Source organism: Haliotis rufescens, unplaced genomic scaffold, assembly GCF_023055435.1.
Source record: "Haliotis rufescens isolate VD_foot unplaced genomic scaffold, xgHalRufe1.0.p SCAF_60, whole genome shotgun sequence".
NCBI lineage: Eukaryota > Metazoa > Mollusca > Gastropoda > Lepetellida > Haliotidae > Haliotis > Haliotis rufescens.
In genome coordinates this window covers 2,313,668-2,454,996 of record NW_025964335.1, presented here as the reverse complement: position 1 = coordinate 2,454,996, position 141,329 = coordinate 2,313,668, and the positions used below count along the sequence as shown (strand labels likewise).

The 141,329-nt window shown below is 43.5% G+C and overlaps 5 protein-coding genes across 5 annotated transcripts; 3 read left to right on the top strand and 2 right to left on the bottom strand.

Moving 5' to 3' along the window:
• Positions 1 to 71,800: 71,800 nt before the first annotated feature.
• On the bottom strand, positions 71,801 to 91,052 carry LOC125375864 (mucin-2-like; the record flags this gene model as incomplete). The annotated part of the gene is made up of 6 exons (XM_048386769.1): positions 71,801 to 71,895; positions 82,600 to 82,745; positions 82,967 to 83,168; positions 83,759 to 83,900; positions 88,309 to 89,772; positions 90,897 to 91,052. Coding segments are annotated over 6 exons (2,205 nt in total), but the record flags the coding sequence as incomplete, so codon positions are not given.
• A 3,117-nt stretch (positions 91,053 to 94,169) lies between these two features.
• LOC124140824 (mucin-22-like) lies at positions 94,170 to 108,201 on the top strand. The gene is made up of 11 exons (XM_046508600.2): positions 94,170 to 94,293; positions 95,265 to 95,331; positions 97,605 to 97,745; positions 99,510 to 99,821; positions 100,811 to 101,089; positions 102,445 to 102,582; positions 103,384 to 103,686; positions 104,062 to 104,115; positions 104,957 to 105,097; positions 105,782 to 106,084; positions 107,969 to 108,201. Exons 2-11 carry the CDS (start codon positions 95,265 to 95,267, stop codon positions 108,145 to 108,147), a joined length of 1,917 nt encoding a protein of 638 aa, XP_046364556.2. The 5' UTR covers positions 94,170 to 94,293; the 3' UTR covers positions 108,148 to 108,201.
• A 7,229-nt stretch (positions 108,202 to 115,430) lies between these two features.
• On the top strand, positions 115,431 to 119,583 carry LOC124140823. Its single transcript, XM_046508599.1, has 4 exons — positions 115,431 to 115,523; positions 118,201 to 118,385; positions 118,685 to 118,769; positions 119,343 to 119,583. The coding sequence occupies exons 1-4, from the start codon at positions 115,511 to 115,513 to the stop codon at positions 119,507 to 119,509; spliced, it is 450 nt and encodes a 149-aa protein (XP_046364555.1). The 5' UTR covers positions 115,431 to 115,510; the 3' UTR covers positions 119,510 to 119,583.
• Positions 119,584 to 124,519: 4,936 nt separating this feature from the next.
• Positions 124,520 to 130,545, top strand: LOC124140789 (development-specific protein LVN1.2-like). Its single transcript, XM_048386790.1, has 6 exons — positions 124,520 to 124,775; positions 127,220 to 127,330; positions 127,798 to 127,882; positions 128,562 to 128,735; positions 130,063 to 130,151; positions 130,436 to 130,545. Exons 1-6 carry the CDS (start codon positions 124,608 to 124,610, stop codon positions 130,496 to 130,498), a joined length of 690 nt encoding a protein of 229 aa, XP_048242747.1. The 5' UTR covers positions 124,520 to 124,607; the 3' UTR covers positions 130,499 to 130,545.
• Positions 130,546 to 137,061: 6,516 nt separating this feature from the next.
• Positions 137,062 to 137,925, bottom strand: LOC124140806 (galactoside alpha-(1,2)-fucosyltransferase 1-like). Its single transcript, XM_046508580.1, has one exon. The coding sequence runs from the start codon at positions 137,923 to 137,925 to the stop codon at positions 137,062 to 137,064; it is 864 nt and encodes a 287-aa protein (XP_046364536.1).
• Positions 137,926 to 141,329: the final 3,404 nt, after the last annotated feature.

Sequence of the window (141,329 nt, the reverse complement as noted above, 5' to 3'; positions counted from 1 at the left end):
ACTAACTCCATCAAATCATGAACTCACCTCATTAAACAAACAACCCACTTCAACAAATCACCAAGCCACTTCATCAAACCACCAACAAACTCCATCAAATCATCAACTCACCTCATTAAACAAACAACCCACTCCATCAAACCACCAAGCCACTTCATCAAACCACCAACAAACTCCATCAAACCACCAACACACTTATAAAACAAATTACCCACGTAATCAAATCACAAACCCACTCCATCAAACAACGAACCCACTCTATCAAACCACGAACCCACTCCATCAAACAACCAACACACTCCATTAAACCACCGATCAACTTCATCAAATCACAAACCCACTCCATCAAACCACGAACCCACTCCATCAAAACAACCAACACGCACCATCATACCACCAATCAACTTCATCAAACCACTAACCCGCTTAATCAAACAACCACACACTCAACCCAACTACCAACCCAATTCATCAAACCACCAACCAACACCATCAGACCACCAGCCCACTCTATAAAACCACTAATCAACTTCATCAAACCACCAATTTATCCATTCCGTCAAACCACAAACCCACTCCATCAAACCACCAACACACTCCATCAAACCACCACCTTACTTCATCAAACAACCACCCGCTCCATTAAACCATCAACATGTCCATATTATTACAAAGACATTACTCGCCAAATATTTGGAAGCAGGTTTTTGCAATTGCAGGGATAGAATTGTTTTCTTTTTTAAAATGTTCAGGTGTGTGCCCTTTTGAATTTAACAGTGCCAACACGGAGAATACACTTTCTTCATCTTTAAAATATAATACTTAATAAACAGCTGTAATTTTGAAAATTTCGCCTCTTTGTCATTATGACCAATAATACACGTTACAGTTTCCGAATCCACAGGTATATTTTGTGAATAATGCTTTACATTGTGAAAGTAGTTCTTAGCCCGCTGTAATATCTTGAAAAGGCACTGACATAACAAACTAAATTACCACCCACACAATGGACCTTCTAATATAATCTACTGATTCCTGAAACACATTGCAGATTGTCATGCAGACAACATGGCACCTTTGACATCACATGTATTCGTATGTAAATATAGAACGTCAGAAAATAGCCAATCAGTTCTCCGCCGAAACAGATTCCATTTGGCGTAAGGGTCAAAATAGAAGTGAAAACTTTGGAAATGGAAAACTTAAAATCAGTGATGACACCAGGTCTTCGCAAAAAGTTGGATTTTCTTCGCCAGACCAATCACATAGTGCAAGATATAAGTACACACAAACACTAGCGTCATAAACTAATAAAACGTAATAAACATCAGCGTTTTACTTTCGTTTATCATTTTAATTTCTATGCTAATGGAGACTGGAATTGTCTATTTCGCAAACCTGATATTCAATTCTTTGGAGGCCGAATTTATGTGTGTAATTCCAGAGCCGAGGACCACTGAGACGTGTGTGTCAGTCATGTCTCTGATAGACGGTGTTAACTGGTGCCAATTCCGCTAGAACCAGAATGATAAGACGTAGGGTATGTATGTACTGTACCTGTCGTGAACTTACAACAGATCCGGGATAGAATAGGTCTTCAGAAACCCATGCTTGCCGTAATAGGCGACTATGCTTGTCGTAAGAGGCGACCAACGGGATCGGGTGGTCAGGCTCGCTGACTTGGTTGAACATGTCATCGATCCCAATTGCGTGGATCGATGCTCATGGGGTCAATCACTGGATTGTCTGGTCCAGACTCGATTATTTAAAGACCACCGTCATATAGCTGGAATATTGCTGAGTGTGGCGTTAAACAACAAACCAACCAACCAATCATATCTTCATCAATAGGGTCTATTAGAAACATACTTATCCCCCCTTGATTCGCACGCGCTAAGCGGGAGATATTTAGGCGAAAATAACTTCCGGTGAGTGCATGCGCCAGTCGCTTGCAACAATTGCGTATATTGTCCATGTTGGAATATCACAGACAAGGGAGGTAATTCACGCATTGTTATAGTTTGCAGAAGTTTCTACATACCATCTTGTACTCTTGCATAATAAGCTTGTTTTATAAATAATGTCGTTGAACTAACGTACAGAAATATATATTTATAATGTCAAATGAAACATGTGTGTCAACGTTGCTAAAACTGTCTATCATGTCGTCTCACCATCATGCATAATTGCCATGTGTGTATTATTGATGGAAATGTATATCTAATGTCTTAAACATTTGGTAAATTTTATACGTCCATATATAAACATATATTGGTAACTTTCATGTGAAGAAAGGTATTGTTCCGTACTATTTTGTATATGTTTCAATGTCTTTATATAATAGATGTTAGGTTAGACTTAAATAAACTATCTGTCTGTTTGCTTGCCAAAACTACAGCTTGAAACAACAAAATGGTCCAGCACACAACTGATCCAATGCCACTTCTAATCACTGAATTTTACGTTTAACGTATTTTTGTGGTTTGATGGAGTTGATGGGTGGTTGCGTGGTCGGGGTAGATGGTTGGATCAAGTGGGCTGGTGGTTTAGTGGAGTGGTGGTGGTGGTGGTGGTTTGTTGTTTAACGCCGCACTCAGCAATATTCCAGCTATATGACGGCGGTCTGTAAATAATCGAGTCTGGACCAGACAATCCAGTGATTAATATCATGAGCATCGATCCGCGCAATTGGGATGCCATGCATCAACCAAGTCAGCGAGCCTGACCACCCGATCCCGTTAGTCGCCTTTTACGACAAGCATAGTCACCTTTTACGGCAAGCATGGGTTGCTGAAGACCTATTCTACCCCAGAATCTCCACGGGTCGTTACGTGGAGTGAGTGGATGGTGTATGAGTGGATGGTGGATTGGTCCGTGTTGATGGTTGGATCAAGTGGGCTGGTGGAGAGTGTGGAAGGTTGGTAGGTCTTTGTTGATGGTTGGATCAAGTGGGCTGGTGGTTTAGTGGATGGTGGGTAGGTCCATGTTGATGGTTGGATCAAGTGGGCTGGTGGTTTAGTGGAGTGAGTGGGTGGTTGGTGGGTCCATGTTGAAGGTTGGATCAAGTGGGCTGGTGGTTTAGTGGAGTGGGTGGGTGGATTGTTGGTAGGTCCGTGTTGATGGTTGGATCAAGTGGACTAGTGGTTTAGTGGAGTGGTTGGATGGTGGGTTGGTCCGTGTTGATGGTTGGATCAAGTGGACTAGTGGTTTAGTGGAGTGGGTGGATGGTGGGTAGGTCCGTGTTGATGGTTGGATCAAGTGGACTAGTGGTTAAGTGGAGTGGGTGGATGGTTGGTAGGTCCGTGTTGATGGTTGGATCAAGTGGGCTGGTGGTTTAGTGGAGTGGGTGGATGGTGGGTAGGTCCGTGTTGATGGTTGGATCAAGTGGACTAGTGGTTTAGTGGAGTAGGTGGATGGTGGGTAGGTCTTTGTTGATGGTTGGATCAAGTGGGCTGGTGGTTGAGTGGAGTGGGTGGATGGTGGGTAGGTCCGTGTTGATGGTTGGATTAAGTGGGCTGGTGGTTAAGTGGAGTGGGTGGATGGTAGGTTGGTCCGTGTTGATGGTTGGATCAAGTGGGCTGGTGGTTTAGTGGAATGGGTTGGTGGTTGGTAGGTCCTTGTTGATGGTTGGATCAAGTGGACTGGTGGTTTAGTGGAGTGTGCTGAAGGTTGGTAGGTCTTTGTTGATGGTTGGATCAAGTGGGCTGGTGGTTGAGTGGAGTGGGTGGATGGTGGGTAGGTCCGTGTTGATGGTTGGATTAAGTGGGCTGGTGGTTAAGTTGAGTGGGTGGATGGTTGGTAGGTCCGTGTTGATGGTTGGATCAAGTGGCCTGATGGTTTAGTGGAGTGGGTGGATGGTTGGTAGGTCCGTGTTGATGGTTGGATCAAGTGGACTAGTGGTTTAGTGGAGTGGGTGGATGTTGGGTATAGGTCCGTGTTGATGGTTGGATCAAGTGGCCTGATGGTTTAGTGGAGTGGGTGGATGGTTGGTAGGTCCATGTTGAAGGTAAGATCAAGTGGGCTGGTGGTTTAGTGGAGTGGGTGGATGGTGGGTAGGTCCGTGTTGATGGTTGGATAAAATGTGGACTGGTGGTTTAGTGGAGTAGGTGGATGGTGGCTAGGTCCGTGTTGATGGTTGTATAAAATGTGGACTAGTGGTTTAGTTGAGTGGGTGGATGGTTGGTTGGTTTGTTGTTTTACGCCGCAGCTCTATGACGGCGGTCTCTAAATAATCGAGTCTGGACCAGACAATCCAGTGATTCACATCATGAGCATCGATCCACGCCACTGGGATCGATGACATGCATCATCCAAGTCAGCGAGCCTGACCACCCGATCCCGTTAGTCGCCTTTTACGACAAGCATTGTCGCCTTTTACGGCAAGCATGGGTTGCTGAAGACTAATTCTACCCCGGATCTTCACGGGTCGGGTGGATGGTTGGTAGGTCCGTGTTGATGGTTGGATGATCGGGTGGTCAGGGTTGATGGTTGGATGAAGTGGGCTGGTGGTTTGGAGGAGCTGGTGTGTGGTTGGGTGGTCCAGGTCGGTCTGCGTGTGTGAAAGAAGCTTTCTGACAGCATAATATATCAGCAAACCCACCAAACACATTTCTTATTGTACGTCCAGAGGAAACAATATTTTTTTGGTTAAAACTTTAGCCCCCACACTCCACTCCTGAACAGGTTTGTATACATTTCCCCCACAAGCCCTGAATTCACACGTGTTGTATTGACCATGATCTCAGGTTACACAATTCAATAAAAGTCCGTGATTTATCACTGACATGCGATGTTTTCTTAAAGGGAACGCGTGTCTGTTATAAAGCCATTCAGATAAATTCAACAAAACAACTTAGATTTAATAGTCTTCTGTCCACATTGTCGTATAGCGTAATATAAATTAATTATTTCAATGTTTGCTGGAAATGCGAATCTTATATTATTTGCTCTTTATATATCTCCTGATGTACGATTCTGTCAGTGACAGAAGAGTTGTAAGGAGATAGTTACAGGATAAATCACAAAGAACAACGAACAACGAGACGTGGTTTATTTCACGATAAGACCTCGTTCTATTATGATTCCACTTCTGGAGATTCGAACACACGCTCGTAACTTGATGACGTCGTGAATTGTACGACGCTATATTTAAGAGGGTATTTTTTTTCCCTTGAATATAGCTCGGCAACGCAGATAAACGGATCAGTCGAACGATCGCATCCAAAAGTGGGCGAAATACAGCAATCTGTATTGGGAGAAACGGTATTATTTTGATGTTTGTTGTTTAATTGGATCGCCTGTCAGGTTTGGTGACTTGGTTGATTGCATGTCATAATTGTGATGTTTGTTCAGAATATCAAACACTGGATTGTCTGGTCCAATTTCGATGATTTATAGGCCGCTGTCATATAGCTGAAATAGTGCTAAGAGTTGCGTTAAACAACAAACAAACCAAAAATCATGTGACACCTTCAGGCCATGTGATTGCCTGTTTGGCAGCAGTTAAAATCAATATGTAAATCTCCGATGTATTGATGCACCGCATACCCAGACAAATCCATGGGCCACTTATCATAAATACCATTTTGCGGAGATGTTGTATACAAATGGGTTCCAGAATTAAAACGGGATGTGTTATTATTCCTTAAGTTTTGTTTTGTTTGTTTGTTGTTTAACGTCGCACTCAGCAATATTCCACCAATATGACGGCGGTCTTTAAATAATCGAGTCTGGACCAGACAATCAAGTGATAAACCTCATGAGCATCGATCCACGCAATCCAGATACGATGACATGCATCAACCAAGTCACCGAGCCTGACCACCCGATCCCGTTAGACGCCTCTTACGACAAGCATAGTCGCCTTTTACGGCAACCATGGGTTACTGGAGACAAATTCTATCCCGGATCTTTACGGGTCTGTTTGTGAGGATATTCAGGAAATACCAAACTTAACCTTGACACCGGTCAGCACGAGGTTATCCACACCAAACTAACAGTATGTAACAATCACATAAACTGCATATCGACTTACGGGATTGAAGTGTGTGAGTAAGTGAGTTGGGTTGGGTTTAACGCCGCTTTTAACAGTATTCCAGTTATATCACGGCGTTTCAGCTTAAAATTGGAGGAAAGCCGAAGAGATACAGGTCTCAGACGTTTACCACTTTGGTGAAACCCACGAACACGGGTATGGTGCTGACAAACCTAGACACATAATCTGGGGGAACCGGGATTCGAATCCACAATCATAGGTTTCTGGCGTGCCCAAGGGACGCAACTCTGCACAGCGAATCGCGGCGCCTTAGACTGGTTCACCCGTACCCCCTACAGATATAAGATGGTAATATAGCAGCGTGACTAACCCTTCACCGGTTTCAAGGAAATTGGGGATGTGGTTCTGATACGTGTCACATGGGCATATGTGGCCCTGGATAGGTGTTTAAGTATCTGTAGCTCCAGCTCATGAACACATCGAGTCAGAGGGCTTGGACCGACCAATCCACAAATAAAATTGTAGATTCTTAGACGGACGCTTGGTATCAACACTATTTGATCGATTCATAGACACATGATTTTGTTTGTTTCTTGTTTAACGCCGCACCCAGCAATATTCCAGCCATATCACGGCGGTCTGTATAAATAATCGAATCTGGACCAGACAATCCAGTAAATGATATCATGAGCATCGATCCACGTAAATGGGGTGAGTGAGTTACAATATAACGTCGCATCGACATTATTTCTGCCATATAGCGACCCACGTAATTTGGATACCATGACATGCATCCACCAAGTCAGCGAGTCTGACCACCCGATCCCGTTAGCCGCCTTTTACTGCAAGCATGGGTTGCTGAAGACCTATTCTACCCCAGATCTTCACGGGTCCATAGACACATGGCTGTGATACAGTCGGAATCATACAATAGACTCTGCTTCTGGGAGAGATTTCTGAAGATTATGGAAATTGCTTTGTCGCTTTTTATTTTACAATTTCTTTTTATGAATATGGTTATCCTGTAGGGGGTCAGCGTGTGCCTATGATCTTAGCGTGATGTCATTTCCTAAAGAAAACGCCGAAATCGTGTTTGAGAAATTCCTTTGATTAACGATATAACACAAACGGACCTGTAGAAACCTTCCCAATCTGTCACATAGCTGGAATATTGCTGAGTATAGCTTTAAACAACTACATCAAAGAAGACCAGGTATTATACCCCAAGTAATCATCCAGGGAGATGTTGTCTGTACTTAATGCAGAAAATTAAATTAAATTTATTATGCACGTTATGTTGAGTAATTCAGAAATAATGTAAAAGAACTACAAACAAAATCTCCTGCATCGATTATCTCCTTTCCAATGATAATACTTGATTTTTTGTTCTCTTTAACAAAACACCATGTCGTGTTTGCGAAAATGCTTTGATGATGGATATAACACTTTTGGACTCGTAAAAAACTTCCCTTTCTGTTGTGCGAAACATGCTGCAAGACAATCTGCCAATTTGAGAGACCCTTGCAAGTATCTGTGTGATATCGGGCGCTCTTGCCTGCTGGGTTCCGTAACACTGTTTCTGTGTTGTGGCGATAGTTTTACGTTTCTCATGACATTTGTCATTACTGACCAAGCAGGCACAGAACAAGAAGAGGATTTTTTGCATTAGATTACAACGAGGGATTATAGCCACCATAAGTGTACATAGCAATAGAAGGACCCGTGAAGATTTCGGGGTAGAATAGGTCTTCAGCAACCCATGCTTGTCGTAAAAGACGACTTCAGAGGCGACTAACGGGATCGGGTGGTCAGCCTCTCTGTCTTGAATTGCGTGGATCGATGATATCAACCACTGGATTGTCTTGTCCAGATTCGATTATTTACAACCGACCGCCGTCATATACATGTAGCTGGAATATTGCTGAGTGGAGCGTTAAACAACAAACAAACCTATAATTAATGTAATTATGTGTCATGTTATAATAACACAGAGCAAGTACGGTGATCAGGCCTGCTACATAAAGTCCACACGTGTCGTAAAAGGCGACTAAAGGAATCGGGTAGTCAGGCTCGCTGACTTGGTTGATGCATGTCATCCCAATTGCGTGGATCGATGCTCATGATATTAATCACTGGATTGTCTGGTCCAGACTCGATTATTTACAGACCGCCGTCATATACGTGGAATATTGTTGAGTGCGGCGTTAAACAACAAACCAACTAACCAACATAGCAAAAGACTGAGTAGCAAAGAAGAAGTGCCATTGTTTTCGAAACAATTGCAGCCCTCGCACATCCCGCCCCGCAGAATATCGCATGGTCGGCCTTTACCAGAAGATAACAAGTTGGTTCGTTGGTTGTTTAACGCCGCACTCAGCCCATATGACGGCGGTCTGTCAATTATCGAGTCTGGACAAGACAATCCAGTGATTGATTTTATGAGCATCGATCCACGCAATTGGGATTGATGACATGTATCAACCAAGTCAGCGACCCTGACCACCCGATCCCGATAGTCGCCTCTTACCGCAAACATAGTTGCCTTTTGCGGCAAGCATTTGTTGCTGAAGACCTATTCTACCCCGGATCTTCACGGGGAATAGGGTATTTTATCCATGGCATGGTGGATGGTCGATTCATCTTTACGATTTTTTGTGATATTTAGTGGAGGGTGTGGATTGTTGTTTGAAAAATCTAACAAACTATTCTATAATGATTGTAATTATTTAACGTCAGTTAATTCCATTAAACTGTATTATCAAATCTCTCCAGTGTTTCAATGTTAAAAAGCGTCCATAAAATAAATTAAATAAATCCTTCTCCTGAAAGAATGAACATAACCACATCCCATCAGATATAATTATCTATAATAATTTTATAGACCATTGTCAGCCATTGCTACAAGACGTTTTGCTGGGAATGGAACGGACCATGTTTGTCCAACACTAAGAAAGTAAGTATATTTGCTTCCAGTCTAATTGTTTTTGTTCAAAGAAACCGACAAAGCAAAGGAAACAGAAAAACACATTGCCATTACCTTGAAAGATAAATGATAATATTATTATAATATTTCAACGAGTTCCTTGCCGTTTCTGGCGATACAATTATTGATTACTAAAGTTTAGGCATGGAGCGACTTCATCGCCTTAACCATGATGACGGCAATTGTCAATTTGGCTAACCTAATATTCCGTTCTTCCGAGGCGTCAAGCTATTTATGGCTTCAATTCCAGTGTACTGAGACATATGTCTCATTGGTTTCTTTATTTGGACATTTTCGTAACGACCTGTGTTTCTTAATAACCTAAAAACAAGATTGCAGCAACAGATGTATGTGATTGGGATGCAGTTATGTTTATTCTTACAGGAGAAGGATTTATTTTATCGACGCTTTTAAACATTGAAACACTGGAGAGATTTGATGATACGGTAGAATGGAATTAAGTGTTATTGGGCGATTCTTTAAGCGTTAAAGCTCCGGGGATTCCGGCTTAAATTGGTCCCCAGCCAGGCTGTGTATGTTGCCTGTGAGAGGCGACTATATGGGTGGTAAGACTAGGCTACTTTTTGATAGCCTGTTATCGTATCTTAAGGGGATGGGTCGTATGAATCATTGGATTGTCTGGTCTAGACTTGAGTATCTATAGGCCGTCGTCAGATATATTGGATATTGCAGAGTGTGAGAGTTGAACAACGAACAGAGAGGATGATCTTTAGCAATATGCTTATAATGAGCTGGAGATTGCTTTATGCTTTACTGACCGCCTCCGTGGTCTAGTGGTAGAACGTCCGCCAGGAGAGCGGAAGGTCCGGGGTTCGATCCCCGGTCGCGTCACATCAAAAGACGTTAAAAGATGGTACTTGTTGTAACCCTGTCTGGCGCTCGGCATTAAGGGGCTAAAACAAGGACTGGTCGGCTCGGAGTCAGTATACTGTGTCTGAGTCGGGTATTCATGGTAAACTGCGGCATAGTATATGGTTGGGCTATAAATCGGCATCAGCCCGGACTAATACAAGCAGCCACACACACACACACACGTGCATGCACGTCGCTATATAACTGCAATAATCTTGGACGCGACGTTAAACCTCACCTCACCTCACCTCACCTCACCTCACCTCACCTCACTGGTTCCCCTGTTCAGGTCATACATTGATTGATTGATTGATTGTTGTTTCACGCCGAAATCAGCAATATTCCAGCTATATGACGGCGGTCTGTAAATAATCGAATCCAGTGTTTTACATCATGAGCATCGATCCACGCAATTGGGATCGATGACATGTATCAACCAAGTCAGCGAGCCTGACCACCCGCTCCCGTTAGTCGCCTCTTACGACAAGCACAGTCACCTTTTACGGCAAGTATGGGTTGCTGAAGACCTATTCTACCCCGGATATTCACGGGTCGTTCAGGTCCTACAACTAGGATATTACTGCTTGCGGTGTTAGGTTGAAATTTGACAGCAAATGCATTGCATTAATTGTGGATGTATCTGACTGATTGTTTAGAGAACCACAAAGAACTTTAATTTTAATTAGCAAAATGCACGTCCAAGTTTGGGTGATAAGGGTTTCATACTTAAAGATGAAAATGGATATCTTACGGATTAATTACTGAGTAACATGCTCATAACAACAAAACCGTAGTGACTTGCAGATGACACACACGAGTATTCACGATGTTTCATGACTTATTATTTAGTAAAGAGATCAACAAGTGATTCATTTCTTCGGCCTGTACCACATTGGTGAACCCCTACCAGCATTGGTGAACCCCTACCAGCATTGGTGACCCCTTGCAGCATGGGTGAAACCCACTAGCATTGTTGAAACCCACCAGCATTGGTGAACTCTACCAGCATTGGTGAACCCTACCAGCATCGGTGACCCCTACCAGCATGGGTGAAACCAACTAGCATTGGTGAAACCAACCAGCATTGGTGAAACCCACCGGCATTGGTGAAACCTTCCAGCATTGGTGAACCCTACCAGCATTGGTGAACCCCACCAGCATGAGGAAAGCCACCGGCATTGGTGAAACGAACCAGCATTGGTGAAACCTAACAGCATTGGTGAAACCCACTAGCATTGGTGAAACCCATCAGCATTGGTGAAACCCACCAGCATTGGTGAAACCCATCAGCATTGGTGAACCCCACCAGCATTGGTGAAACCCACCAGCATTGGTGAAACCCGCCAGCATTGGTGAAACCCACCAGCATTGGTGAACCCCACCAGCGTTGGTGAAACCCACCAGCAATGGTGAAACCCACCAACATTGGTGAAACCCACCAACATTGGTGAAACCCACCAGCATTGGCATGGTCTCTGTGTAAGACGGGCGTCACCACGTACCTATTCTATGCCATGTCAGTCTCCAAGTATGTCTTGAACCACCACGCCTCTATTATATTCCTTGATGTTAGACGGCTGGGCCAGTTATATGTACATGTATAAAACACAATCTCAAACACCAATTTTTTAATGGAATAGTCTTCACGCCTACGCATACCTGCAACATTCGGCAATCGATTTCAGTTCCTGTTTTAGGCCATGACGCCTTTGTGTGTTTAATTAAGTGGAGTTTAGACGACTTCGAGAACTCGTCTTAAGACGTCGGTTCAGCTTTGAAGTGTGGAGTTTGATGTTATATTGGACAGTGACATCCCCGACTTTGATATGAGAATCGTGAAAGGTCAATACTATTGACAAGGTACGCAAGGAGAAATAAGAAGAGAATAAAAATCTTTAAAAATAATCAATCGTTGTCGTGACAACAGTTTAAACAATGTGTTTCGGAATCAGTGCCATTTTTTTCCACGTGACTTCGCCAACCATTAGATGACGTATTCCAGGCATAATCTTCAGTTGATATCGATTTAAAATTGACGAGGATAGTTCTTTTTATAAAACTAGGTTATCATAAGAATACAATGTAGGGTTGTATTTGAGCATCCATTCCAACTATGGTAGATCTGATAAACCTTCGTAAAAATGTATTTTTTATATTTATTTTGTAAGTACATAGTAACGTACCAGTGTATCAGGGTATTCCCGATAGCAACAAGGTTTTAGTTTTCGGCATATATATATATGGGACAAGACATAAACATGATGACAGAATACTGGTCAAACATGAAGGCCTCCGTGGTATTTTTTAAAATGGTAGTTGGTGTATCTCTTCCTGACGCTCGGCATTAGGGGATAAAACAAAAACTGGTCGGTTGGTTGGTTGGTTGGTTTGTTGTTTAACGCCGCACTCAGCAATATTCCAGCTATATGACGGCGGTCTGTTAATAATCGAGTCTGGACCAGACAATCCAGTGATTAATATCATGAGTATCGATCCACGCAATTGGGATTGATGACATGCATCAACCAAGTCAGCGAGCCTGACCACCCGATCCCGTTAGTCGCCTTTTACGACAAGCATAGTCGTAGTCGGACGGAACAAGGGAGAACTGAACACGTCAATCAAAATGAAAATAGGTATCAAACAATGAGTTACCACCTTGACAAACCTTTCGTCCAGCGTTTGGGGAACAATGAGTAACGACCAATGCAATGGTAGAAATGAACAACTTGACCCAAAATGAACACAAATGCACGTAGCCAGCAGATGGCTGTGATTTGGTTTGAGTGTTGCACAGTGAAGACTTGTACATTATACATTTTGGGGACCCAAGACGGTTTTGTGTTCACATTCAGCAGTTCATCTCTAACGTCTTCATGGGAAACACGGCCGAACAGAGATGGACAAGTACCTTTAATACTTAGGATAGAGTTTAGAGCAAAGACGTTTTATCTTTTAAAAAAAAAACATTCCTATTTCCACAATGAAACGTAGCGATTGCATCAACAAATGTTACTTCTTCATATTCCATGTTATTGAATTAGTTTGCTGATCAACGCACTGGCTCCTAAAGCCTTTCGTTTATGTGGTATTCCCCTGCCTAAATTACATTTTGCAAACCAGTCAAACGAATATTGCAATAAAGGACATTCAGGTAATAAATTCGCCTTCCAAATGAAAATTATACAATGACATTTTCTAAAAAGAGATAATGACATTTTCAGTAGCCTGTGTAAGAAGCTAAAGTTTTCCGTTTCAATTTCGCGATTGCTTCGCGAAGACAGTTTTCTTTAGTAATGAAAACAAGAGAAACGGCAGAATGATACCAAATATGCTGTCATTCGTCCAGAGAACTTGGAGATAATTATTGAATTTAACAAAATTACATCCAATATTATGGTCGATAATGATGTTGGAATTGTGTTTATTACCTCGTACAAAGTAATGTCGTTTTTAGGGATGGTTAAAACCATGCACTATTTGAAATGTCGTAGGCATTTCCTCGTAAACACTTCACTTCACACTTCAAATCAAGCACATTGGAACAGCCTGAACGTAAATGTACATATGGCAGCGTGGTTTTGTGTTAGAACGCAATCTTAGCGCTACGGACCCGTGAAGATCCGGGGTAGAATAGGTCTTCAGCAACCCATGCTTGCCGTAAAAGGCGACTATGCTTGTCGTAAAAGGCGACTAACGGGATCGGGTGGTCAGGCTCGCTGACTTGGTTGATGCATGTCATCCATCCCAATTGCGTGGATCGATGTTCATGATGTCAATCACTGGATTGTCTGGTCCAGACTCGATTATTTACATGCTGAGTGCGGCGTTAAACAAAAAACCAACCAAATCTTGACGCTTGCAATATTAAAATGTATATTTATTTTGTATGTACCTTGTAATGTACCAGTGTATCAGGGTATTCCCAATAGCAACAAGGTTTAAGTTTTTAGCATGGGACAGGACATAAACATGATGACAGAATGCTGGTCAAACTGGAAGGCCTCCGTGGTATTTTTTAAACGGTAGTTGGTGTATCCCTTCCTGACGCTCGAGACCCTGAAGATTCCGGGGTAGAATAGGTCTTCAGCAACCCATGTTTGCCGTAAAAGGCGACTAACGGGATCGGGTGGTCAGGCTCGCTGACTTGGTTGATGCATGTCATCCATCCCAATTGCGTGGATCGATGCTCATGATGTAAATCACTGGATTGTCTGGTCCAGACTCGATTATTTACAGACCGCCGTCATATAGCTGGAATATTGCTGAGTGCGGCGTAAAACAACAAACCAAACCAAAAATCTTAGCGCTACGTTGTTTGTAAAATATAGAGTGGTCCAGACAATCCAGTGATAGATATTTTCGGCAGAGTCCACCATTCACCACCCAACCCACTAAGTCACCCCTTACGACATAGCACTGATACCTGTGGACCAATTCTAACCAATAATCCCTTTTATAACATTGTCTTACAAAAGTCGTAGTCCCTGATGTGTGTCATATAAACTACTGTTAATAGTTATACACTGTTGAGATACTGTCACAAAGGATGTAACACAAATGAGATTGGTACCTTCGCTGTTTCCTTTCGCTTTCCGGGCTTTCATCGAGAAAGTGAGCAGAACCAATTGAACAGAATTTACGAGTGAAGTTTTTGTTTGTATATTTTGTTGTTTAATGCCGCACTCAAAGATATTCCAGCTATATGACGGCGGTCTGTAAATAATCGAGTCTGGACCAGACAATCGGGTGATTGACATCATGAGACTCGATCTACGCAATCCAGATACGATGACATGCATCAACCAAGTCAGTGAGCCTGACCACCCGATCCCGTTTGTCACCTCTGGTAGAAAAGTGAGTGAGTGAGTTAGTTGGGTTTAACGCCGCTTTTAACATTATTCCAGTTATATCACGGCGTGGCAGCTTAATGTGGGAGGAAAGCCTGAAGTGATGCAGGTCTCAGACGTTTACCACTTCGGTGAAACCCACGAGCACGGGTACAGTGCTGACAAAACTAGAAACATAATCGGGGCGGACCGGGATTTGAACCCACAATCATAGGTTTCTGGCGTGCCCAAGGGACGCAACTCTGCACAGCGAATCTTGGCGCTTTAGACGACTGGGCCACCCGTGCCCCCTCTGGTAGAAAAGGTAGAAAAGCAGACGTGTGGGAATTTACTATGAAGGAGCTGGGACAAAAGAATTTACTCTATGACTTATAACGACGTTTCTTTTGTCCCATGTCAGTCTTAAATATTGAAATATTTGTAAAATTAAGTTAAAGGGGACTTACGAAATCAGATGAGGTTATGATCCCAAAGGAATATATGGTCTGTGACGTGTGAAATCCAGACATTTGTGAGTGGGCGAACCTTCTCAAGACAACTCTTGAATCCGTCACAGCTCTAAGGTCGACCTCTGAACACGCTAAAGGACAAGGTAGGATAAGCTCCATTTTGGGCCCATCGGAAATGCTAATTATAAAATTGCAGAAAACTTTGAAATATTCATGTGACAGGGAACTGATCCACTGGCGGACACCTTCCTTCTTTTTCTTTCCTACACTTATACATTTTGGAATGAGTGAGTGAGTATGTGTTTAGCAATATTCCAGCAATATCACAGCGGGGGACACCAGAAATGGGTGTTTCACATTGTACCCATACAAGCTTTTAAAGTCTGATATAATCAAATATTTAATTAGGGCTAAAATGAGTAACAAAGGCCCATGTTTCGATATTCGAATGACAATCTAAATATGAGTATGTCCGTGAGTTAAGATAATGTTTTATCATATATATATATATATATATGTTGGTACTGTTTGTATCTACATATGCTATGAAAATCAGTTTGGATCAAATACCTGCTCATGTTAAAATATTAGATAAAAGCGACAAAACCCTTTACATAGTCATAAGAAATGTCTGTTTAAAGCAGATTGACTACGAGTCCGACCATATCATAAGCATGTGTTTATGAATCCATTTCAAATAGTTATGATACAAGGTGTTCGCGAAAAGGAGGAATATTCTGCCCAACTGGTGGTACCCGACACAAACACACGCAAAGGCAAGTCAATTGTTCATCTGAAAAAACACGGGTTCATATGGTATAATGTGAGTGAGTGAGTGAGTGAGTTTGGTTTAACGCCGCTTTTAGCAATATTCCAGCAATATCACGGCGGGGGACAGAAATGGGCTTCACACATTGTACCTATGTCGGTATAATGTGAGCAGATTATGGCAGATCATAGGAGTACCCAAAGTTAACATTGACATTCATCATATGATAATGATTAAACCGGCGTAATTCATACACGATCACGGCTTTTGCTGACAGTTTGTCGCGCTAACATTGTCTCCGAGCTCCGTGTCATGACATTTCAAACTGACGTGAGCCTTACACATCAGCACACCAGTGTAGAATAGGTCTTCAGCAACCCATGCTTGCTGTAAAAGGCGACTATGCTTGTCGTAAAAGGCGACTAACGGGATCGGGTGGTCAGGCTCGCTGACTTTGTTGATGCATGTCATCGATCCCAATTGCGTGGATCGATGTTCATGATATTATTCGCTGGATTGTCTGGTCCAGACTCGATTATTTACAGACCGCCGTCATATAACTGGAATATTGCTGAGTGCGGCGTTAAACAACAAACAACCAAACAAACAGCACACCAGTAGCATCTTGAATTGCCATTTTGTGTGTAGTCACGACGGCTATGACAAGGCGTAATATATGCACATATGTGTACGTAAAAAGGCATTAAAGGCGATAGCGTTGTGACAAAGGTTCGCATTTAGCTTGGATTTTTCACTGTATATTCGCAGTGCTTTTCTATGCAAGCGGGAAGTAAGTGAGTGAGTGAGTGAGTTAGTGTGGTTTAACGCCGCTTTAAAAGTATTCAAGTTCTATCTCGGCGTATCAGCTTGATGTGGGAGGAAAGCCCAAAGTGGTGCAGGTCTCAGACGCTTAACACTTTGGGGAAACCCAGGAGCACGGGTATGGAAACATAATCGGGGCGAACTGGGATTCGAACCCATGACCACAGGTTCCATTTTTGCCCCAGGGACGTATAACTACACACTTTTTAGACGACTGGATCACCCGTACCCCCCAATCGGAAAGTGATACGGCTCTCTGTTACAAAGAAATGCAATTTACTCATTATCAGGACACACATATATATGGACAATCTTGTTGTTAACTGATTAAAAATCACCATTGTAATAAATATGATACCAAACTCGTGCCCATTTCGTATCAAGTTGATGTCCCTCACGAAATAAGTTCTCTGGTCATCGCTAAAGCTCGAGCAGGGAGAACATGTTTCACTCGGGATTAAAGTTGATATGCCATGGGAACCTCGTTTAATATCCATTAAATATCAAGCTAAAGGCTTAAATATGTCTCTATTTATTCATTTCAACAAATCTATCGAAACCACCCGTGTAGATTCCAGGTAAGAATACAGGTCCCCAGGAAACTATGCCGAGGCGACGAATGGATGTCGTGGTCAGACGCGCTGACGTGGTTGACTGCATGTCATCGTATACTTATTCCGTGGTTCGATTTTCATGATGTCAGTCATTTGGTTGTCTGGCCAAGACTCGATTATTTACAGGCAGCAGGCAGCTGGAATATTGCTGAGTACCGCGTTAAACAACAACCACACACACACACACACACACACACACACACACACACACAACACACAACAACACACACCTAGCAACCATACAACCACCCACACACACCTCGCAACCACCCCCCACACACATCACACAACCACCCACCACCCGCACACACCACACAAGCACCCACCACCCACACACACACCACACAACCACACACACACATCACACAGCCAACCACCACACACACACACCACACACACACACAACCACACACACACAACACACAACCACCCACCACCCACACAAACCCAACCCAACAGACTACTATCGTAACCACAGATAGTCGAGGGGTTCTCGATGTCAACTTTTGGTATGTTAATTGACATCCATGTATATGCGTTAGGAAAATAACACGTCCATTAAATCGTATGAGATGATTTGTTCCTTTTGTAATATAAACGGATTAGATGAGGAAAACAAAGTACCAACTCTTGCATCAAGCGTGTATGTTTATTGTTATGAATATTCGTCGTTTTGCCATTGTTAAAGGTCACAATAATTTCCCAGAGTAGCCCTGGGATTGACGAGGAACTTGGAATGTCATGATATGTAAAATCGCTCATGCGGGGCGGCATGAAGCGTCTATACAATTGCCCATGAGAATAAAGACGACAGGTTTTGGCATTAGATTAGATATACAATTCTATGCCCAATGACAATTATCGATGATAAACCGATTGTTATCAGACAGTGGCTTTATACATTCCACAGTGTGTGCACTTGAGGTGGAGTTCCATTAGGGTCGCTTGTTGCACATGTTAATATTTGCATGTGTTTTGTTGTGGACTCGTCTTTGAGAGCATCAGTAACAAGAAATTCTAACAACGACACGTCAGTAATATTTTTAGGTAATCGTATTATTATGTTACGCCAAGGCAGATATTCTGATATTCTAATTATTCCCCGGTTAGATGTTTGAGTTGACCCACGGGAGTAATGTACGTTACGTTTGGGTTACATTTTGGCCAGCGATGGAAGTTGATTAAGATATTTGCATTTTGGAAAAGTTTCCCTGGAATAAAGTTGTGTCAATTCTCTCTCAACGCTTGAAATACTGAAGAAGCATTAACGGTCGAGTTTCCACCCTTGCCGAACTAGGTTGGACTTTCTGGGCTCGATCGTAGTGCCATAAGTGATTAGGAGTTATGTCCCTTTAAGTCCCCCCTCTACTGACCAATCAGATTCCACCTCTCATGCCAAATGCATTTATTTTAAACAAAATGGCGGCACACATTGACGATCTCATCGATAACAAGGATCTTTATTGTAATAAAACGGGTTTTACCTCGCGAAGTAAATCATATCACTTGAACACCTTGATTTAAAACATGAACGGATCTGGAAAATATCTGTCGACGCCCAGTTGACGGCACACAAGCTCTGCAAATCCTGCAATCGACCGAATTCGGCACGGCAGTTGCCATGGATGTTGATGAACCGGATGTCGATATCGTAACGTGATTTTAATTCGACAATGCATGGACTCTTTTGGCCAGCCCAAACATAACTCCATAATTCCAGCCTAGTTCGGTAAGGGTGAAAACGGAACTTTTATAGTCATTTACCTCCCTTGCCTCGGGGAGATGCAAACACCCGGGGATTGAACGGGTACCTTGAACGGGTACAAGGCGCCTGTCTCCCCTCCCCCTACATATACCATTGATGTTGCCACGATTGGTTCACGACACCTCTCTGAAGCATCATTCGTGACCAACTCGTGTTTTTCCGGGACAAGCCGAATAGCCACTCGTGCCCCTCTCGTGGACATTTTTGCGACCGTGCTCCGTCTAGCGCAAACAGGCATACCTAAAACAATTGTTAAGTCGTTGCGCAATGGTTCACATATATTTCCCCATATATTATATATATTTCAGATGCAAGTTAAAGCACATCGGGGCATACGGAATTATACAGTATGATTGAACACATTTAACTGTGTCTTGGGTATATTTTTAGATGCAAGACATATGTAAAATCAAAAATTGTTTCTGAGGGATTCTTTGACGAAGAACTTGAAATCATACGCGCATTCTGATTGGTTTGTCGTATTTTCGCTCATAACATTCATCGATAGGGGGACGAGTCTTCTTGCGGGTTACGGAAAGAGGCGAGTGGTGATGATTGCCTGAAGCATATTTACACCCGTAGGGAAATCCATGGTCCACGCCATGGGCTCTTTTGCCAAAAAACCTACGATGATGGAATGTAAAATATTTCAAGGACGAGTGGTACCCAGTCGTCTAAGCCGCCGCAACTTGCTGTGCAGAGTTGCGTCCCTTGGGCACGCCAGAAAGCTGTGATCGTGCGATTCGTCCTGAAGATATTTATCGGTTTGTAAGCACGATACCCGTGCTCGTGGTTTTCACTAAAGTGGTAAACGTATGAGACCTGCATCACTTCTGGCTTTCCTCCCACACCAAGCTGACACGGCGTGATATAACTGAAATACCTTTCCAAGCGGAAAACACACACTCTCTACAAGGACGAATATTACAATTACATCACGTTATGATGACTACAATATCCATGCGATATGGAGAAGAAAGGTGAGGTGAAATGGGGTTTAACGTCGCGTCCAAGATTATTGCACTTATATAGCGACGTGCATGCACGTGTGTGTGTGTGTGTATGTGGCTGCTTGTACTAGTCCGGACTGATGCCGATTTATAGTGCTAGCTCACTGAGATACCATGCCGCAGTTTAACATGAATACCCCACTCAGACACAGTATACTGACTCCGAGCCGACCAGTCCTTGTTTTAGCCTTTGAATGCCGAGCGCCAGACAGGGTAACAACAAGTGCCATATTTTAACGTCTTTTGGTATGACGCGGTCGGGGATCGAACCCCGGACCGTCCGCTCTCCGGGCGGACGCTCTACCACTAGACCACGGAGGCGGTCTGGAGAAGAAAAACAATATTGACATAATGTATGGCCCCTTTCTTAAGTATAGAAACTTATAGAAATGTTACGTTTATTGATGACTAATAATAGGCTGCTCTGGAGCTATTTCGTTTAATGAAGGCGAAGGGAGTTTAATTTAAGGCTTGTGTAGTGTGCGCGAATGATATACTTTAAAATGACACTATTCCGCCCAAGGCTTAAAATCAACAAAGAGTGTTTTTCCCTTCGAACCGTCAAAGAAGGTGCGAGAATTTCCGATTACGCAATTCCAGTTCTAGAATTTGATCACAGACTTCACTCTATCCAAATGGGAAAAAAGTTTCACTTTTGTAGAATTCTCCAGCCTTAATTACCATCCGTCTCTCTCCGACAGTAGTTCCAACATTGATCTGACACACGCCGACCTGCTTGTTGATATCGTGTGTTTATAACCGTGATCTATGTTATTACAGTGGGCAGTAATTTCCTCACATGGAAAGGCTAGGTTTATATTTCAGCTGTCAGATGCTACTTAGCTTGTCAATATCTGTTGCTTACAGTCTCTCAACGTGGCACCACACACAATGCGGAATGTCTATATGCAGACATTGCTTGAGTTATCACGTTGTTACGCCTACAGCCGAATGCCACAAATCCATGAAATTCCACGCTCGTAGGAATTAACTGTAAAAGAAAAGTACCGAATAGTTGTTGCCCACGGATCCCCAGTTGTATGCTGGAGTGTTCGAGTGAGTGCTGGTGTAAGTGCCAGAGTATTTGAGCGTTATAGGGCTGGAGTTAGTTATAAAGTATCTATGTGCTAGAGTGCTCGAGTGAGTGCTAGCGTATCTGAGTGCTAGAGTATGTGCAGGAGTATGTGAGTGCTAGAGTGAGTGCTGGAGTATGTGATTGCTGGAGTAAGTGCTTGAGTATGTGAGTGCTTGAGTATGTGAGTTCTAGAATGAGTGCTTGAGTATGTGAGTGCTAGAGTGTGTGCTCGAGTATGTGAGTGCTTGAGTATGTGAGTGCTGGAGTTTGTGCTGGGGTATGTGAGTTCTGGAGCATGTGATGTGAGTGCAAGAGTGAGTGCTTGAGTATGTGAGTGCAATAGTGAGTGCTGGAGTATGTGAGTGCTGGAGTTAGTGCTAGAGTATGTGAGTGCTAGAGTGAGTGCTGGAGTATGTGAGTGCTAGAGTGAGTGCTGGAGTGAGTGCTGGAGCATGTGAGTAATAGCGTGAGTGCTGGAGTATGTGAGTGCTAGAGTGAGTGCTGGAGGATGTGAGTGCTTGAGTTAGTGCTGGAGTATGTGAGAGCTGGAGCATGTGAGTGCAAGAGTGAGTGCTGGAGTATGTGAGTGCTAGAGTGAGTGCTGGAGTATGTGAGTGTTGGAGTATGTGAATGCAAGAGTGAGAGCTGGAGCATGTGAGTGCAAGAGTGAGTGCTGGAGTATGTGAGTGCTAGATTGAGTGCTGGAGTATGTGAGTGCTAGAGTGAGTGCTGGAGTATGTGAGTGCTAGAGTGAGTGCTGGAGTATGTGAGTGCTGGAGTGAGTGCTGGAGTATGTGAGTGTTGGAGTATGTGAATGCAAGAGTGAGAGCTGGAGCATGTGAGTGCAAGAGTGAGTGCTGGAGTATGTGAGTGCTAGAATGAGTGCTGGAGTATGTGAGTGCTAGAGTGAGTGCAAGAGTATGTGAGTGCTGGAGTGATTGCTTGGGTATGTGAGTACTGGAGCATGTGAGTGCTAGAGTGAGTGCTGGAGTATGTGAGTGCTGGAGTATGGTAGTGTTAGAGTGAGTGCTGGAGTATGTGAGTGCTAGAGTGAGTGCTGGAGTATGTGAGTGCTAGAGTGAGTGCAAGAGTATGTGAGTGCTGGAGTGATTGCTTGGGTATGTGAGTACTGGAGCATGTGAGTGCTAGAGTGAGTGCTGGAGTATGTGAGTGCTAGAGTGAGTGCTGGAGTATGTGAGTGCTAGAGTATGTGAGTGCAAGAGTGAGTGCTGGAGCATGTGAGTGCTGGAGCATGTGAGTGCTGGATAATGTGAGTGCTGGAGTATGTGAGTGCTGGATAATGTGAGTGATGGATAATGTGAGTGATGGATAATGTGAGTGCTAGAGTGAGTGCTGGAGGGTGTGAGTGCTGGAGTTTGTGCTGGAATATGTGAGTGCAAGTGTGAGTGCTGGAGTATGTGAGTGCTAGAGTGATTGCTTGGGTATGTGAGTACTGGAGCATGTGAGTGCTAGAGTGAGTGCTGGGGTATGTGAGTACTGGAGCATGTGAGTGCTAGAGTGAGTGCTGGATAATGTGTGTGCTGGAGCCTGTGAGTGCTAGGGTGAGTGTTGGCGTATATGAGTGCTAGAATGAGTGTTGGAGTATTGAGAGTTTGATGCGGGAGTTAGTGCTAGAGTATGTAAGTGCTAGAGCGAGTGAGTGCTAGAGTGTGTCCTGGAGTGAGTGCTGGAGTATGTGAGTGCGAGCGTATGTGAGTGCCAGCGTGAGTGCTGGAGTATGTGAGTGCTAGAGTGAGTGCTTGAGTATGTGAGTGCTCGAATGAGTGCTAGAGTGAGTGCTAGAGTGAGTGCTGGAGTATGTGAGTGCTCGAATGAGTGCTAGAGTGAGTGCTGGAGTAAGTGCTGGAGTATGTGAGTGCTAGAGTATGTGAGTGCTGGAGTGAGTGCTAGATTTTGTGAGTGTTATAGTGCTAGAATGAGTGCTTGAGTATGTGAGTGCGGGAGTGAGTGCTAGATTTTGTGAGTGTTATAGTGCTAGAGTGGGTGATTGAGTATGTGAGTGCTAGAATGGTGTTAAGTGTTAAATGGTGCTGGAGTGATTGCTAGATTATGTGAGTGTTATAGTGCTAGAATGAGTGCTTGAGTATGTGAGTGCTAGAATGAGTGCTTGAGTATGTGAGTGTTTGAGTGAGTGCTAGAGTATGTGAGTGTTATAGTGCTACAATGAGTACTTGAGTGAGTGCTAGAGTATGTGAGTGCTAGAATGGTGTTGAGTGTTATCTTGTTAGTGGGAGTGCTAGAGTATGTGAGTGCTAGAGTTTGTGAGTGCTGGAGTGAGTGCTAGATTTTGTGAGTGTTATAGTGCTAGAATGAGTGCTCGAGTATGTGAGTGCTGGAGTGAGTGCTAGATTTTGTGAGTGTTATAGTGCTAGAGTGGGTGATTGAGTATGTGAGTGCTAGAATGGTGTTAAGTGTTATCTTGCTAGTGGGAGTGCTAGAGTATGTGAGTACTGGAGTATGTGAGTGCTAGAGTCTGTGAGTGCTGGAGTGAGTGCTAGATTATGTGATTGTTATAGTGCTTAAATGAGTGCTTGAGTATGTGCGTGCTGGACTGAGTGCTAGAGTATGTGAGTGTTATAGTGCTAGAGTGGGTGATTGAGTGTGTGAAACACTCAAATAATAAATTTTCATGCGAAAAAGCCTTAAATTTTAACCAGTCAAAAATCAACATTGGATTGATATTGTTCACACGTAGAATCACAAAGCAGGTTGTATACATAATTCAGGGGGCGGTCGGGTAGCCTAGTGGTTAAAGCGTTAGCTCGTCACACCGAAGACCAGGGCTCGATTCCCGACATGGCTGGTATCCCCCGCCGTGATATTGCTTGAATATTGCTAGAAGCGGCTTAAAGTCATACTCACTCATACATCTATGGTTATATTACGAGAGTCTTGGCTCACCAGTCTCTGATGTTCACAATGCCTACAGTTTCATATGAGGTGTGTGTATGCTCGTCAGTTGCTGGTGTTATATGACGTGTGTCTTGGCTTGTCATGATCAGTCCCAAATGTTCACAATTACACATCTGCTGTTTCGCATGACGTGAGACTAGGCTAATAATACCACAACTGCAGTGTCATAAGAGCAGACCTAAATCTAGGCTCGCCAGTCCCTGACACATCTACCGTATACTATTTCACGTCAAGGCCCGTCAGTCTTAAGTGTTCACGGAAACAGATGTACTGCTTCATAAAACATGGAGTGATTGCTAGATTATGTGAGCGTTATAGTGCTGGAATGAGTGCTTGAGTATGTGAGTGCTAGAATGAGTGCTTGAGTATGTGAGTGCTGGAGTGAGTGCTAGAGTATGTGAGTGTTATAGTGCTACAATGAGTACTTGAGTGAGTGCTAGAGTATGTGAGTGCTAGAATGGTGTTGAGTTTTATCTTGCTAGTGGGAGTGCTAGAGTATGTGAGTGCTGGAGTGAGTGCTAGATTTTGAGAGTGTTATAGTGTCAATATTCTTGAGTCCCTGTGTTCACGTTAACAGATGTACTGCTTCATCAGAATCGTCACGATATGGCTGAAATACTGCCGATGTGACGTTAAATCTTAACTCACTCACTCACTCATCAGAAAAATACATATCTTTAGTACCAATTGGAAATGAAATCCTTTTAAAATTAACTCTGTAGTGTTCAAAATAACTAATGGGCAGTTTCATCTAACATCTATCAAGACTAGAGAGTCTGTAATGTCCAAATAACAAATTTACAGTTGTACAAAATCCTTCTGCGGTTTATATTTAATGTACACAGGGTCCTTGTAAATATAAAACGTCAATCCCATTGGGCGTAACATGCAAAACGCATTAAAATAGTATGATTGGTAGGGAAATAATATAATTAAATGAAAAATGCTTCAAGAACATATCTCCTCCAGGCCCTAAAAATTGAAATTATAAAATGTACCGATGAAAAGGATTGATATGTGTCAATTTTTTTATAGGACAGATATCCTCTAAAAAGGAAGGTGATTTAAATAAACATGACGGAAAGCGTTTCACAAGTCATATGTCACAGGTCTTGAGTCCTTAGTGTTCAGTATAACAGCATTTTCAGTTCCATAGGACATGTCAAGGCTCCTCAGTCGCTCGTGTTGACGATCAGAGCCTGTCAATTCCATACGCCATGTGTCATGGCACCGTCAGTCCCCTGGGTCCCACTTCCCAGCTTTCCAGTCCCTCGTCAAACAGAACTGAACAGCTAAATATGTCACAACGTTTTTGCTTCCTCGTAGCAAGGGGCCTAACTATCACACAAAAAACGCTGACACCACAGAAAATCATTAAGGCCCGAGAAATATCATTTTCCTCTTTGGCTGAAGAACTGAAAGTGTTCGCGCATCCAACGGCCAAACGTGTCTAACCCCTACATTCCTTCCATTAAGTAATTACAGTCAGGAAACGTTGAAATAAATAGCCAGGTATCGATTGGTCGCTGCGTGGACATGTAAGTTGCTGTTGAGGGTCGACAAAGGGATAATGATGATGACCGTTCGGAAACTCTCGCGAAATCTCATTCGAGATACTCGTAATTAGAACTCGATGCCCCGAATGTCATTAAACTTGCCGTGAGAAACACTTGAGAACAGTTTCCGGTTCCATTTTATTTCACAATTTTGTTCAGTCATTCTTTTAAAATGTTTCCTGCCTTTTTAGATGGAGATAGGATATTGAAAGGCTTGGCGTGAAATACAATGTATCGATCCAGATGTGCTTTTAGTTCCGAGTTTAAGTTCTTTCTTTCATTGATCCCCATGTCGTGATTTTAAAAGCCCACCAAATTAACTTCTTCCTCCTTGTCAGCTGGGGGTGTGAGGAATTGAAAGCTGGGGCTTAAGCAAAGAAATCAATTCAGAAATGATTGCAATCGTTGTGCATCGAGCTCACCTTGAGTTGTATGTTTCAAAGACGAGTGGAAAGCGTTTTCTTAAACATCTGTGGGTAAGAAACCCATCTCTGATAACTGATATCAAACATACATGCGAGATCGGAGTCCACGTCCGTGATTGGCTACTCCATGGTGATGACCTAAGGTCAGATTATAATGGACTACTTCCCTGACTGTAATTCATCGATACGTTTTTCGGTTTTCACTCGAATCCACCTACGTCTCTGTGGAAATATTATTTTTTCATGTGTTTAATAAATCTGTTTTGATCTTGATCGTGATAATCGCGGATTGTTTGTAGTTGAGGGTCACACAAGGTATAAGTAGTAAGCAGTAAGCTGGATGACGTCACTCATGACAGTTGTGTTATGTATTAGTGCGCCATTGCGACCACGAGAATAGACAAAATATCCATCGATGTTAAACTGAGATTTTAGGGTGCGTAAGAAACAGATAACTACCCTCCTGTCTGCCATACACCATATATCTACAAGTGCTTTCAAAACGTATCTAGGGCGGCGAGGTAGCCAAGTGGTCAAAGCGTTCGCTCGTCATGCCGAAGACCCGGGTTCGATTCCCTACTTTGGTACAATGTGTGAAGCCCATTTCTGGTGTACCCCGCCGCGATATTGCTGGAATATTGCCAAAAGCAGCGTAAAACCATACACGTAAAACGTATCTAACTCGCTTTCTCTTTCGTTTTCGTTCTGAAACAAAGCCTTCTAGGACAATTGGTATATGACAGACACTCGTGCTGTAATCTATATTTACTGATACCACATGGATATGGACCGCCTCCGTGGTCTAGAGGCAGAGCGTCCGCCCGGAGAGCGGGAGGTCCGGGGTTCGATCCCCGGTTGCGTCATACCAAAAGACGTTAAAAGATGGTACTTGTTGTTACCCTGTCTGGCGCTCGGCATTCAAGGGCTTAAACAAGGACTGGTCGGCTCGGAGTCAGTATACTGTGTCTGAGTGGGGTATTCATGTTAAACTGCGGCATAGTATCTCAGTGGGCTAATACTATAAATCGGCATCAATCCGGACTAGTACAAGCAGCCACACACACACACAGAAACACACACACACGTGCATGCACGTCGCTATATGAGGGCGATAATCTTGGGCGCGACGTTTAACCCCATTTCACCTCATCTCACCACATGCATATGTTTCAACTCACCAGCTGTGGTATGGTTCTCACTACAGACTACATCAGCCACACGTGGAGATCCGTGGCAGAATGTGTCCCCAGCATTAATGCTTGTCGTAAAAGGCGATCAAATTGGATTTATGCCTTGTGGGGCGCTTCATTATAACCCCTGCGTGTCTGTTGGTCCGCGCAGCAGGCCTATTTTACCAAGGCGACACCATGAAAGGTGGTACAAATCTGTACAATATGCGATCGGAAGTGCGCATGCGTCCATATTAACGAATGTAAATAAACATGGAGACATGTCTACGCCTCGAGAGTTTGTTTTGTGATATGAATGTTGAAACAAACTGCTCTGTTGATATACAAACTTCAGGCAGTCCGTTATGTATGTTCATTGATATCACGACCAATAAAGGAAATGCTTGGTGTCCAAGTGTAGCCTACGAGACATCGCCTTTAATTTCTACTCGCTCGGTAGACAGGAGCCCAGTAGACGTTTGTCAATATGTTGAAACCCATGAACATAGTAGGATGCTGACAAATATAGAACACAATCAGGTCACGATCATAGGTTTCTGGACCTGTGAAGATCAGGGGTAGAATAGACGACTATGTATGTCGTGGTCAGCCTCGCTGATTTGGTTGATGCATGTCATCGTATTACAATTGCGTGGATCGATGATCATCATATCAATCACTGGATTGTATGTGAGTGCAAGAATATGTGTTGAGTGTTAACTTGCTAGAGTGAATGCCGGAGTATGTGAGTGCTAGAGTGAGTGTTGGAGTATGTGAGTGCTCGAATGAGTGCTAGAGTGAGTGATCGAGTGAGTGATCGAGTGAGTGCTGGAGTATGTGAGTGTTAGAGTGCGTGCTGGAGTGAGTGCTAGAGTATGTGGATCCAGACTCGATTATTTACAGACTGACGTCATATAGCTGGAATATTGTTGAGTTTAACACAAACAAATATGTCATAGGTTTCTGGCACACTAAAATAACGCAGAGTGATTTTTACGGTGTTTTAGGCAAAGATCGTTATCCTCCTTTGTCAAGACGAACGATGTCTTACGATTGTAGTCAAGCTTTTGATGTGCTAAGATCGTTTGTGGAGTGAAGCACCTACCTCAAGTTTTAAGGTGAAGTAAGATGAAATGGTGTTCAACATCGCGTTCAGGATTATTTCACTCATATACTTATCTGATTACTGTCATTGAATGATGTAATTAATGCATATCGTGTGCGACCATAAAATTTGCCAGGTCATCTTTGGAGGCTCAAAGGAGACAGAATGGTTGCTTAGGTCGTTCCAAGGTGTTACACAGGAGGTTTGGACATCGTCATGGACGCCATTGTCGCCGTGAATTTTTGAACCTGTTCAAAACAGTCGCACAAAGGTCACCGAGTAGATTGGTCGCTCAAAGGTGGCTCAAAGGAGGCTCAAGAGAGGCTCAAAAGAGGCTCAAAGGAGACAGAAGGGAGGCACAGTGGTCGCCCAATGTTCGCCAGGTAATAGATGCTTTCTGCTGCAAATCTGGACGATGCTTCTGTCTCCCCTGTGCCTCCTTTGGGCGACCAACAGCGTGCATTGAACGATGACTGTGGCGACCGAAGTGCCTCCATTCAGCGACCACGGCAACCATTGAGACACCATGGCAATGCTTCTGCCTCTTTTCTGCCTCCTTTGAGCTACCTGTAGTGCCTCCTCGGGATGCCTACAAATAGAGGGCTTGTACCTGCAGTGTTTCATTGTAGTTGCAGACGCTGAACAACTTAACTCAAGAAAGACTCAAGACTTAATAGATACAAGACATCATGCCTGGAGTAGTTACATAGAAACATGATTTTCTGGGTTTAGGCGACCATTGAGCGTCCTGGCCAGTTTTCGATCGCTCAAAGGTAACACAAAGGCCGCACCCCTGTGTAAAGGGGCCTTTAGGAAACAGGAACAGAAAGATTATTTATTCCATCGAGAACTGGCTGGTTTGACGATGTGTGGATGTGACGAGAAGAAACATGCCTCCTTAGGTCTTTGAAAGGTATTTAGAAGAGATACACATAAGAAGAAGCAGTGAGTGAGTGAGTTGGATTAAACCTCGCTTTTAACAGTATTCCAGTCATATCGCGGCGTGACATTTGAAGGAGAATATATGGATGTCAACTTCTTCATTATAAGAACACCTCGTTTCGGAGTATATGCCTACTCCTTCATCATGTGAATGAATGCCATGAGGCAGAGAGCATATATATGTACATGTAAGGACAACAAAATTAATAAGACAACAAAAGTTGGAAAATAACAAAGGGTAGAAACTAACAAGGTAAGCCAACAGATGATTGGCACTGATAGGTGATCAGCAATGGACAATGGAAGCCAACGTCGTTAGTTTCTACCCTAAGTAAGCATATACTCCGAAACGTTATGTTCCTCATAATATAGAAGTAGACATCAATATATTCTCCTTCTTATGCCACCTTAGTTTGTTTTTCTTTTTTGTTGGTCTGCAAAAATAACTGCGTCATGAAACTATTTTGAGTGTGTGCCACTCGCAGCTTTCGTCGTAGTTTCCTGCTCGCAGATTTTCCAGATTTATAGTGTCTCATCGGGCACATCGCTGAGATCGCTTTGTGGCCTGGAGCCTCAATTAAATGGAACATTCCGCGAGACGTTTCTCGATCACATCAAACATCAGGTTATCAAACACAAGCCCATTAAGCTCCCCTCAAGACACTCCAAGTCCATATTGACCGACCATCAAGCATGTTCGTGTCTACGGTTGTGTTAGTAACATGTAAACATGGACATGCGAGAATGTCATAAAATTGTCAACATTGTATACATGCATGATTGTGGTGGGCGGTTAAGTAGTCACGTTGTTCAGTAAAGCTTGTTAAGTCGAGCTGTCTTGTTGTGGAAACCGCTCGTTATTGACGATTGTTGTTGACTGCAAACTGCCATACCAAATATAACAGAGTTTCAGAGTGAGCCCTTTAATCCACGCATGTCTGATGGATGTTGGGAATTTATTGATCCTGTTGCTATTTATTTGTGTCATTTATGGGACGCTGCTAACATGCCAATCATATTAAACACGAATTCACATTCATATACATCTACATCTAAAAAAATATGTTCAATTTAAACCATAAACTGGTAAATTGGTAATTGGTAAACCTCCGCTACCAAACTGTGGACACAGGCTTGTAGTGAGTGAGTGAATGAGTATGGTTTTACGCCGCTTTTAGCAATATTCCAGCAATATCACGGCGGGGGACACCAGAAATGAGCTTAACACATTGTACCCATGTCGGGAATCGAACCCGGGTCATCAGCGTGACGAGCGAAGGACACCGGCTTGTACGTTTAGAATTCTGTAAATGCAAAAACATATTGAATCAAGTCCTATATATATATACGTCACAAACAACAGCTTCACATACTGGTTTCCGGCGGGACCGAGGGATTGCGGCGTCTTAGACGACAGGGCCACCATCGTCCCATTTTTAACATAAGTGAGTGAGTGAGTATGGTTTTACGCCGCTTTTAACAATATTCCAGTAATGTCACGGCGGGGGACACCAGAAAAGGGCTTCACACATTGTACCCATGTCGGGAATCGAACCCGTGTCTTCGGCGTGACGAGCGAAAGCTTTAACCACTAGGCTACCCGACCGCCCCGTTATAAATATGAACTTGATAAGATGGGACATGACTTAACCTGGTTCACATTACATTGAATGGATGGTTGGGATGTTATCAATTATGAGAGCATAAAAAGATAATTATTAAACATTGTTTGAAATATCAAACTGTGATATAAACAATTATATGAATTGACTTTCTGTTTGTCGCACGCTCCAATGTTCATTCAATCAGATCCTCGCCCTATGAATCTCCAAGGAATTCACACAAAGCGAATCTCAATTCTTAACTGACTCCTGCTACATTTTGCTCACATTAGGCCGCAACATACTGACGAACTGTTTGACGGCATCGCTGCTTCGTTTCCAACACTTATGTCAAGACTTAGTGGTGACTCTTGCTCTGAAGTTGATTGATAAAGGTTACAACATTCAATACCTCCACAATCGCACAGACAGGTACATGCAGTCATCAGATATACCCTTCACCAACACTAGACACTTACACAGATCGTTTACCAACATATAGACACGTAAATGCAGGCATCAAACAGAGCCTTTACCAACACACTTACCCACGAATATCTGCTTAAAACAGACGAGGACGAACCTCCTAAGTGTATCCCATGTGATGAAAGGTTCACCGTCAAGCATGCATTGCTTGACTGTGTGGACTTTGCAATCGCAAGGGATTCCCATTATCAAACAATAAATCTGGAAGATTTCTTTTTCCGTGTAAGCGGGCATCTCATTCTCAGCTACTTGAAAGAGATTGGTCTATATAATAAATTATGAATATGTATGTTAGTAATTAATTGCTTGTTTTTAAATAGAGTGTGGTGCTTTTATCAACAAATATTATAGAAGCCTCTGTCCAGGTGGTCAAAGTACCGTAAATTAATTGTTCCCCTGTGTGACACTTAATTCCCATCATAATCGATGATACTATCATCAACCAGTGTTTTAAGCCAACTCATTGCTGAGTATTTTTAAATATTGGCTAGTATTGAGCACAACCCCTCCTGCTGGGGCATCGTGCAGAAATCTGACGCACCGATAGTCCTTATGATCCCCAGCGAGGTGGCCCAGCTTGGGTTACTGGTGGCCTATAGCTCGTGTTTTAAACTGTATACATGATATTGTTATGCCCAAATATGTTTGATAAAATTTAATTGTAAATATACCTTTGCATTCATGGCTCACATGTGAATATATGAACTTGTTCTCGTCGCTAAATAGCTGAAATAATGCCGATGCGACGTTAGATTTTAACTCACTCACTTCACCAACACGTGCACGAATAAGTCGTCTTTACCAATACATAGACACTTACATGATCATGAAGACAATTCATCCAACAGATCCATGTCCATTAAGCTGGACTTCATATACAACGAAAGTATGTAAACTATAAATGCATGACATCTATTTCTGTTTCACATTCCAGCTAGTTCCTATTTCACATTATCATACAGTCCCTGTTTCACATACCATCTGTTTTACATATCTATTCCTGTTTCACAAAACATCTGTTCCTGTTTCACATGTCATCTATCTGTATTTCACATTACATCTGTTCCTGTTTCACATAACATCTATCTGTATTTCACATAACATCTGTTCCTGTTTCACATGACATCTGTTCCTGTTTCACATAACAGCTATTTCTGTTTCACATACCAGTTAGGCCCACCTGAGTGCACACAGGTTACAGCAACCTGCAGCCCCTGCATGTCTGTGACTAACATAACCCAGGTATTTCTATTGTTCTTCAACACAATGAATCAGGAACAAAATGCATTTCCTCCTTCACAGGTATGTAATTACAGGTAAGTAATTACAGGTAAGTAATTACAGGTAAGTATGAGGCACACAGCCTCAGGTCACCAGGATTAGTCTCGAGAAGGATTCCGGGGACACACTGAGATAATCCCATGTCTAGGTACCTGGGACAGGTGGCCTGGCCCGTGGGGTGCCCTCCCTGCACAATGTACCCTCACACAAGCTGAGAGTGTTGTTCATTGTAACAGTCTTAGCACTGGCAGTGGGTTGAACTGATAGGCTAATCTCTATAATTACATAACACAATCCCCCTGTAATTGATGGAGGAGATAAGATGCTGGAGCTGAATCATTAGCCTTGCTCCAAGTCTGTACTGAATGAGGTGAGGTGAAATGGGGTTTAACGTCGCGTCCAAGATTATTGTACTTATATAGCGCCGTGCATGCACGTGTGTGGCTGCTTGTACTAGTGAGTGAGTGCGTGAGTTTGATTTTACGCCGCTTTTAGCAATATTCCAGCAATATCACGGCGGGGGACACCACACATGGGAATCGAACCCGGGTCTTCGGCGTGACTAGCGAACGCTTTAACCACTAGGCTACCGCCAGCCCGCTTGTACTAGTCCAGACTGATGGAAGCATGGAAGCTTTAGTTCTTGAAAGCTTTAGTTATGCCTTGAATGTTGTAACCCTGATCAAACAAGGTTTGAGCAAGAGTCGTATGTGATCACATCTTCACAGATACTGCCGACAAAGCACATCATACAATTACTTTGTTAAGAAATGGGACAGTCATCTTGGTGGTTCTATTTAAACGGGATCGACCAAACGAAACAAGCAATTAACCATTTTCGACATGTTGACTGTTTAAGCAGAAATGGGTGCAAGAAAATGTATTTTCCGTTTCCTTGAATCATTTAGAATCTGGCAATTCATTCATCGTAATTAACCAGCAGAGAAAAAAGAAGTTTGTTCCAGTTATTTGCCGTCAGGATTATTGTATGTGGTAGGTAGTCATTATAATACTAAGGTACGTTTATATTGCTAACCTTGTTGCTGTTATTCTTTGTCTAAGTCACGACCGCCTCCGTGGTCTAGTGGTAGAGCGTCCGCCCGGAGAGCTGAAGGTCCGGGGTTCGATCCCCGGCCGCGTCATACCAAAAGACGTTAAAAGATGGTACTTGTTGTTACCCTGTCTGGCGCTCGGCATGAAGGGGCTAAAACAATGACTGGTCGGATCGGAGTCAGTATACTGTGTCTGAGTGGGGTATTTATGTTAAACTGCGGCATGGTATCTCAGTGGGCTAGCACTTTAAATCGGCATCAGTCCGGACTAGTACAAGCAGCCACATAAACACATACACGTACATGCACGTCGCTATATAAGTGCAATAATGTTGGACCCAATTTCACCTCACCTCTCCTTGTCTTAGTCACATACCTTTTTAGCAGTTCGTAAAATGAAACAGAGTGCTGCAAATCTCTTGCCCTTGCCTCGACGCCCGAAGTAATGCCTGTTTTGCCTTCGACCATCTAATGTGCACCTAACAGTCTAATAGGCAACAACGCTGATTCGGCAATTTGCCTATGCTCCCCAATGAAAGCAGCTACTTTCAGGAAACATTGTTGGGTGGGGTCCAACAGAAGTGTTTCCCGTTTTCGACACTCTTGAGCTGTAAAGGTTGAAACAAGATCAAGATTCATACTATCACAAAATATGAAACATATATGTCAACCCTCACCACCAACTACACCTAGACTTTTTAAAAGTTTTATTTGCAGCGAAATGGTTCCGTATATCTCACACGAATCATATCCAACAATGACCCTAGGTCAAATGGGAATGCTTTATACGTTATAAAACATTCATCTCTAACTCGCAGCCTATTATACGAGAGCCATCAAAAGCCACCTGAGTGCCCGCGTCTCAGTCACCGGTTAGACACACAACGAATACTTGATTTCCCCCGAGCATATAGCGAATATAAGTCAGAACAGATCGGAGTGGACCCGGTATCATAATTGAGAGATAGGCGGCTGCGTTATCGGTAGTCGTATTTCTTCATCTCAGTACCTGCAAAAAATATATTTGCATGCATATCAACAATTGAATATGTTCGGTTGCTTTCAGTATGCAGTGCTTTCAAATAGGATCCGCTTGAGAATGAGTTTAGATGTAGAGTTCAAATAAACAAGCGTGCTCTGAAACGAATATATGAGAATGTATTGATGTTCCGTGTAACATCACGTGTGGGTACAATATGTGAGTGAGTGAGTGAGTGAGTGAGTGAGTGAGTGAGTGAGTTAGTGAGTGAGTGAGTCGGTTGAGTGAGCGAGTGAGCGAGCGAGCGAGTGAGTATGGTTTTAAGCAGCTTTTAGCAATATTCCAGCAATATCACGGCGGGGGACACCAGAAATGGGCTTCACACATTGTCGGGAATCGAACCCGGGTCTTCGGCGCGACGAGCGAACGCTTTAACCACTAGGCTACCCAACTGCCCCGGTACAAAATGTGAAGCCCTTTGCTGGTGTCCTCAGTCGTGTTTCTGGAACATTGCTAATATAACAGCATTAGAAAGCAATACTTACTTACCCAATCACTGTAATAACTAAATACCTATGGCGCTAGTGGTCAGACAAGGGGGTTGTGCGCAAGCCAGCGTTTTTCATATATATGACGTCTTAAAGTTGAATCAAAGATATTGATAAACCTATTGGCATCACTAACATCGGCCTTTACATTCCTTCAGACTGATAGCTTGATATCTCTAATGTGGGTTTTAGAGAGCATTAATATTAATATCGAATGTGTGGTTAAGTCATTCGTACGTCGCGCCAAAGGGCCGAGTTCGAATCACCACTTTTATACTGCCAGGTAAAAGAACGTATACACCCATGTTTGATGGTGGCACAAAATGAAACAACAAGAAATTGTCATTCGATGGTGATGTATTTGATACGGATATCATAGTTGTGGAAAATCCAATTTTCACGTGACCCGGGGTAGAATAGGTCTTCAGCAACCCATTCCTGCCATAAAAGGTGACTATGCTTGTCGTAAGCGGCGACTAACGGGATCCGGTGGTCAGGCTCGCTGACTTGGTTGATGCATGTCATCGTATCTCATTTGCGTGGATCGATGATGATGATATCAATCACTGGATGTTCTGATCCAGACTCGATTATTTACAGACTGACGTCAATAGCTGTTGTTGAGTTGTTGAGTGCGGCGTTAAAATACAAGAAAAAAACCGAACGATTGTCAAGTGTATGCTTCCGTTTTGCCTGGCACTTTATATGACGTTAACGAATGCACATGAAGACATTATGTATTCAACACCATTAAAAGAGTAGATGATTTTTTTTATAGATACCTTAACATCTCTACATACCATCATTGACGTTCTTTAAGAACACCAGAGGAAGACCGTTTCCATCTATATGTATAAGATGCGAGGGGTTTCTTTCTATCAATGCTACGAATATGATTTATACGTTAATTAACGTATTGACGTGAGGATCTCTTTGGAGAAAGATGAAAAGCAAAGCAATATCTGCTTCGGAAAGGGTTTTGTTGAAGAAACTATTGATTTGTCTAAGAATACTCCGGTACGTTGTAATTAAAGCAAGCAGCATATGGTCGAATGGCCAAGTTAGTAATTACTGCAACCTCGTTCAGACGCTTGTGTCAAGACTATTGTGTCTTCTGAAGGAAGAACAATCTATCTGTGAAGTGTGTTGTGGTCGTGGCGCTTACCCTTCTTGAATGATCAAATAGAAATAATCAGCTTCTTAACTCACATGGTGCCAAGGACCCACTGCAATAACTTTCCAAGATTACCACATGGGTATTATCCGATTCATTAAATGGTGACTCGCCCCGGTGGTCTGGGTAGAGCGTCTGCCCGGAAGGGAAGTCGGTGGTTCGATCCCCGGCCGCGTCACACCAAAAGATCGCACTTGTTGTCTCCCTGCCTAGCAGTCGGCATTGAAAGGATAAAACAAGCAATTGTCTGCTCGGAGTCAGTATACTGTTATGAACTGCGGCATGGTATCTCAGAGGGCTAAAACCGGTATTCGTCCGGACTTGTATGCATGTCGCTACATATATGCGATCTTGAACCCCATTTCACCCAATTGCACCGCACCGCACCGCACCGCACCGCACCGCACCGCACCGCACCGCACCGCACCGCACCGCACCGCACCAATGATGGATCGGATGAAGAAACATCATTTCTGCGGCACAATGACGATATGACGTCCTCAATTTTTACAGTACAACCGTACATAACTGAAGACATCATGTCGTCATTGTTCGCAACAAACTAGTTTCTTCATCCGACCCATCACTGGTGAGGTGGGGTGAGATGAAATGGGGTATGTAGCGACATGCATGCACGTGAGTGTGTGCGTAGCTGCTTGTGCTAGCCCACTTGCTTACGCAGCCGTGAGTAGAATGTCATCATTATCTCAGCGGTAAATACTAGAAATGTGGCGCATTGTATCCATGTGGGGAATCGAACCCGGGCCTTCTGAATGAAAGGCGAATGCTGTAACCACTTGACTACCCTACCCCCATGACGATAAAGGTTTCTAGTATTCTAGTTACTGGGCCAAGATTGGCGATAGGTTCTCATTTTTTGTGCATGAATGTCTGGTTAGCCATTTCTAATTTGACTTTCACGCTCACTGGAATCTGTTTCGGTAGATAATTGAGACTGATTATTCTCTTGCGTTGACGATTTACACTAATTGCTTCTTCTCTGAATCCACTGAACCATTGAAGCTGAAACGTCACGAGCAGGTCCCACAAATGAGAACATTTGCATTCGTTCAAGAGATTCAGCAGCCATATTAAAAAGCGTATATACGATCAATACGCTTCAATTTGGTTTTAGTGGGTGAGCTTTTAGCATTATTCCAGCAATATCAGGGCGGAAATGGGCTTCACACATTGTACCCATGTGGGGAATCGAACCCGGGTACTCGGCGTGATGAGCGAACGCTTTAACCACTAGGCTACCAGCGCGCCCCCAATTTGGTTTGAAAAGACGTTAATTAAAAGATACTTTAACAAGGCACTCGGCATTAAGGGAATAAAACAAGGACGGGTCCGTTAGAAGTCAGTATACTGTGTATGAGTGGGGTATTCATGTTTTAACTGTTGCATGTTATCTCAGTGGGCTAGCACTCTGTATAAAACTGATATTTATATTTGTCAGGATTAGTGCACGCACGCATGCGCAATCACGCACACGTACACGCGCGCACACACACGTGCATGCACGTCGCAATATATACTTTTCAAAAAAAGAAACGCACAGGTTGTTTTTTAGTAAATTTATTGTACCTTATAAAGTCGATATATTTAATTTAATATCATAGATTCAAATATGAAATTTGGGAGCTCGATAGTCACATGTTGTCGTCGTACAAAGGCATTGAATACTGTTCTATGTCATGTCACAGAAGGCCACAAGGTTGCGCTGTACTCAGTATCCTGTGTGACCGCCCCGGGCGGAATTCTGCGCCATTCTTCTTGTAAAGTGTTGGCCAGTTGTGGGAGTGTCTGCGGCGTGTTCTGACGTTGACGTACACGTCGATCGAGTTAGTTCATCCTAGAGGTGTTCGATTGGGTTGAGATCTGGAGATCTCGACGGCCAGGGCAAAACGTTGATGTTGGCATTATGAAGAATTTGATTCATGTAGGGATTTGCTGTACAATTTCCTTGAAACCACAACCAAGTCAGATCGCGTGGTGTAGGACGGTCTGCAGTGGAATTGAGCTGTGTGTATCGGTCCTAGAGGCGGCAAATGATGGTGTTGTGGACGTTGAAGTGGCGTGCATAAGATTACTGCGATTCCCCTCTTTAAATACGTTCTATTGCGATGTTCAGATCGGCAGCGCTGAGTCTCGGCATTTTCGAACTTGAAAATTGTTGACAATTGAATGACGAATTATTAGCTTATGCTTGCCTTTTCATGGCCACTAGCATGAGTTACGAATGCCATAACTTGCACGTGCATTTTGCTTTAATGGTCCTCCATGACATTCAGCAATATTCCAGCTATATGACGGCGGTCTGTAAATAATCGAGTCTGGACCAGACAATGCAGTGATTGACATCATGAGCCTCGATCGACGCAATTGGAATACGATGACATGCATCAACCAAGTTAGTGAGCCTTGGACTTTCTTCTTGAAACGTATGCTCCCAACAAATACAAAGACGCATGTTTACTGGCAATAACGACCCAAGACGTGATCAATAAAGTTATTTCAGTGAAGCATTAGAACTTGTAAGTGCTCTTTCATACACGAACACAAGGTAGACCACTTAATCAGGCACCTTTAAATAACTGATAAAGAGAGCGATCTATATGAGCTAGTTGTAGGCTGATGAGCTCAGCCATGTTTATGAGATACAATAGGAAATGGCCCTCGAACATGAAATTGGCTAATCGAATCTACATTTGACCTTCCATTCAGATTCATTGTCTAGAGGTCGTTGTGACGAACATCTGGTTATTTTGTTTAGATACAGTTGAAAATGCCCCTCGCAGATGAAACTGCCGTCTCTACTCTTCTACCAGATTTATTGTCCCGAGGTCGTTGGGACAAACATATTGCTTGCAGAAAATTGAAATCAACTTGGAAAAATGTTCTAGCTAAAAGAGGACACACAACAAAGGGCTGATATAAGATACAACAGAGGGTTAAATCCCTGTGTAAATTAAATGGTTACAGCATCGAAAACTAGGGCCACCTCGGTGTCAGGATATGTATGATTACAGCATCGAAAACTAGGGGTCACATAGTGTCAGGATATGTATGGTTACAGCATCGAAAACTAGGGGCCACATGGTGTCAGGATATGTGTAGTTACAGCATCGAAAACTAGGGCCATCTCTGTTTGGGGATATGGATGGTAACAGCATCGAAAACTAGAGGCAACCTCGGTTTGGGATATGTATGGTTACAGTATCGAAAACTAGGGCCACCTCGGTGTCAGGATATGTATGGTTACAGCATCGAAAACTAGGGGTCACATGGTGTCAGGATATGTGTGGTTACAGCATAGAAAACTAGGGCAACCTCGGTGTCGGGATATGGATGGTAACAGCATCGAAAACTAGAGGCAACCTCGGTTTGGGATATGTATGGTTACAGCATCGAAAACTAGGGCCCACCTCGGTTTGGGGATATGTATGGTTACATCATCGAAAACTAGGGCCACCTCGGTGTCGGGATATGTATGGTTACAGCATCGAAAACTAGGGGTCACATGGTGTCAGGATATGTGTGGTTACAGCATAGAAAACTAGGGCAACCTCGGTGTCGGGATATGGATGGTAACAGCATCGAAAACTAGAGGCAACCTCGGTTTGGGATATGTATGGTTACAGCATCGAAAACTAGGGCCCACCTCGGTTTGGGGATATGTATGGTTACATCATCGAAAACTAGGGCCACCTCGGTGTCGGGATATGTATGGTTACAGCATCGAAAACTAGGGCCACCTCGGTCTCGGGATATATATGGTTACTGCATAGAATACTAGGGGCCACATCTGTGTCAGGATATGTGTGGTTACAGCATAGAAAACAAGAGCCCACCTCGGTTTCGGGATATGTATGGTTACAGCATCGAAAAAAACTAGGGCCAACCTCGTTGTCGGGATATGTCTTTTACAGCATCGAAAACTTGGGGCCATATCGGTTTCGGGATATGAATGGTTACAGCATCGAAAACTAGGGCCACCTCGGTTTGGGATATGTATGGTTACAGTATCGAAAACTAGGGCCATCTCGGTGTCAGGATATGTACGGTTACAGCATCGAAAACTAGAGGCAACCTCGGTGTCAGGATATGTACGGTTACAGCATCGAAAACTAGAGGCAACCTCGGTGTCAGGATATGTATGGTTACAGGATGTGTCGTGCAGTTTAAAATTGCCTGGTTACCCACTCTACTAGAAGTAGCATAAGTGTTTGTTTAGCTTGCCAATCACTATGAATGTAATGAAAAGTATTATGTCCACAGACATCAGAATAAAAAAATTAAAAATATTTTAATAAAATGCTTTGAAGATGCATACAATTTCATAAAAATCAGACCTTAGTTCTCGCTATCGCTAAACAAATATCTGAAGACATCCAATTAGGGGTCACGTCAGAACGACCTTTCATCCGACCAATCAGAGCGTCGCTTACCAGATTATGAAAGTGACAGTCGGAATGTGATTTCTAATCATGCAACCTCGAAAACTTTAACATGGATATTCCGAACGATAGTTACGGGTTTAACGACTGAACCCTTACAATCTAGACAATCTATTAGCCATTCCAGAATATGTTTTGTTCAGGTTTTAAATTTGTAATCGAGAATTTGTCAAAATATGTTTCGAAGCGTAGTCGCCAATTTGAGATTAGTGCCGTAAAGCACGAGAAAGCTGCTTTCTGATTGTCATTCCATTGGTCGGTCAAAGTTCGCGCAAGGTCGGTCTGACGTCACCCGTAATGGGATGTCCTCAGATCTTTGTTTAGCGGTAGCGAGAACTAAGATCTGATTTTAATGAGATTGAGATGCATAAAGCAACATGTCACAAAAAATAGTGAGTAGGATTTTACGCCGCTTTTATCAGTATCCGCTATATCACAGCGGGAGTCACCAGAATTTGGTGACGTGAGGTGAAATGGGGTTTAAAGACGCGCCCAAGATTATTGCACTGTGATAGTGACGTGCATGCACGTGTCTGTGTGTCTGCTTGTACTAGTCCCGTCTAATGCTGATCTTATAGTCCCAGCCCACTGAGATAACATGCCGCAGTTTAACATGAATACCCCACTCAGACCCAGTATACTCCGCGCAGACCTTTCCTTCTTTTAGCCGCATAATACCGAGCGCCAGGCATGGAAGCAGGTATTCTGGTATGACGCTCCGGACCTTTCGTGACCAACTCGTGTTATTCCGGGACAAGCCGAATAGCGACTCGTGCCCCGCTCATGGCCATTTTTGCGACCTGGTTCCGTATAAGCGCAAACGGGCATACCTAAAACAATTGTCAACTCGTTGCGTAATGGTTCACTTAGATATATTATATATATATGTCAGATGCAAATTAAAGCACATCGGGACATGCGGAATTATACAGTATGATTGAACACGTTTAACTGTGCCTTTGGTATATTTTTAGATGCAAGATGCAAAAAATATTTCTGAGGGATTCTTTGACGAAGAACTTGTAATTATACGCGCATTCTGATTGGTTTGTCGTATTTTCGCACATAACATTCATCGATAGGGGGACGAGTCTTCTTGCGGGTTACGGAAAGGGGCGAGTGGTAACGAATGGCTCCGGAACATTCGCTCTCTGGGCGGATGCTCTACCATTAGACCACGAAGGCGGTCCCAGAATTTGGCTTCACGTAGTGTACCAATTACTGAACTGAACCCGAATCATCGCATAACCACTTTGCTGCTCTATCGCCATCTACCGAAATATGTGAACATTGTGTCATGCCACCAAGTTTACCGGATACACCAACTACCAGCTTAAAGACGTTGGGTACCATTGTTCATGCGCATACCGGACGCGCACGTAACGGCGAGTATTTGTAATGCGTTTACGTCCCTTTGACTCGCGGCTAATTGTACTTGAACTCATAGAAATGTAAATTTGGGCAAGAGTTACCTCCCCTCATTCATTATTTTAGGGGTATGCTGTGTTGATTGAAAATTATTTGAATATCCTCTGGTAACATGTTTTTACATTTTATAATTTTATTTTACAATGAAAAAACATTAGAAATAAGCCAGTTTGAAAAATATCTTGATTTTGCTAAATGCTTTTTTGACTGATGAATCAATTTTGGGGGAAAATGTGCTTTTTTAAAAGTCAAATGATGTGTGAAATTAAAAACGTTTTGACTTGCATTTTCATTTTTCTCTTTTGTGTCATATCAATACTGTAATATGTCTATTTAAAAACACTCATTTAATAATCAAACTTTAAAATGACCATTTTATTGGCAAAATGATTTTATCATCCGGTGCCTCTAGATGGCGCCACTTATTCAAAAAATGCCGTGGTGACTTCGTTTTTTTATTGCGTAATTTGATTCAGGGCATATTTGCCTACAAAATGATACCAAATATACCCATTTCTTGATTTTTTTTTTTTTTAAATTCTGTATGCAACCTCTTTATTATCAGTGCCGCCTCCGTGGTCTTGTGGTAGAGCGTCCGCCCGGAGAGCGGAAGGTCCGGGGTTCGATCGCCGGCCGCGTCATACCAAAAGACGTTAAAAGATGGTACTTGTTGTTACCCTGTCTGGCGCTCGACATTAAGGGGCTAAAACAAGGACTGGTGGGCTCAGAGTCAGTATACTGTGACTGAGTAGGGTATTCATGTTAAACTGTGGCATGGTATCTCAGTGAGCTAGCACTATAAATCGGCATCAGTCCGGACTAGTACAAGCAGCCACAGACACACACGTGCATGCACGTCGCTATATAAGTGCAATAATCTTGGACGCGACGTTAAACCCAATTTCACCTCACCTCATAACCACTACGCTGCTCTACCGCCATCTACCGAAATATATGAACATTGTGTCATGCCACTAACTTTACCGGATACACCAACTACCAGCTTAATATCAAGAACTGCCAGTGGCATCAGAATCTACCATCTCCGCAACACACCCGACTACTTGGGCTTCTGTTCAGCCGTTTTGGAAATGGTACCCATCACTCACATGATCACATTACTGACGTTGCCCTGACATATGTTCGCCTGGATGCTGATATCGTGTATTTATCACCGGGATCCATGTAATTACCCAGAGCCGTAATGCCCTCACATGGAGAAACTAAGTGTACATTTCAGCAAGCAGCTGTTGTTTGCCCTGTCAATATCTGTCCCTCGAGTCTCATACAGTTAATCGGGGAGAAAGGCTGCGTTGATGAGAAATCTCAAACAAGACATGTCTGAAAAAAAGTTCCGCATCTTATTGTAACTGTATATTGGTTTTCGAGATTGGAAAGATGGTTCGCTAGAATCGATGAACAGGTATACATTACGTTACACAACTCAAAAGATGTTAAGGAATACAAGATTCTTTCATATTACTACAGTTAATCTGTCACGATACCTGATTCTTTCATATTACTATATATAATCTCTTATGACATGATTGGGGGCATTAGGGGCACGGGTGGCCCAGTCGTCTGAGGCACCGCGATTCGCTGTGCAGGGTTGCGTCCCTTGGGCACGCCAGAAACCTATGATTGTGGGTTCGAATCCCGGTTCGCCCCGATTATGTTTCTAGGTTTGTCAGCACCATACCCGTGCTCGTGGGTTTCACCGAAGTGGTAAACGTCTGAGACCTGCATCACTTCGGGCTTTCCTCCCACATTAAGCTGACACGCCGTGATATAACTGGAATACTGTTAAAAGCGGCGTTAAACCTCACTCACTTACTAACTACAGTAATATCAAAGAATCGAGTGGCCATTAACTTCTTTTGAGAAATATATTTGTTCTTTTTTTTAGTGGAACTACTTCCAACTGTATCGTACAATTATTGGCTTCATATGGTGAAGTCGTCACGATATGGCTGAAATATTGCCGATGTGACGTTAAATTCTATCTCACTCACTCACTCACTCAAAAGGTGAAGCGATATTCTATTGGCACTCAGCAATTTTCCAGCTAAATGACGGCGGTCTGTAAAATAGTCGAGTCTGGACCAGACAATCCAGTGATTGACATCATGAGCATCGATCCACGCAGTTGGGATACGATGACATGCATCATCCAACTCAGTGAGCCTTGGGCTTTCTTCTTGAACGTACATGCTCCCAACAAAAACAAAGACTGGCAATAACGACCAAAGACGCGATCGATGCAATTGGGATCGATGACATGTATCAACCAAGTCAGCGAGCCTGACCACCCGATCCCGTTAGTCGCCTTTTACGACAAGCATAGTCGCCTTTTACGGCAAGTATGGGTTGCTGAAGACCTATTCTACCCCGGAATCTTCAAGTATATCATTGGCAGTTATTCAGCCATATCGTGACTATTGTTGCAACATACCGAATAACGTCCGACACTTTTATGCATTTCATCTCAGGTGTAAGGGCAACCTAAATATTGATGCGAAACCACTTTATCCCACAACGGGGAACCTCCTTCATCTCTGTCTCCTTAACGGGCTGCCTTCCCACTTTACACGCTCACAACGTGTTAAAGTCTCTGCGTCCTCTCCATTAACTAATTACACAGAGACAGCGCTGAAACCAATAGCCTACGTATCGATTCAGGAGGCCTTTGCTGTCAACAGTCAATGAAATGGCCCGTATGAGAACATTCGGAAAATCTCGGAAATCCTACACGAAGCTTGTCTTGCGAGAACTCGAAGACGCAAAAGGACGTTTCGATTGCCTTGATGGTGCGCTAGGCCTAAAGGGCAAATAGGCTTTCATAAAGTTTTTCAATACTCTCCCTGTTCTGTCAATAGGTTTAAGTTAGGGTAATTCTACGACGTGGTCTGAAATTGAAGTTATTGATCATAGTTAGGAATTTCGGCCAGAGGAATTTCTTTTCCATAAATTGATTTAGTCGAGATAGTAGACATTAACTTGCGAGACGATGTAGGAATACGCAATGATGGAGGCCCGTATGGTAGGTTTAGAGATAAATGGTTGGTTGGTTGGTTGGTTTGGTGTTTAACGCCGCACTCAGCAATATTCCAGCTATATGACGGCGGTCTGTAAATAATCGAGTCTGGACCAGATAATCCAGTGATTGACTTCATGAACATCGATCCACGAATTTTGGATCGATGACATGCATCAACCAAGTCAGCGAGCCTGACCACCCAATCCCGTTAGTCGCCTTGTACGACAAGCATAGTCACCTTTTATGGCAAGCATGTTTTGCTGAAGACCTATTCTACCCCGGAATTTCACGGGTCTTAGAGATAAATGAAACTAGGATCACCGTAGATTTTGTTTGATAGAACCAAGACGCGCATAATTAAAAAACAATAAAAGCGAAAAAACTCGTCCCATAATATCTGTTTGGTTGTATGTGTGGTGTTTAACGCCGATCCCGTTAGTCGCTGCTTACGGCAAGCATCATTTTAACGATGGTAACAATGCATGTACTATGTAATATTGTTTGACATTGTTACAACACACAAGTAAAAATGTTAAAAAGAATATAGTTTCGACGTAAATAAAGAAACAAACGAATAAAATCGATCCACGCTAGTGTGATACGATGCCATGCATCAACAAAGTCAGCGAGCCTGACCACCCGATCCCGCTAGTCGGGTTGCTAAACATCTATTCTACCCCGGATCTTCACGAGGCCATTTAGATTTTAGTTAAGTTACTGAGTGACTCCTGTCTCGTACTCTATCAGGTGGACATAACTGGAATCCTTTGACCATTCCCTAGCTTCTAGTGTCCATTAACCATTCCCTAGCTTCCAGGGTCCCTTGACAATTCCGTAGCTTCCAGTGTCCATTGACCATTCCGTTCCGTAGCTTCCAGGATCCCTTGACCATTCCGTAGTTTCCAGGGTCCCTTGACCATTCCGTAGCTTCCAGGGTCCCTTGACAATTCCGTAGCTTCCAGGGTCCTTTGACCATTCCGTAGCTTCCAGGATCCCTTGACCATTCCGTAGCCTCCAGATCCCTTGACCATGCCGTAGCCTCCAGATCCCTTGACCATTCCGTAGCTTCCAGGGTTCCTTGACCATTCCGTAGCCTCCAGGGTCCCTTGACCATTCCGTAACCTCCAGGGTTGCTGAAGATCTTCACGGGTCAAATCAGTTTTGAACACTTTATGGGAAACACGCATATTGTTAACAGGCCTGAAAGGTAATATCCACATTCAGAAACCGCAACGGTGATAAATGATTCAGAGAAAGAGCTACTCGGAAAATACTGATTATCTGTCCCGAGTGAACAAATTAATCCCTAGCTTTTCACGAGGGTCAGCTAATCCGTAATCCCACGAAGGTGAGACGTTGGATTACGCCAGTGCCAGTGCCATGCTTCCCCGAGTGCCCTTACTAAGTCACGATTGTTTGCAGGAGGGTAAGGTCGTGTTGTAATCTGACCATCAAGGTGGTCCCCGCGGCGTCACGTGACGTCAGCGGAGTGAGCTGGTCAAGGCAAAAGGCTGACGTCACTGACCTTCAGAGAGTAATGGACGATAGTCCTTTATGTTGTCTTTATCCATGTGTTCTGTTGTAGGATTTGTTTGTTCATTTGTTGTTTAACGCCAATATTCCAGCTTTATGACAGCGGTCTGTAAATAATAAAGTCTGGCCAGACAATCCAATGATTGACATCATGAGCATCGATCCACGCATTTGGGATCGATGACATGCTTCAACCAAGTCAGCGAGCCTGACCATCCGATCCCGTTAGTCGCCTCTTAGTATAGATTTGATTTTTGTATCGTTTCATTTGCTCGTCAATCTTCATGTTTCCTATATCTTTTTTCTGAGGAAATGTAGAAACATCTATGTTTCCCGATCACATTTTGAGACATTAATTTAGTCATTCTAACGTCAGGAACAATGGATAGCGTTATTTTGTTACTGCGTTCATATTACCACAATTCACAATTGGCATACACAAGCAGATCGACATGAAGCAAAATATAAACTACCGGGCACAAAAAATCGGATTTGACAAAAAAACGTTTACAAACGTTATGAAAACGTTACAAGGCTCAAATCAGTCAACTGAAGACTGCGAACTTAAGGTTAAAAAAACGACATTGACTATGATCCGCGAATCAAATTCATCACCATCGAATAGCCATTTCCTGTTTGTTTCATTTTAGCCACCATCAAACATGGGTGTGTACTTTCTTTGGCCCGGTAGTTTCATATGCTCAGTGTTGGTTGGTTGTTTTACGCCGCACTCAGCAGTATTCCAGCTATATGACGGCGGTCTGTAAATAATCGAGTCTGGACCAGACAATCCAGTGATTTAAATCATGAACATCGATCTACGCAATTGGGATCGATAACATGCATCAACAAAGTCAGCGAGCCTGACACCCGATCCCGTTAGTCGCCTCTTACGACAAGCATATTCACCTTTAACAGCAAGCATGGGTTGCTGAAGACCTATTCTATCCCGGATCTTCACAGGTCTCAAATGCTCAGTGTGAATTACTGATTATAATTGTCCCTATCAGAGAGTGAGTAGAGTTTCACGCCGTTTTTAACAGAATTCGAGTTATACAATGTATTACGGCTTGTCATCCTAATGTGAGGAAAGCCCGAAGTGATGCAGGTTTTAGACGTTTACCGCTTCGGTGAAACCCAATATGGCGCTGACAAACCTAGAAACATAATAGGGGTGAACCGGGATTCGAACCCACAGTCATAGGTTTCTGGCGTGCCAAAGACGCAATTCTGCAGAGCAAACAGCGGCTCCTTAGACGACTGGGCCACTCGTGCCTCCTTGTCCCTTTGAGCAATATTAACCATATATCTCACAGCTGAATTTTATTCACATATATCACTATTAAGACATGAATATCCAGACCTCCTCCACAGCTGGGGATTAAGAAGATGAAAGTTTTAAATTACAAACCAAGAACAATGAAAAACCCATGAAATCATTATGTTCACTTAGTGTGTGTTATTATATCATAAATCAAACATCCGGGCTGATATAAAGAGAAATAAACCGACCACATGTTGCACGATGGTGGAAATAATAGACAATATCCCTCTTCAACGTCACTCGCCTTGTATTAAACCTGAATACTAATACCCACAACGGCCCCGTGTTGTGCTCTAAAGTAATTACCTCCACTAAATTGCTTGCTTTTGTGGAGCCGGTCCAAAATAAATGTTATGGGGAGTTGCATCTCGGCATGCGATATCGTCATAACGCAGGCCTTGTCAGACACGTATTGTCGTGTAGATGGAGACAAAAAGAAGAATGTCGTCGTTTTTGAAGGGGCAGTTGGATCGCCTGATTGCAGCATAATAACCTGGTTAGCATTAATCATTTAACTGATTGTACGTCGGAGAGGTTCTCTGGAGAATTATGAAAAAATGTTCTCCGTGAAATGTTATTCAGCACGTCAATTGTAAAGGGAAAGCTCGACCTAAAAAAAACATGGGTTTATCCCATTTACTGAAGTTTGAAGAAGGAAATCCGGTTGACAAAATAGCCAAGGAGGTACAATGACGGATAAGACGTTCAGAGCGAGTCCCCCGTGAACATCCGGGATGATATGTAGTTCTTCCGCAACCCATGCTTGTCGTAAAAGGCGACTTTGCTTGTCGTAAGAGACGGTGGTCAGGCTCGCTGACTTGGTTGATGTATGTCATCGTATCCCAATTGCGTGGACCGATGCGCATGACATCAATCACTGGATTGTCTGGTCCAGATTCGATTATTTACAGACCGTCGTCATATAGATGGAATATTGCTGAGTGCGGCGTTAAACAACAAACAAACAAACAAACAAACGAACAAACAACTATTAAAGGCAAGTAACGTGATCGGGTGGTCAGGTTGGATGACTCGGATAATGCATGTCGTATCCCATTTGCGTAGATCAATGTTCATGATGTCAATCACTAGATTGTCACATGTGCCGTCACATTGCTGGAATATACACATAATAACGGAAGCAGTGGCCAATGTATTGGTACCCGGTATAGACTAGTACCAAAATTAGAACTATGTAAAATTTGTTTGTAAAATAAAATTGCACTCTCCAACATTAATATCATCAGATTGTTATACTTTTCTCGTCAAAAAAACTTTCGAGTATCAGACAATTCTCCCTGTTTATTTACATTCGTAATAAGTGACCCGTGAAGATTCCGGGGTAGAATAGGTCTTCAGCAACCCATGCTTGCCGTAAAAGGTGACTATGCTTGTCGTAAAAGGCGACTAACTGACCGGGTGATCAGGCTCGCTGACTTGGTTGATGCATGGCATCGATCCCAATTGCGTGGATCGATGCTCATAATATTAATCACTGGATTGTCTGGTCCAGACTCGATTATTTACAGACCGCCGTCATATAGCTGGAATATTGCTGAGTGCGGCGTTAAACAACACACAAACCAAATCGTAATAAGTGATGCAACGCATGCGCGCCAACAAGCGGACATAGTACCGATTTCAACCTTTTAGCCGAGAGCGCAAGTTATTAGCTTGCTGTGGGAACCAACGTTGGATCCATTTTACTGGTTACCTTGGGAGAAGGGTTGGCTTTCAGCGGCGCCACATCAGTCACAAATTCGTCATCTGTCATAAACACAACGCAGTTGGGAGCTCAGCTTAGGTTGAGGCTTGGTAAAGCTATCTGACGGACCGAGTGAAGTCAGGAGCTTATATTAATGCGGCGAACTATCCGTGTGTATGTGCCGGCTTATTGTGACAATGAGGGTGATGGCTGTTGTTGCCAACGTCTTCGAGTCTGTTTTAGTCCGCAGGGGGGCTGCTTACGTCAGTGGTGCGAGATCAATTTAGACACGCCATACAGTTTACCTTAACCAATGCGGCATGTACATGCACATGCTGCAACGGTGAGGTGGAATTGGGTTTAACGTGGCCTCCAAGATTATTGCACTTATATAGCGACGTGCATGCACGTGTGTGTGGCTGCTTGTACTAGACCGGACTGATGCCGATTTATAGTGCTAGCCCTCTGTGATACCATGCCGCAGTTTAACATGAATACCCTACTCAGACACAGTATACTGACTCCGAGCCGACCAGTCCTTGCTTTAACCCTTAATGCCGAGCGCCAGACAGGGTAACAACAAGTATCATCTTTTAACGTCTTTTGGTTTGACGCTCTACCACTAGACCACGGAGGCGGTCTGCTGCAACGAACAGTGTGCACGGAATGGTTCGTTTCAGTCTATTCGTTGCGAGACTTTATTTTTTTAAGAAACAAAATCTAGCGCGACCTATTATGAGGTGAGGTGAAATGGGGTTTAACGTCGCGTCCAATATTATTGCACTTACATAGCGACGTGCATGCACGTGTGTGTGTGGCTGCTGATTTATAATGCTAGCCAACTGATATACTATGCCGCAGTATAACATGAATAGCCTACTCAGACACAGTATACTGACTCCGAGCCGAGCGCAGACAGGGTAACAACAATTACTATTTTTTACGTATTTGGCATGATTTGGTTGGTTGGTTTGTTGTTTTACGCCGTACTCAGCATTATTCCAGCTATATGACGGCGGTCTGTAAATAATCGAGTATGGACCAGACCAGATTGATATCATGAGCATCGATCGGCGCAATTGGGATCGATGACATGCTTCAACCAAGTCAGTGCGCCTGAAGACCCGATCCCGTTAGTCGTATCTTTTGGTATGACGCGGCCCGGGATCGAACCCCGGACCCTTTACCACTCGACAGTCCTGATAAAACCAATTTGTAACTACCCTGTTCCTAACCTTGATTATGTTCACATATCGTCACTATATTAACATTAAAGAAGTTTCCATAACATACTATCACAGACCGCGGTATACAGGACAAGAAATTTACAGACCACTCAAGCATCTAAATATAGTAACTTCCTGACGACTGATCACTGTCCAAACACAATGCAATGAGCGTCTACCGCATCCCAACTTAAATAATAAACCACAGTTACAATCACTGTCAAAACAACAACATACACTGCCATAAAACAATTTTCAACGGACGCACGGGTGGCCCAATTGTCTGAGATGTTGTTCATAGTTGCGCCCCATTGCCACTCTAGAAACCTGTGATTGTGGATTCGAATCCAAGTTCGCCTTGATAATGTGTACAGGTTTGTCAGCACGATGTCCGTGCTCGTGGGACACACCAACGTTTGAGACCTGCATCACTTCGGGCTTTCCTCCAACATCAGGATACCATGCTGTGACCTCAATGTTTACTGTTCAAAGCGCGCTACACCCAACAAACTCACTCACTCATCAGGTCCATGTACGTTTGTGAGGTTTGTTGTTAAACATTCCATATTTGTCATTGCGCTGGCACATTACCAAGTAGGATGTACACTAATGTATCGACAAAGAAGGCCAAAAAACAACGGAACGGGCAAAGGACACAATAAGCTACGGACCAATCAATGGACAATAGAAGCTACGGAAAGGTCAATGGACACTAGATGGTAAGGGATGGGCAATAGACACTAGAAGCCACGGCATGGTCAAGGGATCTGGAGGCTACGGAATGGTCAAGGGATCTGGAGGCTACGGAATGGTCAAGGAACCCTGGAGGCTACGGAATGGTCAAGGGACCCTGGAGGCTACGGAATGGTCAAGGGAACCTGGAACCTACGGAATGGTCAAGGGACCCTGAAAGCTACGGAATGGTCAAGGGATCTGGAGGCTACGGAATGGTCAAGGGATCTGGAGGCTACGAAATGGTCAAGGGACCCTGGAGGCTACGGAATGGTCAAGGGACCTTTGAGGCTACGGAATGGTCAAGGGAACCTGGAAGCTACGGAATGGTCAAGGGACCCTGGAAGCTACGGAATGGTCAAGGAACCCTGGAAGCTGCGGAATGGTCAAGGGATCTGGAGGCTACGGCATGGTCAAGGGATCTGGAGGCTACGGAATGGTCAAGGGACCCTGGAAGCTACAGAATGGTCAAGGGACCTTGGACGCTACGGAATGGTCAAGGAACCCTGGACGCTACGGAATGGTCGAGGGACCCTCGAAGCTACGGAATGGTCAAGGGACCCTAGAAGCCATGGAATGGTCATGGGACCCTGGAAGCGACGGAATAGTCAAGGGACCCTGGACGCTACGGAATGGTCAAGGGACCCTGGACGCTACGGAATGGTCAAGGGACCCTTGAAACTACGGAATGGTCAAGGGACCCTAGAAGCAATGGAATGGTCAAGGGACCCTGGACGCTACGGAATGGTCAAGGGACCCTGGACGCTACGGAATGGTCGAGGGACCCTGGACGCTACGGAATGGTCAAGGGACCCTGGACGCTACGGAATGGTCAAGGGACCCTGGACGCTACGGAATGGTCGAGGGACCCTTGAAACTACGGAATAGTCAAGGGACCCCAGAAGCCATGGAATGGTCATGGGACCCTGGAAGCTACGGAATTGTCAATGGACACCAGAAGGCAAAGGGTGGACAATAGACACTAGAAGCCACGACAAGGTCAAGGGACCCTGGAAGCTACGGAATGGTCAATGGACACTAGATGGTAAGGGGTGGGTAATAGACACTAGAAACCACGGAATGGTCAAGGGACACTGGAAGCTACGGAATGGTAAATGGACACTGGAAGCTACGGAAAGATCAAAGGACTCTAGAAGGTAAGGGGTGGGCAATAGACACTAGAAGCCACGGCATGGTCAAGGGAGCCTGGAAGCTACGGAATGGTCAAGGGATCTGGAGGCTACGGAATGGTGAATGGACACTAGAAGGTAAAGGGTGGGCAATAGACACTAGAAGCCACAGCAAGGTCAAGGGAGCCTGGAAGCTACGGAATGGTCAAGGGATCTGGAGGCTACGGAATGGTCAATGGACACTAGAAGGTAAGGGGTGGGCAATAGACACGAGAAGCCACGGCATGGTCAAGGGACCCTGGAAGCTACGGAATGGTCAAGGGATTCTGGAGGCTACGGAATGGTCAAGGATCCCTGGAAGCTACGAAATGGTCAATGAACACTGGAAGCTACGGAATGGTCAAAGGACATTGGCAGCTACGGAATGGTCAAGGGACCCTGGAAGCTACGGAATGGTCAAGGGACCCTGGAAGCTACGGAATTGTCAAGGGACACTAGAAGCTAGGGAATGGTCAAGGGACCCTGGAAGCTACGGAATTGTCAAGGGACACTAGAAGCTAGGGAATGGTCAAGGGATTCCAGTTATGTCCACCTGATAGAGTACGAGGCAGGAGTCACTCAGTATGATAACTTAAATCTAAATGGCCTCCTGAAGGTCCGGGGTAGAATAGATGTTCAGCAACCCATGCTTGCCGTAAAAGGCGACTAACGGGATCGGGTGGTCAGGCTCGGTGACATGGTTGATGCATGTCATCGTATCCCAATTGCGTGGATCGATGCTCATGAGGCCATCACTGGAGTGAAGCAGAATCGCTTTTACGGTAAGCATGGGTTGCTGAAGACCTTTTCTAACCTGTATCTTCACGGGTTGGCATTATGAGCAACGATAAACGTCATCAGGATAGGTTGACAACTACTAGTATCAACCTGGTCACCGGGCCAGTAAGTCGTTTTAGGAACATGTCCATATAACCAGTTGCTGAGATTGTTCCGGTGTTTTACAGATGAACGTTTGACTTGCCTTTGCATGTGTTTGTGATGGGTGCCATCGGAGGGGCCGTATACGCTCACCTTTTCGCGAACAGCTGGTATCATCAGTATTTGACAGTGATTCACAGACACATGCTCGTGTCATTTTCGGAAGAGGAAAGTGGACGTTGCCTTTGGATTTCTTATGACTAGGGATTTTTTTTTACAACGGATCTTCATGGATCGATAAAGTTGATAAAGGTTAATAACGATATATCCTCTGAACAAATTAACTTTTGTCAGGGTTATTCCTTATTTCATGTGAGTGTGGAAATTGTTTTTCGTACCATAGATAATGAACATAGGCAAAGTGAAAGTTAATTTTGAAATTCGATTATTTTGTTAACTGACTGTCTTTGTTGACATTTCCCAGTCCATGGTTGTCTATGGCGCCGCAATTCGCTGTCCCTTAGGCGGTTTATCTGGTCCAAATGCGATTATTTACTCCGTGTTGGACTGTTGCTTAGTCGTTAACCACAATTCACTCGCTCACTCACACAAAGTCTTTATGTAGCTCAATACACAGAGATAATGTCATTGTGCACGTTGGAATAAGTTTATGTGAGTATAACTAACTATTCAAAATGATAAGGAATGAAACATCTATTTTGTTTGTTAAGTCTGAGACAGCTTAATCAAAGCTCTGTGTATACTAATTTAATTCTCTGGAGAGATTTAATTATTGTCTACTCACGGATGGCAGAGTGTGTTCAATCAACGTCATGTCACGTGTTGAGATTCCCGACAAAGTGTCTGTTGCGTGAATAATGACAACCACAGCTGTGAACAGACTTGATTGACAGGAGAAATGCATTCACACTTGTGCCAAATTCGTGTTATTTTCGTTGAAACTGTTAGTCTTACGATATATGTTTAAAATAATAATGACCGCACTCGTAACACTTTGGTATATTGTCGTAGATCGATTTTACGTAGGGAACAGGACCCCTGAAGATTCCGGGGTAGAATAGGTCTTCAGCAACCCATGCTTGCCGTAAAAAGGTGACTATGCCTGTCGTAAGAGGCGACTAACGGGATCGGGTGGTCAGGCTCGCTGACTTGGTTGATACATGTCATCGATCCCAAAAGCGTGGATCGATGCTCATGATATTAATCACTGGATTGTCTGGTGCAGACTCGATTATTTACAGACCGCCGTCATATAGCTGGAATATTGCTGAGTGCGGCGTTAAACAACAAACGCACAAACGTAGGGAACAGCTTGACACCAAATAAGACTTTTAACGAGTCAAAGTATGTCATTTATTATATTATATATTCATTCTCTTTCAACAAAGGTCCGATTCAGGGCGTTAGTAACGGTAATCTGGAAGTTAATAACGGTGAATTGATACCGATCTGTACACACACAATTTCGCCGAAATTAATGTAAACAATACTGTATGACAATTTGAATAATATTAATATAATAGGTTACAAGTATAAGTCCTGATATACAATGAACACCTTTTATAACCAGATAGTGTAATAACAGTATTAACTTGCGTACTTTAGTTCGGATCCCGTCAGTCGCCTTTTCCGACAAGCATGGGTTGCTGAAGATCTATTCTACCCCGGATCTTCACGGGTAGAGAAAAGATAATATGAGTATTAGCTATGTGTTATTAAACAGCGTACTTCTAAAATGTCACGAAAAAAACGCCTCGTGGCTCAGACAGAATCACCCACTTTAGAAATGTCAAATAAGCCGATTCTTCCGTGTTGTGCCCCGAAGGACACTTGATTGACAGTTCGTGCATGTCGATAGCACGCTATGCTCCGTCTCAAGGAAGTGTGAATGCATTTCTCCTGTCAATCAAGTCTGTTTACAGCTGTGGTTGTCATCATTCACGCAACAGACACTTTGTCGGGCATCTCAACACGTGACCTGACGTTGAGTAAACACACTTTGCATCCGTGAGTAGAAAATAATAATTAAATGTCTCAAGAGAATTAAATTAGTATACACAGAGCTTTGATTAAGCTGAGATCTTAGATTTTACAAACAAAATAGATGTTTCATTCTTAACATTTTTAATAGTGGGGCAACACTATTTTATCCAAACGTGCTCAATGACATTATCCCTGTGTATTGAGCTACAAAAAGACATATTTTTGAGTGAGTGAGCGAGTGAATTGTGGTTAAAGGCTCAGCAGTCCAATTATATCAAGGAGTAAATAATCGAATTTGAACCAAATAAACCGCCTGAGGGACAGCGAAATGCCGCGCCGTAGATTTGTTTGTTTGTTTGATTGTTGTTTAACGCCGCACTCAGCAATATTCCAGCTATATGACGGCGGTCTGTAAATAATCGAGTCTGGACCAGACAATCCAGTGATTGATATCATGACTATCAATCCACGCAATTGGGATACGATGACATGCATCAACCAAGTCAGCGAGCCTGACCACCCGATCCGTTAGTCGCCTCTTACAACAAGCATAGTCGCCTTTTACGCCATTAAATGTGTCCCCCGCCGTAATGTTAAAGGAATATTGCTCAAAATGACGTGACTTTACATGTTCGCACTCACTAAGGTTTATATCGGAGTCACTTAACTGTAGGAGTATAATTGATAGATTGATTATTAAAAAGTTTAATAGGTGTTCGGGCAACTAGGCCCACTTCCACCTTGCCCATAATAAAGGTTTGCTAATTACGTGGATAGTTCATAGAGAAGTGAAACTGCCAAACGCTTTAATATAAGCATGAATGACATTCTGAACATCATGGCGAACGATATTCAAAAGTCCACCCAAAGACAGGTCAACATTGAGAACTGTTAGAGACTCCACCATTGCCTTACGCTGATTGACATACTTTCGTCAATGCAGTAAAAAATGAGCCACATTGTGAAGCTGATTACACACTGTACAATGTGCAGAAATGTCTTTATTAATAACATTGAGATAAGAGTGAGTGAGTATAGTTTTACGCCGCTTTTAGCAATATTCCAGCAATATCACGGCGGGGGACGCCAGAAATGGGCTTCACACATTGTACCCATGTCGGGAATCGAACCCGGGTCTTCGGCGTGACGAGCGAACGCTTTAACCCCTAGGCTATCCGACCGCCCCCATTGAGATAAGAACCAAGACCACAAGATGAAGTCTCGTTAATAGAACCTACTCTCTCCGATTGCTTCGGGATATTTGGTTGGTTGGTTGGTTGGTTGGTTGTTTAACGCCGCACTCAGCAATATTCCAGCTATATGACGGCGGTCTGTAAATAATCGAGTCTGGACCAGACAATCCAGTGATTGATATCATGAGCATCGATCCACGCAATTGGGATCAATGACATGCATCAAACCAAGTCAGCGAGCCTGACCACCCGATCCCGTTAGTCGCCTTTTACGACAACCATAGTCGCCTTTTACGACAAGCATGGGTTGCTGAAGACCTATTCTACCCCGGAATCTTCACGGGTCTCGGGATATTTGGAATGCGTTTAGAAAAGGCTCGATGTCATAGAGATGACGTCCTTTTAAGGGTGGTGCCCATCTTGGACACCGACTGTATACAGATTGAACACCCGAGCACGGTCCAGATGACGGTCTTTTTCCGTTGACACTAAAATGACCTTTGCTGAAGAGGAACAACCTAACGCATTTGACTTCAACAAACAGACAACTCTCCAAGTTTGGCAGGTGTTATGGGTACATATGCCTGTACTTTTAATTTCGCATGGCTTCAGAAATATCTCCCAGAATCATTTCGTATCTGTCAGAAACACTCGTACACTCCATTTATCACTGCAGCCAATAGAGCTTGCCGTGTCCCTCTGAAAGTTATTATATATTGAGATCAGGCAAGGTCGGGCAGAAATTCGATTTATCGTCGGGATTGTAATCTTTGAGGGGACTCATTGAAGTTCAATCCCCCAGTGATTACAGCAAATTGCTGTGTAAAGCACATTACAGGACCAACAGGCCTTGTAGAGACCAATCTTTCTTCTATACACACAGTAATCAGTCATTTGGTTTCATTGAGAATCAGTTCTATGTACAGTAAAGGGAATTCGTGTGAAACTTGAACATTATCCAACAATATATGAATCCACCGCAGTCATTACGCTTATTCCCAGTGTATTTGATGGGCACATGATTGGAATATACGATACCCATTTAGGGCAAGTGCATGTTAAACCAAGGCCCTAAAGGAGAATTTTTAAGAATTACAACTTATTTTCTTACAGCTTGTTGTGTGCATGCTTCCAAAGTAAACTTTATCACTGTTGCGATAAGCTTCGAGAGTTCGTCTTTGTCTATTGTGGTGGTTGTTGTAACACGTTATGTGTATGCGAGGCTGGTCTATATGTAATTTAATTAGTATTTACTCACGGTCAACGACAACTGTGACATGGCAATATTTTGATAAATTGTTTGATAGGCAATACTTACAATTTGGCTGGAAACAAAGTAGACACAATTTATGGGGGGGGGGGGGGGGGGAGGGGAGGGGGAGAGAGGGGTGGGCACGGGTGGCCCAGTCGTATAAGGCGCCGCGATTCGCTGTGCAGAGTTGCGTCCCTTAGGCACGCCAGAAACCTATGATTTAGGGTTCGAATACCGGTTCGCCGCGATTATGATTCTAGGTTTGTCAGCACCATACCCGTGCTCTAGTGTTTCACGTCTAAGACCTACATCACTTCGGGCTTTCCGGCAGTGCTAAATGGCCATTATGGGCATCTAAACACTGGCATTTGGAACATTTATTTTGCATTTGAACACAATCTACATGAGGAAATTTGCGAAATCACGTAAAATTAATAGACAATTTTGTTTCAGTGGATCGAGCTTGCAACCTTCGTATCTGTTGCCCAGAAAGTGAGCCTGAGATATTTTACGTCTGTTTCCTGAGGTTGATGAACCATTAACGAGTCGTTAAATGGCGTTTCACATTCTTATTTCGGTCAATGAGTAAACTTGAACACTTTCCATCGGGCTTTCATGAGAGTACATAAAATCCCAAAGGGAACGTGTTATATTTTACTTCTAAATCGCGTATCACAGAAATAAAACCGAGGAGCATCAGCCCCGAGACCACAGGATGAGGATGCAATGCACAAGCTCCTTGATTTGTTTGTTTGTTGTTTAGCGCCGCATTCAGCAATATTCATGCGAGATAACGGTGGTCATGATTATGAGCATCGATCAACGCAGTTGGGATACGATGACATGCATCAATCAACCAAGTCAGCGAGCCTGACCACCCGATCCCGTTAGTCGCCTCTTACGACAATCATTGTCGCAATTTGCGGCATCGATGCTCATGATCTCAGTCACTGGTCCAGACTCGATTATTTACAGACCGTCGTCATATAGCTGGAATATTGCTGAGTGCGGCGTTAGACAACAAACAACCATGAGCATCGATCCATGCAATTGGGATCGATGACATGCATCAATCAACCAAGTCAGCGAGCCTGACCACCCGATCCCGTTAGTCGCCTCTTACGACAATCATTGTCGCAATTTGCGGCATCGATGCTCATGATCTCAGTCACTGGTCCAGACTCGATTATTTACAGACCGTCGTCATATAGCTGGAATATTGCTGAGTGCGGCGTTAGACAACAAACAACCATGAGCATCGATCCATGCAATTGGGATCGATGACATGCATCAATCAACCAAGTCAGCGAGCCTGACCACCCGATCCCGTTAGTCGCCTCTTACGACAATCATTGTCGCAATTTGCGGCATCGATGCTCATGATCTCAGTCACTGGTCCAGACTCGATTATTTACAGACCGTCGTCATATAGCTGGAATATTGCTGAGTGCGGCCTTAAACAACAAACCAACCAACCAACCAACCTGGGTATGAACGAGCCGACCCGGGCCCTCCAACACTGAACAGAGACACTCATACTCTCTTTGCACGAGCTTTCCGTGACAGCCGGCAGTACGACACTCGCTCACATTTCATCAACATCGTACAATTGTGCGTAAAAAGCTTCAGTTTACACAAATATTGCTAACCTTTTTATAATAGCGTGTGCTAAGACCACTATTAAACTCGTGTGAGTAATTTTCAGGTTGTTGTAAATGCTCTACGGCTGTATTTTGCTGAGACTTTACGGAGCCGATGTGATTCGTGTCTTACCGGTGCAAGCTCCACAGAAGTCAGTGGTTTACTCTCAAAGTGCAATATTTCAAGTTTTCGTCACGTCAGCAGTATTCCAGCATCACCACGACGCCGTGTCAATAATAGACCACATCTAAAGTAAGGAAACGAGGGATCCAGAAAAGAATTGTTTTCTGTTCAATCAGATCCAATCTTATTCGCTGCTTTCTTAGAGATAACGCGATTGTTTTCCTGTGATAATTGAAATGCTACTCGTTTAAAAGACAAAATCTTATTCAAGGTCATTAAAAATAACTGGCGATCAATCAAGGCTAATGGAACGACACACTATCGGAAAGCAGATTACCGATTATATGACCCTGACAATATAATGAGAAAAATCTTGTCCCTTAGAAATGTCAAGAATGTTAACTTCATGCTGGAGACATGTGTTCACATGTATATGTGTCAAAGACGATGGCTGATATCTTTTTTGGTTTGTTGTTTAACGCCGCACTCAGCAATATTCCAGCTATATGACGGCGGTCTGTAAATAATCGTGTCTGGACCCGACAATCCAGTTATTAATATCATGAGCATCGATCCCCTTTTACGGCAAGCATGGGTCGGCTGATATCTCCGCAAATGTTTTAAAATGTTTGTTTTTAGTTGTCATGTCTGGAACTTAATACAAAATGTCTCGCAAACATGGCGTCGCCCTTTTTTATAGGCTTTCGAGAAGGACTCGACCATTGGGGATTTGGACAAAAGTTTCAGCTATATGACGGCGGTCTCTGTAAATAATTGAGTTTGGACCAGACAATCCAGTGATTGACATCATAAACATCGATCCACGCAATTGGGATACGATGACATGCATCAACCAAGTCAGCGAGTCTGACCACGAGATCCCGTTAGTCGCCTCTTATGACAAGCATAGTCGCCTTTTACGGCAAGCATGGGTTGCTGAAGACCTATTCTACCCCGGATCTTCACGGGTCCAAAGAATGGCATTGCCCCATTTTGTGGTGGTGAGACACACATTTCGTCAATCACCTCTTATATTACTCAGTTGTCAAAGTGTACGTCTTCTGCTTAAACACTATGCAGAAATGAATTAGGATCGGAGTGAGTGAGTTTCAAGACACTAAGTTGAAATTTCAAGAAACTAAGTTGAAATTTCAAGATACTAAGTTGAAATTTCAAGATACTATCAACTTTATATCTTGAAATTTCAACTTCTGTATCTTGAAATTTCAACTTAGTATCTTGAAATTTCAACTTATTATCTTGACATTTCAAGATAGTATCGAAAAAAAAGAGAAAAAAATGGCCCTAAAAGGATTCCTTAGGGCACAGATACAGGTGATTTTCGTAATCCCACTTCAACATTGTTCAATATGTTTCGTTTTCAAGTGTGGAAACATGCCAAGAGCAACGTCATATCATATGAACGCATTTGTGGCAAATAACTGCAAATAACTGAGGATGAAGTCATCCACTGTACATGACGTCTTGACGATTAAATGTAACGCCGTTCCAGCAATGGAGCAACTGAGTGAGTGAGTTGGGTTTAACGCTGCTTTTAACATTATTCCAGTTATGTCACGGAGTGTCAGCTTAATGTGAGAGGAAAGCCCGAAGTGATGCAGGTCTCAGACGTTTACCGCTTCGGTGAAACCCACGAGCACGGGTATGGTGCTGACAAACCTAGAAACATAATCGAGGCGAACCGGGATTCGAACCCACAATCATAGGTTAAATGAACGAGGAAGCAACGCATGAAACGTTTCATGGATAATAATTTCCTTATGGTTTGTAAACGACATTTCATTTGTTGTCTCTTGATCAGGTGAATACTTAGTGTAATTGCGATATATTTACACGCTTGTGTGTTTACACAGAGTAGGATTAAACCACAAAGATAACGACACATTACTCAGTATTCGGAACAAATATAGACTTACAGCTTCAAAGCTTAAGAAGCTTAGCTGAAGAAACGAACGAGTGCTAAATACCTCTAGAAAAATGTCATTTTCATTTTCTGAAAATAATGTTCCTTTTCTTAGGGGAGTCGTTTCAGATAACACTATGGTGCTATCTCAGGAGATAAAGTCTTCATTTGGGTCGGGTTATAACTATGACTTTACAGATACAACATTATCAGAAAGCATACTGCCAAATCGAATAATAACAATGAAATATTAATGACAAGAAACACTAGAACAGCTCACTCCATGCTTAATGCCATGAATCTCGACACAAGTTATGATTGTCAGTGAGACAGTTTTCATTAAGTCTTCATAAAAGAACCAAAAAACGCATAGAAGTTTCAGTTGTTGTGTCCGTGGGTATTGTGGCTTCAGATAAGTTGCCTGGTATGCAACTATAGCATGCGTGTTCCATGCATTGTAAGAAATGCACACAGCACAACAAATGAAGAAATTTAACCCTGGATTTAGTGGAATAGCTTTGTACATGTTTCTTTGGATCGTCACTCTTGTCTGTGTTAGTTCATTGTCGTCTTTCGCTATTCACGTGTACAGCGTTCAGAAGACACGGCATTCTTCCGGAACAGCCATGCAGGCATCTACCAACACCAGTCTCTTACAATGTGTTGTACTCTGTCTACATCAGAACGACTGTATTGGATTAAAATTCTCCAGGATATTGGGACGCTGTGTAACTTTAGCGTCATTGTCTCGTACCGAGACATATTCTGATATGGACTACAGTGTGTATCGCATTGTCAAAGGTGGGTGGTGACAAAGAAAATCCTTCAGTTGAGGTGACATGAATCTGCAAATATTATCAGATGTGCACAAGACCCGTGAAGATTCCGGGGTAGAATAGGTCTTCAGCAACCCATGCTTGCCGTAAAAGGTGACTATGCTTGTCCTAAAAGGCGACTAACGGGATCGGGTGGTCAGGCTCGCTGACTTGCTTGATGCATGTTATCGATCCCAATTGCGTGGATCGATGCTCAAGATATCAATCACTGGATTGTCTGGTCCAGACTATTTACTATTTCCTATTTACAGACCGCCGTCATATAGCAGGAATATTGCTGAGTGCGGCGTTAAACAACAAACCAACAACAACAAAGATATGCACAAACCTTATTGAGTATGAGTGAGTGAATTAATATTTAACGTCAAATCGGCAATATTTCAGCCGTAGTTCGACGAGCCCAATCGAGAGTAAACACATTAAGAGTTCATAAATATATTTCGACAATGGAATGTAAAACAACCAGAGTATCACAGATTTGTATATAAAACTAGTATTTAATTTTAATTGACTATTCATAACAATACATAATGAAAATGTGATTTAAAACACCAGCAACCAAAGTTAGGCCGTCACACAGGGTTTGGTGGGTTAGAATGTAATTTATTAATGTTTTGTGGCGATAATTTGATACGGCGTTGCTTCAAAGAAGGCTCATCAGCTTCACGATATAGGCTGCCAACAGAAGAGGTTCGGGAGGCGGTTTTGTAACTTACTCTTACAGGCTCCACCATATACAATGGAGCCATAGTCCTACTTAAAGCGAATCAGAGACCTATACAAGTGGAGCAGGTTTGTCTGGTCACCTCCCCACTTCCTATTAGCAACGACTTTATACAAATCAAGAGCCTTCAGGCATTTCTTTCTTTCTTTTGTTGTTTAACGCCGCACTCAGCAATATTCCGGCTATATGACGGCCTATCAGCCATTTAGTTTTCAGATATCAATATGTAGCCCAAATTCAAATGGTGATCGAAAATGAATCCTAAGACCATCTAAAAATAGTTCAGGATCTTCATGGTGCTAGTATTTCCTGCAAAAATGAATGCAATCTGTCTTGGCTTTAGAACGTTTGAAGGGAACCGTCAGTGGAATCATTTAACACCTTTGATCAAATATTTACACTAACAGAGTGACACGCAGAATGCTGCCTTGTGGGAGACCCTACTCCTGATTATAATGATCAGACAGGGTGGAACCAACACGACCCTGAAATTGTCTGTCTGTTAACATTTGCAAACGGCCTCTTAACACTTAACATGTAGATCGTTTAAAATACCACGCTTCCATGTTTTATCATACCTTTTTTCTAAATCGAAAAAGATTGTTACTGCATGCTGTTTATTTACAATTTTTAACAAAAGATACTAAACAAACCAGAGGATTTATGATACATCTATTTTGACGGAAACCACATTGAATGTTACGAATGAGATTCTTTCTTTCCAAGTATCAAGATCCGGGATAGAATGGGTCTTCAGCAATCCATGCTTGCCGTCAAAGGCGACTAACGGGATCGGGTGGTCAGGCTCGCTGACTTGGTTGATGCATGTCATAGTGTCCCAATTATGTGGATCGATGCTCATGATGTCAGTCACTGGTCCAGACACTGGTCCAGATTATTTACAGACCGCCGTCATATAGCTGGAATATTTCTGAGTGCAGCGTAGAACAACAACATCCATGAAACATAATTCCTCAATGACGTATGCTTATTTTGTTTGAAGGAACGGAATTTAACATGATTCAAATTATGGACAGTTGGATGTCAGAGGAAACACTTCCCCGCTTTTTTCCTGCACTTCCTTGCCTGTTTGCACTAATTATCAAACCATGATTTTCAGATGTGTGGATTTGCAGAGGACTTAGGAATGGTTACGTCAGTAATTTCATTTAGCCCATCCGAAAACAATTGGCATTCCTGAACATGTCAGTGTTATGCTATCAGCTCCTGAAATGAAATGAAGGCCAGTTTGCTTTTGTGAAATTTCACCTTGATGTGGGTGGAACATCAAATGGATTATTTGCTGTAAGGATTGAAGGAAAATGGTCTCTTCCACACAAGTCATTATGGTCCGACCAAGTAAATTCGTTTAAAAGATTGGAATCTGTTTATGATAAATCAAAAGCTGAAGAGGGTCCAGTAGCAGGGTGTAACTCCATCTATGAAAATGCATAAATTGTTGTCGGAAATAAAATCTTAAAGTCCTTTCCCCTTAGGTTTAACTTTAACACTTCCTTAAAGACGATTATGGCCGTTTAAATCACCCATGATCACACAAGGCTTAGGGAGCTGATCATATAGATATTGAAGATTCGATAGCTGAAGCACAGAAGGAGATATATACAAAGTGCACAGATTAAAGGTTATGTGTAAAGTTGGTCGTACTGCAGCAGCTTGAAGATTTGTTTGAAGCGAAACAGGGCTGTGGATCACTCCCTGCTTCACCAAACCAGTCTACCTCAAGAAGCTTTAACACCTGATGGAGAAAATCAATGATAGGAACTGTACTGTTGCAAATCAAAGTTCTCTGTCGGTTTTAGATACGTCTCCTGGAGACAGATTGCTGATGGCGCAGAATATTGTATTAAAAGATGTAACTCATTAACATTGGTCCTGAGACAATTCCACTAATTTAGGGGATTGGAAATATTCATGTTACAGGCGGGTGATCTATTTCTCCCATTTCGCGCCGACTTACTTACTATTGCGCCCTTGAGGAGGAGGAGAGACATCCACGTCCTCCAAGGTTTGAAACTTATCATAAATCTGCATGGGGTCACGATGACGCATGGGAGACGATTTGAAGTTTTTGAATGAACAATGTTGTTTCTGGCATTTTTTTACAAAACGGGATGGATTAGGTGTCGGTGTCAATTTTGGTGTTGGTGCTGCTGCCTTTTGAGTTGACACAGAAGTTGATGCTGGTATATCATCTGTTTGTGAAGATGAACTGGACTGTAAAAAGGAATAGGTGTCTGTTGAAACCCAAGTAATATCTGTCTGGCATTCAACAGACATGATAGATTAACAAGTCATGCGTGTCACAGTACATGTAAGTCATAGCTGTGGTTGGAGAGACAGGAGCCACGACCAAACGCTTTGCTTCTGGGAAGGTTATGTTTTTTTCATGTTTCACCTTTACACTCTGAAGTTGAATTATAAATTTAGGACAGGACTTCGAGAAAGCCACATGGCCACCAGGGCAGTTTGCACAATGAGGATTTTTTGTACATCGAGAATCCGTATTGTGGTCATCTTCACCACACTGATGACATATCTTGCGATGATTGAATGATAATGCACCGTGCCCGAACTGCTGTCCATGAAACAACGAAGTTGGTTTGGAATGTATTGATCCACTTTGATGTTAAAATATCCTGCTTTTGATAAATTTGGACGTGTTAGCTTAGAAAATGTCCTGAAGCAAGTATTTGAGTTAAAGGTTTGATTGTCTCGCTTGTACCTGACGCTTTTGACGTGTGTAACCCCCTCGATCTTTCAGTACATCAGCTCTTTCACTTTCTGTCATATCAGAGAGACAATGTCCCTAATCTGATAATACCTTTGCTGGAATTTAGCGTTTTGTGAGGTGAAATCAGAACTGGAATAGAAACTAAATGTTTGGCAGCTAGTTAGGTTGTTGATTGTCTTACATTCAACCAGCAGCAATCCCGATTGAATGTTTTTGGCACCCTGGATATCTCCAGCAATGCCATAACGCGCCTAAGAAATGGCAAAAGGATTGAGTTTCAATGGTGTACCATCAGTGGCAGAAACCACACAAAAAAGACCAACTTGTAGAAGAATTCTCTATTATGGTAGTCTCCTCTCTTCTGAGTAATCTTCGAATGCACGTTTTCTTTGGGGGGGTTGCGCCATTTAGAAGTTGCAATTGGTTCACAATCCCAGCTCCCCACCCACCACGGAGTATACGCGGATCTCCAAATGGCTGCACCAAGGATACTGGAATGGTATCCTCAAGCAGACGAATTACGTAAAACGTAATGTAGCCCACCAGATTGACCCATGATCCACCACCTTCTGGGCATACGACTCAAGGCGTCTGAAAGTTTTCAGAATCCAAAATCAAGTTTTATTAGATAAACAATTGGCCAAAGACCTAAAGTAAATGTACATGTGAATTCAGTTTTCGTGCAAATACAAATAATGCACTGGGCTCGACATGACCAGCCGATTGATAGGACCGGGCCCATACTGCCATCCGTCCAGTCGAAGTAAGAGTCGAATATTGTTTTTACAAAAGAATCGTCTGTAAACGTAACGATTCATTGTTTGCACCTGCAAAATGTCTCAAGGACAAATTGTCTTATTGACAAAAAAACAAGTTAAAAATAAATTATCGGAGTGATTCCAATATGAAGTCATGTCCCAAGTTTCTTTCTCGTGACCTTGGCATTATTTATTGTTCTTATTATGGCATGTATTGGGGTCTCCCAATACGATTGCCATGGCGGCTATTCTTTGTAACTAAAATTCAGGTGTCAATTTTGGTGGGGACTAAGTTTCATTGATACTCTGCTTTCTGGGGACATATGCTTACATACGCATACGACGGAACAGCAGGTCGTGACACAGTCACACCTTACTTTTTGCCAGGTGAGCTAAGAATCAAACAACACAGATTATGTGATTATAATAGCAAAGGAGCGTGGAAAACACAAAAATAACATTTATAAACAAACAAATTCTCCAATGTACTCTGCACTAAAAGAAAGCAAAAGTGATTTTCGATGTATATTTGATATATCCTATAAATAATCAACAGATGGTAATCGATTGTTCAAAATTGGCACACATCAACGTCATTGACGAAGGGTCAATATGGCATGCATGGAACAGTAGATTTTCAAGATGATAGTCATCTGTTCTCAATATCAAGTTCAAAACTGACTGGCATCGTCGTCCAATGCAAGTAATCAGACCCGGAATTGTAGACTGGGGAATGTTCACTCGCTGTGCCTGCAGTGCTTGTGCCAACTGACAAAGGTTCTGCGTTTTTTGCTGATCGTTGATCTGATGCATCCCACAGTTGTTCGATTGGGTTTAAACTTCGATGCTCATGATATTAATCACTGGATTATCTGGTCCAGACTCGATTATTTACAGACTGCCGTCATATAGCTGGAATATTGCTGAGTGCGGCGTTAAACAACAAACCAACCAACCAACCACCAACCAATTGCGTGGATCGATGCTCATGATATTAATCACTGGATTGTCTGGTCCAGACTCGATTATTTACAGACCGCCGTCATATAGCTGGAATATTGATGAGTACGGCGTTAAACAACAAACCAACCAATTAACCAACCCTACTGTACCAAGTATTTATAGGGACAATAAATGAGCAAATAATGTCCAAAATATATTAAGATACTGTCATGTCTGACTTTAATCAGTAAACACTTCAATTTAATTTGACCTGTTCTCTTGCAACAAAAGTTCTTTCCAGGACAGTGAAAATTCTAGTTTTAAATAAAAGCAAAACGTTTCTAGCGAAACAGTTGTACAGCTGAACAATATACACGAGTCAACAATAAATACCGTTTGTTTAACGTGTATGAAATAGCTGAATATATTAACAACAAAAACACATATAAGTGGAATAAGCAAATGTTCCATTTCATAATCTTGAGACACTCAATGATATGCCTCAAAGAAAGAGATGGTTATATCAAACCTCAATCAAAATATAATGTTAACAAAAGACGTAATGTAAGTAAAGGAACGAAATCCTCCACAGCATGTGTTTGTTTAGCGTTTAATATGTTTATTTATCATTTAACTTAAGCATTTATCCATGACATAAGCTTATGACATAAAAACATGTATGTCATACCCCAATGACATAAGTATGCAAATTAGATATGCAAATTAGATAACCGGAAGAGGGAGCGGTTTGATTTGAAACTATATATCATAAGTGAAGTTACACCAGAGATATAATCAGATTACACAGAACCGTTGTTGTTACCGTTATTAAAGTTTCAATTATTCTGCAAAAGTCTGTTCAAGTATTTTGTTTAAAATAATCCGAGGAACTTTTTTTCTCAGCGAATTGTTTATTTTGGTTTACATGGCTATGGAAAACATGTATCACTACGCACGATCTATACGTAAGATTTCGACAAGTTGCTGATGTTAATGTTTAATGCAATTATTCCTTAATTTGGAAGCAAAAATTTGAAAATGATAAATAGAATTCATCACTCGTGTTTTTTAATATGGGAAATATCAACCTCGTCCCGTTAATCGGTATTTGCCTCGCCAAAGGCTCGGCAAATACCGATTAACTAAGACTCGGTTGATATTTCCCATATTAAAAAACACTCGTGATGAATCCTCTATGTATCACCTTACTTTCAGACATAAGCATGCGCCACACAGGGACTGGGTCTGACCAAAGAGATCCTGGTAATGAGAAAGGTACTTGCTTTTTAGTTGATAGCTGTTGCTGTTGTCGTTGTTGTTTTTGTTGTTATTATTATACAGATTAAAATAGATAGATGCAGCAAAAAGGGTATTGGTGATCATGGTACTGGTTAGGCTCATCATCATCTAAGAGCCCTTGTCCCCTCTACATGTACAAACAGCCCAGCACTGAGCAGTCTATTCCACGGAGAACTTTTCGGAGAATGTGAAGACACCGCTTGTAAGACCTGTGAAGATCCGGGGTAAATTACCCATGTTTGCCGTAAAAGACGACAAACGGGATCGGGTGGTCAGGCTCGCTGACTTGGTTGATGCATGTCATCGATCCCAATTGCTTGGATCGATGTTCATGATGTCAATCACTGGGTTGTCTGGTCCAGACTCGATTATTTACAGACCGCCGTCATATAGCTGGAATATTGCTGAGTGCGGCGTAAAACAACAAACCAACATCCAACAACTCACCTTGTTCACTGCAGCCTTCTGCATTACCCAGATTGTCAGAAGGGCTGTATTCCTGGCAAACCCGGGTACTTTCAACAGATTGGGAGGTACCAAACTGAGGCACTTGACACATTGGATGCAAGCATGACATTTCATAAGGGAGATCCGCCTATTTGCCATACTATTTCTTGTCAAGCACATTATTGTCAAAAGGGACAGGGCATTCAATGATATAAATGATTTCATTGGATTTATCAATAGGACAAGATCATGTTTGTTGGCCTCGATAGATCTGAGGCTGTGTACGGGCGTATTGCAAAGAATCTTATATCTATCATTTTCCATTGCGCTCTCTACATATTCTGGGTCGTACCATTAATAGACCTCTGTGTCAAAACCAAACGCATTAATGCATCGAGCCACTCTATCATGTCGCTTAAGATACTGTGTTTGTGCCACAGCTGGGCATCCACTGACAATGTGCTGGATAGTCTCATTAAATCTATATCATCTACATTTCATATAACATATTGACGGTTTCGAGTGGGAAGTGACTGGTCCTGAGCAGCAAACAGAAAATCTTCTGTTTCATTTTTCAGGCCAGCTGACTTCATTTAAGCGAAGTACAAAACAACTCAGACATTTAATGTGATTTTTAAAAATTATACCATTGATAAAACGAATTTCAAAGGTTAAACTTGTGAAATTTGTAGGACAAACACAATGTGAGAGAAAACAATTCACAACAGTGTGGGAAATAAATTTTCTTGAGTGTCTGTTTACTTTCAGGCATAAGCCCTGATCCTACAACAACAGAGCTTCACCGAAGGATAGATTCTGGTAAAGGTAATTGTAGTGGTTTGTTTGTTGTTTAACGCCGCACTCAGCAATATTCCAGCTGTGTGACGGCAGCCTGTGTAAATAATCGAGTCTGGACCAGAAAATCCAGTCATTGACATGATGTGCATCGATCAACGGAATTGGGATACGATGACACGCATCAACCAAGTCAGCGAGTCTGACCACCCGATCCTGTTAGTCACCTCTTACGGACAAGGTCAGTTGCCTTTTAAGGCAAGCATGGGTTGCTGTGGACCTATTCTAACTCAATTCAAATCTTCACGGTTGTGATTGTAGTTGCTTTTAGCATTTCTTTGGTTTGGTTTGTTGTTTTACGCCGCACTCAGCAATATTCCAGCTATATGACGGCGGTCTGTAAGTTATCGAATCTGGACCAGACAATCCAGTGATTTACATCATGAGCATCGATCCACGCCATTGGGATCGATGACATGCGTCAACCAAGTCAGCGAGCCTGACCACCCGATCCCGTTAGTCGCCTCTTACGACAAGCATAGTCGCCTTTTACGGCAAGCATGGGTTGCTGAAGACCTATTCTACCCCGGATCTTCACGTGTCCCTGGTATTGAGAACGACACATCCCACTAGAACTTGATAGCTATGTGAATAAGAGAAATTAATATGCAGAAAAAACATTACAAATTTAATGATTTCTTAAAAAATAGATAGATATATCAAACCTTATGCACAGATTATCTTACTCGCATCACAGGCCTAGCGTAAGCAAAAGATTTTGATTTGATTTGATTTGTTTGTTGTTTTACGCCGCACTCAGCAATATTCCAGCTATATGACGGCGGTCTGTAAATAATCAAGTCTGGACCAGACAATCCAGTGATTAATATCATGAGCATCGATCCACGCAATTAGGATACGATGACATGCATCAATCAAGTCAGCGAGCCTGACCACCCGATCCCGTTAGTCGCCTCTCACGACAAGCATAGTCGCCTTTTACGACAAGCATGGGTTGCTGAAGACCTATTCTACCCCGGATCTTCACGGGGATAGGATAGTAACCTTCACTTGTAAGGGTCTAAATGAAAGAGTGTTCAAGCTTGGTGTTTTGTTGATTGTTTGTTAGTGGAAAATAACATACAAGTGATATTTCGGTGTCATTTTATTTCAGGCAACAGTACTGCACGTACAGCAGGCAACAGTACTGAAAGTACACCAGGCAACAGTACTGCACGTACAGCAGGCAACAGTACTGAAAGTACACCAGGCAACAATACTGAACGTACACCGGGCAACAGTACTGAACGTACACCAGGCAACAGTACTGCACGTACACCAGGCAACAATACTGAACGTACACCGGGCAACAGTACTGAACGTACACCAGGCAACAGTACTGAACGTACACCAGGCAACAGTACTGAACGTACACCAGGCAACAGTACTGCACGTACACCAGGCAACAGTACTGAACGTACACCGGGCAACAGTACTGAACGTACACCAGGCAACAGTACTGAACGTACACCAGGCAACAGTACTGAACGTACACCAGGCAACAGTACTGCACGTACAGCAGGCAACAGTACTAAAAGTACACCAGGCAACAATACTGAACGTACACCGGGTAACAGTGCTGAACGTACACCAGGCAACAGTACTGCACGTACAGCAGGCAACAGTACTGCACGTACACCAGGCAACAATACTGAACGTACACCAGGCAACAGTGCTGAAAGTACACCAGGCAACAGTACTGAACCTACACAAGGCAACAGTACTGAACCTACACAAGGCAACAGTACTGAACGTACACCAGGCAACAGTACTGAACGTACACCAGGCAACAGTACTGAACATACACAAGGCAACAATACTGAACGTACACCAGGCAACAGTACTGAACCTACAACAGGCAACAGTACTGAACGTACACCAGGCAACAGTACTGAACGTACACCAGGCAACAGTACTGAACAAGCACCGGGCAACAGTACTGCACGTACACCAGGCAACAGTACTGAACCTACAACAGGCAACAGTACTGAACGTACACCAGGCAACAGTACTGAACCTACAACAGGCAACAGTACTGAACATACACCAGGCAACGGTACTGAACGTACACTAGGCAACAGTACTGAACGTACACCAGGCAACAGTACTGAACGTACACTAGGCAACAGTACTGAACGTACACCAGGCAACAGTACTGAACATACAGCAGGCAACAGTACTGAACGTACACCAGGCAACAGTACTGCAAGTACAGAAGGCAACAATACTGAACGTACACCAGGCAACAGTACTGCACGTACACCAGGCAACAGTACTGAACGTACACCAGGCAACAGTACTGAACATACACCAGAGTACAAGTGTGTTGGTGGCATATGTAAATGCGAAATAGGTTACAGCATTGACCCCGCAACAAAAAGATGCAGGTTACTTTCTGGTAATTAGATAGTGTGTGTTTGTTTGTTTGTTTGTTTGTTGTTTAACGCCGCACTCAGCAATATGACGGCGATCTGTAAATAATCGAGTCTGGACCAGACAATCCAGTGATTGACATCATGAGCTTCTTACTTCTTTGAATGTCATCGTATCCCAATTGTGTAGATCGATGCTCATGATGTCACTCACTGGATTGTCTGGACCAGGCTCGATTATTTACAGACCGCCGTCATATAGCTTGAATATTGCTGAGAGTGGCGTTAAACCACAAACAAACAAACATTTTAAAGAAAGGGAATATCTGACATTTTATTTCCTTTCCTGCTGCGCATTTGTCGATGTGAGCGCTTAAGGGGGTTGTTTCAGGGTCCTATATCTGTTGTTTATGGACGCGCATTCCCTCTGCACTCCGTTTGTCCAATGTATTCCTCATGACACACTTGGCATATTGTAACTTAAATACCACCTTTTGCTGAGAAGTCCGGGTAAGTTGTTGTTGATTTGTTGTTTTACGCCGCACTCAGCAATATTCCAGCTATATGTCGGCGATCTGTAAATAATCGAGCCCGGACCAGAAAATGCAGCGATTGATATAATGAGCATCGATCCACGCAATTGGGATCGATGACATGCTTCAACAAAGTCAGCGAGCCTGACCACCCGATTCCGTGAGTCGCCTGTTACGACAAGCATGGGTTGCTGAAGACCTATTCTACCCCGGACCTTCAGGGGTCAAGTCCAGGTTTTATACACGAATTTTTCAACTAGATAATAACAAATTCGACAAGTTCCCCGTTTACATTTTGAGAGACTGAATTCTGTAGATACATGAATCGAATTTGGAGCGTGTTTTTATGTGTATAAGTTAGGGACATAATGCCCGTCCATTTACAGATGAAGGTGGCTTCTTGACCGCTAAATGGATCGGGTGTTCATGCTCGCAATTGCGTTGATCAATGCTCATGATATCAATCACTGGATTGCCTGGTCCAGACTCGACTTTTTACAGACCGCCGTCATATAGCTGGAATATTGCTGAGTGCGGCGTTAAACAACAAACCAACAACAACAATCAATATGTGAAGCCCAAGACTGATGATATTTGCTGGGAAATTGCTAAAAGCAGCGTAAAACCATACTCACTCACTCACTCATCATGTCATAGCTTCACACTCGTGTTTTTCATTAATTTCAGAATGCAAGACCTTCAGCAATGAGTTCTTAGAATACAAGAACCATGTGCTTTTTGGATATAATGCCAAAACTATTCACTTCAAGACACTAAGCCACTGCATGAAGAGATGTCTGAAAACGAAGAAGTATCTTTGCAAGGCTGTCAACCGTGATTTCCGCTTACGTACCTGTTACACAAAATCCAAGACGTGGACCGAGGTCCCTGATGCCATCACTCATTCTTCGCCAATCTTCCATTACTATCAACGTCAGTGCAAGTGGTGAAGAGTGAACGCTACCTCATCATTGTGTCTATTCGGTGTAGGGGCGGTCGGGTAGCATAGTGGTTAAAGCGTTCGCTCGTCACGCCGAAGACCCGGGTTCGATTCCCGACATAGGTACAATATGTAAAGCCCATGTCTGGTGTCCCATGCCGTGATATTGCTGGAATATTGCTAAAAGCGGCGTAAAACCATACTCGCTCACACTGACACCGCATGTTGACATTATTTGAGAACAAGCCTTCGTACTAATGCTTGAATTGTAATGTATGTTTTTCGAACAGAATTTCAAACAGCGTCATACGAACCATGCTCAGAAGCTGTTTGATCAAGAGTACAACATTCAACCCCTCGGTAAAGCTTTCAAAAGGTTTTATTGTAGACATGTAGAGGACATTTCCAAATTTGACTCATCAGTGACAAAAATGATGTCCGATGCAATTCCCTATTTGGACTTGTACCATATGTTCCCGTGTATTTTCAGATGACCACTTGACTTGCCTTTGCATGTGTTTGTGACGAGTGCCTGCTGACAGGGTGCGCTTACCTTTTCGAAAACACCTGGTATCATCACTATGTGATGAAGATTCATAAACACATGCTCAATATAAGCAACCCTGCCTTCAGCAGAGATTTCTGAAGAACATAGAAACGTTTTGTCACTGTCGGGATTCGGGATTATTTTTTGCAACTGAGGATCTAATCATTAATATGTGTCGACATATGAATGTCGGGCTAAACTGTAACATCGTAATTAATGTATTTACTACGCAATCGGAAGTATTAATGAAGATCACTCATTGTAAGTATTAAACTTATTGTCAGTGGCATTCAATGTTAATGACTTTGTTTTTATTTTTCTCAATGTTTCGTGCTGTATTGTAATGTATTAAAATAGCAAAACGCAGTTCATTACTTACAGGTCATTAAGATATACTCAACAACAAAAGTTCCTGTGACACCAATATTTTAGTGTATTTTTCAAACAAGTAAAGTTTGGTTTTCAATATTGTAGTACATGTATGGAATCAAGTCACAAAAACGCGACAGAAAAGCTTGCATTCCATGCAAAAGTTGACTTTTCTGCAAGCCCCATGCCTTTCACTACCCAAGAATGGGTGTAAAAACACGTGCGTTAACGGGATTCCATATGCATTGTTTAGCATCGTGCTGACAACAACCACTCAGAAACACAACCAAATTACGCAATTATTCAACATGACGAAATGCCACGCCTGTCCGAAAATGAGCGTCTGCCAGCCATTGGTATGCTTGAAGCAGGATCGAGTCAACGTGATGTTAAACCGTTGCAAGACAGAAACACCAAATAGTGTTTTTGTCTTGCAACGGTTTAACATCACGTTGCAACGTTGGCAACGTTGGCAACCGACGAATGCAGTCAGAGGCCATCCTCGGAGTGGCAGGCCACGCGTAACCAATAATCGACAAGACAATTGGATTCCAACAACGCACCTACGAAATCGATTCCAGCCAGCAACAGTGACTGCAAGAAGCATCCCTGGCCTTCGACGAATATCTTCACAAACCGTACGTCGTCGCCTCAGATGTGCAGGTATTGTTGCCAGAAGACCCGCCAGACGTCCCATTTTGACAGGAAGCCACAGTCATCATGTCTACAGTGATGCAGACAGCGTCTACGCTGGAAGGCCATGCAGTGGGACAAGTTCTATTCACTGACGAGTTTCGTTTTCACTTCAGCCACAGCGATGGACGGATTCGAGTGAACCGACGTCGTGGTGAAACTTACGTCAATCATTGTGTCATGCAAGAAGATCGGTTCGGGGGCGGCAGCGTTATGGTATTGGATGGGATAACAGCAAGACAGGACCCGTTTGATAATGGTTGAGGGAAATCTCAATGGACAGCGCTACCGCGACAAGATCATCGGCCCGGTTGTTCTACTGTCTTTGCGTCGTCATGGTCCTGGCATTACCTTTCAACATGACAACTCCCGGCCTCATATTGCTCGACTTGTTCAGGATTCTCTTCAACAAAACAACGTGAATGTCATCCCCTGGCCGGCTTGCTCCCCTGATCTCTCACCAATCGAGCACATGTGGGATGAGATGGATCGGCGTCTTCGACGTCAACCACGAGATCCACAGACACTCCAGGAACTTCGAAACATGCTCCAACAGATATGGACAGATATCCCACAGGACTGCGACGCCTGGTCCATTCCATGAGACGAAGATGTGTGGCTTGCATCGCAACCAGAGGTGGACACACACGCTATTGATTTGTAAATTGACATTTTGGCATGTTCATGGTTTTTTTTAATGAAATCACGCATTTTTCGAAGTCAGTATGGCAAATTAAACCATTCGAACACTTACAGGAGTATTTTATCTGTTGCAAACCGAAATTGTTTCAGATTTGATTAAAAACATAACTTTGCATTAAATCTTATTCAATGTCACAGGAACTTTTGTTGTTCAGTCTATATATTTAATCACCAAAATGACGGGGCACGGTTTGAACAGTATTCCAGTTATATCATGGCGCGTTGGCTTAATGTGGGAGGAAAGTCCGATTTGATGCAGGCCTCAGACGTTTACCACTTCGATGAAACCCACGAGCACGGGTATGGAGCAGACAAACCAAGGAACATAATCGGGACGAACCGGAATTCGAACCCAGGATCATTGATTTCTGGCGTACCAAACTCAGCACGACCCGTGAAGATTCCGGGGTAGAATAGGTCTTCAGCAACCCATGCTTGCCGTAAAAGGTGACTGCTTGTCGTAAAAGGCGACTAACGGTATCGGGTGGTCGGGCTCGCTGACTTGGTTGATGCATGTCATCGATCCCAATTGCGTGGATCGATGCTCATGATATTAATCACTGGATTGTCTGGTCCAGACTCGATTATTTACAGACCGCCGTCATATAGCTGGAATATTGCTGAGTGCGGCGTTAAACAACAAACCAACAAACCAACCAACAAGCCTTTGTACTAATGTCTTGGATTGTAATGTATGTTTTTTCGAACAGAATTTCAAATAGCGTCATACGACTGAAACAACCAACAGACCAACCAACCCAACTCAGCACAGAGAATCGCAGCGCTTAAAACGACTGGGTCTCCCCATGCCATTGATCAGTTATGTGATTTATTACTCACGTTAAGACCGCGGCAGGATAATGTATAATTCAGGACGTGAGAAACACCTTCAGCAATTGCTATGAATTGTTCATGGGACTAGGAATTGACAGCATCATCAGTCCAACGCTGACGTGATAAAAAGGAAAAGAGTCAGATAGCAGTCATATAAACAGGACCGATAACCTTTATTACAGCATTGTGAATATTTCAGGAAATTTACAGGCTCAACTTTCAGTGGGTTTTAAAGGGGCCATTATGATTTCTCGCCTTTTTGCTCTGTAGTTGGTTGGTTGGTTTGTTGTTTAACGCCGCACTCAGCAATATTCCAGCTATATGACGGCGGTCTGTAAAATAACCGAGTCTGGACCAGACAATCCAGTGACTAATATCATGAGCATCGAACCACGCAATTGGATCAATGACATGCATTAACCAAGTCAGCGAGCCTGACCACCCGATCCCGTTAGTCGCCTTTTAATACAAGCATAGTGACCTTTTACGGCAAGCATTGGTTGCTGAAGACCTATTCTACCCCGGATCTTCACGGGTCGTTTTTTAGCTCTGTAACCGTTTATAGACTTTACTGAAGAAAAATGACGGGGGGCTAAGGAAAGTGTACACGCATGATTGATGGTGACCAAAAGAACACATAGAAATGGTTATACGTTGGTATTTGTTACGATTTTCCTAGTTGTTTTTTTGGACCTTAAGTTTGCAGTTTTTCGGGCACTGTTTCCAGTATAGAAACGTTTTGATAAAGTTTGTAATGTTTCGGTTCAAGTTATAGTTTCTTAGGCCCGGCAGTTTATAGTGAGTGAGTGAGTGAGTTGGGTTTAACGCCGCTTTTAACAGTATTCCAGTTATATCACAGCGTGTCAGCTTAATGTGGAAGGAAAGCCCGAAGTGATGCAGGTCTCAGACGTTTCGCTGCGGTGAAACCCACAAGCACGGGTATGGTGCTGACAAACCTAGAAACATAATCGGGGCGAACCGGGATTCGAACCCACAATCATAGGTTTCTGGCGTGCCCAAGGGACGCAACTCTGCACAGCGAATCGCGGCGCCTAAGACGACTGGGCCACCCGTGGCCCCAGGCAGTTTATTATACGAAAAGCAAATACGTAACTGTTTTCCTCTCACGTGTCAAGAAATGCGAGACCCGTGAAGATCCGGGTAAGAATAGGTCTTCAGCAACCAATGCTTGCCGTAGATGGCGACTATGCTTGTCATAAAAGGCGACTAACGGGATCGGTTGGTCAGGCTCGCTGACTTGGTTGATGCATGTCATCGTATATCAATTGCGTGGATCGACGCTCATGATGTCAATCACTGGATTGTCTGGTCCAGACTCGATTATTTACAAACCGCCGTCATATAGCTGGAATATTGCTGAGTGGGGCGTTAAACAACAAACAAACATCATGTGCTCGTGGGTTTCACCAATTGGTAAACGTCTGCATCACTTCGGGTTTTTATCCCACATCAAGCTAACATGGAGAATGCAATTATGGCGTGAGTTGTATTTTATGCCGTTTTTAGCAATATTCCTCAATATCACGGGGGGGGGGACACAAGAAATGGGCTTCATAAATTGTACCCATGTGGGGAATCGAACCCGGTCTTTCAGCGTGACGAACGGACGCATTAACCAACAGGCTATCCAACCGCCCCTATATTCATGGGACCCGTGAAGACCCGGGGTAGAATAGGTCTTCAGGAACCCATGCTTGCCGTAGCAGGCAACTATGCGTGTCGTAGTAGGCGACTAACGGGATCGGGTTGCAAGGCCCGCTTACTTGGTTGCATGGGTCGATGTTCATGATGTCAATCACTGGATTGTCTGATCCAGACTCGATTATGTACAGACCGCCGTCGAACAGCTGGAATATTGCTGAGTGCGTTAAACAACAACAACAACAACAACAAAAACAAAAACAAAAAACTATATTTGTGGAGATATATAGAGAATTTTGTTGGAGACAATGTAATTGGTACACATCACACAGACGGAGCATCGCTGTGTGGCCACATCGAGGAATCCACTAAAACTGCTAGTTGTACTCCCCTTTCTAATTTGATGGCGTTCTTCCTTTCCCATTGTCTGTCGTAGTCAAACGCCCTGAAATGTGAAACGTACATCAACTGATAGCGGCACTATAACAGGACTACAGATCAAAATCAAAATTACTAAAGACGTTTTCTTAATAGGTTATCCAGCACAGACATACAACCCAATACATGCGCTAATCATTGTATCAAAATACATGAGTTATAGATTTAAATATTCCAATCATACGCCCACGTTTAACCAACTCAAGGAAGAGCTCACACAACATAACTGCACAACCAAATATATAACATCAATACATGATAGCCAGAACCTCCTCAACAAATTTTTGTCAAATTGTCACTAAGTTGTTAGATTGGTTTGTTCTTTTACGCCGCACTCAGACATAATTCCAGCTATATGACGGCGGTGTGTAAATAATCGAGTCTTGACCAGACAATCCAGTGATTAATATCAGGAGCATCGAACCAGCCAATTGGGATACGATGACATGCATCAACCAAGTCAGCGAGCCTGACCACCCGATCCCGTTAGTCGCCTCTTACGACAACCATAGTCTCCTTTTGGGGCAAGCATGGGTTGCTGAAAACTTCAGAGAACTATGACCTCATTACTTCAAATGTTGAGAATCCCGGTTCGCCCCGATTATGTTTCTAGGTTTGTCAGCAACATACCCTTGCTCGTGGGTTTCACCGAAGTGGTAAACGTCTGGGACCTGCATCACTTCGGGCTTTCCTCCCACATTAAGCTGGCACGCCGTGATATAACTGGAATACTGTTGAAAGTGGCGTGAAACCCAACTCACTCACTCACTCACTCAAATGTTAATACTGTCTACTTCAGAGAGCTTTGACCTCATTACTTCAAATGTTGATACTAACTGTGTACTTCAGAGAACTATAATCTCATTACTTCAAATCTTGAGACTTACTGTGTACTTCAGAGAACTATGACCTCATTACTACCACTGTTGAGAATTACTGTGTACTTCAGAGAACTATGACCTCATTACTACCACTGTTGAGAATTACTGTGTACTTCAGAGAACTATGACCTCATTACTACAAATGTTGAGACTTGCTGAGTACTTCAGAGAACTATGATCTCATTACTTCAAAAGTTGTGACTTACTGTGTACTTCAGAGAACTATGACCTCATTACTACAAATGTTGAGACTTGCTGTGTACTTCAGAGAACTATGATCTCATTACTTCAAATGTTGAGACTTACTGTGTACTTCAGAGAACTATGCCCTCATTACTACCACTGTTGAGACTTGCTGTGTACTTCCCAGAACTGTGACCTCATTACTTCAAATGTGAAGACTTACTGTGTTCTTCACAGAACTGTGACCTCATTACTTTAAATGTTGAGACTTACTGTGTACTTCAGAGAACTATGACCTCATTACTTCAAATGTTGAGACTTACTGTGTACTTCAGAGAACTATGATCTCATTACTCCAAATGTTGAGCCCTACTGTGTACTTCAGAGAACTGTGACCTCATTACTTCAAATGTTGAGACTTACTGTGTACTTCAGAGAACTATGATCTCATCACTTCAAATGTTGATACTTACTGTCTACTTCAGAGAACTATGACCTCATGACTGCAAATGTTGAGACTTACTGTGTACTTCCCAGAAGTATGACCTTATTTCTACAAATGTTGATATTTCAGTGTACTTTCGAGAACTATGACCTCATTACTACAAATCTTGAGACTTACTGTGTACTTCAAAGAACTATGATCTCATTACTTCAAATGTTTCGACTTACTGTGTAATTCAAAGAACTATGATCTCATTACTACAAATCTTGAGACTTACTGTGTACTTCAGAGAACTATGATCTCTTTACTTCAAATGTTGTGACTTACTGTGTATTTCAGAGAACTATGACCTCATTACTTAAATTGTTTTGACCTACTGTGTACTTCAGAGAACAATGACCTCATTACTTCAAATGTTGAGACTTACTGTGTACTTCAGAGAACTATGACCTCATTACTTCAAATGTTGTGACTTACTGTGTACTTCCCAGAAGTATGATCCTGTCGTCAGCCACCACAATCAACTTAGTACTTCTAGGGCATTCATAGGAAAGTTGTGTCACGTGATCTGTCAGCGGGTCCACACTAACTAATACGTTTTTCTTATTCACGTAAAGCAGGACATTTTCTGTAAAAAGATATAAATTAAAGCGTCAAAACCATTTCCATTTTCGTAGGTGTGAGGTAAAGATTGGGTTTAACGTACGATAAATATCGCGTGTGTGTGTGTGTGTGTGTGTGTGTGTGTGTGTGTGTGTGTGTGTGTGTGTGTGTGTGTGTGTGTGGTGTGTGTGTGTGTGTGTGTGTGTGTGTGTGTGTGTGTGTGTGTGTGTGTGTGTGTGTGCACCAGATATACCGACAAGATCACGGACGCGGTCGACCAAATAAGTGAGAAGTTTCCTAAGAGTCAATTGTTCCATTCCGACAATATCGTAAGCGTCTGTCTATGGATCACTATCAAACAGTAAGGATACCAGATATTCGTACCCTGCCCGTCAGGTGGCATCGTCAGGTGGCATCGGTCACAAACACATGCACAGGCAAGCCACTTGTTCCCCAGAGAATTATCTCCGGAAATCCTTTCCTTTGCATGGCCATCCTACTGTTTGTTTGTTTTGTTTGTTGTTAACGCCGCACTCAGCAATATTCCAGTTATATGACGGCGGTCTGTAAATAATCGAATCTGGACCAGACACTTCAGCGGTTGACATCATATGGCGTTAAACAACAAACAAAAAAATAAAAAAAGCTGTGCACAAACTCCACGCTGCCACCCCCTTGTCCCTGTATCCTCCTTTACCTTTACTATCAAAGACCAGACCATACGTTTTCCCTGTGTTGATAGGGGTCCTTTTCTTCTCCTGTCCTGAGTAGGAGACACCAGATATATATCTCTTGTACTGAAAGCCAGTGCTCTCTACCTGTTCCGTCACCATGTACAGTGTCCTAAAACATAAATCGTTGCTGTTAACTAGGATTTAATACATGAATATATCATTTGAAGATTCTTTTGGGGTTGTAAATACTCTCTCGCAATTATATATTCGCATAATTACTTGAATGCAATGGTGTCAGGGTAGTACTCCCTTACTTGAAAGACAATGCACACACACACACACACACACACACACACACACACACACACACACACACACACACACACTCACTTGGTCTTGATATCAATAGCCATTCTTGTTCCACTGACTGGAATATCCCGGTGAACATCCTTTATGAACAATGGGTCACTTCTCTCCACAGTACTAAGGCTGTAGATACACACTGGGCACCTTCCCCCATCCTTGATGGTGATGGTCCCAATTAAGAACAATCGGTCTTCATTTGTGTCCATCGCAAACATTGAAGTCACTCCTGATTTTGAAAAAAAGAATACCGCAGGTGCCATGATCTCGAATGATGTTTTGTTATATTTGTTTGTTTCTGCTAACACTGCACTTAGTACCATTCAAGAGTCCAAAACACCATCTGAAGCGGTGGGACAGCCTGGTCGTTACGCCGTTCGCTCGCTCCTTTGACTCCCCACACCCCAATGTGTGAATTCCTTTCCTAGTGTCCCCCGCCATGATATTGCTGGAATATTGCTAAAACCGGCGTAAAACCAAACTCACTCAAAGAATCGTACTACGATCTAGGATCGTTCTTATTTCTTTGCACACATGAGTGCAGTCATCATTTTGGGTATCTTGCATAATATCAGTCACTTGATTGTCCGGTCCAGACGCGATTATTTACAGACAGCGTGGATTATTGCTGAGTGCGAAGATAAACAACAAACTAAAACCAGGTCTGTATCACAGGGTCTATCATCTATACTGAGCAAAATGAGTTAGGGATCATGATTATTTTTAGGGCTATTTTTTACGAACTTGAGTGCGCTGTCTTCACAACAAAAAATCCAAATAAATCATAATCCCTAAACTTTTCTGCACAGTATATATTACCTGTGCCTCCTATGCGAAGATACTCCGGTGTCAAGTCTTGCCCAGTGAGATAGCCGATGGCAATGTTGTTCTTCTTACCATAGATAAGGCGCTTGTTTTTGGAGTCATAGCCAACATACTGACATCTGACAGTGCTCCCTATCTGCATAGATGAGTCCTTGTGGAAATTGTACCTGTACCACTTTCTGTTCGCCAGCACCAGGAGATCAGCAGAAACCAATATGATGTTGCTCATCAAATTTGACGAATTTGTTGCATTTTTGCTATTTCCCGGACGGTCATTTGTGATGTTCTGAAGCGAATTGGTTGTGCTGGGAATGTTGGTACTTGTTATCACATTGGCTGACGGGGTATCAGAGGCAACAGTAGCAGTACCCACAAAACCTGTTATGGGAATTGTCTTTGTAGGGACTTCATCACCACGACCACCACCAGCAGTGGAAGCAGCGGAACCGGTCGTGCCATTCGTCACCACTCGCCCCTTTCCGTAACCTGCAAGAAGACTCGTCCCCATATCGATGAATGTCATGTGCGTAAATACGACAAACCAATCAGAAAGCGCCTTTGATTTCAAGTTGTTATCAAAGAATCCCTCAGAAATAATTTTGATTTTACATATGTCTTGCATATAAAAATATACCAAGGACACAGTTAGATGTGTTCAATCATACTGTATAATTCCGCATGTCCAGGTGTGCTTTAAATTGCATCTGAAATATATATAATATACGGGGAAATATATGTGAACCATTACGCAACGAGTTGACAATTGTTTTAGGTATGCCCGTTTGCGCTAAGACGGAACCCGGTCGCAAAAAAGGCTATGAGAGGGGCACGAGTCGCTATTCGGCTTGTCCCGGAATAACACGAGTTGGTCACGAACGCGGTCGTGCTTAAAGTAGTGGACGCTGCAACTGTAACAACATCAAAGTATTACCAGCGGTACAGGACCTGTCGCAGAAGCGGTGTGTCAGGTACTAGGATCATTATTGGATTCGTCTTGTTTGTTTGTTGTTTTACGCCGCACTCAGCTTTATGACGGCAGTCTGTAAATAATCGAGTCTGGACCAGATAATCCAGTGATTGACGTCATGAGTATCGATCTACTCAATTTGGATATGATGGCATGCATCAACCAAGTCAGCGAGCCTGACCACCCGATCCCATTAGTCGCTTCTTACGACAAATCATAGTCGCCTTTTACGGCAAGCATGGGTAGCTTAGTTTTGAGTCCCACATAGAAACGTATAAATGCCATTTAGAACGTTGTCAAATGTAACAAGCTATATTTTGGATAACACTTCCTTAGTAAAGTACAGATGATTGTACTTTTTTGGGTTGAGTCCCATCCGGGATTGGAACCCACACTGCCAGAGTGAGGCATTTAATCGCCAGCACGCAAAGTCAGCGATCTAACCCACTCAGACACCGAGGCTTCCACAAAATGAAAGTCCGACAACTGGTAGTCTAGATCACGTACTTTGTGTACCCTTCTGACAAGTGTTAATTGGCACGGCTCCCAACCCAATTAAGTACTAGAATCTGTACTATTCTGGTCTATAGTTCTGCTCATTTTACTGACTTGTCCACCCGTGAAGATCCGGGGTATAAAAGGTCTTCAGCAGCCCATGCTTGTCAGACCCGTGAAGATTCCGGGGTAGAATAGGTCTTCAGCAACCCATGCTTGCCGTAAAAGGTTACTATGCTTGTCGTAAGAGGCGACTAACGGGATCGGGTGGTCAGGCTCGCTGTCTTGGTTGATGCTTGTCATCGATCCCAATTGCGTGGATCGATGCTCATGATGTCAATCACTGGATTCTCTGGTCTAGACTCGATAATGTACATGCCTCTGTCATATAGCTGGAATATTGCTGAGTGCGGCGTTAAACAACAAACAAACAAACAAACAAACAAAGTTGAGTACACTCGTCAGGTTAACACTCACCTCCGTCCCCCTGTGTATATCGGTGACACGACAGCCAAGTTGTAACGGTAAGTCTGGCGTGAGGGGCACCCCTGTAGGCGATGTCTACATCAACGATGCAGACGTGAGTGGTTGTGTTGCCACAAGGTGACTCTTCAGCCATGGACATCAACAGCGACGACAAAAACATCAAAACTTTACACAAACTGTTAACCATTGTTAGCACTGGACGGGACCACATGATACTCACTTTCATAAATGACACTGACGAACCATTGTGATATCCGTAGATTCTTATATTGGAGATTTTAAACTGCAGAATGTTTAGTAAAGTTGGCCCCAGTAGAAGCGATACTGGCCTTGCGCAGTGCAATGGTGCAGTGGTTAAATTGTAGGTCTGTCAGGCATCAAGGTGAGTTCAATTCCCAGCCTTGGTCCAATGCCCACTCTCATAATATTGCTCGATACTGCTAAAGGCAAAACACACTCAACATAAATTGTGTTGCACTGATTGAAGTTAACCGCTGCACCTTTGCACGCAGGTACGCATCTTCATCATGTTGATAACCATCTTCTGGGGCACATGCATCCTCAATCCAAACCTCACGTCATTGTTGCTTCCCTTAGATACCAGGATTCGCTGATCCTAAGTTTGAAGCGTCCCGATTATAACCCCTGGTCTGTCAGCACCGGACCCGTGGTCGAAGGTTTAATCAAACGTCTACGACCGCCACCATGCCCACATTAAACTGACACCCTGTGATTTGACAAACAAGCTGTTCAAAGTCCACACACGCCGGCCTTATTGCATGGAAGTAATGTGATTCAGTCGTGTGTTACGCCGCAGTTTGTACAATGCCATCCATATCACAGCGCGGAGACACCAGAGATCGGCTTAGGGACAAGAGAACGGCAGTTGTTCTGTACGTCTAGTCATGGATTGACGGAAACGCATGTTATTAATTATTCCTGTGGTAGGAACACTTGTATCTAAATCAGATGCACAATCTGATCCGTTGCCAAACAACTTATTTGATAGTCTAATTTGATAGCAAAACATATCTGTGGTTACTTGGTTACAGCAACGAACATATATGTGTTTCGCTTCACATGGTACTCATGTTTGTCTGTTGTTTAACGCCGCACTCAGCAATATTCCAGCTATATGACGGCGGTCTGTAAATAATCGAGTCTGGACCAGACAATCCAGTGATTGATATCATGAGCATCGATCCACGCAATTGAGATCGATGACATGCATCAACCAAATCAGCGAGCCTGACCACCCGATCCCGTTAGTCGCCTTTTACGACATGCTTAGTCGCCTTTTACGGCAAGCATGGGTTGCTGAAGACCTATTTTACCCCGGATCTTCATGGGTCTCGCATTTCTTGATACGTGAGAGGAAAACAGTCTGACGACCATACTGGCCAGTTACGTATTTGCTTTTCGTATTATAAACTGCCGGGCCTAAGAAACTATAACTCTTACGACAAGCGTTGTCGCTTTTTACGGCAAGGATGGGTTGCTGAAGACCTATTCTACCCCGGAAAGGGAGAGGTATCTGATTCAAAGGGTGAGACAGTGTTCCGGCAATATATCGGGGGTACACTGCGGTTTGTCATGACAGAATTCTGCATAGAACTCGGACACGTTACCCCCTCCTCCATCCGTACCATATCCGGTTTTAGGTGCGCATGCGTAGCGTCTTTAGTACGAAATGTCAATAAATATGACAACACCTCGATAGTTTGTTTGGCGAGATGAGAATTATAACCAACTTTCCTGCTGATGCTAAACTTGGCTCCACTATTGTTTTCATTCAATACCGTTTGTTTGTTTGTTTGTTTGTTTGTTTGTTTGTTTGTTTGTTTGTTTGTTTGTTTGTTTGTTTGTTTGTTGGTTGGTTGGTTGGTTGGTTGGTTGGTTATTTAACGCCGCACTTAGCAATCGTCAAGCCATATGACGGCGGTCTGCAAATAATCGATCCTGGAACAAACAATCAAGTGACATCATGAGCATCGATCCACGCAATTGGGATACGATTCTTAAAAAGCGCACTTGGCAATTTTTGTCATTACTTTAAGTAATATTCCTTAAAGGGGGATGATTTGTTTTCTCTCTATAACTATTATCACAATGCAACTATCTTGGTTAATTAACCATCGCGACATTTCGTGATTCTATTTCAAGTGGCGAGGACATTTGGGACAGTAGGGACAGTTGGGACAGGAGGGACAGTTGGGACAATAGGTACAGATGGGACAGTTGGGACAGTTTGGACAGTTGGGACAGGAGGGACAGTTGGGACTATAGGTACAGATGGGACAGTAGGGACAGTTGGGACAGTTGGGACAGTAGGGACAGTTGGGACAATAGGTACAGATGGGACAGTTGGGACAGTAGGGACAGGAGGGACAGTTGGGACAGTAGGGACAGTTGGGACAGTAGGGACAGTAGAGACAGTATGGACAGTTGGGACAGGAGGGACAGTAGGGACAGGATGGACAGTTGGGACAATAGGGACAGATGGGACAGTTGTGACAGTAGGGACAGGAGGGACAGTTGGGACAGTAGGGACAGTTGGGACAGTAGGGACAGTTGGGACAGTTAGGACAGTTGGGACATTTCGGAAAGGAGGGACAGTAGGGACAGTTGGGACAGTAGGGACAGTAGGGACAGTTGGGGCAGTTGGGACAGTAGGGACAGTAGAGACAGTTGGGACATTTCGGAAAGGAGGGACAGTAGGGACAGTTGGGACAGTAGGGACAGTAGGGACAGTTGGGACAGTAGGGACAGTTGGGACAGTAGAGACAGTTGGGACAGTAGGGACAATTGGGGCAGTGGGGACAGTTGGGACAGTTGGGACAGTAGGGACAGTTGGGACAGTAGGGACAGTTGGGACAGTTGGGACAGTAGGGACAATTGGGGCAGTAGGGACAGTAGGGACAGTTGGGACAGTAGAGACAGTAGGGACAGTTCGGACAGTAGGGACAGTAGGGACAGTAGAGACAGTAGGGACAGTAGGGACAGTAGGGACAGGAGGGACAGTAGAGACAGTTGGGACAGTAGGGACAGTAGGGACAGTAGAGACAGTAGAGACAGTAGGGACAGTAGAGACAGTAGGGACAGTAGGGACAGTAGGGACAGGAGGGACAGTTGGGACAGTAGGGACAGGAGGGACAGTAGGGACAGTTGGGACAGTTGGGACAGTAGGGACAGTAGGGACAGTAGAGACAGTAGGGACAGTTGGGACAGTAGAGACAGTTGGGACAGTAGGGACAGTAGAGACAGTTGGGACAGTAGGGACAGTAGGGACAGTAGAGACAGTTGGGACAGTAGGGACAGTAGGGACAGTAGAGACAGTCGAGACAGTTGGGACAGTAGGGACAGTAGGGACAGTAGAGACAGTTGGGACAGTAGGGACAGTTGGGACAGTAGAGACAGTTGGGACAGTAGGGACAGTAGGTACAGTAGGGACAGTAGAGACAGTAGGGACAGTAGGGACAGTAGAGACAGTTGGGACAGTAGAGACAGTAGGGACAGTAGGGACAGTAGGGACAGTAGGGACAGTAGAGACAGTTGGGACAGTAGGGACAGTAGAGACAGTAGGTACAGTAGGGACAGTAGAGACAGTAGAGACAGTTGGGACAGTAGGGACAGTAGAGACAGTTGGGACAGTAGAGACAGTAGAGACAGTAGGTACAGTAGGGACAGTAGAGACAGTAGAGACAGTTGGGACAGTAGGGACAGTAGAGACAGTTGGGACAGTAGGGACAGTAGAGACAGTTGGGACAGTAGAGACAGTAGGGACAGTAGGGACAGTAGGGACAGTAGAGACAGTTGGGACAGTAGGGACAGTAGAGACAGTTGGGGCAGTAGGTACAGATGGGACAGGAGGTACAGTAGGGACAGTAGGGACAGTAGAGACAGTTGGGACAGTAGAGACAGTTGGGACAGTTGGGACAGTAGGGACAGTAGGGACAGTTGGGACAGTAGGGACAGTAGGGACAGTAGAGACAGTAGGGACAGTAGGGACAGTAGAGACAGTAGGGACAGTACGGACAGTACGGACAGTAGGGACGTATTTCTACCCTAACAGCCGACGCGTCTGCTGTGGAATTTGAGGGTACGATCACCATGTTGCACCGAGATCACCAATAAACGTCCAATGTGACACGACAGTGTCACCCGGCCCCCGAGACACGTGATGGATCTGAATGTCTTTTTTAATCACCACAATGCTTGGGTGACAATAACGGTTTGTATAGCCGCTGTATACAGGAGTGTGGGAAAGGGCTCTGTTTGGGAAAATGATGTTTGTTGGAAGACTGCCACATCTGCTATGATTGAATAAAGATTTATAATAGGTGGTATACTTGATCCCTGGTCGACATAGCCACACACCTATATACCCTGTGTGTCAGTGTGACCTTCGAGCATTTTTTTTAATCACTGGAGTGGTGGGATAATCCACTTGGAAGGGGGGAATCATCTGCTTCTGATTGTCAATAAATATGACAACACCTCGATAGTTTGTTTGGCGAGATGAGAATTATAACCAACTTTCCTGCTGATGCTAAACTTGGCTCCGCTATTGTTTTCATTCAATAACGTTTGTTTGTTTGTTTGTTTGTTTGTTTGTTTGTTTGTTATTTAACGCCGCACTTAGCAAATAATCGAGTCTGGAACAAACAATCAAGTGATATCATGAGCATCGATCCACGCAATTGGGATACGATTCTTAAAAAGCGCACTTGGCAATTTTTGTCATTACTTTAAGTAATATTCCTTAAAGGGGGATGGTTTGTTTTCTCTCTATAACTATTATCACAATGCAACTATCTTGGTTAATTAACCATCGCGACATTTCGTGATTCTATTTCAAGTGGCGAGGACATTTGGGACAGTAGGGACAGTTGGGACAGGAGGGACAGTTGGGACAATAGGTACAGATGGGACAGTTGGGACAGTTGGGACAGGAGGGACAGGAGGGACAGTTGGGACAGTAGGGACAGTTGGGACAGTAGGGACAGTAGAGACAGTTGGGACAGTAGGGACAGGAGGGACAGTTGGGACAGGATGGAAAGTTGGGACAGTAGGGACAGTTGGGGCAGTTGGGACAGTTGGGACAGTAGAGACAGTTGGGACAGTTGGGACAGTAGGGACAGTAGGGACAGTTGGGACAGTAGGGACAGTAGGGACAGTTGTGACAGTAGGGACAGTAGGGACAGGAGGTACAGTTGTGACAGTAGGGACAGTAGGGACAGTAGAGACAGTAGGGACAGGATGGACAGTTGGGACAGTAGGGACAGTAGAGACAGTTGGGACAGTAGGGACAGTTGGGACAGTAGAGACAGTAGGGACAGTAGGGACAGTAGGGACAGTTGGGACAGTAGGGACAATTGGGGCAGTAGGGACAGTTGGGACAGTAGGGACAGTAGGGACAGTAGAGACAGTAGGGACATTAGGGACAGTAGGGACAGTTGGGACAGTAGGGACAGTTGGGACAGTAGGGACAGTAGGGACAGTAGGGACAGGAGGTACAGTTGGGACAGTAGGGACAGTAGGGACAGTAGAGACAGTAGGGACAGTACGGATAGTACGGACAGTAGGGACGTATTTCTACCCTAACAGCCGACGCGTCTGCTGTGGAATGTGAGGGTACGATCACCATGTTGCACCGAGATCACAAATAAGCGTCCAATGTGCCACGACAGTGTCACCCAGCCCCCGAGACACGTGATGGATCTGAATGTCTTTTTTAATCACCACAATGCTTGGGTGACAATAACGGTTTGTATAGCCGCTGTATACAGGAGTGTGGGAAAGGGCTCTGTTTGGGAAAATGATGTTTGTTGGAAGACTGCCACATCTGCTATGATTGAATAAAGATTTATAATAGGTGATATACTTGATCCCTGGTCGACATAGCCACACACCTATATACTCTGTGTGTCAGTGTGACCTTCGAGCATTTTTTTTAATCACTGGAGTGGTGGGATAATCCACTTGGAAGGGGGGAATCATCAGCTTCTGATTGTCAATAAATATGACAACACCTCGATAGTTTGTTTGGCGAGATGAGAATTATAACCAACTTTCCTGCTGATGCTAAACTTGGCTCCGCTATTGTTTTCATTCAATAACGTTTGTTTGTTTGTTTGTTTGTTTGTTTGTTTGTTTGTTTGTTTGTTTGTTATTTAACGCCGCACTTAGCAAATAATCGAGTCTGGAACAAACAATCAAGTGATATCATGAGCATCGATCCACGCAATTGGGATACGATTCTTAAAAAGCGCACTTGGCAATTTTTGTCATTACTTTAAGTAATATTCCTTAAAGGGGGATGGTTTGTTTTCTCTCTATAACTATTATCACAATGCAACTATCTTGGTTAATTAACCATCGCGACATTTCGTGATTCTATTTCAAGTGGCGAGGACATTTGGGACAGTAGGGACAGTTGGGACAGGAGGGACAGTTGGGACAATAGGTACAGATGGGACAGTTGGGACAGTTGGGACAGGAGGGACAGGAGGGACAGTTGGGACTATAGGTACAGATGGGACAGTTGGGACAGGAGGGACAGGAGGGACAGTTGGGACAGTAGGGACAGTTGGGACAGTAGGGACAGTAGGGACAGTTGGGACAGTAGGGACAGGAGGGACAGTTGGGACAGGATGGAAAGTTGGGACAGTAGGGCCAGTTGGGGCACACCTATATACTCTCTGTGTCAGTATGACCTTGGAGCATTTTTTTTAATCACTGGAGTGGTGGGATAATCCACTTGGAAGGGAGGAATCATCAGCTTCTGATTGGCGTTTTGATTAACCGTCTGTGATTGACAGATGAGCTAATCCATCTGTGATGGGCAGATGGGATAATCCATCTGCGAAGGGTAGGTTGAAAACCTTTTATTTCGAGGAGTGGTGCACCTTTGACAGGAATGCCTTTTCCGCTTTGGGGGGGGGGGGGGGGGGGGGCTATTGCACTTCTATGGGGAAAGGCTAATACAGTTTTGGAAGGGTGGGGCTAAACAAAACAGGGAACCAACTGTTAACAAATCCCAGTTGTTATGCCATAAATAGTATCGACTTAACCAAGCAGAGCCACACTTATTGCAACAATTACTGACCAATGTACGAATCATGCTAAAATAAAACACTGGATGACCATTTGATGAATACATGCACATTGCTATTACAAACTGGCGCTGACGCCCTTGTATAGCATATGTTCAGTGATATAAGTTACATCAGGGAACTCGGAATGAATAATTAACAACATGCAGTCTTATTTTCAGATATGCTTCTCGTATTGATGGATCTAAATAAAAGGGGCGATCGGGTAGCCTGGGGGTTAAAGCATTCGCTCGTCACGCTGAGGAAACGGGTTTCGATTCCCGACATGGGTACAATGTGTGAAGCCCATTTCTGGTGTCCCCCGCCGTGATATTGCTGGAATATTGCTAAAAGCGGCGTAAAATCAAAACTCACTCACTCACTCTAAGACCCGTGAAGATTCCGGGGTAGAATAGGTCTTCAGCAACCCATACTTGCCGTAAAAGGCGACTATGCTTGTCGTAAAAGGCGACTAACGGGATCGGGTGGTCAGGCATGTCCAAATGCGTGGATCGATGCTCATGATGTAAATCACTGGATTGTCTGGTCCAGACTCGATTATTTTACAGACCGCCGTCATATAGCTGGAATATTGCTGAGTGCGGCGTTAAACAACAAACAAACAAACAAAACACTCACTCTAAATAAAAGCGACAAAACCCTTTCTTTAATCGTAAGAAATCTTTGCCTTTCTACGATTCCGAATATGTCATGAGCATGTATTTAGGAATCACTATGCAAAGGCAAGTCAATTATTCACATGGGCACATATGGTACGAAACAAAATAGTCGAAACAAACACTGGCGCGTCAAATTTGGAAATATCTTCCACATGTCTACTGATACATTTTGAAAGTTTTACTGAGACCTATACTAATGCAATTCTAGTGACAGTAAACAAAAAATTTGCTAACTAGAAAACAAACAATGACGTCGACATAAGTGTAGTGAGCAAGTGAACATTCATCTGTTCATGTCTCCCAGGCAGCGAACGAAACAGGCATCCAACAGGTGTGTCTCTTGTCTCCTATTCTTTTCTGTGTATTTGCCTAAAGTAAATACTGAAGACCTCATCACCTATGCAGACAGTTTGTTTCATCAATACGACAGAACCGTCGGATTAGTTTATTCGTATTTCAAATAAAAGATGAGCATTCCTCGAAATAATAGCACAGGTATCCGACACTGAACAAACAGCGATACGCGCGCTACAACGACCTGTAGTAATCAGTGCCTCTTCGGAACCATTGTGAGTTTTGGGATAGTGGTGTAAAATCTTTCTTAGTTTTGCATGTCACGTTTGTTATTGATATGGGACGTGAGATTTTTAGAAAAAAAAGATGTGTTCTGATTTTATTTGAATAAATTCTTACAGTAGACATCACGTCGAGACCCGTCTTGCATCAGTCGATCATTCAACATAAAATGCGGCAGTGAATGCATGGCCGTGTTAAGATATACCTGCAGTTTATTACAACACTTTCAAGGTACGTACTCATCCCGTAATTATTATATATAAGGTTAAAGACAGGATACGTAAACAGTAAATACACAGTAAATGTTTTGATTATTAAGGGATAGACTTTGTGCGAAATGCTTAAACGAATAAACCATATTGTTTCGGGAAGATGGGTTATTCGCAGTGTAATAAACCGGGTGGAAAATCATTTTGGAAAACCATAACTAAATAACCAAAATGCAAACGTGGTTTCATTCTGTGTAGCAAAGATACTTCAACGTCACACCTGCGTAACAAAAATACTTCAATGTCACACCTGTGTAGTAAATATGCCTCAATGTCACGCCTGTGTAATAAATATGCTTCAATGTCACGCCTGTGTAATAAATATGCTTCAATGTCACGCCTGTGTAGTAAATATACTTCAATGTCACTTCTGTGTAGTAAATATGCTTCATTGTCACTCCTGTGTAGTAAATATACTTCAGTGACACGCCTGTGTAGTAAATATACTTCAATGTCACTCCTGTCTAGTAAATATGCTTCAATCTCACGCCTGCGTTTAAAAGATACTTCAGCATCAATTCTACGTTGGAGAGATACTTCAATTTCCCCCTGTGTGATAAAGATACTTCAATATCCCTCCTGTGTAGTATGGATACTTCAACGTCCCTCCTGTGTAGTAAAGACACTTCAATGTCCCTCCTGCAAATTTAATATACTTCAATGCCCCCCTGTCTGATAAAGATACTTCAATGTCTCACATATACATACACATACACACGTGCATGCACGTCGCTTTGTAAGTGCAATAATCAAACGCGACGTTGAACTCAAATCATTTCAAATCACCTCACCTATCAGATTTGAAATGACAATATCTTCCCGAGTTGTCTATTCATTTGTCACTAACCTATATAGTATAAGGTTTCATTTTTAAGTAAATGTGCAGTTTTATATTTTAAACCCAGTTTCACTTCCTCCCTGAGTATGTTTCAGATGATGCAGAGTTTTAACCTACTCGTCTTTGTCGGTATTAGCGCGGCGTTTTTGTCCTTTACATCAGGTAAGACTGTGGGTTTGTTTGTTTGTTTGTTTGTTTGTTTGTTTGTTTGTTTGTTGCATAATGCCGCACTCAGCATATCACTAAATTATGTTTTGTGTCACGATAACTAATGAAAGTTGTGAATGTTTTTAACAATTGATATGGGCGGTTTTGCTTGTTTGTTATTAAACATTCCAGCTATAAGACGACGGCCTGTAAATAGTCGAGTCTTGACCAGCCAGGCCAGTGGGTGATATTATGAGCAACGCCCCTTGCCGACGGGTCACGATGACACGCTATAAATCGAGTCTTACCAACCGATCCACTGCATCGCCTGTTATGAACAGCTTAGGTTGCTGGGGAAGTAACTCAAAGTAATGTGAAATGCGATTAAATAACCCAGAATAGTGAGTGAGTGAGTATGGTTTTACGCTTTTAGCAATATTCCAGCAATATCACTGAGGGTGACACCACAAATGGGCTTCACACATTGTACCCATGTGGGGAATAGAACTCGGGCCCTAGGCGTGACGAGCGAACGCTTGTACCACTAAGCTACCCCACCACCCTTACCCAGAATAAGTGAATGTACATCGCGTTAACCTCAGTTCCGCACAAACGGGGTATTGTTAATAGACCTATTGACAATTGTACACAAAGCGTTGAAACGTACTCTATAACTGTACGCGGCTCTAACGTTACCTCGTCGTCAACTATACTGCTCAACTTCTAACATGAAAATCAGATATGTGTATCATTGAAAAGAAGAAATATCCCCATCAAGAACGGAGTAGTATATATAACAAGGTAACAGAAGAAGAAGTGAATGCGTGAGGCAGTGTTGTTTTAACAGTAGTCCAGTTAGCCATAAGTGATGCTGGTCTTAGATGTTCACCACTTTGATGAAACCCACGAGCACAGGTATGGTGCTGACAAACCAAGAAAACACAAGCAGGGCGAATCTGGGATTCGAACCCACGATCATAGGCTTCCAGCTCTCCGAACGGACGCAACTCTTCACAGCGTCGCGCGGCTCCGAACACGACTGGGCTCCCAGTACCAAGAAATAGAAGTAAGCAGGACTTGGCTATATAAGAATGGGGTTTGATATAAATGTAACGTCAACGCCAGAGAAAAAACAGTCTCTGTACCTCCCACATAAAGCTGACACGCCGTGATATAATATAACTGGAATACTGTTAAAAGTAGCGTTAAACCCAACTCACTCACTCACTCACTCACTCTGCCCTACCGGTAACCTGTGTTCGCGACTTTCAGTTTGCATCAAAGATTATAAACCTCTGGTGACGTCATCCTATTGTTCTCCTTTCGGGTTAAATCTCATAAACAGGGACGTTGTGATGTCCGTCGGATTTTATATAACATCCCCGGGATTTTGTGGGATATTCAAGTCATATTTGCTATACAATGTGTTATAATATACTAGGGATTTTATATGATGTCCGGGGTATTTTATTAATATAACTTCCGTTCAGATTGTAACATGTAATGAAAAATAAAATGACAAATGTTTTCTTTATATTCCCGAGGATCGAACTCGCAACCTTCATATCTGTAGCCCAGTGAGTGTACCACAAGGCTACAGAGGTGTTGATAAGCCGCACAGCTTTTTAGAATGTTCGAAACATAAAAATGTTGATAAATGTTGTTTTAAGTTTCTTTTCTCTGTTTATAAGTAAGATTAAACACTTCCCCTCGTGACCGCCTCCGTGGTCTAGTGGTAGAGCGTCCGCCCGGAGAGCGGAAGGTTCGGGGTTCGATCCCCGGCCGCGTCATACCAAAAGACGTTAAAAGATGGTACTTGTTGTTACCTTGTCTGGCGCTCGGCATTAAGGGGCTAAAACAAGGACTGGTCGGCTCGGAGTCAGTATACTGTGTCTGAGTGGGGTATTCATGTTAAACTGCGGCATGGTATCTCAGTGAGCTAGCACTATAAATCGGCATCAGTCCGGACTTGTACAAGCAGCCACACAAACACACACACGTGCATGCACGTCGCTATATAAGTGCAATAATCTTGGACGCGACGTTAAACCCAATTTCACCTCACCTCACTTCCCCTCGTGTTGTTATGATATTTAAAACCCTTTCCCTCGGAAAATCCCTCGGGATGCGGGTTTTAAATATCATAACAACCCTCGGACGTGTTTTATCCTATACTTTAATGTATGCTGCCTGATACTTCACAGCAGTACTCCTGCCATGCTACGGCGGCCTGTACCAAACCAGACAATCCCGTGATAGGCCTAACATTGTTCTTTTTACTGTGACAGCACACAGCGCCTACGACAGCTGCACATCTGCCAGCGACTGCCCAGCGACGACTACCTGTCGGTGTAATGGCGACAACGGCTACCAATGTCTGTGTGACCCGGGATACGTGGTGGGCAAGGAGGGACATGAATGCGTCATCGGTAAATACATGTTACAAGTAATTCCGCAGCATTTGATTGGCTAACCAAACAATTTGTATTGCGTTAATGGTTCCATAAACCGAAATATTGACCACGCCCACAAACGAACTACTGTTTTCTGATTGGCTGAAAATAGAATAGGCTGTGTTATTTTTGCTCTGAAAGATGTTACGTATTTCGAACAGTTGTCTATATTTTTTTGTATAGTCATGATAAAATCAGTTTACAATTGTTTTACAATTACAACGGTATTTGAATTAACCTAATTTCAGTTGAAATTAGATCTGAAAAAATATTGATGGCGTTTATATTAATATTTGCACCTAAATACATCTGGAATGTTTTATGTGTAATGTAAACAAACAATAAGATCATTTATGTTAATCTCATATGCCATTTTTCTTTTAAATATGGACAGATTTCAGTGTTCACCAGTCTTACCATCCAGTCTGATTAGAATCAGATCTGTAACAGCCGGCTTTCTAGTAACACTATGGCTGCCTAGATGTTAAAGCGTTCTCTCGACCCGCCAAAGGCCTGGTTCGATCCCCGACATGGGTACCCAGTTAGGACACCTCATTAGAAGGTAGCATAAGTGACCGCCAAATCCTGTAATTGATGAGGGTTGTGTTGGTTCTTCAGTCAGAATTCTAAAAAAACATTCAGCTTCAATTCTTTTCCACCTCGATTCGGAAATTTCGAGAACAGTCACTAAACACAAATATACCTTCGATGGTAAACCTTTTTTTGGTACAGACGCCATTGCGCTCAGAAACGACAGTATGTATAACACACCAACAACAGTATATCATCCCAGCTTTATTTTATTTTTTGCGGAGCTCCCAGATTATATACTTTTTCGAGATACAGAAGCAGATGTGATGTCTGAATGCGTCGGTCACTCGTATCTAGAATTTAGAAACCTTTTCGATTAATTAGAAAGCTCACCTGGCAGAACAGAACAGACCGACCGCTAAATGCTATTATCGGTACAAGGGGTACCCGGATGTTAAAAACATGCACAAAGTGTTCATTCATGCATAGATTTGTATTACACTATGTTCACATATATGATATTGTTTTCAGGAGGACGCAAGTAGTTTAATGCACTGGCTTTTTATAGTTTAGGCTGGGTTTAAAATTACTCTGTATCAAAGTGCATATTTTTAGAGATTTCTTTTAATTGCGAATTTTTATACATTCTTTGTATTACATTCTTAGCATTCTAAAATAATTTTTAATTGGGAAAGACAATGAAAACAGTAAAAGAATTGGCGTAAACTTGTGGATCCTGGAATCGGGCGACAAATGGTCACAATGTATCGTTGTCGCACTTTGGTTAATTTTGACACGTTTTGCTGGTTTGGGTTTTTTTTTTGTAAGGGTGACAATGGGACAATGTCCCGTCTAGGATTCCATATATATCCTTCGACTCTGGGTAACACATTATTATCCCCCCAACGTAGTGGAAGGAGGATATAGGAGTTGGTGCTGTCCGTCCGTTCATCACATTTCGTTTCCGGAGCAGAATTTAAAAACCATGCGAAATGTCTTAACCAAACTTGGCACATACATACGTCAAATGGTGAACTGGTGCCTTTTGATTGTTTGGGATTTTTGAGAAAAAATATTTTTCAAGTTTCCATGGCAACGACTTTGACTTAGACTGTAAATGTCGGTATTGGCGGGGGATATGAGTAGTTCATGCTTGTTATCCGTGTATCCTATATTTCAGGCTTGTTATCCGTGTATCCTATATTTCAGCCTCGAGGCTTGGCGAGGCCTGTAACGCAAGCACTAAGTGCGTGAACACTCTCACCTATTGCAACTCAGCCTCCGGCGTCTGTGAATGTCTGGCATACCACCGACTCTCAGCCAACGAGGATGCCTGTGTCTTTCAAGGCACGCTAGCCAATGGGGAAGCGTGTGACACAACTGCCGTGTGCTTTGATGTCTTGGGGGAGTGCAAGAGCAATCTTTGCGGTTGTCGGGATGGCTTCCGGCTGAAGAATGAGGCCGAATTTTGGGCGGAGCCTGAGAGCATCGTCGGTTGTGTGGCAGATTCGTTTGTGCTCGGTAGGTTGAAGGGTTAGAGTGAGTGAGTGAGTTGAGTTGAACGCTTTTCAACATATTTCAGTTATATCACGGTATGTCGGCTTTATGTCGGAGGAAAGCAGGATGTGTTGCAGGTCTCAGACGTTTACATCTTTGGTGAAATCCACGGGTCAGTGATCATTGATTGTCGTCATGGTATATGTGATCATTGATTGAAGTCGTGGTATATGTGATCAGTGATTGTAGTCATGGTATATGTCATCAGTGGTTGTAGTCATGGTGTATGCGATCAGTGATTGTAGTCATGGTATATGTCATCAGTGGTTGTAGTCATGGTGTATGTGATCAGTGGTTGTAGTCATGGTGTATGTCATCAGTGGTTGTAGTCATGGTGTATGTCATCAGTGATTGTAGTCATGGTGTATGTGATCAGTGATTGTAGTCATGGTATATGTGATCAGTGATTGTAGTCATGGTATATGTGATCATTGATTGTAGTCATGGTGTATGTGATCAGTGATTGTAGTCATGGTATATGTGATCAGTGGTTGTAGTCATGGTATATGTGATCATTGATTGTAGTCATGGTATACTTGATCAGTGATTGTAGTCATGGTATATGTCATCAGTGATTGTCGTCATGGTATATGGGATCAGTGATTGTAGTCATGGTATATGTCATCAGTGGTTGTAGTCATGGTATATGTCATCAGTAATTGTAGTCATGGTATATGTCATCAGTGATGTTCGTTATGGTATATGTGATCAGTGATTGTAGTCATGGTATATGTGATCAGTGGTTGTAGTCACGGTATATGTGATCAGTGATTGTAGTCATGGTATATGTGATCAGTGATTGTAGTCATGGTATATGTGATCAGTGATTGTAGTCATGGTATACTTGATCAGTGATTGTAGTCATGGTATATGTGATCAGTAGTTGTAGTCATGGTATATGTCATCAGTGATTGTAGTCATGGTATGAATTTACGTATTTATTTCTACTTTAGAAAACCCAGTACTATGCCCGGTAACAACAACTGAATCCACGACTACAACGCCTACAACATCTGCTACGTCCACGGCCACGAGTACAACGTCTGACACAACAACAGATTCAACGACACAGACTGCCAGTTCAACAACGGACACAACAGCTACTACAGCCACTACGGAGACTACAGATACTACAGCTACTACGGAAACTACAGATACTACAGCTACTACGGAAACTACGGACACTACAGCCACTACACCAACGACAACGACAGTTCAGACAACTATCACAGGTGACCAATATTGCGTGAGTGAGTGTGTGAATAGGAGAATTTGTTGTGTTTTGAAACTTTACAAAAACATCGTGACAGCGATCAAGATCTGTGTCCACGAATGTACACAAGCGCTTGTGACGCATTACATTAGCAACTACAAGTTGTATGGACACTGCCAGTGATAGAGCAGGTCACACCGATTTTACTAGTCCACAGAGGGGCGGTCGGGTAGCCTAGTGGTTAAAGCGTTCGCTCGTCACGCCGAAGACCCGGGTTCGATTCCCGACATGGGTACTATGAGTGAAGCCCATTTCTGGTGTCCCCCGCCGTGATATTGCTGGAATATTGCTAAAAGCGGCGTAAAACCATACTCACTTACTCACTCACTAGTCCACAGACGTTGTAGTTAGTTCTAGTTGAACGAGACAAACGTGTTTACTATGTTTACACTTTCTTTCAGTTTTAGTGGTTTCATTGTGAAGCAAAACTGAAGCATTAGAAGTGGATTTTTACTTTAGCACAATTTAGTTGTCTCGGTCTAACGGACTAGTAATTTCGAAGATTTACCAAGTTCGTTCGAGACCTAATTCAGCACTGTTCACTATAAATACCTCTGTAACACTATACACTCTTCTCAAGCCGATACATTCAGTTATGTGAGGTTTTTTTGTTTGTTCTTGTTTTTTGGATTTCGTACACATGCACACAAATGTATGCACGCTCGCACGCACACACACACACGCACACACACACACACACACACACACACTTACACACACACAAATAAACACACTCGCACAAATAAACACACATGCACAAACGCACATGAACACATACAGAGACAAATAGTCAAACACTCACACAAACACACACACACACACACTCATACATTCACACACACAAACACAGTCATACATACACTTACATGCACATACATACACAAACAAGGGCCCGTTCCCCAGTGGTGTACATTTGCAATTTGAATTTGACCAGAGAGTTAAAAACTTTATGAAAACGACGTTTACTGAAAACCGAAACACTGCAAAGGTCCAAAACATAACCATTATACCCGTATCAAATACATCATCATCAAATATAATAACCATTTCTTGATTGTTTCACCATCAACCATGGGTGTATACTTTCTTTTGCCCGACAGTGTAGTGTACGTTTAATGCATCTGCCTTGCAGTTAAGGTGTTTGATATGTGTTTGATTCCGAGCTAAAACTTCTGCTCAGAATTTGTACCACCAGAGTACCGAATCTCTCTCTCTCTCTCTCTCTCTCTCTCTCTCTCTCTCTCTCTCTCTCTCTCTCTCTCTCTCTCTCTCGTGTAGTGTACGTTTAATGCACATGGTGCATCTGTCTTGCAGTTAAGGTCTTTGATGTGTGCACTGGTGATGCCGAGTGTCCTGGCGACTCCTCCTGCAGCGTCAGAGGCTGTGCAGGATCAGTCTGCATGTGCAACACTGGCTTCGTGGCGACCAGGGACAGAACAGCGTGCTTCCAAGGTATAATATTTCAGTCTTCGCCTTCAGATTTTGGAGGGGCGGTCGGGTTTCCTCGTGGTTAAAGCGTTTGCTCGTCACGCCAAAGACCTGGGTTCGATTCCCGACATGGGTACAATGTCTGAAGCCCATTTCTGGTGTCCCCCGCTGTGATGTTGCTGGAATATTGCTAAAAGCGGCGTAAAACCATACTCACTCACTCACTCAAATTTTGGTCACCTATTGACATCACTTTAAATTATACATCGAATCGGCAATATTTCGTCCATGTACAGTTTACGAGAACATGCACACCGTATTCTTAATCTGCGTATGAAAAAGGCCCATCAGAACTGGAAGTATGATTTAAAGGGTAAATCTTTAACGAGGGGTCCAGTGCTGTTTTATCACATTTTTATTCACAAATTCACCCGAATTCGCTGGATGGATAAGATGTAAGTTTTTACACGAAAGATCTTATGCATTATATAATGTTTTTGTTTTGGCTCCGTTGAATTTACGTAGGGGAACTAACTCTGGTAAGCTGACAGGGATTCAGATATCCGGAAATTCGTTTATACGGAAAATAGTTAAGAAATTGCAAGTATCCGGATAAACGAGGTTCGATTTTTATGATACGAATTGATGACATTCGATGAAGTAAGTGAGTTGGAGCGTTGAGAACATAGCCTCACCTAAAGTTCCCAATTGGTTGGAAACGACCTTGACTGATCGTCTCAGGGCAAATCTCTATATAAGGTCATGCGAAAGCACGAGGGACGACTGAGGCCTTCTTGAAGGTTAAGACAAAGTGATATTTTTCAGGCAAGCTCATCAACGACGCATGCGATGACACCTCCCAGTGCGTCCCCTTTTTGTCATACTGTGACGGAACCTGCAAATGTTCAAGCTATGTCCGAAAAACCAACCGGATGACTTGCGCTATAAAGGGATTCTGGGTAATTGGGGAAGCTTGTGGTCACGTCAGCGATTGCCTTGATCCCAACGCCCTTTGTACGAGGGACGGGGTGTGTCAGTGTAAGACTGGATACAGAACAAAGACGGATAAAGAGTTCTGGGACAACCCGTATGACAGGACGGACTGTGTCAAGGTTGACTTCTCACTCGGTGAGTTTTCCTCTTCTTTATGCAAGAATTGGAATGTTTGGGACAGTCCATTTGATATTCGGGGTAGTGGTGGGGATGGGGATTGGGATATGAGACAAAATATTTTGTATTCTGTTAGTGTATGAGATATTCAGAAAAAAAACCTTCTCTGAAAGAAGTCGAACAATTTTGTTTTACCCACAACACTATATTTTCTGAATATCAAGCATGTCAAATGAACAATTACTTTGTCTTTAAAACCTGAGAGCAAATTATTTTGTTCGAGGATTTTCGGGTGCAGAATATATTTCTTCAAAATATTCTTTTTATAATTTTCGTCATAATCCACGCAGACCGCCAGCCTAATCATATTGTTTTCCTCGTTCCATGTGACAGAAGAGTGTGTGACATCTACAACGACACAAACACCTACAACGACTATTGCAAGAGGTACGTGCATATGAAAAACAACCTTATCATTTTGATTTCAAGTGAGTGATTGAGTGAGTGAGTGAACGAATAGGCATCATCACGACGAAAGGGGATACCTTTTCACGTTTCTGTCACGTCTAAGGGACGCAACTCTGCACAGCGAATTGCAACACCTTATGCAACTTTTAATCATTTCAACCCATCGAGCTTACAAGCCCTACCAGGAATAACAAACAGCAGTCACACCTACAAATACATATTATGAAACGTGAATTTATTTATTTTTTAATTCAAAAGCGAAGTTAAATATACTACTCAAAAGAAGTTAAGGATCACCTGATTCTTTCATTTTACAATATGAAGGAACCGGGTGATCCTTAACTTCTTTTGAGTAGTATATATAAGACGTCATCGCCAGAGAATAACCAGCTTCGATTTATCCAGAGGAACAGATTTCATTTGGTGTTGAAGGTAAATTAGCGGTAAAAATTACATGAATGGATCACTGAAATACAGTGATGACACCAGGTGTTCACGAAACCGTTAGCGTGACCTGCCCTACCGGTAGCACCTGCCACATGCACAATTAACATTAAAAAAAAGTATGTGTTTGTTGCGTAACACCGCACAGCAGTACACCAGCGGAAAAGCAATATCATACTTTTAAATCTTTGAAGGGATTTAGAAGTGATACACTTCTGGAAGAGAATTTATGGATGTCAACGTCTTTATTATGAGAAATTTTGTGTTGCTCATAATAAAGAAGTTGACATCCATAAATTCTCTTCCCTACTTAAAATATTAGGGAAGAGAATTTTATATTCATTATTTGTTGTAACCAACATATTGTTTGTCTCAGACAAAAAGATATCTGAGATCTGCGCGGTGAGTGATCAGTGTCCCCTCAACTCCGCTTGTGAGAAGGTGAGGTGCGGTCAGCCGGTATGCAGGTGCCAGCCCAGCTTCAGAGCCAACTCAGACAATACGGCATGTGTCGCAGGTAGGACCAGCGTCAATACATTCTTAATAATCGGGTGTGTGTGTGGTGCAGATCTATTCTTGGAGTGACAGGCAGAGAATGAGAGAGATGTGGTGGGGTGAAATGGGGTTTAACATCCCTAATCCACTTGAGATGAGAGGGTCCTTGAATTCAGACACAGTGTGAGTATCTATCTGTGTGTGTGTGTATGTCTGTGTGTGTGCGTGTGTGCCTGTGTGTGTGTCTGTATGTGTGTCTGTGTATCTGTGTGTGAGTGTCTGTGTCTGTCAGTATGTATTTCAGTGTGTCTGTGTGAATATCTCTGTGTGTGTGTGTGTGTGTGTGTGTGTGTGTGTGTGTGTGTGTGTGTGTGTGTGTGTGTGTGTGTGCAATGTTCCAGTTAAAAGACAAACCGGTGATGGATATCGCGAGCAATGTTCTCTCAGCAATGTGATGAGGTGTGTGTGTGTGTGTTTGTGGTGTGTGTGTGTGTGGTGGTGGGGGCGGGGGTGTTCGTGGTCGCGGCTTGTACTATTCTGGAGTAATTGTCCCGACCAGTCCTTGTTTTATCCACTTAATGCCACTCCAGGCTGGGTAACAACAAGTATGATTGGGGGTATGGGGTAGGGTCTCGCGGAGAGGGGACTTGAATTTTACGTATATTAAATAGTTGGGCCCCAACAATGAATCTCGATTTATTTTCAGCATCAAAAGTTGGAGAGGCCTGCACAAAGTCCACGGAGTGTACGGACACCAAGTCCTCCTGTGCTGGGGGCGTGTGTATCTGCCTCCCCTGGACGGTGCGCTCCACCACGGGGTGCGTGTACTGGTTCCAGAGGACTGTGGGCCAGTACTGTGGGTTGAGGGGCCCCTGCGCCGACCCTAACGCCGAGTGCAGCAGGTCAGCTGGGTGTGTATGTAGGACAGGCTACCATCTGAAGACGGATCCGGAGTTTTGGCTGGACCCCACCGACACCAATGAATGTGCTGTTGATGTGACTTCACAAGGTATTGAGTGCGTGAGTGGATGGATGAAGTGATGGATGAGTGAGTGAGTGAGTGAGTGAGTTGGGTTTAACACAGTATTCCAGTTATATCGAAGCGTATCAGCTTAATGTGGGAGGAAAGCCCGAAGTGATGCAGGTCTCAGACGTTTACCACTTCGGTGAAACCCACGAGCACGGGTATGGTGCTGACAAACCTAGAAACATAATCGGGGCGAACCGGGATTCCAACCCACAATCATAGGGACGCAACTCTGCACAGCGAATCTCGGCGCCTTGGACGCCTGGGCCACCCGTTCCCCCGATGGATGGATGATGGATGGATGGTTGGGCGTGTGGTTGGGTGGGTGAATGAGTGAGTGAGCTAGTGAGTGAATGAGCCACATCTAGCAATATCACGGCGGGGTACACCAAAAGGTAACTACACGCACAGTATCAATGTTGGGAATAGAACCCAGGTCTTTGGTGTGAAAGGAGATAAACACAGACTATGTTTATTTATTGTTTTACGCTGTACTCAGCAATATTCAAAATACGTATACATCGGCTGCCTGTAAAAAACTAGACATACACTCTTCAAAAATGGGGGCGGTCGGGTAGTCTAGTGGTTAAAGCGTTCGCTCGTCACGCCGAAGACCCGGGTTCGAATCCCGACATGGGTACAATGTGTGAAGCCCATTTCTGGTGTCCCCCGCCGTGATATTGCTGGAATATTGCTAGAAGCGGCGTAAAACCATACTAACTCACTCACTCACTCACTCACTCTTCAAAAATGGAACTACATACTACATGTACGTTTCTTTTTTTGAAGAGTGCATGTAATCAGTAATTCCTACAATGATTGAAAATTTACAAAATTTCAAAGCAGAGGAAAAAGGAGCACAAGAAAATAAACACCAAAAACATCCAAGAACGTTACAGATCACTTATCATACGTCGAGTACCGTTATTGTCTCTAGTAGGTTCAGGGGCAGTCGGGTAGGCTAGTGGTTAAAGCGTTCGTTCGTCACGCCGAAGAACCGGGTTCGATTCCCGACATGAGTACAATGTGTGAAGCCCATTTCTGGTGTCTCCTGCCGTGATATAGCTGGAATATTACCGAGTCCAGCGTTAAACAACAAACAAAGAAAGAACAATTTCACGAAACGCGGCAAAGGTTTTGATCAGTCGTCTGACCTATTTACAAAACCTATTGACGAAAACCTCCAGCATGCTCAATATCTTGTGTAAAATACTAATGACCCTATTCCCCACCGGTCCGTGAAGATCCGGGGTAGAATAGGTCCTCAGCATCAGCAACCGTTGCCGTCAAAGGCGACTATGCTCGTCGTAAGCGGCGACTAACGGGATCGGGTAGTCAGGCTCGCTGACTTGGTTGATGCATGTCATTGTATCCGAATTGCGTGGGTCGATGCTCATGATGTCAAACGCTGGATTGTCTGGTCCAGACTCGATTATTTACATACCGCGGTCATATAGCTGGAATATTGCTATGTGCGGCGTTAGACAATAAACAAACAAACAAATATTCCTCATCTGTCGAGGTACGGGCGAACCGTTCTCCTGATGTGTCACGATGCGCTGTGATTGTTGGTTCCATCAAAGTGCTTATCGTCAATTTTTTAAAAACATTAATCTTTAAAACCGAATGAAGGTATGTTTTGATTCAATGGTGTATTCATTTGGTGTTTCATAATATTAAAAGGTTGATTTATTTTAATCCATCGGGCATTTCATTGGTTTACGGGCCGATTGATCACAAGAAGAAAACTTGCGTTTGATAAATACTTAATTGGTTGTTTTGTTGTTGTTGTTGTTGTTGTTGTTGTAGAAGTGGCAGTAACACTGGTAATTATGTTAATTGTCTTAATTGCAACTGTGTTATCAGGCTGTCCGACTGACGCTGCGGGGCGCAACGTTGGTGATGCGGCGTTTGCCAAACCAGTGTTCCTCCCACCACAACCCTTCGTCATGGACCCCTTTACCTCCGCCACGTCGCCATTGACGTTCTCGTCTGTGACCTTGACCTTCCTCTTGACGGTCACTCTGCTGGCATGTTTGGATTAATTTGTATCGAAAAAATGTGATTATTTTGTTTAATAAATGCAGCAATGAAACGTTCGATCAGTTGTGTTTCTTGCAATTGTTAATCTGTTGTGCACCATTGGATACAGACACAGATTTGGTAAAGTGAAAAATTGTTGAAAACAATGGGGATACATTCAGAACGGTAGCTCGGGGACATAGGTGGCCAGTCGTCTGAGGCGCTGTGTCGAGTTGCGTCCCTTGGGCGCGCCAGAAACCTTTGGTCGTTGGTTCGAATCCCAGATTCGTCTAAATTATATTTCTAGATTTGTTTGCATATTACCCTAGCACATGGATATCACCTAAGTGGAAAACGTCTGAGACCTGCATCACTTCGGGCTTTCCTCCCACATTAAGCTGACGCGCCGTGAGACGTTTACCACTTCGGTGAAACACACGAGCACGAGTATGGTGCTTACAAACCTAGAAACATAATCAGGGCGAACCGGGATTCGAACCCACAATCATAGGTTTCTGGCGTGTCCAAGGGACGCAACACTGCAAAGCGAATTGCGACGCCAAAGACGACTGGGCCACCCGTGCCCCCAAATACACATGAAATCCCCTTACAGTGAACATACTCCTAAAATACATATAGGCATACACTAACGGCTTGTATGTTTTCTAAGCGGGTGAATGAGACCACTGTTTACAAAGGATTTCCTGCGTATTCAGGTGATTATTGAAAAATTAAAGATGCCTATATTTTCAGTCACGTCATATCATCAATGAGTGTTAAAAAATTGCTGAACGGAGAGAAGGAAAGTCTGAGAGATTTTACGAGCGCTTAATATCACTGAATTTACAGCGTTGTCTGAAGGCCGTTTGCTTGTTTGTTTGTTTGTTTGTTTGTACCAGACAATCCAGTGATTAACATCATGAGCATCGACCTGCGCAATTATTCTGAAATGAGTGTCAACCAAGTGAAGTGCCATATTAAATCGGCCAAGAGAGAGGCTATCTGTGCGACCACTTCATCGAGTTTATGTGCAGTGTGTTGAGAAGGTCACCCGACACCCCATTGTCCTTGGTGCCTTAGTTTTGGTAGTGAGTTGGAGTTGAACGCCGCTTTTAACAGTATTCCTGGCGGCGTGTCAGCTTTATGTGGGAGGAAAGCCCGAAGTGATGCAGGTCTCAGACGTTTACCACTTCGGTGAAACCCACGAGCACGGGTATGGTGCTGACAAACCTAGAAACATAATTGGGGCGAACCGGGATTCGAACCCACAATCATAGGTTTCTGGCATGCCCAAGGGACGCAACTCTGCACAGCGAATCGCGGCGCCTTAGACGACTGGGCCACCCGTGCCCCCTAAATAACTACGTAAGCCTTGATGTACTGGGGCTCGCACACATACATTGTACAATGATTAATTCAACACAATGTTTGATACTTACATAAGTGTACAATCCATCCCTCAATACACAGTTACTTGGACAGAACATGATAGGCTAGGACAGGCTCATCATGGTGAGAAGTTGGAACGATCGAGATTCGACAAACTGTTTGTTTGTTTGTTGTTTAACGCCACAATCAGCAATAGTCCAGCTATATGACGTCGGTCTGTAAAACATCGAGTCGGAACCAGAAAATCCAGTGATTAGCATCATGATCATCGATCCACGCAATTGGAATCGATGACATGCATCAACCGAGTCAGCGAGCCTGACCACCCGATCCCGTTTGTCACAAATTAAGACAGGCATAGTCGCCTTTTACGGCAAGCATTGGTTGCTGAAGACCTTTTCTAACCCGGATCTTCACGGGTCTTCACGCTCAATGGAATCTGTTTCTTCGGTACTCGCGACTGGTTTTTCTCTGGCGTTGACGTTATATTTATATCAAACCCCATTCTTATATGTCGAAGTCCTGCTTACTTCTATTTCTTGGTACTGGGAGCCCAGTCGTGTTCGGAGCCGCGCGACGATCCCGTTTGTCACCACTTAAGACAAGCATAGTCGCCTTTTACGCCTTTGACCTATAAAAACAAACAAAAGTATGTACTTTCTATTTATTTACCCATCAGTCAGAAAACTATTACAAATGTCCGCGAGGGAATAAAAGAACATTTAAAAACCTTGTAACATTATTATTATCTTTACCAGTTCCTCACAATCGCACAACCTTTGACTCCGGGACGCCTGGGCTTTCTCTGGTGATCAACAGAGCTTTGGCTCGATCCATAGTCACTTCCTTCAAGGATTTATATACACTCCGTTCTGTGCATGATTTATGCATGACCTTGACTGTGTATGTGTTACAACCAATGTGTAAAATCAGTTCATTTGTCAAGTTTCTCTTTAATTTGGCAATGTTTTGTTTGTTTGTTTGCACTTTGTCAGTTTTGTATATTGCCGAAGGAACCGTGAAGATCCGGGGTAGAATAGGTCTTCAGCAACCAATGCTTGCCGTAAAAGGCGACTATGCTTGTCATAAGAGCCGACTAACGGGATCAGGTGGTCAGGCTCACTGACTTGGTTGATGCATGTCATCGTTTCCCAGTTGCGTGGATTGATACTCATGATGTCAGTCACTGGATTGTCTGGTACAGACTCGATTATTTACACACCGCCGTCATAAAGCTGTAATATTGATGTTTGCGGCGTTAAACAATAAACTACAAACCACATGGATCGGTTAGCTAGGCTGTGTTACGTGGATGATAGCGTGTAACCCGATGGCGCAGATCGTTGCTCACAATGTCAATCACTGGATTCCCTTGTTAAAACTGAGCTGGGGTTTTACGTACGATGAATGTCGTTTGTGTGTGGTGGTGGTGGTGATGGTGGTAGTGTGTGTGTGCGTGTGTGTGTGTGTGTGTGTGGTGGTGGTGGTGGTGGTAGTGTGTGTGTGTATATCTGTGTGTGGTGGTGGTGGTGATGGTGGTAGTGTGTGTGTGTATATCTGTGTGTGGTGGTGGTGGTGATGGTGGTAGTGTGTGTGTGTATATCTGTGTGTGGTGGTGGTGGTGTGTGTGTGTGTGTGTGTGTGTGTGTGTGTGTGTGTGTGTGTGTGTGTGTGTGTGTGTGTGGTGGTGGTGGTGGTAGTGTGTGTGTGTATATCTGTGTGTGGTGGTGGTGGTGGTAGTGTGTGTGTGTCTGTGTGAGTGGCTTCTTGTACTGGTCCTAGTACTAGGTTTAATGCCGATTTTGTAGTGCTAGCCCAATGAGATTTCATGCCGCAGTTTAACATAAATATCAAACTCAGACAGAGTTTATTGGCTCATTTGCGATCTTTAAGAGAACTGATCAGTTGCATCTGCAATGAACTGTTACTTGTCATGTATTGCACGTGCATGGGATAAACCACTGGTTGCGTTCAGGCGAGTGTTTGAGGTGGCGTTTGCCATCACCTTCAATTCCCATTGTTTTTAATAGTCAATTTTCCAGTGTCATAAAAGCATCCGATCAGTGTGACATAGGCATAATCAAGATGTTTCTCAACTGTTAATCACATTGTCTACATACTGAGGCGTTTTGGCGATTGGTGGCACATGTTCCTCAGACTCCCCTATGACCCTTTAATTATTACGCTGAGTATAGTACCTTTTGCCTTTACGTGGACTATTTTAAACCTCAGGTGACCCTCAGTGAGTAAGTGAGTGAGTTGGGTTTAACGCCGCTTTTAACAGTATTCCAGTTATATCACGGCGTGTCAGTTTAATGTGGGAGGATAGCCCGAACTGATGCAGGTCCCAAAAACCCATGAGCACGGGTATGGTGCTGACAAACCTAGAAACATAATCGGGGCGAACCGGGATTCGAACCCACAATCATAGGTTCCTGGCGTCCCTAAGGGAGGCAACCAGGTGACCCTCAGTGGATGCTGTGTTGGTCTATATTTACGAAGCTTTAACATTTCAAGTATTTGTTTATCACTGCCCACTGTATCTGAGATAGACTGTTTTGTGAGGTGTTGACCTGCTCCTGGTAGTCCCCTGTAACCCAGGCTGGCCGGAAAAGGCTCGGTGAATTGGTCGCCGTGTCGTCATGTTTTCCGATGGCTTGGGGCGTTGCTCGTTGTACAGACTAGATTATTTACAGGCCGCCGGTATATAGCTGGAATGTTGCTGAGTGCCGCACTCACACACACACACACACACACACACACATACACACACACACACGCACGCACGCACGCACGCACGCACGCACGCACGCGCACACGCACACACACACAGACACACACACATACAGACACACACACAGCCACATAGGCGCACATACACACATACAGACACACACAGAGACACACAGGCACACGCACACACACGCAAACACACACACACACACACAGATACACACACAGACACACTGACAGACACAGACACACACACAGACACACAGGCACACACACGCACATACACACATACAGAGACACACAGGCACACGCACACACACGCAAACACACAGAAACACACACACACACAGATAGATACTCACACTGTCTCTGAATTCAAGGACCCTCTCATCTGAATAGGGGTACTGTTGAAGTCAGGTGGCGGAAGTGTTGACCTGTCATGTCCAAGACATTGGTTCGATTCCCCACATGGGTGCAATGTGTGAAGCCCGTTGAACATGGCTGGAGCAATGCTTCCAGGGACGCAAAACAACACTCCCAAATTCATCTTGATGAGTAGAAGATGGAGACAGTAACATACTCCCAGTGATGTGGAATGGAAAGTGTGAGAAAGGTTCACAGTAATCTGACAAGTGTCTGTCACGGAGTATCAGATTTAGGACTCGGGATACTTGCGGTTCGCCTTAAACATGTTCATGTTTTTTTCCGATACACTACTATCGTAAGTCCACTAATTGTCCCCAAATCCCCTATCTGTCAAAGAACCTGGTGTACTCTATCTGTTCAAAAACCTGGTGTCCTCTATCTGTCCGAGAATCTGGTGCCCTCTATCTGTCCGAGAATCTGGTGTCCATTATCCGTCCGAGAGCCTCGTGTCCTCTATCTGTTCGAGAACCTGGTGTCCTCTATCTGTCCGGGAACCTGGTGTCCACTATCCGTCCGAGAACCTGGTGTCCTCTATCTGTCTACGAACCTTGCGTGCTCTGCTGTCTTCTGCTCAGCTAAATATCCACGGCACGTGAATGACCACACAATGTACGTTTAACAGTTCACGAAAAAGGAAATTTCCACTTTTCTCTCAAGGTTAGATGTGAAGCAGTTCACATCCCCAGTCGTAAATCCTATCCCCATTAATCCAGGGTATCCTGTTCCGACAAACACCAAACACCCATAGCTTCCTCCTGCGCCCGATGCGAGTTGCAAGACTCCGTCCAATCAAATTACACTCATGAGCGAGAGGAAATGGGAGCAATAGAGCGATGACGTCACTTCCGAAATGAAGCTGTGGTGGCGATTAGATCCAGGGCATCTCATAAAGTGATGATATAATACTCTGGTTAAACCATGATAGAGTGTGAGTGAGTTAGGTTGATTTTAGTTCCCTTTTAGCAATATTCCAGCAATATCACGGCGGGGGACACCAGAAATGGGCTTCACAAATTGTACCCAGGTCGGGAATCGAACCCGGGTCTTCGGATCCCGCTTTAACCACTAGGCTACCCGACCGACGCCTTGATAGTGGCGATTATATGGACAGACAGACACACTATTGATTAAAATCGCACTTCATTACAATTTATATATTATAAACATCATGCTTACAAATACACAGTTTTTAGAAATATAACGAGCCACGCTTTACTGCTTTACAAGGTATAAGAAACTGTTTTGAAAATATTGTGAAGATAATACAGATATAAAACTATAAAGTTAAACTGTAAAAGTAATATATTCTAAGTCCCCGATACAAAATACAGGCCAATACAAAATATTCATTTACACGGGGCACTAGCGAATGTGTATAAGATATATTCTCTTCTTTTCAGAATATAACAGTAGGTATTGACAGTAACAGTACATGAAAAGGGTAGGGCAAGATAACATCCACTTTCTCTAAAATCATCAGCTTGTCTTTCACAATACATCATTAAATAATCTTATTGAAGTAGAACAATCATGGTATGTATCTTCAATATGATTACATGTGATATTAATATGATACTTACCCTCAACCAATTCATCAACTATTAAACTCAACTCGTCATACTAGTTGAAAATGCTGGCTTGAGATCTGACACATGAGACAAAGTAATATTCCAAAGCATGGGGGAAGTCGCTTTCATTATAAATTACATTTTATACGAGCATGTGTGTCACACTGGTTTTACGGAATGAGTGTCAGAATTCTTGTATTTCCCGAGCGAGAGCGAGGCTAATACATGAATCCTTACACGAGTTTCGTAAAAGCAGTATGACACACATGAGAGTGTGATAATTTCTTTATCAACCCATTATATCTTCATGCTTTAGAGCTCACCACCGCTGTCCTAAACAGCCACAATTTATCGAATGACATCAACCATCTTCAGCCGTGTCGCCATTTCTAGTATGACGTCATTCCGACCGTATGTCACAATAAGATAGGAATGACGTCAACAATGCCGTCCGGATGACGGAAACAATACACTGGGGCGCGAGAAATGATATTTGCACAAGTGCATATACGATTTATATAATTTCGGTTATTCTAACCCTAGAGGTAATAAATATAGAATACCGAACTCGCTTCTTTTTAATATCAATGTTATGAAACGAGTGAATAGCTCTGGTATCTGAAAAGCGAAAGCGAGTCAGATACAAAACTATTCGCGAGTTTCATAAACTTGGTATTTCACGGGAGTGGGTTTCGTCTTTTATTTATTACTGGCCATTTATAACTCTTTGAAACTCTTTGAAATTTCAATGTCAAGTGTGAATAGGCAGACATCTTCGCGATCCACATAACAATTGAGTTCTAACAGCATTCTTCAATAATATATATTTTGTAACCCTGAATCTTGACCAATGGCCTCCTATTCTATTATTTGAGGTCTAAGTAAAGCATTCAAAAGTTTTATGATAGATATCTTGAGGACATTTCCAAATTTGACACATCAGTGGGAACAATGATGCCTGATGCAATTCCCCATTTGAAAATTTGTACCATACGTTTCCGTGTATTTCTGGTGAACAATTGACTTGTCTTTGCATGTGTTTGTAACGGGTGCCACCTTTTCGTGAACACTTGGTATCCTCACTACTTGACAGTGATTCAAAGACATATGTTTGTGATATAGTTAGAACCTAGCATGGACTAAACGAGGACGTCACGTGGTGTGCACAACATGCAGTGTGAACATCACAGCTGGGGAATGACGTAAACTGGGAGTGGGGAAGGTCTACAAAAGGCCGTGCGAAAGGTGCAGTGCCATCTCTCCTAGCACAATGAAGATTGCAGGTAGGTATCTGAACGTTTCTTGAATCGTTGTTCTTTGTCCATCTGTGGTGGATATACAGTGCTTGATTTTGGACATAGGTAGTGCTAAAATTCCATGACAACGGGCTTGGACGGTGTTTAAAAATAACCACAACAGGCATACGACAGTGGAACAATGGCAACGAACGTTGACAAGTTTTGATATATCCATCAACCTGATACGACTAAATGAGTGAGTGAGTGAGTTGGGTTTAACGCCGCTTTTAACAGTATTCCAGTCATATCACGGCGTGTCAGCTTAATGTGGGAGGAAAACCCGAAGTGATGCAGATCTCAGACGTTTACCTCTTCGGTGAAACCCACGAGCACGGGTATGGTGCTGACAAACCTAGAAACATAATCGGGCCGAACCGGGATTCGAACCCACAATCATAAGTATCTGGTGTGCCCAAGGGACGCAACTCTGCACAGCGAATCGCGGCGCCTTAGACCACTGGGCCATCCGTGCCCCCCTACGACTAAATAAAATTACCCGACAGCTCTACACAGAATTAAGGGATTCTTTCCCAGCTGCCCTGATTGTGTCGCTGTCCACGACTGGTTTGTGGATTATTTAAATTGAGTACATTCTTTCCGATTCCTAGGTGCCCTGATTGTATCGCCGTCCACGACTGGTTTGTGGATTATTTAAATTGAGTAAATTCTTTCCCGTTCCTAGGTGCCCTGATGGTGTCGGGCGGTAGCCCAGTGGTTAAAGCGTTCGCTTCCCGGGTTCGATTCCCCACATGGGTACAAAACTGTTAAGCCAATTTATCGGTGTTCCCCGCCGTGAAAATGCTGGAATATTGCTACAAGAGACATAAAACCATACGATATCCACGACTAGTTTGTGCAATATGTCTGTCGATTACATTCTTTCCTGTTCCCAGCTGCCCTGACGGTGTCGATATCCACGACTGGTTTGTGGCTTATTTAAATTGAGCACATTCTTTCACAGTTGCCCTGATTGTGTACATGTCCACGACTAGTTTGTGGATTATATCTGTTGGTTACATTGTAGTCCCTGCGCGGTTGCCTTGATTGTGACGATGTCCTCGACTAGTTAGTGGGTTATGTCTGCTGGTTACTTTGTAGTCCTTGCCTGGTTGCCTTGATTGTGACGATGTCCACGACTAGTTTGTGGATTATATCTGTTGGTTACATTGTAGTCCCTGGGCGGTTGCCTTGATTGTGACGATGTCCACGACTAGTTTGTGGATTATGTCTGTTGGTTACTTTGTAGTCCTTGCCTGGTTGCCTTGATTGTCACGATGTCCACGCCTAGTTTGTGGATTATGTCTGTTGGTTACTTTGTAGTCCTTGCCTGGTTGCCTTGATTGTGACGATGTCCACGCCTAGTTTGTGGATTATGTCTGTTGGTTACTTTGTAGTCCTTGCCTGGTTGCCTTGATTGTCACGATGTCCACGACTAGTTTGTGGATTATGTCTGTTGGTTACTTTGTAGTCCTTGCCTGGTTGCCTTGATTGTGACGATATCCACGCCTAGTTTGTGGATTATGTCTGTTGGTTACTTTGTAGTCCTTGCTTGGTTGCCTTGATTGTGACGATGTCCACGACTAGTTTGTGGATTATGTCTGTTGGTTACTTTGTAGTCCTTGCCTGGTTGCCTTGATTGTCACGATGTCCACGACTAGTTTGTGGATTATGTCTGTTGGTTACTTTGTAGTCCTTGCCTGGTTGCCTTGATTGTGACGATGTCCACGACTAGTTTGTGGATTATGTCTGTTGGTTACATTGTAGTCCTTGTCCGGTTGTCTTGATTGTGACGATGTCCACGACTAGTTTGTGGATTATGTCTGTTGGTTACATTGTAGTCCTTGTCCGGTTGTCTTGATTGTGACGATGTCCACGACTAGTTTGTGGATTATGTCTGTTGGTTACATTGTAGTCCTTGTCCGGTTGTCTTGATTGTGACGATGTCCTCGACTAGTTTGTGGATTATGTCTGTTGGTTACTTTGTAGTCCTTGCCTGGTTGCCTTGATTGTCACGATGTCCACGACTAGTTTGTGGATTATGTCTGTTGGTTACTTTGTAGTCCTTGCCTGGTTGCTTTGATTGTGACGATGTCCACGACTAGTTTCTGGATTATGTCTGTTGGTTACTTTGTAGTCCTTGCCTGGTTGCTTTGATTGTGACGATATCCACGCCTAGTTTGTGGATTATGTCTGTTGGTTACATTGTAGTCCTTGTCCGGTTGTCTTGATTGTGACGATGTCCACGACTAGTTTGTGGATTATGTCTGTTGGTTACATTGTAGTCCTTGTCCGGTTGTCTTGATTGTGACGATGTCCACGACTAGTTTGTGGATTATGTCTGTTGGTTACTTTGTAGTCCTTGCCTGGTTGCCTTGATTGTCACGATGTCCACGACTAGTTTGTGGATTATGTCTGTTGGTTACTTTGTAGTCCTTGCCTGGTTGCCTTGATTGTGACGATGTCCACGACTAGTTTGTGGATTATGTCTGTTGGTTACTTTGTAGTCCTTGCCTGGTTGCCTTGATTGTGTCGATGTCCACGACTAGTTTGTGGATTATGTCTGTTGATGACATTCTTTCCCTTTCCCAGTTGCCCTGATGGTGTCACTGTCCACGACTGGTTTTGGGAATAGCATCTATTTGTTACATTTTTTCTTTCCCAGTTACCCTGGTCCTGTCCCTGTTGGTGGTTGTCCATGGCGAGTACGCCAAGAGGCAGCTCACGGCGGTGCTGACAGCGGCTGAACCCCTCCTGTCCAAACTGCTTCTGGACAAACTGGGCGTTGACAAACTCATCGGCAATTTCGTCGGAAATGTGGCTGCTTTCTTCAGCGGCAAGAGCGGCACTGTAAGTATGACGAACGCATTCTACCGAGACAGTTCTAGTTCTAGCGCAAGACAGGGTAACAACAAGTACCATCTTTTAACGTCTTTTTGTATGACGCGGCCGGGGAACGAACACCGGACCTTCCGCTCTCCGGGCGGACGCTTTACCTCTAGACCACGGAGGCGGTCAGGTAGACACTACACTACGGAGGCGGTCTATGTAGTTATACTAATAATAGAACCGTCATCGACAACCTGCAAAACATGTGCTGACCCTTTTTCCTTGTATTCAATAAATGTTTTTCTGCGTGTATTTTTCAGATACCGCTTGAAGGAACACAGCTTGTGTTAAACTACAACATACACAAGTGCCATCTGCACATTGGGAAGAGATTCCTCATCCATCGTAAGTAAAGTACTGTGAGACGTCCCTCGTGACAGAATAGGGGCGGGGGGTAACCAAGAAGTTGCAGCGTCTGGCTGGAATATTGCTAAATGCGACGTGAACCAATATTCACTTAATACTTTTGTGGAGCAAGGGTGCATGGGGGGGGGGGTGTCTGTTGTCCTCGTATACCTCCCCAGCGTCTAAAGCGTTTCTAAACATCTACTCCTACTGAGTGAGTGACTATGGTTTTGCTACGCTTTTAGCAATATTTCAGCAATATCACTGCGGGGGACACCGGTAGGGGCTTTTGACCCGAGTGGGGAATCGAACCCGGGCGTTCGGTGTGACGAGCAAACGCTTTAACCACTGGGCTACCCCACTGCCCCTAACTCTAACTAAACCATTGGACTATTATGACATCGGGGTACGACGGCACGAAAATCACCGATCTTGATCCTTTAAAGATTGTGATGGCCGCATTCGCCGTAACTCTTTGCCATCAAGGGTAGACAACCTAAATGTTTGTGTTGATTAACAGAATCTGGCGACAAAACACACCCACATAATTCTCAAATACAATCCGGTTTCCAGATATTGCTGAGGAACGTTGCGAGGCTCAAGTGTGCGAGAACGCGATCACCAAATCCTGTAAGTCCTGTACCGAGGGACACCAAGCTGACGCCCTCAAGTGTGCCCTGAAGGCCGAGGTCGCGGAGATCACCAGACTCGCCCAGGCGGCTCAAGCGGCGCAGGGTTAACTCCCCTTGTTAAAGCAGGAAAGACTTTCCTCGTGTCGATTGTCTTGGAAAAGTAAATAAACACTTAAATCATACTCGGTACCTTTATGTTGTGACATTTGACATACGTTTATATATGTTTAGAGGCATAAGAATCTTTTGCCGCATGCACGGAAACAAGACTAATAAGACTACCGGGGTAGAATAGGTCTTCAGCAACCCATGCTTGCCGTAAATCGCGACTATGCTTGTCGTAAGAGGCGACTACTGTGATCAGGTAGTCAGGCTCGCAGACTTCTTTGATGCCTGTCATTATATCCTAATTTGTAGATTGATGCTCATGAAGTGAATCACAGGATTGTCTGGTCCAGACTCGATTATTTACAGACCGCCGTCATATGGCTGGAATATTGCTGAGTGCGAAGTTAAACAACAAACAAACCAATCAAACATTCCCATACGCTACGGTGAGTCTGTAGAATAATCCAGAAAATCTTAAATTTGCACCCACGATTTCCACTTTCAAATCTCAGCTTCAGGAATTTCTGTTGCAACACTCTCCCAGTGTCTTAGGGACACAGAGCATATTTACTGTGTGCGCTATTTAAATGCATGTATTATCTATGGGCAATTTGTGGAAGAAGCGCAGATTTCCCTGTGGAGACAAGACCTGTCAGAAAGAGAGTGCCCATGCATCCTTAATTCCAAGCCATTGCGGGCAGTGGGGTAGTTGTTAACCTTGAACTAGCGTTCCCGTCACGCCTTAGGTCCGGGTTCGATTCTCCACATCCGTACAATCTGTGAGGCCCATTTCTGGTGTCCCCTGCAGTGATATGGCTGAGGGGGCACGGGTGGCCCAGTCGTCTAAGGCGCCGCGATTCGCTGTGCAGAGTTGCGTCCCTTGGGCACGCCAGAAAACTATGATTGTGGGTTCGAATCCCGGTTCGGCCCGATTATGTGCTCGTGGGTTTCACCGAAGTGGTAAACGTCTGAGACCTGCATCACTTCGGACTTTCCTCCCACATTAAGCTGACACGCCGTGGTGTAACTGGAATACTGTTAAAAGCGGCGTTAAATCCAACTCACTCACTCACTGTTATGGCTGAAGTGGTGCTAAATGCGGCGTACAAACATACTCACTCACTAAACACTTTGTCACAAGTTTTGTTTATTTTCCCCGCGTTAATACTGTTCCTCCACAGCTAAAAATATCGACCAATCAAAGAGCCGCTCCTCCGCACACACACACACACACACACACACCCATTCTGTGAGGATCTGATTCTGCGACGGCGAGCTGATTTCAAAGTGGCGAGTCGGTTATGATTTGCGATTTCACATCAGAAACAGTGATACGAGGCGAGTGGTGCTGATCGCAGTGTCTTGAGTTGTGTACAGATATATATAGGATATCACTCGTGCCGTAGAAAACAACGATCTTGAAAGATTTAAGTAACAACAAAGGAGTCTGTAGTGCAAGGGTTCTGTGGACGTGCAGAACTATACGATACCGATAGCTGACTGTTAATCTCGGGTTTTGAATAGCTCATGCAGTTTCTATTGTAAAAGAAGTCGTCCTCTATTGATTCGGAGCTCTGAAAGGAAAACTTGTGACTCGTTGCCTGTTCGGTTAGATACATGCTACAATGGTTAACTCGACATCTGTTATAACGCCTAAGTCGGTACTGTATGTCAGAACATATACCTAACCGAAAAGAACTGTATAAAATGCAGAAATAATAGACTACATACAATCTTTGCTGTTTCACCACGAGGACTCCGGAGCAGAATATATCCCCTGCAAGTCGTAGGAGCCGACGTAGGTTAGTTTGTTTGTTTGTTTGTTTGTTTGTTTGTTTGTTTGTTTGTTTGTTTGTTGTTTAACGCTGCACTCATTAATAGTCCAGCTATATGACAGTGGCCTGAAAATAATCGGTCTTCGCTTTCAACCAAATCCCCGAGCCAGACCACCCGATGTTTGGTCACCTATTACGACCATTCGTCACCACTCGCCCCTTTCCGTAACCTGCAAGAAGACTCGTCGTGGGGAAATACAAGTGAACCATTACGCAACGAGTTGACATTTCTTTTAGGTATGCCCGTTTGCGCTAAGACGGAACCCGGTCGCAAAAATGGCCATGAGCGGGTCACGAGTCGCTATTCGGCTTGTCTCGGAATAATACGAGTTGGTCACGAATGCTATTACGACCAGCTTAGGTCCCTAGGGACCTGTTCTTACCCGGAATCAATGTGTGACCTGGCTGATTGTGTCATCATGTTCCGACATGGCGGATCGTTGCTCATGCTGTCAGTCACTGGTTTGCCAGCCGTGATTCAATATAGCTGGATTGTGGTTAAATGACCTGAAACATCAAAGCACTCAACTGATTTAAATCAAAACAAGACCCGTGAAGATCCGGGGTAGAATAGGTCTTCAGCAACCCATACTTGCCGTAAAAGACGACCATGCTTGTCGAAAGAGGCGACTAACGGGATTGGGTGGTCAGGCTCGCTGACTTGGTAGATGCATGTCATCGTATCCAAATTGCGTGGATCGATGCTCATGATGTCAATCACTGGATTGTTTGGTGCGACCAAACTAATCAAAAGCAAAGCCGATTCGCGCGTGATGCACAGTCGACTTATGTGTGCAATTCGCTCTGCAGAGTTGCGTCCCTTGATCACGGCCATGCCAGAAACCTGTGATTGTGGGCTCGAATCCCGGTTCGCCGCGATTATGTTTCCAGGTTTGTCTGCACCACATATCTGCTCGTGTGTTTCACCAATGTGGTGGGGTAGCTAAGTGGTCACACTGAAGACCCGAGTTCGGTTCCCAACATATAAATTGAGAACATTCTTTCCTGTTTCCAGTTGCCCTGGTTGTGTCGATGTCCAGGGCTACAGTCCGTTTGACTCCAAATGAGAACGATGAATTGCACAATAACTCGAAATCCAGAAAAGTGTATGAAACATCAATACGGTACTTGACCATAAATAAATGTGTACATGACACGTAGGGGGACAAACCGTGGAAGGAACAGCGCAAGCACGGTCTGAACGTGCTACACAGTGACCGTGTTCATTCAATGACAAGATGCGCCACTCAGCAGATGTTAAACATTTGATGTTGAATGTGTATGATTTCTTTAGAAGTGAAGCAGAAAGAGCAAAGCCTTTTTATGCAATTAATAAATTCTTGAAACGAGCTTCAAAAGCTCTTGGTATGTCCCCTCAGAAACTTAAAAATGTTGTTAGTCGACGAGATACAAATAGTCAGGCCAAGGAGGTAGGGAACATGTCAAAACCACGCAAGGTTGATAAATTAGACAGTTTTCAGAGGGATCAAGTCAGACGTGCAATTGTTAAACTGCACTCAGAAAATAAGTACCTGTCCCTAAGAATTTTGAAGAAACACCTTGAAACTGACCATGATTTACGTGTTACAAAGTACAAACTATGGAAGCTGTTGCATACATTTGGTTACAAATACAAAAAGATAACTGGAGAAAATAGGGCTGTGTTGTGTGAACGGTCTAACATTGTTCGTCTCCGAAATCATTACCTTCGTACCATCAAGCAGAAACGTGAAGAAGGATATGAGCCCGTCTTCTTAGATGCGACATGGGTAAATGTGTCACACACAGCCAGCAGTCAGTGGGTACCCAGTGGTGACTGTAAGGAGTCTGGTAGAAAGTTACCAATGGGAAAGGGTGAAAGACTCATAGTTCTCCATGCTGGTTCTGCTAGTCAGGGTTTTCTCCCAGACTGTGACCTCGTCTTTAGAGCCAAGGCCAAAGACAACAGGGACTACCACACAGAAATGAACGGCAATGTATTTCTGGAATGGGTGAAAGATAAATTAGTCCCTGCTTTGCCTACCGAGTCTCTCATTGTCATGGACAATGCACCGTATCATAGTGTGCAAGATCCAGAAAGCAAGACTCCAACCTCTAATAACCGTAAAGGAGACATGGTTACTTTGCTGCAACGGAGGAACATTACCTTTCCTTCTCGAGCGACGAAACCACAGCTCTATGAAATCATCAAAACTATGAAACCTGACCCCGTGTATAAAGTTGACAGTTACATCAAGGGTCAGGGTCACGCTGTCTTACGACTGCCACCTTATCACTGCGACCTGAATCCAATCGAGTTGGTATGGGGCATCGTCAAGGGTGACGTTGGACGATCGAACACAAAGTTCAAATTACGAGACGTTGAACAACTCGTAAAGGAATCTCTTGGTCGGGTAACAGTAGAAACATGGAGGCGTTGTGTGGCCACAGTCGTTTACGAGATAGAGCCACGTTATTGGTCACGAGATGGACTACGGCCAGCAACAGTCCAACCTATAATAGTGACAGTCGGTTCAGGCACCAGCAGTTCCGACGACGAGATCTATGGCATGAGCGAGTCAGATTGCGACTGAAATTATCATGAGACGGCCCCTCTAATGCTCTGTCATTTCCCCTACCACAGACCGTGCAGTGCATGCGTGCTTGCGCTGTTCCTTCCACGGTTTGTCCCCCTACGTGTCATGTACACATTTTATACAAAATTACATGATAGTTTCTTAAAGAACTTCATCCGTCATGGGTCTTAAAATAAACAAAATTCAGACTTTATTGGGTACAGGGTATTCATGGTCAAGTACCGTATTGATGTTTCATACACTTTTCTGGATTTCGAGTTATTGTGCAATTCATCGTTCTCATTTGGAGTCAAACGGACTGTAGTTTGTTGAGTACTGTTAAATCACTGATAGGGCGAGATCGTTATTCACGATAATTATATTAACGTCGCGTTGAACAGTATTTCAGTTCTATCACAGACATTATACAGGGTCATTTGTCACTTTATGTCTTACACCAGGTACCTATCAATAACAGGACGGTAAGGCGTTGTTCTAAAATGTTGTTTACCTATTGACCGGAGTATGATCGACCCAACACAAGGAAACAAATTCAGCCCAATCACGCTCGGATTTCCTGAAGCCAACCACCCAACCGAAAACGCCCTAGCGCTACGGCACGTGATGTGAACAAGCAAATAATCACGTGAGAGCTGTGTTCTTAGACGATCCGCGCTGTGGAAGCTGAACCTTCAAGACGAAAACACCATGATGTCTCGCCTCGCCTTTACCGTTACCCTGGCCCTAGTGCTCTACTACCCCCCGACCATGGCCCAGCCACGTGAAGGGAAGAACTGCTGTCTCCCCCGGCAGTGGGAAGGTTTTCTGGGGGGAATTGGCGGCCTAGTGGCTGGCGGTGAGGGACAGGTGATTCAGGTAAGTAAATCGGGTAATTCCGTACTGTACGTCAGGTCTCGATTGCGGTTGATGTTTAAAAAAATAAACAGGTGAAGCATTTATTATGCGATATTTGGATATCGATCCTTGTAGGTTTGAACATGATTTATAGCTGTTAGATGTACTTGTCAGTATTCTGATGACTCCAGTTACTGTTTTTAGGGGCCGACATTCGGGAGGTGGTGGGGAGCCTGGTATTTTAACTAAAAAAATAAACATGCTTTTAAAAAAGAAATATTTTTCATTCTCGTGAAAAAATAAGAAGAAAATGTCTCAAAATACATTATTGCAAGATGTTTAGTTTCTTGTTGTTTTTAATGTTTACGCTTTTTTATATTTGTTTGATATTATTTTTTTTAAATATCTGGTTTTGCAACTGTAGCTTAAGTCATATACAGTCTCCTTGCGACATCCCAGATTGCGTGTGTATCTCATCCCTATCACTGATTGTGTATATATCTCACCCCTATCCCTGATTGTGTATATATCTCACCCCTATCACTGATTGTGTATATATCTCACCCCTATCACTGATTGTGTATATATCTCACCCCTATCCCTGATTGTGTATATATCTCACCCCTATCCCTGATTGTGTATATCTCACCCCTATCCCTGATTGTGTATGTATCTCACCCCTATCCCTGATTGTGTATATATCTCACCCCTATCCCTGATTGTGTATATATCTCACCCCTATCCCTGATTGTGTATATATCTCCCCCCTATCCCTTATTGTGTATGTCACTGTGTCTCACCCAATCCCTGATTGTGTATGCTAGTATATCTCACCCCCATCCTGATTGTGCACCCCCATTCCCACCCTCAACCACCCAGTTTTTAACCCATGAACTCCCCTCCGCATTCTACCCCACTCTACATCCTCGAACCTTATTACAAAAACTCGTGATTATATATGAGACAACTGTATTTGTCAATGACATACGCTTCAGCGGGTCACTGCATTATATGTCGTTGTGGTTATTGCGACATACCTGTTCGATCACATGTCGAGTGGTAAGCGGATCTCGGGTCAAGGTCACGAGCCGGTGTTATTGCTGGTCATTATTTATTGTCTGCTCTGTAATGTCCTGGTATATCACGTGCCAGTTTTTCTAGAAGACTTAAATAATCCGGTTTCGTAATACTCGCGTGATGATATGGTTGCACTGTTACCGTATTACATAGGCGTGAAGCACAGCCTCAGAGCTGATGTGGATGCAATGTTACCGTATTACATAGGTGTGAAGCACTGCCTCCAAGCTAATATGGATGCACTGTTACCGTATTACATAGGCGTGAAGTACAGCCTCCAAGCTAATATAGATGCACTGTTACCGTATTACATAGGTGTGAAGCACAGCCTCCAAGCTAATATGGACGCACTGTTACCGTATTACATAGGTGTGAAGCACAGCCTCCAAGCTAATATGGATGCACTGTTACCGTATTACATAGGCGTGAAGCACAGCCTCCAAGCTAATATGGACGCACTGTTACCGTATTACATAGGTGTGAAGCACAGCCTCCAAGCTAATATGGATGCACTGTTACCGTATTACATAGGTGTGAAGCACAGCCTCCAAGCTAATATGGATGCACTGTTACCGTATTACATAGGCGTGAAGCACAGCCTCCAAGCTAATATGGATGCACTGTTACCGTATAACATAGGTGTGAGGCACAACCTCCAAGCTAATATGGACGCACTGTTACCGTATTACATAGGCGTGAAGCACAGCCTCCAAGCTAATATGGATGCACTGTTACCGTATAACATAGGTGTGAAGCACAGCCTCCAAGCTAATATGGATGCACTGTTACCGTATTACATAGGCGTGAAGCACAGCCTCCAAGCTAATATGGATGCACTGTTACCGTATAACATAGGTGTGAAGCACAGCCTCCAAGCTAATATGGATGCACTGTTACCGTATTACATAGGTGTGAAGCACTGCCCCCAAGCTAATATGGATGCACTGTTACCGTATTACATAGGTGTGAAGCGCTGCCCCCAAGCTAATATGGATGCACTGTTACCGTATTACATAGGTGTGAAGCACTGCCTCCAAGCTAATATGGACGCACTGTTACCGTATTACATAGGTGTGAAGCACTGCCTCCAAGCTAATATGGACGCACTGTTACCGTATAACATAGGTGTGAAGCGCTGCCTCAGAGCTGATATGGGTTGACTGTCACAAGTATTTTTTTTATTCCGTTCTTGCCAGAAACCAAATTGTTGTCCATTCCGTGTTTTAAACAATCGGAGTTACAGCATAATTCATATTTATAACTAAACGTATATTACCTGCATTACTTCGACCTTCCTTCCCACATCAAGCTGACACGCCGTGATATTACTGAAATCCTGTTCAACACTCAACTCACTCATTCACGCACGTACATACCTTCTGTTGCAGACTATATCCAGGATAGCCTTTGACGCCGAGAGTCGTCGGGTATACGCCTACACCAACAGTACAACGGCCAAGGGAGTCTCCTCCATGAAGATCATTCAAGACTACAATACCGTCAGGAACCTACCATATAATATTCTTCTTTTAAAAAAGACATCATTTGGAGATTAACCTTGAGTGTATCCGTATCATAAATAAGAAATAATAGGAATTAAATACTGCATTATGGTTGCTAAAGTGATGCCCTATCTGAAAAATAATTTGAACAATATTTGTTTTAATTTTAATCTTTTAAAAAAAAATATGTAAAAAAATCGATTAGCATACTGGTGGTCCCGAAACAATATGTTGTAAAAAGAATAAATCTTCTTCGGCAGTTCCCCCGTTCAGAAAAAAAGTTTTATGTCCTTAAGCAGTGATCTATCAAATATTTTGTGTCTATAAGAAAACAACTCCCCCACGTCCACTCAAAGAAGACTGTCGACTTCTCACCATGGTTTTATGGTGTCCACAGCCGTTATTTTGCTGGAATGTTGCTAAAAACGGCGTAAAACCTAACTCACTCACTCACTCTGTTGCAGAGTACGATGTTTGTTATTGATGAAATGACGCGGACGTGCCAGAAGACTAAGAATACCCTGCCTTTCAACAACGGATGCGTTCCTGGTAAGACAACTTCTGTCCTTTATCATATATGTCCTCGTATTCCAGGGGGCACGGGTGGCCCAGTCGTCTAAGGCGCCGCGATTCGCTGTGTAGAGTTGTCCCTTGGCCACGCCAGAAACCTATGATTGTGGGTTCGAATCCCGGTTCACCCCGATTATGTTTCTAGGTTTGTCAACACCATATCCGTGCTCGTGGGTTTCACCAAAATGGTGAACGTCTGAGACCTGCATCACTTCGGGCTTTCCTCCCACATTAAGCTGACACGCCGTGATATAACTGGAATACTGTTAAAAGCGGCGTTAAACCCAACTCACTCACTCACCCATCGTATTCCAATTGCGAATCATTGGATTGTCCGGGCCAGACATCGATAATTTACAGACCGCTGTCATATAGCTAGAATATTGCTGAGTGCAGCGTTGAACAACAAACAAACACCCCTTCATCCTCTGCTTTATAACGTGATCGTGTGGTCAGGCTCGCTGAATTAGTTGATGCATGGCATCGTATCGCAATTGCGTATATCGATACTCGTGATGTCAACCACTGCATTGTCTGGCCCCCACTCGATTATTTCCATAACATTACATATATGTCCCAAGGTTTAATTACACAAGAGCCGGGAGGGTGAGGACCGACTATATATTTTTTGATAGTTTTGTGTTGATGTTTGTTGCAGATGACGCTAAGCGTGTGTTTGACATGACCATCGGAGAGGGTAGTGAGACATTGCAGGTCAAGATCTTCGCAATGCGTCTCCAGCAGGCAAAGACTCTGTTGGACATCCAGTTTTCCGTCACTGAGAAACAGTGCGTACCTGTCGGCGAGAACTGGACCGGCTCAGTGAACGGCGGTGAGCTGCTTACACTATGTGTTTGTGCGTGTGTGTTGTGAGCAAGTGTGTGTGGGGGTGTGAATGTTTGCGTGTGTGCGCGAGCGCACGTGCGTGCTTGCTTGCTTGCTTAACTCGTGCTTGACATTGATTGTGTGTGTGACAAGTGTGTGTGTATGTGTATGTCTGAGTGAGTGTGACAGTAATTGTGTGTGTGACTGAGTTAGTGTGTGGATGTGAAATTGATTGAGCATGTGCGTGTGTGACCAATTGAATGAGTGACAGTGTGTCGGCGAGAACTGGACCGGCTCAGTGAACGGCGGTGAGCTGCTTACACTATGTGTTTGTGCGTGTGTGTTGTGGGCAAGTGTGTGTGGGGGGGTAAATGTTTGCGTGTGTGCGCGAGCGCACGTGCGTGCTTGCTTGCTTGCTAAACTCTTGCTCGACATTGATTGTGTGTTTGACAAGTGAGTGTGTGTATGTGTATGTCTGAGTGAGTGTGACAGTAATTGTGTATGTGACTGAGTTAGTGTGTGGATGTGGCATTGATTGAGCATGTGCGTGTGTGACCAATTGAATGAGGGACAGTGTGTCACTGAAATCTGAGGTGTCAGCTTGACGCGGAAGGAGTGAGTGAGTGAATGAGTTTGGTTTTACGCCGCTTTTAGCAATATTCCAGCAATATCACGGCGGGGGACACCAGAAATGGGCTTCACACATTGTACCCATGTCGGGAATCTAACCCGGGTCTTCGGCGTGACGAGCGAACGCTTTAACCACTAGGCTACCCGACCGCCCTGACGAGGAAGGAAAACCCAAAATGATAATGAGTTGCTGAAGACCTAATTCTACCCCGGATCTTCACGGGTCAAATCCCTAAGTAGGGGTATGGTGCTGACAAAACTTGACAAGACTCATTATCGGGGGGGGGGGGGGGGGGGGGGGGGGGGATTGGATTGGATTCGAATCAACCGTATGAGGCGCCGCAATTCGATGTCCAGAGTTGCGTCCCTTGGCCATGCCAGGAATTTGTGAGTGTGGCTAAGCATCCCTTCGAATCCCGGTTCACCCCGATTCTGTTTCTAGGTTTGTCAGCACCACACCCGTGCTCGTGGGTTTCACCAAAGAGGGAAACGTCTGAGACCTGTCTCCGGGCTTCTCCCACATTAAACTGACACGCTGTGATATAACTGGAATACTGTTCAAAGCGGCGTGGGTTAAGATACTGGGCACCACTGACGCTACTCCAATGCTTCTGTCTGTATATTTATACGCGACTGCTTGTGGTTGATTATAGCTTCATGGAACTGGCAAAATGAACTACTTGTTTTTCTTTTCATTGAAACAGTCAAGATGGTCATGTCGATGGGGTACTTTGGCATCACCCCCGGGGTAAAAGACCCTTCCGTCTTCACGCCTCCAAGTTTCTGTAAACAGGTAATGAATCTAACGGTCTTAGTTCTTATCTTGTTTCACTTCTTTGTATGGGACCAAAGATATACAGTAAACTACTGTTATAACCGAAGTTCCTTACAAGCATATATCCAGCAAATATGCAGGAAATGGGGGGGGAGGGGGTTAATGTTACACTTGACTGTAGTTTTCTTCATTTTGTTTCTGCATTAAATTACTTCTTTTCAAAAAGGTGTTCTCTAATATTCACACTGTTATCATGTACAATACACTTTCACTCAATGTATGCACCGTATTCTATGTTTCAGAACACGACAAGCGAAGTGCCCGCCTTCCACCCAATCCTCAACTACAAGATCTTAGGCGTGTAAATCAGACGTCGGCCCTTTCGCCACAGCAACATAAAACTTTGATTATCCAAAACATAATTCACTTCGAATTTTTAACCACATTAGAAATTAACATCAATGATAATGACACCTTGCTGTCTGATTTCCAGCTCTTGTAAAACAACTCGGTCTGTAACGTCATTATGATGTCATCGTGACGTCATACAGATTCATGACGTCAATAACCTTACCAAGAATTGTCTGTTTACTCTTTATCTTAGTACTAAGACTCCGGCAGCAGGCGACGGAGTTAATGCCACTAGAGACTAAGTCACCCGAAAGTAGTTATGGCTTTAGAGTAAGGATTGTGTCCTGTCATTGGCTGTATATGTGACTTATATCCATGTATCCCGCCGATATTTGAGCTCGGGATCACTATTTTATCAAACATTCCCTGGAAAAATCCTCCAAGCCACACGTAAACACGTGTCATATATGTTTTAGTCTCGCTTCAATTGTTCAACCTATTCATCTTCCCAGTGGGGGCACGAGTGGCCCAGTCGTCTAAGGCGCCGCGATTCGCTGTGCAGAGTTGCGTCCCTTGGGCACGCCAGAAACCTATGATTGTGGGTTCGAATCCCGGTTCGCCCCGATTATGTTTCTAGGTTTGTCAGCACCATACCCGTGCTCGTGGGTTTCACCGAAGTGGTTAACGTCTGAGACCTGCATCACTTCGGGCTTTCCTCCCACATTAAGCTGACACGCCGCGATATAACTGGAATACTGTTAAAAGCGGCGTTAAACCCAACTCACTCACTCACTCATCTTCCCAGTCGCCGTTTATCTGGACACTGTTTATCTAGACACGCTGCTTTCCGGACGATTATTGTAAGGAAAATCCAAACATAGAAAAGATAACATTACACCGTCCTCAAGATTCGTTTATCCAGACAGCTGCCAATCCGGACGATTTCATTGATAACGGTACTGTCTGGCTTAATGAGGTTTCAATGTACGGCAATGGTAATTGTCACACCTATCAGTCATTGTTTGTTTACCTATCACATGGTGTCTTGCTAGTTCCTTGTATGACACAAGTCGTGGCTGCATTGTGACGTCAATCTGTCTCTTTTCAAAGCTTGACGGAAACAGCCGAACATGACATTGGAAAATACGCTCTACATGAAATGTCCATTCGTGACCAACTCGTGTTCCGGGATTAGCCGAATAGCGACTCGTGTCCCTCTTGTGGCCATTTTTGCGACTGGGCTCCGTCTAAGCGCAAACGGGCACAGCTAAAAGAATTTTAAACTTTAATTGTAATATTAATGATTTACGTATTTTCCCCATGTATCATTAATATTCCAGATGCTATTCAAAAGGCATCGGGACTCATTATTATGCAGTACGGTTGAACACATTTAATTGTATCTTCGGTACATTTTAAAATGTAAAATCAAAAATTATTCCTGAGGGATTCTTTGACCGAAATACTTAAAGTCATACGTGCATTTTGATTGGTTTGTCGTATTTTTACATTCATCGATCGGGGGACGAGTCTTCTTGCCGGTAACGGATATGGGCGAGTGGTGACGAATGTTTATGAGGCTTGACGGAAATAGCCGAACGTTTATTGCTGTGAAACGCGTGAAAAACCCAGTTGTCAAGTTGTCTCTCTTGTCATTGTCTGTGTATTCTTTCCTCGTATTTTGCTTTTTGAATCACGTCGGTTGAACACGTTGTTCCGCGTACGTTTGTATTGACACTTGGTATTCCTGTACATGTAGTGCACACGGATAAGATATTCCAATTTCACTTTAACCATAAAACATAACATAACTCAAGACGCATTTTGGAACTGATGAAAAATCGAGTGTTTTTTAACTTTTTTTTATAAGCATATATTCCCAACATTTTGGAATCTCTGAAAAGCCTCCACGATACTGAATATGAATTTTTATGACATATTTCTACTTTCAAGTATGACCATTCATTCCACGTTTTTCTTTTGTACTTCATAATGAGTGATATGTTTCAGAGAAAAATTAAAAAATATATTTTCTTATGACATTGTGATTCTTTTCTGTTCAAATTATTGAATCTCGCTGATTCAGTGATGTTATATGTGTATCCCCATTAATGTTATGGAGTCTGACTGATAAGGAATGCTCAACTTCGTATATACCAACCCGTGAGGATTGGGGCCAGTATTACAGCTGTATTAGGGGCGGTCGGGTAGCCTAGTGGTTAAAGCGTTCGCTCGTCACGCCGAAGACCCGGGTTCGAGTCCCGACATGGGTACAATGTGTGAAGCCCATTACTGCAGTCCCCCGCCGTGATATTGCTGGAATATTGCTAAAAGCGGCATAAAACCATACTCACTCACTCACTCCAGATGTATGAGGGCGGTCTGTAAATCATCGGGTATGGACCAGACAATCCAGTGATTAACATCTTCAGCATCGTTCCACGCAAGTGGGATATACGATGACATGACCATCAGCGTTAGCGAGTCCGACCACCCTATCCCGTTAGTCGCCATGGGTTGCTGAAGACGGATGGACTGGCGTGTGGGTGGATAATCTGTAGATGTCGGTAGGATTTACGTGTGTATGCATTTACGCATTCAGTACATTGTTCGCGTGTGTAAGTGCATGTATAATTGTAAGCATGCACATGCATACAGTTGTACGTGTGAATCTGAGTGTACGCATTAGACTAACATTTGGTCACAGAAATATAGTTAATATCATATTTGAAAATATATATCTACGAATAAAAACAAGGCAAAAAGTGAGCGGGGACCACTGACAACCCCAACCGCGACTCCAACATTAACACATGAAAAAAAGCAATATTTTATCAGAAAGTCACGTCGGAAATCAAACTTTGCACTGCACCTCATATTGGTATCGAAACTGTAACCCCAATTAGAAAAGGATCCATGAAGTAGTGTTCAAGTTAAAAGTCGCACAAATGTTGAATTCAAAAAGTTCAATATCATATATTTTTCAGAAAATACACATATCAAAATCAAACCTTTGACTACAATTATTCTACACCTTAGTATAGGGGCGGTCGGGTAGCCTAGTGGTTAAAGCGTTCGCTCGTCACGCCGAAAACCCGGGTTCGATCCCTGACATGGGTACAATGTGTGAAGCCCATTTCTGGTGTCCCCCACCGTGATATTGCTGGAATATTGCTAAAAGCGGCGTAAAACCATACTCACTTACTCCTATCAGTATATAAGTTTTCCTTAAATTTGTAAAGAATCTATGTAGTCGTTCTCAAGTTATAGATCGCACAAATGTTGAAGTAAAATACACGAGGGAGAGATTCTATTTGCCATCCAATATCATTCTTCCAAATTCTTTTCAGTTTTAAATAGTAATATGCAGTGTCTTGAGTATAAACAGTACAGCTTACCAGCTTTAGGGATAGAGATATCATTTGATTCTCACGACATGGTAACGATGACGTCACAATGTTCTGTAGGTGAGGTGATACGGGGTTTAACGTCGTGTCCGAGATTATTCCACTTATATAGCGACGTGCATGCACGTGTGTGTTTGTGTTTGTGTGTGTGTGTGTGTGTGTGTAATGCCGAGCGTCACGGGTCCAGACAAAAGGCGAATTTGGGGTACGTGGAGGACTGGGAGCCATCAATATCCCAGGTTGACAAAGAATAAAGAATATTTGGCATATCAAAAGTTGTATGATCAATGTTGCAACGTTCAAGGCCCCAGTAAAGCTTTCAAACAGTTTTATGGCAGACATGTGGAGGACATTTCCAAATTTGACACCTGTGACAAAAATGATAGGTTTTGTCGCTTTATTACAATAAGCGGCAAAGATTGGGGTGGGCCAGGCAAAAACAGACGAATCAACGTTTTGCCTCCGATTCACATATGGCAGAAAACGTACATGGTGACGCAGCGGCGACCGGTATGCCAAGGCAACAATTCTTGACCATGATCGGTATGGGGCGGTATTGTCATGGTGTGGGGCGATATCTGATTTGGGTATTGTGAATGGACATTTGACTGGCCAGCGAAATGTTGACGAAATTTTGCGTCCTGTCGATGTTCCATTTGCAATGCCAGACCACAACGTGCCCAAGTCGTCACCGATTATCTCCGACGAGAAGGCATACGGACATTGGACTGGTCGCTAAGTCCCATGATATGTCCCAATAGGGCATCTGTGGAATGCTATGGGGCGGAGAGTACACGTCAGAGACCCTGAACCCGCCAACATGGCCCAGTTTGGGGTAGCTCTTCAGGCGGAAAGGCGGGCAACGCCAAGGGCAACCATACGTAAGTTAATCATCAGTATGCCATCACGGTGTCGTGCATGTATTTCCCAACATGGTGGACACACCAGATATTGATCTACACGCCCGAAGCCCGTGAAGATCCGGATAAGGTCTTCAACAACCCATGCTTGCCGTGAGGGGCGACAATGCTTGTCGTAAGAGGCGACTAACGGGAACGTGTGGTCAGACACGCTGACTTGGTTGATCGATGCTCATGATGTCAATCACTGGATTGTCTGGTCAAGACTCATTTTTTTACTGACGGTCGTCATATAGATGGAATATTGCTGAGTGCGGCGTTAAACAAACACAATGCCAAAGCTACAAGCCCGAAATTTATTTTACACATATACTGAACCAAATTAAAAACTTCACAATCCTAAAATTTTAACATTTCGACCAGTTATCATTGTGGGCCCTTTTTATGTATTTAAATAGTAATGACCACGTATTGTCTTCAGATAACACCCGTTTTTGTGCAGGTGAATCGATCAAAATCATGTGCACAGCAAAAGTGTTTTTTTCACGTGCAACTGGTCACGTGACCATAATACCGCACGTGTTTTCAGCCATACTTGTTAGCAGTCATTAACAAAAAAAGAAAAACACAAGAAAACAAAAAGTCTTTACGGCCATTTGTCATGCCACGCCTTTCAAATGTGCAACGTGAACCTGCCATCGGCATGTTGCAGACGGGAACGTCCGTAGCTGAAGTCGCAAGGACGATGGGTTGTAGTCGACGGACTGTTTATGATTTACAGACGCGTCTACAGCAAACGGGTACCACCGCTGATCGCCCTCGGCCAGGTCGACCACGTGTGACGTCACATGCAGAGGATCGTCAGAGTGTCTTACGTCACCTCCGTAACCGATTTTTTACGGCTAAATCAACCAAGGATGAACTGTTTAGGGGTAGACTGAGTGCGCAAACTGTTCGAAACCGTCTGAGAACTGCTCACCTTCAAGCACGACGGCCATACTGCGGGCCGATTCTGACTCAATTACACAGACGTCAACGTCAATTGTGGGCATAGCGACACTTACGATGGACTCAGAGGAATTGGAATCAAGTCGTCTTCAGTGATGAATCCCGTTTTAATCTTCGATTTGCTGATGGTAGGGCGAGGGTGTGGAGGCGCCGTCATGAACTTTACGCCCAGTGTTGTGTACAGGAAGTTGACAGATTTCGAGGCGGAAGTGTCATGGTGTGGAGTGCTTTCTGTGGCAATGCACGTTCCAGGCTTCTTGTCATCCGTGGCAACCTCAACGCTGCTGCTTACCGCGACCAGGTACTTGCAGCAGAACTTCTGCCTTTTATGGCAGCACATGGACCCGGTTTGATCTTCCAACACGACAATGCCAGACCCCACACGGCAATTTTGACAAGGAATTTCCTTCAGAATGCGGGAGTCAACGTCATGGACTGACCGTCAAGGTCTCCCGACCTCAATCCCATCGAACACGTCTGGGATGCTCTAGGCAGAAGTCTGCGCACTCTCCAGAACCAACCACAGAATTTGCAAGATCTTTGCACCATTTTGCAGCAACAATGGCGTCGTCTTCCCAATCATGTGTTCACAAGCATCACAAGGTCCATGCGGAGGCGTTGTGTGGCAGTTGTCAACGCACATGGTGGCCATACACGCTACTGAACTTGTGTGCCATCAGATTCTCGTGCTTGGGACTTATGATTTAAACTGTTGATGTTATTACCGAATGCCGTAGGTGCTTGGAACAAATTATGGTTACCACCGTTAATTAAAATCCTTCTTTGGACATTAATGATTAAAAGTTACCTTCTCTGATACATTTGTCCGTTGTATATCATATATTGGAATACTTTTAAAAATGTGAAGTTTTTAATTTGACTAATATTTATCGTCATTACACTGTCACTATCATTTCGTCAGTTGCCTTATTGTTTGTCGGGACTATATATCATAATTACCTGCTCAACAGTTGGATGTTGAAGCATATACACGTCATGGTGCTCATGATGTCAATCACTGGATTGTACGGTCCAGACCGCCGTCATATAGCTGGAATATTGTTGGAGTGCGGCGTTAAACAACAAAAACAAAACAATCTTTATTGGTTGGACAATTTGTATATCATCAAAACTTAATCCTTAGCAAACTTTGAGTAGTATACATTCAATAAGTAGCACACGAAAGATGACAGGACTGGAAATCATGTTTCAGTGAAAACATGCTTAAACAGCAAATTATAATATTTAGAATATTTAGAGAAGTTTCAAAAAATTTAAAATTTTCGCTTTGGATCCGCGTATTCAGGCTCCCATTGGAATCCAGTGAGGCTGAAAGAAGTCTTCCTTCACAAACTCGCGTGCCATGATGCTTCCTTCTTTGGGGTAGCCGTTATAGTATATAGTGTATCCGCCCACCAGCCAGGCAGCCCACCATCCGAACGTCCCTACAGTCATGATCACGTGATCACACATCGACATTGCTACAAGATCCATGTGTGGGTTGTCGTTGTACATTAACACCATATCGGGTCCTGCTAGGTGGGTTCGACACCAGTCCTTGTCGTCCGTCGCTATCAAAAATACTGGAGTACGAAACTTGGATTGCATATGAAGGATAGCTTTGCGTATATAAGACAATGGCGCCATGGTATGACCATGGGATGATTCAGTGGTGTCGTTCATATCAGTCCGCCGGACATGTAAAGCTATTATAGTTCTGTTGCGATATGGAGCTGTGTAATGGCGGAACATTTCCCCTCCTGCTTGTTCGTGTTCTTCTTTGAATTTTAATTCTTTCCTTATTTCTTGTTTTATTGGTTCAAAATACCTCCAGGACTGGAACATTTGAACAAGTTGAAAACTCCCTTTGGGCAGATTTGCCATCTCGGGACAATACGCTGCAAACTGTCTCTCTTTTATCTGTAGCCACTGTTTCGTATCCACATCTTCCACAAAAGACACATCAAACGTACCCCTAATGATGTTGCTGCTGAACACAAAAGGACGTTTACCGTTACGTAAAGCTATTGCAAGGAGGGACGCGTATTGGAACATGACGTTACCTAAACGACCTTGATTGACAATTGTCAGCCTGTCATCGCTTGGATCCTTTAGCCGCCATTTTGAAAATGCTCTCTGGACATTCTCCGGGTCAAATATTGTCATATCTGTTTGACTGTGGTATTTTGGGCTATGTTGATCGGTTGGTTCTGAACACAAACAGATGCACTGGTCACGGTAAAGGCTAGTAAATATGAAGCTTAAGGTCGAGGTCATGAATATGATGGTGCCAAAAAGCCACAACTGACGAAGGATCCTTTCAAAGTCCACGTGAACCTTTTGTTTCTAGATTTCAGATACTCACATATATGCTGATACAGGTAAGGTAGAATAATTGACTGAATGCCAAACGTGTCCTGTCCACGTGCACGAATATGTACCTTAAATGACATAAGTTCCTGAAATATATAGAAACACATATTTAATTACGATACTGCAACTAAATACAATTAGACCATTTTTTGTAAACACGTTAACATGTCAATAAAAACTTCATTATAAAGCGACGGGCGAAGGAAACGATACAAACACAACATCGCATTGGGTGAGAAGCCAACAAAGAAAATCAAAACTAACTAATTTCAGTTTTAAGGCACATCACTGTGCTGATGTGTATAGAGTTCTAAGGTGTAATTGTAAGAGACAATGAGTGAGTGAATGAGTATGGCTTTGCGCCGCTTTTAGCAATATTCCAGCAATATCACGGCGGGGGACACCAGAAATGGACTTCACACATTGTACGCATGTCGGGAATCGGACCCGGGTCTTCGGCGTAACGGGCGAACGCTTTAACCACTTGGCTACCCGACCGCCCCTCAGAGACAATGACGTCAAGGGCACAGTTATGAAGGTGGGGTCAAGTGTCCGGTATTCTAACGTGTAGTAAGTCTCTTCAAACGCAATAAATTCATAATCATTAAAAAGCTGAAATCACACCGATCAGTCAATAACGCTTATGTCCTCCATTGGCGCGTAATGATGGTACAAGTCGACTCCAAACTGAGAACGTCTAACGTGTGATGAGAGTGAGTGAGTGTGGTGTTACGCCGCTTTTAGCAATATTCCAGCAATGTCACGGCGGGAGACACCAGAAATGGGCTTCGCACATTGTACCCATGTGGGGAATGGAACCCGGGTCTTCAGCGTGACGAGCGAACACTTTAACCACTAGCCTACTCCACCGCCCCGTCTGACGAGAGCTGTTGTAATCCAGCCCCATTCCTGAACCACTGACCGAGCAAGGCCTTGTCCAATCTCATTAAAATCAGATCTTAGTTCTCGCTACCGCTAAACATAGATCTGAGGACATCCCATTACCGGTCACGTCATTTGTCGGTATTCTTTCATTCATCAATGCATTTAGTCAACCATTTAAGATCAGTCGCTGACAGGGTGGTCCCATTTTTGTCAATATCCACGACGGACATCAATAGTCAAAGTCAAAGATATTTTTTTGCATTTTAGGCCTCCGGCCCCTTAAACAATCGAACAACTCTGGGATGTACTCGATGGACGTGTACGTCAACGTCAGAACACGCCACAGACAGTCCCAAAACTGGCCAACGCGTTACAAGCAGTATGGCGCAGAATTCCGCAGGACAGAATTCGTACACTAATTCGGTCAGTGCCGAGGAGATGCACAGCCGTGATTGCTGCACGAGGCGGTCACACGAGTACTGAGTTCGGCGCTACCTTGTGGCCTTATGTGACATGACAATGAACAGCTTTCAGTGCCTTTGTACAACGACAACATGTGACTTTCGGGCTCCAAAATGTCATACATGTATTTGTATCTATGATATTAAATGAAATATATCAACTTTATTAGGGACAATAAATTTACTAAAAATCTGCCCGTGAGTTTCTGTTTTTGAAGAGTGTAGTTTCTTTCACCCGTGAGTATACACGTCATCTTAATCTCGTCTCATTCGTCTTCCAGGTGAATCTATACGCCATCCAAGTTTCATTCATCGTAGTTTTTTCAAGAATCGCTTTAATTGTTTCATAAACAAAAAAATCGTCAAAAACTGGTGAAGGACTGAGTACTCACGCGACTCTGTATGCCGGTGTCCACCACCCACAACGCTGGAACATCACCAGCATGTCAGGTATAGAATGAGTCCCGCGGACACGTGGCGGGAAGCAAGTCACTACATTTACACAGACGAACTTGAATAGGATTGTTTCCCAAACATCTGCCTGACTGCTTCAGCTCTTTAAATACTCATGGGAAGTTTTACGTTTTTAGCGGTGCTGAACATACAGACCTACATGACGTGAAAATTTGTTGGACAAATATATATCTGTGTCCATGCTTTTGACTGGTGAAATTGTTTGAGAGATTGTGGTGCTTGGTTGAAAATAGTGAGTAAGTTTGGTTTGACGCGACAGTATTCCAGTTATATCACGGCGTGTCAGCGTGGCGTGTGGGAGGAAAGCCCGAAGTGATGCAGGTATCGGACGTTTACCACTTTGGCGAAACCCTTCGGTTAAATCCACGATCACGGGTATGGTGCTGATAAACCTAGAAACATAATCGGAGCGAACCGGGAACCCACAATCATAGGTTTCTGGCGTGCCCAAGGGACGCAACTCTGCACAGCAAATCGCGGCGCCTTAGACAACTGGGCCACCCGTGCCCCCGAAAATGTGTTGGAAAAATATATATCTATGTCCATGCTTTTGACTGGTGAATTTGGTTGAGAGATTGTGGTGCTTGGTTGAAAATAGTGAGTAAGTTTGGTTTGACGCGGCTTTGAACAGTATTCCAGTTATATCGGGGCGTGTCAGCTTAATGTGGGAGGAAAGCCCGAACTGATGCAGGTCCCAGAAACCCACGAGCACGGGTATGGTGCTGACAAACCTAGAAACATAATCGGGGCGAACCGGGATTCGAACCCACAATCATAGGTTCCTGGCGTCCCCAAGGGAGGCAACCAGGTGACCCTCAGTGGATGCTGTGTAGGTCTGTATTTACGAAGCTTTAACATTTCAAATATTTGTTTATCACTGCCCACTGTATCTGAGATGGACAGTTATGCGAGGTATTGACCTGCTCCTGGTAGTCCTCAGAAATCTACGCTGGCCGGAGAAGGAAAGGAAAGCCCGAAATGATGCAGGTCTCAGACGTTTACCACTTTGATGATATCCACGAGCACGGGTATGGTGCTGACAAACCTTGAAACATAATCAGGGCGAACCGGGATTCGAACCCACAATCCTAGGTTTCGAGCATGCCCAAGGGACGCAATTCTGCACAGCGAATTGCAGCTCCTAAGACGACTCCGCCAACTAATTTTGTAGATCGATGCGCAAAGTGTCAATCAATGGATTGTCTAGTTCCATTGTTCACAGACCGTCGTTATGTAGCTGGACTATTGCGGCGTTAAACAACAAACAAACAAAAAATAAACCTATCTTTCTCAAGATCCTGACAAACATAAAATATTAAATGAAAAACTGAAAAATTCACATAAATCATTCAACACTACCACCACGTACCGCCTGCG

What these genes read in the sequence shown, in the direction of transcription:
- LOC124140824 (XM_046508600.2), top strand. Translation starts at nt 95,265, where the DNA reads ATGATGCAGAGTTTTAACCTACTCGTCTTTGTCGGTATTAGCGCGGCG. An exon ending in CAGAACAGCGTGCTTCCAAG is followed by an intron (nt 102,583 to 103,383) that starts GTATAATATTTC and finishes GATATTTTTCAG; the next exon opens with GCAAGCTCATCAACGACGCA. An exon ending in CAAGGTTGACTTCTCACTCG is followed by an intron (nt 103,687 to 104,061) that starts GTGAGTTTTCCT and finishes TCCATGTGACAG; the next exon opens with AAGAGTGTGTGACATCTACA.
- LOC124140823 (XM_046508599.1), top strand. An exon ending in TCAGCGGCAAGAGCGGCACT is followed by an intron (nt 118,386 to 118,684) that starts GTAAGTATGACG and finishes TGTATTTTTCAG; the next exon opens with ATACCGCTTGAAGGAACACA. An exon ending in GAAGAGATTCCTCATCCATC is followed by an intron (nt 118,770 to 119,342) that starts GTAAGTAAAGTA and finishes TCCGGTTTCCAG; the next exon opens with ATATTGCTGAGGAACGTTGC.
- LOC124140789 (XM_048386790.1), top strand. Translation starts at nt 124,608, where the DNA reads ATGATGTCTCGCCTCGCCTTTACCGTTACCCTGGCCCTAGTGCTCTAC. An exon ending in TCATTCAAGACTACAATACC is followed by an intron (nt 127,331 to 127,797) that starts GTCAGGAACCTA and finishes ACTCTGTTGCAG; the next exon opens with AGTACGATGTTTGTTATTGA. An exon ending in GACCGGCTCAGTGAACGGCG is followed by an intron (nt 128,736 to 130,062) that starts GTGAGCTGCTTA and finishes TCATTGAAACAG; the next exon opens with TCAAGATGGTCATGTCGATG.
- LOC124140806 (XM_046508580.1), bottom strand. Translation starts at nt 137,925, where the DNA reads ATGACAATATTTGACCCGGAGAATGTCCAGAGAGCATTTTCAAAATGG.